Below are 123,472 nucleotides of genomic sequence, written 5' to 3' on the forward strand. Positions count from 1 at the left end.
ATTTCTATGATATCATTGCTTACATCAGGCAGGAAAGACCCAAAAACCAATTTTTGAATGGACAAGGCAAATTCGTATACACTTTCCCTCTTTCCTTGCATTTTTTTCCAGCCTAGGAGCTATACGCAGACCTTATCATATCTGCCAAACAAAATTGGTCAATCAGCGATTGCTTGATTACGTGGAAATTTGTCTTGTCTACTTCTTTTATTTTTTCAAAATCGTCTACAGCAGAACCTCTCAAATAGGAAGAAACCATATTGCCAAATTTTTCTGCATCCCATTCATTGGCTCTCTCTATACTCTCAAACGATCCCAACCAATAAACTACTTCATCATTGGAATACCCATAACATTTGTTCGGCTTCACCAAAAGGAATTGCTTCCAAATGAAGAATCAAATTGTTGCGATGTGGCGATGTGCTGGGGCCAGGTAATGCGTTTTCCTCAGTTGCTGTCCTTGTTAATCTAATCCTTGGTAGTTCATGCAAGGCAAAGGCTAGGTACCTTATTCACTTGGTCCCTATTTAATCGAATACCCCAGACGACTGTCACCAATTGTGAAAGGCAGTCAGGCTTGAGCAGTATAGAAAACTACATGTTTCACCTCTTTTTACTACAACAGTTTCATTAAATCAACAATAAACATTACTCAAGTGAGACATGGAACACAAGTTAAAATTCTAATTACAAACTACTGTTTAATTAAAAAGCCTTAGGAAACACGTGAAGACCTTGACCTATAATATTTTACAAAACAGGAAAAGTCACTAACTAAGCTAACTAACTTAGAAAAGTCACTAACATGATATAAGCTTTAGCGACGATACAAGAGAAGAAAAACATTGACGTAAAGGCATGAAGGTTTTCCTTGTTGTCAGACAAGAAAGTCTGACAAACCTGTTTTGCTCTGAGTTTATTAAACCAATTTGTTTCCCTGGAATGAAACAGCAAAGTACAAGATTTATATGCTGCTAAAAGTTGATGGAAGATCGCAAACAACTTTTTCTCTATACCTTGCTTAAACTGCTTCAAGAAGAAAACCATTCATACTGCAAGTTGTATAAAATATTGCTTTATATACACTACTTGCCAAAAATAACAGGCCACCCTGTAGTTTGGAAGATATTTGCCTATTAGTATACCTAGGTAAATCAAAATCAGTGTAAATTTTTATGTACATAGAGATGTGTGGTTGTAACGGAATATATTCAATGCAACTTTATAAAGATACTAACATATTTAACCAAAAATAAATTTTCAGTAGCTGCTAGAGCCTCCTTCTGTTAAATGAGTGCCAAAATATGTCTGTTCATTCTATTGAAAGGATTGGTAACATAGTCCATGGGAATTCTGTATCATTCCAAATTCACATTTTTTAACAATTCATCTTCATTTCTAAATAAACCATCTTGAGCTTTATGCCAATAAAGTCCTGAACATGCTCACTTGAGTTCATATCCATTGCGGGCCATGACAGTATTGCGAGCCATGGCAATAATGGTCTCTTCCCATCCATCCATTCCTTACCAGTATTTGCTGTGTGACATGATGCCTTATCCTGTTGAAAACAGAATCATCATCTCTAAAATGATGTTTTATTAATGGCAGAGCACGGAATTGTAAAATTTTAATGTAATGAGCTGCATTAATTGTATCCTCAATTTTGTGTAGACGGCCAACATCCTTACTTGTAAACCAGCCCCAACCCATTATCTGGTAACCTCTATGTTTTACAATTTCACTTAAGCACCATAGAAAATACTCCTTTCCTCTACTTGTTCTTACATATACTGTTCTGTCACTATTCACAGGGCCGTCGCTAATCACTTTCACTTAGGGGGGGTGCCAGTCACAAATTTGCCGACAAAATAGGGCATGGCCTAAGGTATTTCAATTTGGGGGTGTGGTATTTTGACGCAATTGATTTTGTTTAGCAAAGAGTATGTTCCGTTAGTCAATCATCGCTTCAATTTTCGAGCAACTGTGGGTACTTAGTTTGCATGAGTGGATCTTACTAGAAGGACCGCCAAGAGGTTTAGAAGGCCTTGAAAGAAACCTGACGAGGCCTCTGCGATCAGAACGAGCAGAAATTTTTTGCGACCATGCCCTTTATATTGTCTTAAAATGCATTTCAGAGTATTTCTTGCAGTCATTTCTTGCAATCGTTTGAACTTTAAACTATTTTTAGGCATACCTACAATGCCTGCCAAAAGTCCTTGGAACACCCTGAGATTTCTGTGAATTCGCGTGTTCCTTTCTATTTCCATGTCAACAAGGAGGGTGTTGCCCCCCTTCCCCCGCATACAATGTTGATTCGCTAGCTGAAAACCATAGCTATGTAAAAATGTATCACTTGTACATGTAGGATTATTCATATTTCCGTGGCACAACATTGTACAAGGGGGGAGGGGATGTTGCAGCTCGTGCACAACGTAAATTGTAGCAAGTGTTCCAAGACTTTTGGCAGGCATTGTACGTTTCATTGATTTCATTCTTAAAATGGAGTTCATTACTACTTGAGGCCCCCTCGACCTCAAAGCACTGAGGCACTTTGCCCCCTTCCTCCCCTCTGCAGCCCTGCTTACAGTGGCTTCCAGTACCTCCAGGATCAACTTTAAGAGTTTTTCAATAAACTTTGTCCCCATACGGTAGAAATAGAGATAGAGGTAGAATATTAGCAGTCAAAGACCCCAATAATTAATAAACCTTAAAACGGTTCTTCCACGAACACGAGGCTACTTGTTTGGTTAGTTTCTAAAGTGTTTTTTTTATAGGTACTATAGGAGGAAGGTACTATAGATAAGGCATTATATGCTGTGCAATTACTATCAGAGAACGTGTTGAGAGTTCTTGAATAAAGTGGTCAAGAAATGGTATAGACAGATGAATTTTAAAATATGAGACTGTATCTGCTGGATCATTACTTCTGTAGATTCCCCTGTTACAAAATCTTGGAGAATGAACAGCTGCACCTACAGAATCTGCAATTTCAACTGTATCTTTGAACCAGCCATCATGGTATAAATCGATATTATTTCTTGCAGTTTGCAATGAAGATTTGATTGTAGATATTTCTTGCAACCCCTTTATGATATCAATGTGCTGTCCCTGTAATTGTACAGTAGCAGACCTAGCATAACCAAGAACCATCCTAACAACCACTAAGGTAATGATAAAATCAAAGTTTGTGAGGAAGGGAGAAAAAGAATAGGCATCAGCTTCCAACAACATTGTCACGAATTGTGAAGAAAGCTTATTGCTTTATACATAACCATAAACCTCTCTAAACCATATATGCGAAGAATCCTTCTAGTTCTACATACATCTGAAAAATGTGTCTACTTACAACCAGAATTAAATTTTTGCACCATTGTTTAAAAAAGTTTCTGTGGTTTTAGAGATTTATTAAAAAAACAAATTCTGGTCACCTTTGTCATCACATTGCGAACACTCTGAACCTGACAAGAAGAGGCAACACATTAGTTAAGTCAGTGGGAAGAGCAATGTTTGTACAAGGCTAAAAGGATTCAGGTCAAGATTCTAGAAAACTTTCCAACCATATTTCCAGCTCCACCATAACACTGACCTCTACAGTTCTTTACATAGAGTTACAATTCATTTGTAATGAGATCAATAATTTTATCCTTTAGTGCATTGCCAGTAAGCTCTATGTCACAGTGGATGAATTTCAGGAATCTCTGCATTATTTCACCAAACTTGTCAACATATCTAAGGATAACTGGCATTTTTCCTTGTTTGAGCAATCTCTTAATTCAGCAGCAAGAATAGAGAAAAATTTTGCTTCCTTTATCTCATTGATGATTCGCTCATTAATTATGTCTCCGCGACAATAGATGATTTCAGTTTGAATTGTCTTGGACCTGCAGGTTGCATTCCTGGGTGCTTTTTTGAAATGCTCTTTTAATACCTTATCCCTTTTTTGTTACTGTTTGGTTTAGAACTTGGTTTTGTAATTGATTTATAGATGTAATTTCATTTTCCACCACAGAGACAAATGTTTGCATTGTTTTCAGTGCATTTTTGTGAATGTCTGATTTGCATTGGTAATCATTGAACCTTCTAACAGCAGCTGACCAATCAGTAAGAGAGCTTTTCATGAGTCTATCCAAATTAGTGGAATTTAACCCAATGCGCCTACCAAACAAGACAGAAGGAACACAGAAAGCAACATCCAAAACACCAGAATAAACACATAATGTTTTAGCAAAAATATTTGTTTATTTTAAGTTGATTATTTCAAACACATGTATAGGGGGAGGGGCAATCTGTTGAAATGGCCATCAAAAGGCTGTAATTGTCAAAGATATGAAGACCAACTTTAATGAACATATTTTGCTTAGGCAAAATTCATCAAAAAAAGTGAATATTGTTTGTGATTATCTATGCAAAACAAAATATCTTCCTACAGTCATTTGAACCAATAGAAGCATTTGAAGCAAAGTCTTCTTACACAATACCCAAATGGAGCAGATTTTAGCACCATTGATACAAAGCGAATGACCTAAGTTAAAAGTGGAGACCTCCAAGCATTTCTGGTTTACAATTGCTATGAACAAACTATGATATAAAGTGGCTTTTGCAGAGGAAAAACTTTAGAAAGTCTCCTTCAATGAACTGTAAATAGTATATAAATATAGTGAATAAAAGTATATAATCCTAATCCATCTGGTGTAGCTCCTAGATCTCACTGCTTAAAAAAACCCCACTTTTTCAAAACAAGGGAATCATGTTTTTTTGACTGCAGCTTTATCAATTCTTGCAAAGCAGCTTCCTCATTGTCAATTCCCCATCTTGTTGCAGCAGTTGAAAACTTTATCATCTGAGGGTAACAAATTGCCTTAATTAAGCTGACAGATGATTTGTCACAAGGTGTTGATACACCAGCTTTGATCTTTGATGCTGTAATCCTGCCAGCCTGAAGGAAAACCAAGCTTTGGAAGCTGTCTGACCCCTTGTCTCTTTTTCCACTGCCTTTACTTGATCTTCTGTAACTGTGTGATTTCATAAGCTTCAAGTTTACACCTCTGTAATAGATCTTCAAACAAAAATGTTTCAGCATTGGGATCATAAAGGTCAGTAAGAAGAGATGGAAATTGCCTTTTAACTGTTCCAGTAGTATATCCATCAGCAAAGAGTGGATGAACAGATAAAAATGCAGGCTTTGCTTTGGAAATTTCTTCCAGAAACTTTGAAAAAATTCCATCACTTGCTTTATAAGTAACGTTCAACTGTCTTCTTGGTGCTTGATCTGGACCAGATGGTTCATTGCAATTTTCAATCTCTCTTTCAAGTTTTTTTTCAAGCTGTTTGCAGATGTGAAAGTGATTTTTTTGATAGGGCATACTCAATTTGAGACTTAGCTTGAGATAACTTTCAGTAAGCAGCTACTCCTGTCACGGTTTGCTTTTCTTGATGCGAGCAGCAGCTTCCAAATGAAACATTGTAGAGGCAACGTGAGAACATGTTTCTCCAAGCTCAGGCATACATGGGCTTGCATTGAGTAGCATGGGTTTGGCCAAGGACGAGGTAGTTCACCATATCGATGTACGTAAGGGGAGGAAAGCTGGCAGGCTCGCTCTTCCATGAGGAAGCGGGTATCAAATAAGGATCTTGCCCTCCAATAACTGCTGGTTCTACAGCATAACGTTTTTTAGCTTCTTGGCTCAAGGTTTCGACATATTTTGCCATCTCTGCGTAAAATTCCTCACGTTTTGATGTTATATTTGTTGGTCACTTGATTCTTGATTGTTGTGACTACCAGTTGTTGCGGAGGTCTACCAACATGGCGGCCTTAACGACCGCAATGCATTGTTGTCCAAATCGCAAAAAGGTCTATAAAAGCTGAAATAATCCGAAAAAATTCAACAAAGCAATTTCTGATTACAGCTTACAAAAAACCCTTAGGACATAATAGGCCACGCATTCCTTTACCCCAAATCTCAGCTCAGGCCTCCTTTAAGAACAAGGTATGCCTTACGTCAAATTTGTGTATTATTGAGGTGGGAAGTTCATTACGAAGAGAGGTACGTCATGTTTTTTATTTATTGAAACCAACTTAACTTTTCTAAATAAACACAGCGGTATATATAAGCGGTATATACAGTGGGAACAAAACCATGTGAACAAAGGCTTAGATGTTACCACTATAATTGAGTGGCTAATAAGTGACTAAGTTTTTGATCACATGAAGATGTTATCTGTAAACTTCCCGCCAAGCAGTTTCCTGTTTGTGCTTTAGAGTCGATGTGCGCAATCTGTGAAGACTACAATCTTTGTCTTTCAAAGACAAAAATCTACTGTATGTGGATTTCTCAAAGACAAAAATCTTTGTTCTTTCAAAGATAAAAGTCTGCCTTGTGCACTGGGCTTTACATCTTTGGCCAGCAGAAAGGGAAGTTCATTTTGAGATCTGGAAATAAAAAAAGCTCACTGTATGTGGTCTGTTTTTGGCTTCATCTAGCCAAAGTTTAAGGGATGGTGAGTTTCTTGCAATTATCTGGTTTAAGTTTCCATTTCCATCTTTTCTGAACCTGGACCTCTGAAAAATGTCAACTGCTTCACGATTTATTTGACTCTCTGCCTTATTTACATTTGTCAAACAAGCAATCAATGTGCAATGCTTTACTTTGAAAGCTGAAATAACTGGCTAACTTTCCTGTGTTTTTCTTACCACTACTTTTCTTCTTATGCCATGTTCTCATTCCTCCCTATTTTCAGGCTTCATCCGCCTTTTGATGACCGTCTGTTATACAAAATAGAAAACTGTCGCCATAAGCTGATGCAATAGCCCTACTGCTGCTTTTGAGTGAACTCAGCGTGATATTCCTAAAATCTTAGGTTAAACTTTTTCTATCTTTCGGGGGGGGGGGGGGCTAGGCCCATTCTATCCAATTTTCCACAAGACCAAATTTATGTAATAAGTGTTGAAATCTCGGCTCTTTGCTTAATTTTACGAATGTATTGTAGATTATACAAATCCCTTTTCAGTTATCTTAATGAACCTTATGGTCCTAAAAAATCGGTAAAAGAATGGTCAAACAAATGGCTAGTGCATTTTTGGCACAGGTGGTCTCCAGTTGGCTATTTTGTAGATAAGGGCCTCAACACGCCTAGCTCGTTCTTCCTTGTCATTTGCTTCAGCAGTGTTGCAGCTGTAGGCTTCCAGATTACCAGGAACATTGTGGTCCTGAGCACCGTTTCACTCTCTGCAACAGAATGGTTTTTGCAAGTGAAACATGTGCTGAGTGCAGGCAGAAGGCATTGCAGGTGAAAGGAGTGGCCACTGCTAAATACGCCCCAGGTGGGTATACTTTCTGGCAGTCTTCTATATCGCATTTTCTATTCAAGATAAAAAACATTCATAGAAAATTTGTTAGGTTTTGTAGTTTTTGTTGTAAAACTAAATGTGCATTTTTCTAATTATAATCCAGATACGACTCCAGGGGGCAACAGCTTCTGGCGGAAGAACTCCTCGAAAGAGGGATGGTGTCTCTTGAAAAACACTGTAGAGGTGGTTCTGGGGACTCATCTCTTTTATTAGCCTCTTAGTTTTATCTATGACCATGACAACAAACCAAAACTCAAATTTTGGGATAGTTGGAGGGGCATGATAGCCAACATTCTGATAGAAGATGGTACCTGATAATGATACCTGCAATATATATCATATATACCAATCTAATATTTCAACAAATTCAGATTCTTAAACTAAAGAGAATGTAGCCCCATACCGATTTGGATATGGAGCATTTGTCTCACACATGTAGCCAGTAGGAAGCAACTCATCACCTACAACTTTCTGCCTAAATAAGTTTGGTAGCCTCCATTTTGTTTCGTTTGTTTTTCTTTCTTCTGTTGTTTTGGTAACCTTCCTTGCTCGCCCCATGCTAGAGCTCTATGTGGCAACCTTTTCTGTGAGAAATGATGCTGTCTTAACCTTTAAGTTATCAATGCTTTCGGCTATATGTAGGTCTCCTTGGTGGCACAAATGATGAGTGAACATTTTCAACAGGCTATTCGTCAAAAGCTAGAAGAGAGGAAAAATTGGAATGATTGGATGGCCAACTAATTTCCAGTACTCAATGCTGGAAAGAGCTATCAAAGGAGCCTTGTCATAATGCCTTCTCCATAACTCAAAAAAACCCAGCAGCGAAATAAAGTTTGATAGGAATCATAGGAGTGTCATAGGAATGTAAGTGTCAAGGAGATTGAGTAATGTAAGATATTCAATATCTTTACAATTTGGAAAAGCAGCAATGATCTCATCCCTAACCAATGCCCAACCACCATATAGCACTTCCAACAATAATGAAATTATGTATGGTTTAGGCCTCTTACATAATGGATTTTTAGTGCCGAACAAGAATGAGTACAGCTCAGCAAAGAAAGCATAAAATTTTACGAAAACAAATTCTCTTGAATTTAATGAAATATGTAATGGGCCTATGAAAGGAACATTAATGCTACATTGATGAGATAATGTATCATCTTTGTTATATACAACTTGACGAACAAAGAACTGAGCAGGCCAATCAGCAACAAGAGGAACAACATATCTTTGAAAATATGATGACAAACCGTTTTCAAGCAGTATGAACAAAGCAGTAGGAAAATTGTCATAAGATTTCAGTGCCATCTCTATTGAGTCAACTAGCTTGCAGTTATCCATAGTTCTTAGCTGTTTCATTCTTTGATAGTAATGGATAAACAACCTATTTCTCTCTGATTCAGGGTCAAAAACTCTGCTTTCATCTAGTCTAGCATTACACCAACTTAGCTCTTTGATAAAAAAACAGTGTTGTTGCCAAGAAGTACTCAAGACGAGATAATCAACATCTGTGGCAAGTTATGATTTCTGAGCTTCGGTCAGAGATTCATGAAGCTAGGTTCTTTTCGGTTCTTGCTGATGAGGCAGCAGATATTAGTAATATTGAACAGATGCCCCTGGTAATCCGGTTTGTTGACAATTTGGCAAAAATACACAAAGAGTTTATGGGCTTTATTCACTGCTCTGAAGGCGTGAAAGGCAAAGATATAGCCAATACATTCCTTCGGGCTGTTGAAGGTATTGGTTTAGACATGAACCTTTGTCGTGGCCAGGGGTATGACGGTGCTGGCAACATGGCAGGCAAATGCTCTGGAGCTGCTGCTAGGATATGCCAGTCATATCCTTAGGCTCCTTACACTCATTGTGGATCATATGTGCTAAATCTTTGTGTAGCCTCTGCTTGTCAAATTCAGGTTGTCAGAAACATTATGGGGCATGTGTGTGTTGTCACAGAATTTTCAATTCAAGCACTACATGATTTGACATCTTGCAGAAAGTCATCGGAGAGGTGCTTCCTGCTTCGCGTCACAGCCACCTCAAAGATGTTGGCCGGATAAAGTGGGTTGAGAGAATTGATGGGCTAGATGTATTGTGGAGCACTATGATGCCGTTGTAAGATCTCTCAAAACTATCATGCTAACTTTAGACCAATCGTGGAATTCTGATTCTGTCTGTGACGAAAGTGGCTTGTTCTATGGAACAACATTTATCTAGATTGGTATGAAGAGGCAGCATCTATTGCTGAATGAAACTTCATTTTTCCTGCGATGCCTCGAACTGTTCTAACGCAAGTTAACTGCTCTAATGCTCCTTCTGAATCAGTCTCTCAGTATTATAAACGAATTTTCGCAATCCCTTTTTTGGATCACCTGTCAGGCCAAATGCAAGCTCATTTCTCTGATAGAAACATGTAGGTTTTAGACAGATTTAACAGTACGCCGAATATGATTGCAGCTTCTCCTGAGTAGCAAAAAAGATTTTCTCGATCTTTATATCAGTGGTTCCCCTGAGCCAAGATATATCACGACTTAACTGATGATGTGGAAAGACCATTGGCAATCCTCAAGAAACATCCCATCAACATTATCTGCACTTCTTCCGAAAATTGACAAATTAACATTCCCAAATATATATGCTTGTTTCTAGATCCTAGCGACATTGCCAGTAACAACATGCACTTGCAAGAAGACTATTTCTGTTCTTCCCAGGCTAAAGACAAACCTTTGAAACACCATGTTGCAACAAAGATTAAAATGGGCTCAAGTCAGCTGAGTCAAGGTCAATACTGATGAGATAATTGATTGTTTTGCAAGAAGGAATCCTAGACAGATGAAGCTGATCGACATATTAAACACAGATCCTGACTGTGAATAATTACCAGCAAAGTGCATACTGTAAGCTACTGGCTCCCACCTATCTAAGGCTGTTTCTGCTTTCAACATCATTTGTTGTTTACTATACTTTGTCTTTAACTCATATAACTGGTCTACATTAGTTTTTAGTTCGATTTTTATGCTTTAGGGGCATTCAAAATCTGAATTGTTGCTGACCAGCCAAATATTCCTCGTTGTTTTTCATTGAACTATAATGACTTTGATTCATTGTGGTCGCCTTCATTTGTTGCCCATTATTCCCTGTTTAAGATACCCTGGATTTGACCCATCAAAGTGGTCTGCATTTGTTGCTCAAATAAACGTTGTTTAAGATACCGTGAATTTGACCCATCAAAGTGGTCCTCGTTTGTTGCTCATTAAACATTTAGGTTTTCTTTGTTTCGGAAATCCTGAGTTTGACCCGTCAAAGTTGTATGCCATTGTTGATCATTAAATCGTTAATAATTAGATAAAGATATTTTGTGTTTGATAAATAGGTTTTTATGATATCAAAATGTAAATATATTTCTATGTAGTTTTCTTGGTAGTTATTGAGACTTCAACTAATCGAGTAAAATTCTTTAAGTAAGGCCATAGGGCGTTACATGGCAACTGAATAGGGCGTTAACTGGCAACTGAATGGGGCGTAGCATCTTGCCTCAACTGCAAAAAACTTAAGCACCCCTCAAAATTTAAGCTGGATCCGCCCCTGGTATCTGCCTCAGGATTCGCAGGAGCTTCTGAGAGTTCAGGTTTTTCCTCAGTTTCAACACGAATCAAAGCTCTTCCTGGCTTTTTCCTGGCAGCTTCATATCCAAGATGTAAAGTTGGAATTGGGTTTGCAAGAGTTGGGCAGCCATCCACAACAAGAGTTGGGCAGCCATCCACAACAAGAGTTGGGCAGCCATCCACAACAAGAGTTGGGCAGCCATCCACAACAAGAGTTGGGCAGCCATCCACAACAAGAGTTGGGCAGCCATCCACAACAAGAGTTGGGCAGCCATCCACAACAAGAGTTGGGCAGCCATCCACAACAAGAGTTGGGCAGCCATCCACAACAAGAAATGGGCAGCCATCCACAACAAGAGTTGGGCAGCCATCCACAACAAGAGTTGGGCAGCCATCCACAACAAGAGTTGGGCAGCCATCCACAACAAGAGTTAGGCAGCCATCCACAACAAGAGTTGGGCAGCCATCCACAACAAGGGTTGGGCAGCCATCCATGTTGAAAACAGACCATGTCACTTTGGCCAGGAGTCCAAGGCTTGTTTTTGCTTGTCACCCTGTTCATCTTTCTAATCCACTCCTGCCTAATTAGGGTATTCATCTTCTCACTTGGAAATTCCTCGATTTCAGCCTGTAGTTGCTGTTTTGAAGCCAACCACAGCGCAATTTCCATTAACCGTTTTGTGACCTGCGGTGGCCTAAACTTCTTTCAATTCTGTGAATTATCAGAGTTTTGTACTCAAAATAGTTTTCAAAAAAACTCTTTCAAAGCTAGCAAATCACAAACCAGCAAGTAAGAGCAAATTACAAATGAAAACAGCGGTTCAAAAATGAAGAAAAATCCTTCGAAGATCAATTACAGCACACTCTTTTAATTGGTATTCGCATACGAAGCCAAAAATCTTTCACCCCAAAACTTGGTTGCTGTCCATCGAAGTGGTGCCTCAGTCGACTTCAAAGATGCATTCTGTGGTTGCCTGTCCATAGAGACTACCAAAATTACTTTAAATTTTTCTGGCAATGTACATTTTACGAGTTTTAAGGCATGCCCAATGGCTATGGTCCAGCCATGCGAATTTTCACTAAAGTTTCAAAACCCTCTTTTGCTTGGCTTAGATCCAAAGGCCACATTGCCAATTGTCTATGTTGATGACACATGGCAACACTCAACAAGAATTTTTGGATAATCTAAAAGCAACAGTTCCATTACTAAGTAATTTGGAGTTTACAATTCATGTCGAGAAGTCCCAGCTGTTACCAGTTCAAGAGTTAGAATTTCTTGGGTTTCTCTTTAATTCTAAAAATATTACTATTAAGTTCACTGATTATAAAGTACATAGTATCCGCAAACAAATTCCAGATTCTTGATCATGAAAAAGCCTACTATAAAAGATCTTGCCTCGGTCATTGGTACTATTATATCCTCTTTTCCAGCCATCCCATATGGCAAACTGCACTATCGCAATTCTGAAAAATGTAAAATTGAGGCTCTCAAAATTTATAAAGGTGATTTCATGGCACCCATTATCATCAGCCTATCCATTATTCTTGAGCTGCAATGGTGGCTTGACAACATTGCCAATACGTCTAACCATCTACACTTGCCGGATGTTGACATTTTCATACACACTGATGCCAATAGCATAAGCGTCAAATCTTGATTGGCTAGGAAAGGAATCACCGCCACGGGAATCGTCTTCGAACTGAACCAATAAGGTTGCGAGAAAGTCTTCGAGAAGCATGTTTTTTGGCCTCATGAACCCCCTCCCTTTAAAAAGAATCTGATCACACATACAGTGGGGGAATGGGATAAAACTTGGCTATTTTAATCCAATGACCCGGACGCACATTTCCAGAAAGAGCAAACGCGCGATCTTGTAAATTTTGATAAATATCTAACAAAATAATATGGTTACTTGAATAATCTAAATACCTACATGACAACATAGTATCAACTTAAACCCCGAACATTTCTTTTCACGCTTCTTAAAATGTTCTCTGCACAAAATGTTTCGCTAATGTTGATATGGCCTATTAGTATCGCCAATAGGAATCCGTTCAAATATAAGATCCATAGGGTGGTAAACTTCAATAGCATTTCAAATTAATTAGAAAATTAAAACATGGTACTTACAAAGCTGTTGGTTTGGCAACCATAATCTTAGGTGATACAAAATTCATATAACTGTTTCGCAACATAACATCCACAAACATGGAAACTTCGTAAAACTCACGTGACATTTACGATGGTATAGTGCGAATCGGAAAAACAGTTTTGGCGCGAAATGTGGATCGAATCCAGTAAATCCCAAACGGGGGGATCAAGAAGGAATAAATAGTACATCTGGTAAAACAAAATATCTATTGTCAATTAAACAATATGTCTATTGTCTAAAAATGTAAGATTTTATAACAAAAATCGAATTCCTGACAACGGGGTGTGTTACCCCCGCTGCCCATACACAGGTTGTAGGTGGAGAAAAAATAATCGAAACACTCGTTTTCGCTTGTTACGAAATTGATAATTTTCAGAAATGGGAAGAAAATATAATACGCAATGTGCCAATTCTAAACATGACGAATGGAGAAGTAATTCGTATGTTTTTCTTAATTTAAAGTTCATAGTTGGCCAGAAAAGTGTTTTTTATACTGCGTTTGAACAAAAAAGCAGGAAACTCAGGGACAAGTTTTGTACCGACTGCCTGATAAAGTGCTGGAACAAACGGACATATACATCCAAACTACCAACTAACTTTGAAGCTTTACACTCTTATAGAAAGGTAAGGACACAATAATTATTATAATAAGAGGGGTGTGTCCTCAAAGGAGGCCTTTAAACACAGATATTTCAATTATGCTTGATTAATTGTCTCTACATTTTCATAACAAATGCCTTACTAAGATTGCATTCATTTAAAAGTTTGAACAAAAGTTTTTAGCATTGAAGGGAAGGGGTATTTTGTTACATAGCATTTTAAAATGAGGGGCACTTCCTAGCACTAATACAGTATTTACATGAAAAAACTGTTAAACTTGTTTAAACAAAATCTTGTCAAGTTTCAAAATTTAGGTAAGGGAAATAATGGAGTGGTTTTGCCCCCCTAAATCTGACATACCGTAAATCTGAACATTTAATTAATTATTACCAAAAGTATGAGTTTCAATAAAACATCAAAGGCAACCTTAGATAGCAAAAATTAACAAATTGAGGGGGGCAAATTCTAGGATTAACAGTAGCAGTAGGGGCTTATTAGAGGATTTATGGTAATTCAGACACATGAAGCAGCAATAACGCAAATGCTAATTTCATTTCATTATGAAATAATTGTAGTTCCACTAAGGTCTTCAAAACATCTACTTTTTGTATGTCATCTTGATATTTTCGTGTGTCTCTTCTTCAGATAAAACTATCTTTTAACAACTTAATTTCAGTTGAAGGAAAGCATTGTAGACTATGAATCAAGCCAATCATCTCAAGCTAGCAATTTTGGCTCGCAAGAATTTTCTGTGGATGTTCTCCATGAGGAACCTCAATCTGCAGATGAGATTCAACAGCCATTGTTTGAGGAAGCAACCATCAATGGTAAAACATTTTGCTTAGTTCCAAAAGAAATGATAAAGTATATACCAACAGAAGGTGTTCATGTTGAAGTCCTTGATGGCATAGGTGCTGTGGAGGAATCAAATGAATTTGTTTATATCCCCACTAGCATTCTTCCCAAGCTGGAAAAGGTCATAACAAGCAGGGTTGACTTGCAACTGGAGGTTAAACTTCTCCGTGAGCAGCTGTGGTTCAGCTATGGAAGTAGCGAAACCATTCCTCCATTTGAGCCAGAAAAGATCCAGGAGGTTTGCAGGACTGCAGGTGCAACAAAGCTGTTTCATGCCATCACAACAGCAATGTCATAGGAACACCAGACGCCTTTCAAGAAAGAGCAAAATGAAAAGAAAGCTGTGGCCATAATATACATGTTGGTGTATGGACAATCCCAAAAAGCCAATTGGTTCCAGAAAATTTTTGCCCAAAATATGACAGGAAAGGGAATCAGTGAATCTGGGCTTGCAATCTTAAATCAAACTGGCATATCTGTTTCCAAATCGACCCAAAGAAGGGACTTGATTAGAACAGCAGATTCCCACGAGTCAACTGTCATTAAATTCATTGATGAAGCCATCGAAAAGAAATGTCTCCTGACACTGATGATAGATGATTACACCAATGTGCATACCATTCGTCCACCAAAAGACCAGGTATAACTCATCTTTAAAAAGTAATTCAAGATGACTTGAGTTGATTAAACTTTGTGTATTAGACATATGTTTATACACTTGACTTGCAGAATCTAAGTTTTATTGCAAAAAATTGCTTTTCTCCCTAACATCTGCATAAGAATATATTTGCATTGTGCAATTGTTATTAGCTTGTAAAATTATGATAGGTTTAATTTTTGGTTTTATTTCAGGTAACTTCAACAGCAACAAAAATGGCAACCATACTTCTAAAAAAGTTTCCATCAATACCTGCTATTTCTTCTACTGATGCCAGCTTCTTCAATCAAGATGGGATAAGCATTGAAATCCTGGAAAATCATTTGAAAGAAAATTTACCAAACTTGCTTTCTTCTTTTGCAACCATCATGCCATACTGGGTCAAATCTTCATTTTTCAACCCTGAGATTGAAAGAAGCCGCTTAGAAATCCATGATTACCAACAGGATCAAACCAGCACAAAATCTCTGCGAAAGATGGAAAATTGCAAACTTGTAGATGAGGTTGAGCAAAAATTGAGACGTTTTGACGACTTTCTCAAAACTTTTGCTCATGCCTTGAAACTTGGTCTTCAAAAATATCTTCAGTACTTTCTTTGCCCCCAGCCTGGGGACTGGCCTGCTCAATTCTATATGAGACAGGTTCAGTATAACATTCCTGAAAACTTTCCATCTTGCTTGAAAAACATTATACCAATGATTGGTCCTCTGCATATTCAGCTGAATGCGAGAGAATGTGTTTGCCTTCTAAACATTGACTTCTTTAAAATGTTCTATTCCTTTATCTTTGGGGATAAAAAGCAACTTGCAAACAAGCCAAAACCATGGAGAATTTCTTTGCTGTTAGAGATACTTTATAGTGGGTGGACACTCATCAGAGAACAAGTAATTGTCATTTTCTCCAATTGCAAAAGCATAGAGTTCTTAACTCTCTTGAACATCTTAGACAATTACCTTCCACTTGTACTGTCTATCTACTCAGTCATCTTTAAAACTGGAAGAACCTCTGAGTACCTGGATGCAGTGTTGAGGTGTTGGTTAATGTTCTTTTGCTACAAAAGACATCATTATAACAAAGCTCCTTTGGTCTGGCTAAGTAATATTCTGTTTTGGAAGGCTAACAATCATCCACTTTTTCAAGCTCTTTTAAGCAGCCTCAATGCTTTTGATGAATACCCAGTGGAGAACTTCCACTCTCTCTTAAGATCACAAACAGTGCATTCTAATGATGCTGAACTGATCTCAAGAAAGGCCAAAGGAGTTGACAGCAACAAGACAACATCAGCTAAATTTTCATCAGCATTTGCGAGGCCAAAAAAATTCAACTTCAGCAGTTCAAAACTCAAACAGCTAAAATCAAGGCATCCAAATTTATTTTCAACATTTTAAAAAGTATAAAGGAACAGCCAAATGCAGCATCCCAAGTCAATCGCCCAGCAAATCGGCAAAAAGGCATGACATATTGGAAACTGCCTCATATATATGGAAAAACCATTGTTTCATTGAAAGTGCTACCAGTAGGATTTCAGTTTGCAGGGAAGGAACCAAATCCTTTAAGGTTTGTAGCACCGAGAGCTGGGCAAACTGCCAAATAGATAAAAACACTTTAGCAAAAAATTTTTAAAAATTGTTTTTAGTGCATATATAAAATATAAGTACTTTGCTTAGTATACAACTGTTTACAAGTATACAATATCCAAAATCATATACCCTTGGATTTGTTTCAATTCCTTGTCCTATTCACCTAGCCAATTTCAAGTTTAGAAATAAACTCTTTACTGATTATTTAAAATGAGCTGGTGTCAAAATCAATTTTTTTTAGTATTGTCAAGTTAAAAATCTATAGCTACTTATCGAATAACAACTAAATGCAAAGTAAAATATGTTTTGAACCGAACACAAATTATTGCTAGGTCTCATTGTCTCATAATAATTGCCTTCAAAATTACAATAAAATGATATGCTCCACTTATACGAAATTTTTATAAAATGTCTGGAACTTAAACGAAATTTTCGTTGTAGCAAATGCGACTTAGCCGACTGTACACACCAAGAGACAGGATCTGGCATCATATTGTTCCAGACATGTGGGCACTCCTTCCACACTGAATGCTTGTCCGGTGAAGAGAAACGGGCATGTACAGTTTGCAGTGAGGAGATTCTCAAGGCCATGAAGACCCTAGCCTCAACAGCGAAGGAATCTATCTTCAATCCAGACATCAAAGAAACTCCAACGTCGAATGCGCACGAAGATGATGACATTACCAATGATGAAATTGTGGAAGAAGACAACCTGGACGCTGCAGAATCGTGCCTACAAATTCAACAAGAAATTTGTAGCTGGGGCCTTATAAATGGTCCTATTTGAATTATTAAAAACTCGAAAATCGATTTTACTAAAGACAGAAAAGTGGCCTAGGCCTCTAAACTATGCTATAAATTATTGATACAGTAAACTCCATTTAAATTTCGACCAAAACATGTGAAAATTGTAATCAAAGCCCCGTGGGTATTAACATTCTGCTTCATCCAGCTACAACCCCCCATGCAACATTTTGTGTTTCTATGACTAGAGTTTACAGTATCGATGCACGTGAAAATACCTGTTGCCAATCCATCACAGATTCAAAACTCTTTGCAATAGTTTTCCCGTCAAAATACAGCTCCCTGTAGAATAAACTCAGCAAAACACGTCTGTCAAATCCCAGAATTCAACCATGATAACACGGAAAAGGCCGATGGCGCAAGATTTGACAATTCCCTCCATAACTTTCGCAAAACTTGAGATCGCGCGTTTGCTCTTTCTGGAAATGTGCGTCGGGGTCATTGGATTAAAATAGCCAAGTTTTATCCCATTCCCCCACTGTATGTGTGATCAGATTCTTTTTAAAGGGAGGGGGTTCATGAGGCCAAAAAACGTGCTTTTTGAAGACTTTCTCGCAACCTTATTGGTTCAGTTCGAAGACGATTCCTTTCCTAGTGATTCCTTTCCTAGCCAATCAAGATTTGACGCTTATGCTGATGCCAATGAAAGTGGATGAGGAGCTACTGATGGCATCAACCCCATTGGAGGTCCATAGCTGGCCTCAGAAATTCAACATATTAATTGCCTTGGACTTCAAGCAGCCTAATATGCTATTAAATCATATTGCAGAAGCAATAAATTTAAACATATTAGGATCATGTCTGACAATCAGACAACTGTGGCATACAAAAAATCTAGACATTTTCATGATAATACTGAATGGCAGCTCTTACCTATGCATTTCAATACTATTATACGCTCACTGAAGTTTATGCCTACAGTTGACTTATTTCCTTCCAGAGTGAACCATCAGTTAAATAAATATCAAGCAGTGAGGGCAAGCATATCCAAGGTTTCCTTTTATCTTTCCTTTCCTTCGCATCTTTTTGGTACTTATCATATTTGCTTTTCCACTTACAGCTGTGATGAGAAAAAGAAGAAACTGCTGCCCAGCCCGATTGCTATCAAGCTTATAAATTTAGCTACTGCCTTGATTTTTGACACATTTGCTGCAAAGAGATGGCGTGGATGTAAAACGGCTGCATGTGACATCATTTCACATGCTTGGTCAGAAAAGCGCTTGTCGAGTTCACTTAGCATTGTATCTAAAAATGGAAAGTAGAGCTGTCATCTGAAGCATTCCAAATCTGATTCACGATCTGGTCGATTGCATGGGACACTTGATGTTTCAAGAATTTTTTGCCGATCTGTGACACGAGCTGGGAGTGTACGCCCATGTTTCGATTGCAAAGCTGCTGATTTCGGATTGGTGAAGCATGTATCCAGAATTTGACCGCCACACTTTTCAGCAAAAGAAGTCGCTTCGGTGAGGAAGTTTTCAAACTCCTTGTCAGAATGAAATGATTCCATCATAGCTCTCAGATCTCGAATGGCAGCCACTCTAGAAGCGAGATCCATATCTTTGTTTTGGGGATACTTTGAAGCATAATGACTCAACGAAAAGCATTTCTTGAGTATGCAAATATATAAATCGAAATTGCCTAAGACGAACCAGCAAACCAGTTGCTACATTAGTGTGGTGGTCGGGAAGCTCCTTGAACATTGACAACAGGACAGGGTACACATTCAAAACAACCTCTAAGTGGTCTGAGCGAGCAGACCACCTTGTATCAGGGAAGGAATGCAAAGCGATCTTTCCAGAAGTGATTCCTTTTGCCTTCAAGTGTTTTCGTAGACTTTGTGTCTTTTAGGTGACCCTTCCATGAAGTTATATATGTCTCCAATGGTTTCAATGATTGCTTTGATTGTTTGTACGTCTTTTATGCTATGCTCAAGAACAAGATTAAGTCTGTAGGCAAAACAATGAAAATATATTGAAAATTCGGCACCAGCTTTTGTCAAGTGCTGCTGCACACCTTCGTTCTTGCCAGACATATCTGCAGCACCATCAAAGCCTTTTCCAATTAGATTTTTCAGCGGAAGCTTGAGGTCATCCAATGTCTCAATTATAACTTCAGCAAAAGATTTCCCTTTCAGGCTGCACACCTGCACAAGCCTGATACACCGTTCAATTATTTTAAAATCTGTCACATACTGAAGTATAATTGACATGAAGGATTTTTGTGAGAAGTTACTTCGTCACACTCAATAGAAATGTGGTTGGCTACACATACTTCGTTCCAGATAATCTCAGTGATTAGGTTACTGAGAATACTGATCATCTCATTCTGGCTCATGTGGGAGAAATTTGTAACGTTCTGAGGATGAGTATCCATCCATTTCCTCAGGGGTGCATGGTACTTTGAGACAAACTCGTGTTCTTTCAAAAAATTCCCTTTATTCTTGGAATCTGTTGATTCGTCATGGCCACGAAAAGCGGTGTTCTGTTTGGCCAAATGTCGAACAATATCGAAGATTGTCGCAACGATATGTTGATTCTCGATCCTTTCTTCCTCCTTTCTAGCCCTCATTTTATGGGCAGCGTCATTAAGCTGGACGTCTATAGGATTAGCTGACGTGAAATTGTGTCTATGCTTTACAGAGAGCATATGCATCTTTGAATTCGCATGTTTCGCTAGTTTCCCCTTCTCTCCTGCAGCATTTTTCCAATTACCAAATCCAGATTTTGTGAAGGCATCATCTGAGCTCCCAGCATCATCAGTGCTCTTGCTGCGATTTTTAGAATGAAATGGAAAAACATTCATCAATTCAGGAAACAACAGCTCAAAAACCTGTTCTAGAAAAACAAAGAAATGAGTGACTAAAGAAGGGCAACATGATTGAAATAATTTCTCTTACCAAGCATCTGCAAACGAAGCAAAACGCAGCGTCTTGTGAGATAGAATATTCAAGCCAATTGAATTCTTCATACCACTTTCTTTGAAACTTAAACTTTCTCCCTGCTTGTTCTGTCTGTGGAAAATAAAATAAAGGTCTTATTGGACCAGTTTTAATGACAAAGGCTCTGTTCGCTTCATTCACGATTTCACAAGATGAATCTCTTCCATAAAACATTGGAAACTCGAAGATTTTAGGACTCTTTGCTCGGCTAGTTGTTGGTCATTTGATGGCAAACTAGCGGGAGTTGTCGTATGAGCGGACACAAAACGTCATGAATCATAGAGCGTTACATTACAGGATAGACAGGATGTAATAAAGCAAACCAACACTTTTCAAAAAATTCCATTAGAATACCAGCCAGTATTACTTCTAGACATTTGTGATTAAGATCCATTATAAATTATGGCAGAAGCATCTGTTTGTCTTTCAAAGGAATCAGCAATCAGCAATTCAGTTACAAAACCGAAGATCTATCAACATATCATTCTGTTTCAGTATGAGGGCATTCAACAAAAGATAGCCTAAAAGAAATATTGGTGCTTTGACAATTTTTTCATGAAGTAATCTTCCATAGCCTAAAGTGGCAGTTTCTAAAGCATAAAGTTTCGGGGAAAATGAAATTACTTGATGTTAGATGATGTCAGACACAGATACAGACTCAATATCATTTGTTATCTTAAAATTTTTTTGCATCAACTGAAGTCTGATGAAGGAATTCCATTGCGACACCATCACTAGAGTCGATTCTCACTGGATGCCCCAGGAACCAAAAGTATGTTGGGTACCAGAAAACAGCATATCAATTTTCTATATTGGGTTCAATCAATTTAGGAAATGATATGTCTCCACCTTCATCACTTTCTCGTATTTTCTCAATCTGGCACTGGCAGATGATTCTGTGCTATAAGCTTTTGTAACAAGCTACATTTCTTTAGTATACTTTATATCCCCTCTTTTTATTCTCAGCACTAAATACATCTTTGAGGTGAAAAGACTCTTCCTTTGCATAAATAGCTGCGCTAGATATGAAGATCTGCTGTAGAATGAGCCTCATCTTGTGCAAAGCTTAAGTAATTTTCAACAAAGTCCATTTGCAAGACTGCAATCTTGATATCGTTGTTTGAGGCAAGCTCCTTGTCACACTGGTAGCTATTACCCTACCAATCATCCCTAGTTTGGCAATCATTCCGGGAGAGGGTAACACATACCTTGCATATAAGTCACTATCTGGATGATGCAGAAAAATTTTTGAATAACGTGGAATTCAAGCAACATGGCTATTAATTGCAAGTATCATATTCTCATGGTTAATGCAGGTGCAGACATTTGAAGGGGCTTGTGAAGGGGTGGTCGCTGTCCTGCGTATTTACTCAATCCTAATTTAACCTAAGGGTTTTCTTCCTTGAATATTCCATATCCTTCTTTGATGCTCATATACATGTGTCTTTCATGCATTTTTATCTTCCCATCTTCAAATTTAACTGTCTTTCTTGGTGACGTCCTGCTGATGTCTTCACGGACATAAAAGTTCTTTATCGATGAAATTTTATCTGACTTCAGGATAACAGACGTTTATTGATAGATATTGCTCTACTGGATCCTTTAATACATTTGCCAGCCTTCTGATCGCTAAAACTCTTTTGCTTGGGCAATTTTAACAATTGTGAAGCAATTTTAACAACATTCACCGCTTTACTAAGTGAGCTAATGCGTCTGTAACTCCCTGGCTCCTTTGATTGGTTGGAGTCAACCTTACTGAAATTTTGTGGGACTGTTTTCTTAGTGTCTTTTTTACTTTTTTTCATAAAGTAGCACTTTCCTCTTGGCAAGACCTTCAGCCTCAATCTTTCTTATCTCTTAAGCTCTGTATTTACGACTGTATGCAGCATTTTTTTCCTTATCTCTTTTTGTTTTCTGCCTTTCAGCAGCACTTAATCGTTTTTTTGTTTCTTTGTTAACAGGAGCCATTTGCATCAAAATGTAGGTTGAACACAAACCAAAACCTTTCAAAAGAAGATCTCTCTCGAGCCTGTAAGATAACCAAACCTACCAATTATGCTAGATTTGGTTTCTTCCCTGTTTCCATGTTTACCAACATGGTAAGAGATTTACAGCCTCATTTTTATGAGAAGCTAGTATTCTTACACATCATTTAGTATTCTTTATGTCTATAACTTATATCTGGTAGCCAAATAAAGAAATTAATTCCTTGACATTCTCTACCTAAATCCAACCCATTAGTCCAATGTTACCGATGTATTGTGACTGGCGTGACAAAACTTGAGGATTATTTCTTTGTAAAAAATTACTAGGCTGATCAATTTCAGTCTCTAGGAAAGCATGGACTTTTATTTGAAAGCCAAACTATGCTGAAACAAGAATTAAAAGGTGACAAATGAGAGTACTTTTATTCTGAAGTGTGACTCACATGACCATTCAGAGAGGGTCTTTTCAGTGTGGCATTACGTAATTATTCATCACTTAAAAAACTTGTTTGACTGCCTAGATATCCCTCATATAAAAAGAATGAACAAACATGAAAATAACAACAAAATCTCATTTATTTAAATAAAGAGAGCTTTTTCCTAAAAAATGGTGCAAGTGTCTGTTGATGACCTTTAGCAAAAGTAAGGTCAGGTATAGCCATAGCCACGCCCATTACCAGCAATGTTGGGAAATAAAATCATAAATATGCTCAAGCAAGGTATTTCACCACTCAAAAAGCAACTTTTCACATTCAAATTCCAAAACATTTTTTCATCAAGATGTGTCTTTTCTTTGGAATGGCTGTTCTTGCTCAGTACTGCCACCTTTTGCCAATTCTTTCATAAGATATGGTAGGAGAAAGTAGGCAGGGTCTCCAGGCAAACATATAGAAACAGGCGCTTTGACATCAACTAAAACTTTGGGACAGCTTGGAGTTGATCAATCTTTAAGCATTTCATTCATCATTTGCATTACATTTACAAAAGAAAATTATTTGGTAAATTACTTGATAATAACTTAATTTCAACACTATTTGAAGGATACTAATTAATGATCAATGTTGTATTTTTATTTATTTTGATCGATGTTGCGTTTTTGAAACTGACATATATCTACCTTTGTGGATTTCTCTCAGAGCAACTCAGATTATCAGATGATCGAAAAAATATGCTTTCCATTAAAACACAATTAAGCTGCTCCATTGTTGTGTATATTTCGATACAGAGAACTCTTAAATGAGAAACATCCATGTAATTTTTTGTGATTTGTTTAGTAACTCTTCATATGGAGAATGATGTCACTTTGTTCTTGTTATTCAAACTTCGACTTGGTGATACAAGATTGCTCCTCAAACCTGCTTGAAAGAGGATAGCCTCTAGTGTCTAACTGTGGGTAGGGGTGGTATGGAGCAGTTGCTGCCGTTAAAACAGTATCAGTAACAGGCAAGGAAGGATCAGGAAATGATGAACAAAAGAATCACGGCAAAATTACTTGAGATAGCTTGCAAAAATTTCCGTTTGACAGCTCGGTTTATCTCCTCAACTTTGGCACCTCATCTTTGCTTCTGAATGTGAGGTTCAAATGTGCCTCTCAATCAGCCGGAGAATTGAAAACAGTGCTAACTTGCTGTTTCAGTACGGAATATTTTTCTGTAGCACCCTTTTCTTCCTCAAATTGATTTAATGATGCGATCAGCTGGCAAATCGGCCATTTTCTGCTTGGTGGTGATGCCTCTAAGTCCTTTGCAAGTAACACAGTTTCTGATAAGCGATGATACAAGTCCTTTGCTTCCTATGATCCAGAAGCCAGCACTTCGAATGGCACCTTCTGTTAACCTTCGTCCTTGATGTTTTGTCTCTTCATGATACCAGTGTGCCTCCAGGTCTGTGATGTGGCAATTTTGTGGTAGGACGGTTGGATGTCTTTGATTCTAGGGCACTTCTTGCTGCTCACATCGGCCACCGACACGTATCAGACCATCTTGTCCTATGAATGTAGCAAGGCTTTGAATGGCATTGCCTTTTCCAATGTGCTGGCTGTTTTGCAAGCATTTTATTTCTTGTGAGTAGCTTTCCCTTTGAACAGTTGCAAAGATTACATGTGATGCTGATTGGAGAGTTCCTTTATCTGGTTGTAAGCTGAACTGTTTCCAGCCTACTTCGTCCCCATTCTGGAATCCTCTAGCAACTTGAATCAAACTGGGGATTGATCTTCTCCAATTTGAGAACTTCTTGAATCTATGACTGCCAAGGCCATGTGGTTGCAATGTCATCTTGAAAGCAGAAGGTTCTGGTCCCACTTCAAAATCCGCAGCTGGCTCTACCAGGTTAAAGGGCCCTAGTCAACCAGTATGCATTGCATGTTGTAATAAACGCAAAACAACCCGTTGAAACAAATAGCACGACTTGGATCAGACTTTTTCTTCGCATCAAATTTTGTCTAGGAGAAATAGACGAGAAAGAATGAATGTGTCAGGAGAAGATAAATCAGTTTTTGATGAACAACTTCAGGTAATTCAATTTTGATGTTTTTATCATGACAATAATAGAAACGCTACTAAAATTCCAATGGCGGCTTAAATTTTTTTGTACACGCATGGCGGCCTAAAATTTTTGAACGCTCTATGACTATTCTCTTTATACTAAATTTCAGTGAGAAACTTGCATCTGCAGCACAGCATGTTACAAAAAAGTTGAAAGAAGACCGGTTGCCAATAAAGATATGGAAGATAAATGCTGCGATCGGTGTCTTTGTGGGAAGAAGAAACCAGGTGTAATAACTGGATGGTGCAAGAATGGAAAGGTTTGCGATCAAACGAATTATTTACTGATTTCCTACAATTTACCACAGAAAGGCAATATTCTGTTATTCAGGCTAGTATTCTGGTTATAGACCTCAAAATAAGTGCCAGAGCTAGGCAGCCTGCGTAAGTGTAACAGTGGTCACTTTGAGTAGTCAACGAATTGAGAGTGAAGACAAAAAGCGAGCAACTCCTGTTGAGGTTAATCACTGACTGAATTACTAAGCAATAGGCTAAGTGTTATATACAAACGAAAGCGAGGTTAGCATGATAATTATGTATGTTAATTAATGGCATATGATCCTACTACAGTCCATCGGTTCTACGTAAAAAAGGAAAAGAAGTGGAAGGGATTTTTTTTTTGCACCACAAGTCCGATATTGAGTTCCTTCAAAATATGCTGTAAGAGCTTGAATGGTTGAAGTTTCGTAGTGGCAACATTTGGCAGTAAAGTTCATGTTCCGATCATGAAATTGGATTTCAGATGCTGCAGGGGAAATTTCGCCGGCAGTTTTGGTGAGATGATTTTTACCAAAGATTATCTGTTCTTGTAACTGCGGGATAACAAGCATTTGAAATCGATAGACTTTTGCGTTGGGAAACTTCAAAGGAACCGTTATTGTGCCACATGGGCGTAGATGCGAACCATCAGGCGAAAGGATAGCGTGATGTGAAGAATCGAGAGGTTCATTGGATTGGTTATTGCCAGCGGATGTCATTATCTCTTTGGCGAATTCCAATGAAACTGAAGAAGCAGGAAAGCATGTTGCTACGGGCATTGTGATGTTGCGATCAGCACAAACAACAGGAAGGGCCAATATGCTTCTTTCCTCCTGAACAATGGAGTTGTTTGGCGTTGTGGAAGAGGGCGTTGATGAGTCACGAGTGCCGGAGGATGGCAAAGGCTGAGGCAACTTGTTCCTTGGGTGGTGTTCATGAGTTTTGGAAATGATGAGTGATTGAAAATGATTGAAATCGCGGCAAATATCAACTGGGCAGTTCTTCGTAAGGAGCTTCAGGCAATGTTGCTTGAAATGCCCTTTTCCTTTACAATATGTGCAATCGAACATTGTAGCGTATTCGGCAAAATCGTCGAAAACAAGAAATAGAGCGACGGTTGACCAGAAATCTTTTGAGGGTCCTCCACCAGTGGTAACAGGGGTTAGACTTTCTCCAAAACCCTTGTCACTTCGAGTAGTCAACGAATTGAGAGTGAAGACAAAAAGCGAGCGACTCGTGTTGAGGTTAATCACTGACTGAATTACTAAACAATAGGCTAAGTGTTATATACAAACGAAAGCGAGGTTAGCATAATAATTATGTATGTTAATTAATGGCATATGATCCTACTACATAAGTCGGGGGGAGGGGTCTTCAAAGTTTACTTCTTGTGTACTTCAAAGTGTACACCTTTAGTCGGTAACCAATTAAAAAAGAAGCTCTTGCAGTATGGGGGCTTCATCTCTGTCAGGGAACTTGAAAAAAATTTGAGGTACATGTGCCTTGTGCACTAATTTCATTGTGATTTTAATATGTGGCAATTTTTCTCTAGCCAAAATCAGCTGGTCAGGAAAATCAAGACCTTATAGCTACAAATGCACAGCATATGGCAGATGGTGCAGAGAGAATGGAGGCTGAAATAAATCATGCCAGACAAAGAATAGAGGTAATTTTAGCACTCAAATATAAATATACTCTGTGTTACTGAGGATTTGATACCAATAATTGAGTAAACACTTTTCAACAAATAAAGATATAATAAAACTTTCTTATCATCTTCTTTAGGATATAATACAAGACCTCTCACATGATGTCCTCAAACAGCTTTTTGTGGAATTTGCAGCAGTTGGTACAGGGAGCGAGGAGTATGTCAGGGATTTGATATTTTCAATTTCTAATCCTGGAGTGGCCATAGAAAGACCAAACTCTCAGCCTTGGTGTAAGTGTGGTGTATGTTTTTCAATGCCTGACCCTGAGGAAAACAAGTGCTGTGGAAGGGTCATATGTGTAACCTCATACCAACTTTTCAACAAGATTTGCATTGACAGGGATGTTTTAAAGTTGCAGATTATGGCAAACACCGTGCAGAACCCATGGTGTTTACCATGAATGCATATCGAAAAGCAGGTTATCAACAATTTACCTTGTGGAAATATGGTAAATTTGGAACTGGAAACAGGAGAATTTTACCATCATGTGTGGTTAACATGATAAGAAAAGCATACCCCTCCCAAGATGATGTATATATGGGGTTCAGACATTCATGAGAACTCTAAATAATTTCATTGTGAGGCAAGACAGGTATTAATATGCTAATGTTAATTTATGTTAATGCTAACTATACTTAGTAAACAAAATGTTTACAAGCACATAAAGAGGTTAATTGAACTTTATATATATAATAGGGAATATAAAAAAGCAAAAATTGTGTTAAACACTTCCCTTTTTGTGTCATCACCATTATAATCTTTTTTAAATTTGTTTATTGCAAATGTGAAGGAAAAAATTGGTCAAGGTAAATTCTTGCATGACAATTGCAATTGTCATTGTAGATCATCAGCTTCTTTGGTTAGAATTCCACAGGGGATTAAATATACCTCCAACGTGTACAACTTTTTCAGAACTGAAGCAATCCTATTGATGCAGAAATTCTAACCTTTTTGTCGGAACTTTTCCATTGCTTTCGGGCATTTTTCTTCTTACCATAATTGCGTAGTGATTAGTTGCTTTTCCTGCGGTTCACTTAGATTGATCGCATGGTGAACTCGTTAGGATCGCGGTAGAACCTTTAACATTGCTTATTTACTCTAAAACTTGGCTACAGATACATGTTTAGGTAAATTTAGTTATAAGCGTTCAGCGTGTTATAGGCATGCAGCGTTATTTCTACATAAAAATTGCTGTTAATTAGCTTTAGTTGACGTAAAAATGCACATGTTATTCTTGCTTCTTATTGGTAGTTAAAATTGGAGAATTTTTGTGGCGTTAATCAGAACCAGGGACTGTATATTTAAAAGAGAGCGCGTTAATTGTGAATTTAGATGCATCGTAAGATGTAAACACGATGGTTGATACCAATGAACAAGGTAGCAGAGCAAATTTGTCTTGCTATTCTCCAGCATTCATCTTAAGATACTTCTAAAAATCTTTAGAATTAGCAACTGGGGAGTTTATAGTCCCAAAAACTGGTCCACCGAGCGAAGATTGGAAGTAAACAGATGCGATGGGTGAACTGCCGAAGTTGAAGAGAATCCGAGGAGGCCACAGAAGTTTTTCGTCAAGGCTGATAGCAAGAGTTGAAGACAGCAAAGACGATGTGAAGAGCTTGAGGCAACTGGAAATTCAACTGAAAGAACAACTAGAGACCCTGAAACCACTCGACGAGAAGATACTCAATTTGATGGTCAGCGAGGCTAGAGATGACGACGAAACCAATGAGGAGCTAACTAGAGAAATAGAGGAATGCGGTAGCTTCAAAGAAAAGGTAAATTTGGCAATTATTAACATCAAGGACTATTTAAAACCTTTTTATGAAGAGTCAACTCCAAATTTAAGAAGAAGCGATTCTCAAATTTCTATAGACAGTTTAAATTCAAGTAGCTCATCGTCATTCCGGAAAGTAAGAGCCAAACTGCCAAAACTAGAGCTAAAAAAGTTTTCAGGAAGGCCACAAGACTGGCAGGAATTTTGGGATGGGTTTGTCAGTGCTGTACATGGAAATGAAGAACTTTCCGTAGTCGATAAATTTGCCTATTTAAGGTATTATCTTGAAGATTCGGCTAAAAAAGTCATTTCCGGATTCGAGCTAACAGAAAAACATTACCAAGCTGCATTAGATTTATTGAAGCAACGATTCGCAAAACCTTCGTTAATTAAAAAGGCGCATATCAAGGATCTTATTAATGCTCCAGTAGTATTTAACGAAAGGAATGTTCCTAGGATGCGTGAATTATACGATACAATTGAAACGCACTTCAGAGGTTTAGAAGCGCTCGGTGTAGATCAAGATAGTTATGCGACCATAATTGTACCTACACTAATGGAAAAAATACCCGAGCCCGTTAGATTAAACATGATAAGAGGGACAAAAAATTTCGAAGAATGGGACATTGAGACAATGCTCGCATCTTTTCGCCACGAGTTGAATGTTAGGGAACAAAACTTTTCCGTGCTCTCAGAAAAGCCGGTAACGAAACGAGACGATGGATTCAAACCGAGGCAACCGACCAAAACATCAGCAAGTGCACTCTTGTCGGGTAACGAAGGCGATAAAAATTGGAAGAAGGCTTGCGCATACTGCTTCGAAGACCACGAAGAATTGGATTGCAGCAAAGTGCAAGACATCGAAGAACGTAAACAAATTATTTTGCGTAGCGGTAGATGTTTTTGTTGTTTAAAAAAAGGTCATCGTGCTTCTAAATGCAGAGTTAAGGTTGTTTGCAAATTTTGTAAATTTAAACATCATTCGTCTATTTGCACTCGTAATAACAATTCTGTGTTGGACAAGACTTCTCCTAAGCCCAGCGCACCACCCAATTTAATAAGCACCACATCCTGTGTAGAGAAGGTTGACAGCGGGGGGAGAGCGGCATTGCAGACAGCCCAGGCTATTGTTGTAGGTAAACCACAAGTGAGGGCAAGAGTTTTGTTTGATACAGGTTCTCACAAGACTTTTGTTACTCGGGGGTTAGTAGATCACTTAGCTCTAAAGCCCATTAGAAGGGAACCCCTTGGGATTAAGACCTTTGGTTCCAACAATGTGGATGAAGGCATGAGAGAGATTGTGGAGATAAAGTTACTGCCAGTGAGAGGAGAGGGATCTGCAGTTAAATTAAATGCCTTTGTTGTTGATCATATCTCTGAAATCTCAAATGTTCACCCTGAAATTGTCAAACATGAATACGCTCATCTTGCAAATGTTTGGTTTTCAGATGTAGCTTGTTTTCAGGATTCATTAGAAGTAGACATTTTGATTGGAATAGATTTTTTTCACGAATTTCAAGAGGACAAGGTAATTCGAGGGGAGCCAGGACAACCAGTGGCAGTAAAAACAAAACTTGGTTGGGTTCTTTCTGGACCATTAGATGGTAAGAACTTGATTTATACTGACAATGTGAATACAAACTTGATTGTTGATTCCTCGTGTCACCTAGCAAGTCAGACAAATGTGCAAATGGATCATGAAATTCAAAAATTATGGGACTTGGAGACTTTAGGCATTAAGAATACTGATGAAGTTTATGATAACCTTCTTGACAACGTTGCATTCACAGGTGAAAGGTATTCAGTGAAGTTGCCTTGGAAGATGGGGCACAAACCTCTTCCATCTAATTTTGCACTTAGTCTTTCCAGGTTAAAAGGCCAATTAAAGAAGTTAAGGAAAGAGCCAAAAGTCCTTGAATCTTATGACCAAATTATCAAGGAGCAGTTAGACCAGCACATAATTGACAAGGTGACAGAGCTAGAAGTGCCTGAGAAACAACATATCTTACCTCATCATGCAGTGATTCGAAGTGAAGCCGAAACCACAAAGGTAAGAATTGTTTTTGATGCTTCTTCGAAGGAACACAAGAGCTATGCATCATTGAATGATTGTCTTCATGTAGGCCCGCCACTAACTCCATTGCTCTTTGATATTTTATTGAGATTTCGTGAATTTAAGGTTGCTATGGTTGCGGACATTGAGAAAGCCTTTCTAAATGTTGAAATAGACACCTCAGATAGAGATGTACTCAGATTTCTTTGGGTAAAGGATGTAAATGACCCTAATTCACCTATCGAAGTATATCGATTTAACAGAGTTGTTTTTGGAGTTAATTCATCACCGTTTTTGTTGAATGCTGTCCTCAGATATCACTTGTCTAACTATCAAGAGGTGGACCCAGAGTTCTCATCAAAACTTTCTAAGAGCTTCTTTGTAGATGACCTAGTATGTGGAGCAAAAAATTTGACAGATGCTAAGGAACTGTTTATTAAGTCAAAGCAGAGAATGAGAGAGGGAGGTTTTAACCTCAGAAAATGGAAATCAAGCAATATAGAGCTACAGAAGGAGTTCCAGTTAGAAAGACAGGCAAATAGTGAGAGTGAAGAAACTTATGCTAAGGAAACATTGGGTGTAGCAACACAAGAAGGTAAACTAAGGTTTTAGGTGTAGCATGGGACATAATATCTGATAAGTTTGAGTTTGACCTAAAGAATTTTGGAAACTTAGAAAGTAAGGTCACAATTACAAAGCGAGTGATGTTGAGTAGTCTTGCTAAGCTTTTTGATCCACTAGGATTTTTAAGCCCATTGACAGTCAATGCAAAGATTCTTTTTCAGGAATTGTGTTTGCAAAAATTAGACTGGGATGATGAAATACCAGATGAGCAAAGGAAGAAATGGGAAAGCTTAGTCAATGATTTTCATTCTGTAGGCATAATTTCCTTGCCACGATGCCTTTATGACAACACTAAGGACAATGTTAGAAATTGCACTCTACATGGATTTGCTGATGCCAGCAAAAAGGCTTATTGTGCAATGGTGTATCTTGTATACGAGACTGATCAAGGCATTTTTTCTAATCTCGTCTGTGCGAAAACTCGTGTTGCACCACTTAAGGAATTGAGTATCCCTAGGCTTGAATTAATGTCGGCTAAGATTTTAGCTACATTAATGAATGTTGTTGACACAGCTTTGAGTTCGCAGGTAGAAGTCAAGGAACGTTTTTGCTGGTTAGACAGCAAAACAGCACTGTTTTGGATCAATAATGCTGGTCATTGGAAACAGTTTGTCCAGCACCGTGTTGAAGAGATCCTCAAACTTTCCAGCAAAGAAAAATGGGGCCATTGTGTAGGAATCTGCAACCCAGCAGACATTGGCTCAAGGGGAGCGCTACCAAGTACACTTAAGGATAATAGACTTTGGTGGAATGGACCTCATTGGCTTTTGCTTGACAGAAAATACTGGCCCTCAGAAACGTTGTTAGAAAGCAGTGAAGAAGTTGCAGCTGAGAGAAAAAAATCAGCAGCAGTTACAACAGTGGTACAAGAAACTCCACAAGGTATGTCTCAACTTATCAAGATTGATAAATTCAGTTCATTAGATCATTTGCTGAGAGTTACATCGTGGGTCTTACGGTTTATCTCAAATTTGAAGGCAAAAGGGGAAAGAAGACCAATTAACACTAATGAACTAGATGCTTCAGAAATTTTATCTGCAGAAGCCTATTGGATTGTTGATGCTCAAGAAGTATTGCAAAGGGATTCAAAGTATAAACAGCTTGCTATAAATTTAGGCATCTTTAAGGAAGGTAAATTGTTAAGATGCAAGGGAAGGTTAGGAAACTCTGACATAGATTTTGAAGGCAAATTCCCCATAATTTTGCCAAGCCATCATAGATTAACAGAGTTAATTGTTCATGCTTGTCACAAAAGAGTCCATCATGATGGTTTGAAAGCTACTCTTGTTGAACTTAGGGCACGATTTTGGGTGCCAACGGGTAGGCAATATGTTAAGACATTGATTAACAGTTGTGTTAAGTGTAAGCAGGTCCAAGGAAAACCTTATTCGTCTGCACAAGCTGGAGATCTGCCACCTTTTAGGGTACAAGAGACCAAACCCTTTTCTAATGTGGGTATTGACTTTGCAGGTCCGTTGTATTATAAGTCGAAATCAAATGAAATGCAGAAATGTTATATTGTGCTTTATGTTTGCTGTACTACCAGAGCTTTACATCTAGATCTTGTAACTGATCTTACGGGTTCTGCCTTTATTCTTAGTTTAAGAAGATTTGCAGCGCTGAAGGGCACTCCAGATATAATAAATACGGACAATGCGCAAACGTTCAAATTTACTCATAAGTTTTTAGATAAACTTACACGTGACCATTCAGTGTTACCATATTTGCAAGCAAAAAGGATTGTATGGAAGTTCAATTTGGAACGCTCACCCTGGTGGGGGGGGGTCATTTTGAAAGAATGGTAGGTACGGTAAAGAGGTGTTTGAAAAAAGTGTTAGGAAATGCTAGAATGACATTTGATGAACTTTCTACTGTGCTTGTTGAGATACAATCTACTTTAAACAACAGGCCATTGACATATTTATATGATGAACTCGGTTATCAACCTTTGACACCATCTCATTTAATTTATGGTAGGAGACTTCCTCAGATATCTGAAGGAATTGCTTGTGACTCTGATAATCTTGATGAAGATACCACATCTCATACCAAACGATTCTTGTATTTGCTTAAGAAACTAAACCACTTTTGGTCCCGATGGAGAACCGAGTATCTTGTAGATTTGCGAGAAGTGCATAAGAAGAATGGATTCAAGGAATCAAATGCTGCAGTCGGGGACATGGTACTAGTGAAGGAAGATAACGTGAAAAGAGGCCAATGGAAGATGGGCGTGATCGTTCAGTTAATCAAGGGAAAGGATGGAATAGTAAGAGGCGCAAAGGTTTGTGTAAACGGAAGAGGTAAGCCAGAATTTTTAAATAGACCTCTACAGAAATTATTTCCATTTGAAGTACAAAGCAGATTGGCGAGGAAAAACATTATAGACGAGGAAAGTGGAAATGGGAAGGAGCATGAGAATAAAGCGGATGATCCAACCCCAGTAATCCCTGCTACTAGACCCAAGCGCGCCGCAGCAAAAGACTCGCAATGGAAAACTCGTCTTATTCTTGACTCTACATGAGTCAACGAGGGGAGTGTGTCGGAACTTTTCCATTGCTTTCGGGCATTTTTCTTCTTACCATAATTGCGTAGTGATTAGTTGCTTTTCCTGCGGTTCACTTAGATTGATCGCATGGTGAACTCGTTAGGATCGCGGTAGAACCTTTAACATTGCTTATTTACTCTAAAACTTGGCTACAGATACATGTTTAGGTAAATTTAGTTATAAGCGTTCAGCGTGTTATAGGCATGCAGCGTTATTTCTACATAAAAATTGCTGTTAATTAGCTTTAGTTGACGTAAAAATGCACATGTTATTCTTGCTTCTTATTGGTAGTTAAAATTGGAGAATTTTTGTGGCGTTAATCAGAACCAGGGACTGTATATTTAAAAGAGAGCGCGTTAATTGTGAATTTAGATGCATCGTAAGATGTAAACACGATGGTTGATACCAATGAACAAGGTAGCAGAGCAAATTTGTCTTGCTATTCTCCAGCATTCATCTTAAGATACTTCTAAAAATCTTTAGAATTAGCAACTGGGGAGTTTATAGTCCCAAAACTTTTATCTTAAATACAATGCATCCTTTGCCTTGATAAAGCATAATATTTCAGTGGACCTTTTTTTAATAACAATACAAATTACTGTCACAAAAATACCTGCCCAAAAATAAAATAAAATGTTAATATTTGAAACATAGAAAGAATAGAAGATTTGTTTTAAAAATTTGCTATTTGTACTCTATGAAGAGGTCAACCTTTATTTTTGTAAGTTGGTATGTATTGCATCAAGTGTTGATTTTTGAAAGAATGTTACGGTACATGCAATTTCATCAATTTAAATCTGTTTTAATCTCGAAACTCTATCTTGAATTAAAAGTTCTAATGGAGGTGGTTGAACATTCGGATCAAAAATTAGTGCGATGCGTTTTGGATCATCTTGCCTAATGGTATTTCTTTGTAGAACTGTTGCTGTCCTTTCCTTTCTGGCTTTCAGTACACGTGAAAGCAAGCATGTCATGTATTCATACTGCTTTGCAGTCTTGACTGGTTCTGCATGGTATGTTTTGGTCCTTCTATTGTACTTTTTCTTGAAAAGTTTCTTACCTGCCCTTGATACGGCTAGTGGTCTGAACAAATGAAGGTTGTGATCCATGGCCGCTAGAGCAATCCTTGCAATAAAATAAATATACTCGAAGGCAACTCTTTTAGGGGCATACTTTTTGAGCATGCTGTTACAGTTTTCTACATTGCCTGTGTGTCTGAATCTGCAATAAAATTCAAGGTTGGCGAGGAATTTTTTGTCAAAACAACTGACCTAAGTGCTTCAGCTGCTTTTGATTCTTTGCACAGAAAGGATTTTGGCTCTTTTTCTATTAGAGGCCCTTTAGAGGTTCTTTTTCTATTAAGGATTTTGTTCTCCTTCGTCTATTGCATGCACTCGGAAGATAGCCATGTGTGTTCTCCACAGACAAGATGCACTGTGCCAAACCAGCAGTCTTTAAGTTTCTTTAACGTCGCCATTTGCTACTTGACGTGAGTACCAAAAATGATTAACAATGCTTGGTATTTATTCTTTCAATCCTTCACAGTCTTTTCCCTTTGAAGCTTTGTGCAGCTGTTTGGATAAACTTTTAGCCTTATGCCAGACATCAAGGCTATGCATAAGTGCCTTGAGTTCTGGATGTTTTCCTACAAAAATTTATTTAACACTTTTTTGAAATATTGAACAGGTAAACATTGAATGGATAGAGCTAATAATACAAATATTTGCACTTCAATTATGTATCTATCTATCTATTTATCTATCTATCTACCTATCTATCTTTTCATGTATCTATCTATCTGTTTGCAAAAGCTATCAGTGCATAGAATTGTTTTTCCCAATTATGAGCAGGCAGAGTGGCAGAGGGGTTTATTAATTCTTAAGTTGGTAAATCTGTATGCAACCTATACCAACCCAGGACAAAAGACTTTCATGGGATACTGCTCAAAAACTATTCAATAATAGAATGCAACCTCTAAACTTGTCATTTATTTTTTAACCTTATATTTGGACATTACCTCCCAAATGTGATATTACCTTTCAAATCTGATAAACGCTTTATAATAGAGCTTGATGCATCAGTCACAACTTCGGACAAACTGAATGTTTTCATTAGTCTTTCTAGTAGTCTCGTCAACCCTTCACGTTCCATATTCGGAGAGTGACCACCAGTCTTTCTTCTATCCAAAACTTCTAGATCGATAATGATTCCAGTCAACTGTTCCATCAAAACATACACACAGTACCGGGCACTGAAACCTGGTGAATCATTCCTGCCATCACCAATTGGACACAAATCTTTGTACAGTGTCAAAATACTGGAAGTATTTTGCTTTAACTCAGTCCAGGCATCTAAGATGGTAGGTATGATAAAAAACCTTTGATTTCTGGTGAATGTGCTTTGGCTGGGAATCTTAAGTTTTAGAAACTTAGATAGCAATGCAACTTTTCCATAATGATTTCCTGACATCACAACACAGGCAATTAACAAAATGTCATTTGTAAATACAGGTGAAGGACTTGCTACATTTACTTCCTCTAAGGAACGCCACAGCCCTTTGTGCTTTTTGACACATTCCCTTCTCAAACTGATCCCTTTATTACTTTGTCAAAATTTACATGTTCTTGGCATATTTGGCCATTTGCAAAGGCAAAATTACACATGTTGCATTTCAGTTCAATCAACTTTTCAACAGTAACTATAATTCTGTCCCGGTTCACAATATCAGATACAACCATATCTTCTTTAAACATTGCTTGCAGCATTGACTCAAGTTTGCTGTTTATTTCTTTCACATTGCTATTAAAAGGTGCAAAAATAGTGTTGTCCATATTAAAAGTTGTGCAAAGTTCCATTTCCTGTTCTTCTAAAAAGGTCCTATTTAAATCTCTCTCTTTATCATGAATTTCATCAATTTGGTTCCCGGGATTTTCAAGAAATTCATCATCAGACCAAAACTCAAGGTCACTATCAGAAGTTAACAAAGAACTTGAATCGTCTGGATATGAGCTTGATTCATCTGAGGAAGTGCTTTGACTGTCTGAATCATTTGAGGAGTTGTCAGACAAATGATCAGATGGTTTAGTTTGTGAGCGAACCATGAAAACGAGGCTACGATATTGATAGGTGTGGCAAATTGGAACTTATTATTATTATCTAAACGCTAGCGCACAGACGTATCTACACACTATTGAAAACATTCATTCGAAAAAACTCTTGCAAAACGTCGTTGTATTGACATTCTCACGAAGATTAAATCTTATTCGAATCATTCTTGCTGTACTGTTTTTCTGATGATTTTATGGTTTTCTAAAGACAACCAGGTGATTTCTTTCCATATTTCTCTCGTTCGTCAAACTATCAAACTATTTATCTTACATTTATTCTGAATATATACAGTCCTCTAGAACTTAACTCTTGCGAACCACTCTGTGGTACCTTTTACCCTACAGCGTTTACGCTCGTTATGTTTATGTTTACGGTTGAATCTGATTCTAAGTGGGGTTTCTTAAATAGTTTGCCTAAAAAATTAATGAATTAAAACTAAAGATAAATAATAACTTAACAACGAAACCTTTCTTTCAGGAAAAAATTGAGGTATTGAAAAAACCTTTGGAAAAAATCATAGCTCGACTTTTAGATTACTGGTACACAGCAATGTGAAAGTGAATCTAAGCATAAAAAGAACTGGTACAAGCCCTTGAAAAAAAATTCAAGAGCAATTCTCATGATAATTTGTTTCCAGAAGAAGGAAAGGGGAATATGAAGCCACCCTCAAGCGAATAACAGATAATTGAATGCACACCTTTTTTTGCCCCTACTTTGCATGGTTATTTTCAGAGGTACTTTCAAGAATAAAATTCTCATATTTGGCAGAAAGACTTGAAATGTTTGTTAACACAGTTAAAATATCTTTTTTTAACACAGTTAAATAATTTTCACTTAAAAAGTATCCATAGAATAGTATCAAAATTTACCTGTGTGAGGATAAAGGATCCCTTCTAATGAATTAAAACTTTCATTCATTTTACTCATTCTAGTAGCATGAAAACTCTCAGCAAGAGTGCTACCAAGAATAGATTTAGAAGATTCTTCTTCCTCGTTTGAATGAGTAAATTGTTTTGTGTCTGATCCAAAATCACCTTCAGTTGTTTGTTCAGAAGTCATGGTTACTGGAAACTCCAATGTCCGAGCACGCTTTGGAAATCTTGGTGTAGATTCAGCAACAGGTACTGCAATAATGAGATCAATGTTCCAACACAATATTTCACCAGGCATTCATTATGTGATCATTCTCCAGGCAAACATGTCATAATATTAAATGAAATATCCATTATTGATCAAGCTAAGAGAATTAAATAGAAATCGCAATGAAACTTTTTTTGCTTAATAATAAAGTACTTTCTTTGTTCTTAGCAAAATTATGCTATCTATTTTGCTAGGTATCTTATTTATTTCACATGGACTACAGTTTTGTGCTTCTGAAAGCAAGAAAAGATATAGTATTAATACCATTTACACAGTATAAGTAATTCATAGTATAAAAAATTCCAGTATACACAGTATAAATAATTCCACTTACAATTCTTCAATCCTGTCGAACAAGCACTTGGTGATTTGAAGAGACTTATACTGGTAGGTGCCTCAACAGTTTCTTCTTCTTGTAAAGTTGAATTGTTGATATAAACATCAACATTAAATTTAGCTGTATGAGATTTAATTATAATAGACTATAAATTAATTTAAAGTTTGAGAACGAAGGAAATAAAAAAAATTATAAATTTACCTTGAATCTACATTGCATTGGTTGGAATGTGATAATTCCTTCGTGTAGCAGATCAATATGTCCAGGAGAACTTTTTATCGTTTCGGCTGTTTGTCGATGGAGTAGATGATTAGCGGCTAAGTTTAAAAGATATAGCCCAAACTCATTGTGCAAAAGAAGTTTTTCATTCGTGCTTGCTTCTTTTCTCAAACCATTCCATCTCAACAGTGTTGTCTCATTGATGTTTATCATCGTTCTGCATTCAAGCTTCTTTGGGCCTCCCATTTTGAGTTAAGTCTAAACTTAAATTAGATTTAGAACGTGAACTACAAAATTTGTTCTCTATCAACCATACGCCATTTTTTATGCATGGCATAAACTCTGGATCACAGGGAAACAAGGCCACAAAAAGAGCGCAAGGCATCAGAGTTGACCAGGACCTTGATTGACTACTTCTTTGCCGCTTTCTGGATTGTGCTTAAGGAAAGCTGTTCCCTCGAACCAGTTGCTGGTTTTGAGATTTGAAGCTGAAGACGGTCTCTGAGCAAAATCGGCAGGATTGTCAGCAGTGTGTACATAATGCCATTGGATGGGGCTGGTTGACTGCCTGATCCTGTTTAATCTAATAGTTACATATGTCTAAAAGCGTCACAAAGTATTGTTGATATATCCATAGACAACTTTGCTGTCTGTGTAGAACATTGTTTCTTGAAGCGGGATGTCAATTTCCTTGTGGATTGTCTCCGCCAATTCTACAGCCAGAACTGCAGCACAAAGTCTAGGAATGGTGTGGGCTGGTTTTGGGGCGACTCTCGACTTGGCCATAACAAAGCCTGTCTTGCACACAGTGCCATAAAAAACTCTCAGATAGCGAACAGCACCAATTTGCTACAGTAGATCCATCACGAAAAATAGCCATCTCCATCCTAGTAGCGGTTTCCAGCAACGAGTCAGTATAACATCTGGGAAGCATTAAGTTGTTCGGGGCTTCAATTGATGATACCCATGCATTCCATTTCACCTTCTTTTCGTCTTCAATTGGATCGTCTCATCCCACTGTTCCTGTGGTCAGTTCTCTAACAAGCAATCTGCCTTCTAGAGTGACTGGTGCCACAAAGTCAAACGGATCATATATGCTGTTGACAATGGAGAGCAAACCTCTCTTTCTAAACTGTTTCTCCTTTGAAGGAACTTTAACAAGGAACGTGTTGTCTTTTAGGTCCGAAACAATCCCAAGACTTCTTTGAAAAGGTGGCTCGTCTTTGGAGAGGTCAATATCCTTCAGATCTTCTGCTATGTCTTCTGTGTTTGAATGCAGCCACGACCTTCTGAGAGTTCAATGCTACTTTGTGCAGATTGATACTGCTTTCCGGCAACATGGACTTGCTTCTTTTCAGAAGATCAATGTCTTCTTCTGGAGTAGCAGTGCCAATGAGTCTGTCGACATAGAAGTTCATTTTCATAAAGTTTGCAGCATCTTCGCCATATTGAGCTGCCCCTTCCTCTGCTGCCTTGGCCAGAAGGCCAATGGCCACGGATGGTGAGGGTTTGTTGCCAATGACATGGACATTTATTCGGTAGTCTATAGGCTCTTTTGACAAATCGTTACCTTCAAACCAAATGAATCTCAAGTAGTCATGGTGTTCTTCTCTGACGTAGAAGTAGTAGAACATCTGCTAAATGTCAGCCATCACTGCTACTGGCTCTTTACTGAACCGTAAAAGGACTGCAAGTAGCGTATTGTTCAGGTCTGGTCCAGCTAAGAGGGCATCGTTCAAAGACACGGCATGGAACTTGTCGCTTGAGTCATAGACAATTCTGATCTTGTTCGGCTTCATTGGATAAAAGACCTCAAAAAATGGAAGGTAGAATACTTCTTGACCATCCTTTAGGGGTGGAGCAGGTTCAGCGTGGCCACTGGCAAACATGTTCTGCATAAAGGCTTGATACTGCTCTGCTAATTTGGGTTTTGACTGCACCCTGCGTGTAACGTTTCGGAACCTCTTCATTGCAACTGATCAATTGTTCCATAATGGATTTATTTCAGGCTTTAAAGGGAGCGGCATCTCCCAGTTGCCAGCAGTATTTTTATTTGCTTCTGTAGTAAGAATTCTCATGAATTGCAGGACTTAAATGGAGTTTGCTGGGACGTTGTCTGCACTAGAGGTAGCAAATATGTCTTCAGATACTGTGACATGACTTTGACACCAATCAGCATTGCTGGCTGCTGCAGCATGTAAGCAGCTTTCTATGATGTTGACCCACCCAAGATCAAGACGTCGTGCGAATGGTGCATTTTTTGGTCCATCAATTATGCTCCCAGACTTTGTGTCCTTGGAGAACGTCCCTCTCAATGCGTAGTGCGATAGGTACATCAGGCTCAACTGGCTCCATCTTCTCGGTTATGCTGCTTAGGTGTGGGTAGGCCTGCACTTCGTCTGGGACTGGAATTTCTGGATAGTTATCCAGAATGTTGCTGCACTCTCTTACATACGAGGGCCATTCAAAAAGTTTCCAGATATAAGAAATCTGTTATAAAGAAATGTACGTTTCTGCTAAAAATGAAATCATGTAAATAACGTATTTTGGAAGTTATGTTTACATAGCTTGAAAAACATGAACACAGCTGAATTTTAAATGTGAATAGCTCGATGTAATCACTATTCAGTCATGGAGCTCCAACGCACTCAATGGCGGGCTATGATTTTTTATGACTTTAAAAGTGGATTAAATCAAAGGCAAAGCCTTGAACGACTTCAGGCTGCCTTTGGAAATGAAGCACCTTCAAGGACAACTGTTTACGACTGGTTTGCGGAATTTCGAAGGGGCAGGAACTCTTTGGAAGATGACCCCCACTCTGGGCGTCCAACAACAGCAACAACAGAAACCAAAGTGGCTGCCGTACGAAGAATGATAGAGGAAGATTCAAGAGTAACGGTCCTACAAATTGCTGAAAGTGTTGGAATATCATCGGGAAGTCCCTACATGATGTTCTTGGACTCAGCAACATCCTACATTATGTTCTTGGACTCAGTAAAGTTTCTGCAAGATGGGTGCCACACATGCTGACAGATGAGCAAAAATGCAAGAGGGTGCAATGGTGCCGCAAAATGATCGAAAGATTTGACAGAGGGAGGTCAAACGCTGTTTGGGAGATCGTCAGTGGGGATGAAACTTGGATTTACAGTTTTGACCCAGAAACAAAACAGCAGTCTCAGCAATGGACCCCAGTTGGACAAAAGCCCCCGCAGAAATTTGCCCGTTGCCGCACCGTCGCCAAACAGATGATTGCAGTTTTTGTCTCTCGTGTGGGCCATGTGGCAACCATTCCACTTGTAACGCAGCGAACAGTTACTGCTGCCTGGTAGGTGCGAGACTGCCTTCCTTGTGTTCTTGCTGCAGTTGCTGAAAGGCGCCCAAGAACTCGACACCGTGGGATGCTGCTGCATCATGACAACGCTGCAGCGCACAGAGCAAACGCTACACAGGAATTCCTGCAAATGGAGAAAGTACAACAGCTAGATCATCCACCTTACAGTCCAGACCTGGCTCCCTGTGACTTCTTTGTGTTCCCTCTTATCAAGTCGAAGCTCCGTGGGGTGAGGTTTGACACCCCTGATCTTGCAGTAGAGGCAATTTTGGAGCACATCCAGGCTATACCACAAACAGAGTGGGCTAACATGTTCCACAAATGGTTCCAGCGCATGAAAAAGTGCATAGATAATGCTGGAGAGTACTTTGAAAAAATGTAGATAAAACTGTTTAGTTAGTATTGCCGCGTATTAGTATAACCGGAAACTTTTTGAATGCCCCTCGTATCGCAGCTTGATAACAACTTTGTCATCGTAGGACTTGGCCCTGAGAGACATTGTGCTTCTTCCTTTTATGAATTTTTCTCCCGCACATGTTTTCATCCTGTACCCTGGTGCATCTCCCAAAACAGCCAGCTTATCAAACAGTACTGGCTTGGCCAGGTTCGAGTTACTCTGGTCATCAATGATGGTGTAAACCATACTGGATTTTCCATTGCTGTCCTTCAGTACTTCAACTTTGCATATCTTTGAGCATGATCTGCCTCCTGGTATATTTTTGCACACAGATGTACAGGCGTTGCTGACTGCGGTTGCTGCTGGTGGCTCTTGATGTTGTGCTTCTGATGTTGTGTGGTCATGTCCTCCCCACCGTCTTCTTGCCGAGAAGCGGGACTTCGAGTAAAGCCAATTTGCATGGCGGATATATGCCTCTCAATGCTGCATATCAAGCATTGTATGGGTTCTTTACAGTCTCTGGCCTGATGAGTCATGGACAAGCAGCACTTGCAGCAAATCTTGTTCTTCATGAGGATATGTTTCCCTTCATTGATTGGTTTCTTTTGAAACACTCTACAGTCTCGAAGAGCATGGCTGGCATTGTGGATGATGCATGTCTTTGCTGGATCAGTCTCCAACGGCAGTCCTGAGCTAGGAACAGTTGTAGTCTTGCTTGTACTGGCCACGGTGTTGTAGAATGGTTTTGAGGATGTCAGCTTCTCTACGTTTGTGGTTGATATAATGAAACTGACATTGTTTCTTCCATGCCAATGAAGTTGACAAAGACTTTAAAAGGCGGGAACACAGCATAAATTTTCCCTTATATATGACGATCCTACTTTCATCTATCTTCCTTGCAAGGGGTAAGGTAGCTTTTCTACTATCTTACAATGGCATTTCGGTGAATCAAGAACGGCTACTCCTTTGTACACGCCGTTGTCATTTGCAGTTCAGACTTCTAGCAGTAGCTATGACAATTGCTGCAACTTCTCACGGTCTTTGGTGTTGAATTTTGGAAATGTTTCCAATCTCGTCAGCAAATTATCTTCTATCACCTTGGCACTCCCATATCTCTTCTCTAAGGTTGCCCATACAATTTGCAGGCCAACCTATGGCTTTTCGATATTGATTGCCTGCAGCGGCACTATTGTTCTGGAGGACTTCTCCCCTAGCAATTTCATCACAAGGTTCAGCTCTTGTGCTGCTGTGAGTTCAAGGTCTTCACAGTTGCTGATTTGAAGGATGCAATCCTTGCTCTATAATTTGCTGGGTTATCATCAAATTTGAGGAGGGCAGTTGAGATCAGCGCCCTTTTCATGAGGTGTTTTGTCAGAGTTGAGAAGGCGTCAGGCTGTTTCTGCTCAAATTTGTTGGGAACTTCAACGGTTGCTGGCAAAGGCTGTCATCGTGTGGTACTTGGTACATGCATGCTGAGTGTCGGGTTGAAACCAGAGTGCTGTGTCAGACCTGCAGGTGCTGGCAGAGATGTCTGGGGACGGAAAACCTGCTGAATTGATGGCTGATGCTGCGAAGAATGTTGCCTTGGAGTAGGCTTTGCCTTCATTACGGGCTGCTGAGTAAACCTTGTTGTTGTAGAGCATGGTGGTCTTGCTCGATTCAGTGTTATTGTGTCAGGCTGCTCTTCATCAACTGCAAATTGCTTCATTTGAGCATGGATTCTTACGAAGTCCTCTGTTCTTTGAATAGAATCAATTGGCACTGTATCTGGTTGAAGTTCGTTTTCACCTTCCAGATCTGCAGTTACGTTTGCCATTTTCTCGGCAGTAGCCATTGCTGCTTCTTGCTCTGCTTGAAGTACTGCCATATCTGTCATAAGTGTGCTTTCCGTGTGTTTTTGTTGACAATTAATCTTGCAGTTCGCTCGAGAAAGCATTTTTTTCTGTCACGCCCTCAAAGGTAGTCATTACTCTTTTGGCGATCGATAACCACAGTAAGTACTATAGACTGAGTGTCCAACTTGACTCATATGCCTTACTGAATAAATACGGTAACTAAAACGAGAATACATACTTCTTAGGATATAAGTTTGGTATACAAAACGATACAGCGACAAAGGATAATGCTAACCCTCATTCGTATAGTTCGATATATGTCCAATAGTTTAAAATAATTCATTAATTACTTACAAAATCCGTGCATCCAATAGCTTCAATTGTCCGAAAACAAAACGAAGTATTTTCTGCATCCTTTCAGATGAATGGGTGATGTGGCATGTGACTCAGACACTCACCATCTGGCTTCTGCTGTACAGGCTCGACAATTCCATCTGCAATCTGCGTCTTTACAATTTCGTCATACTTCTCAAGAATGTCTGGCATTCGTTTGAGCTTCTGATGCTGATTTCACAGTTTTGTTTCACAGAGCTGCCTGTTTTCTGGCAGAAAGTAATTCCCTTTCTTCCAAGGCAGTCTTACTGTGTGTCTTCCTTCTTCATTCTGGCTGATGTTGTTGGCAACTTTTTCATAGATGTTTTTGCTCCCGTCTTCAACCCCCAGAACATGAAGTTCCCATAACTGCTTGCGCTCTTTTTCAATGGATCCTGGATTCTGAATGACTATGTGCCTGATATAGATTATTTTCTGCATAAGATTCAAAATTCGGGCAAGGTGACTAGAAACGCCCACCTAGCTAGCAGAATAGAATACCTGAAAGGGTCGATACTTTCCAAAGATTCAAATAGATTCCAATATAATCATTAATCGTAAGAGGACTGTATAAAGATATAGAAAAGGACAGATCAACCAGTTACACTAAGGCCTAGGTTAAACGTCGCTCTTCTCATGTGCCGAACCCAAACCAGGTACAGTCAACTCTCGCCTTACGGACACCCCGATATAACGGACACCCCCCTATTACGGACACAAAAAAATCCCCGACTGAAATACAAAGAAATGACTGAACGTAATTCTCGCTATAACGGACTCTCGCTATTACAGAAATGCGGACACTACGTGTGGTCCCATTTGAACATTTAAAATATTCAACTCTCGATAGAACGGACACATGCTGAATATAACTGTCAGATTAAGTGTTAATTAAGAATATTGTTAATTAGGTGTCGATCTTAAGCATCCATTGTACAATCTATTTCCGCGGAATTTTAGCTTTCCCATAAAATTTAAACATAACTGGAATCTCCAGTCCCAATCCAGCCTCTCTGTTTACTCGCTTGCCACAAATAACTGCAACCCCACTGTTGTTTTCTCGTTTCAAAAAAGAAGAAACAATTTGAGATAATTCAAAGTGGATGTGCCCAAGAATTCGCCCATTTTCTTCAATAATTGCCACAGCATTTCTGTCTCTACCATTTTCTGGTTCTCGTTGAAGTACTAATGGTTCTTTAGGAATAAGAAAATTAGCCGAGAAATACATGTGTGGAAAGACGCAAATAAGTAACATCATAAAAAGCAAGGTATCAGTAAGAGAACAATATGAAAAAGGACTTCCTCAAGGAAAGAAACGAAACTGTACTTCTCAGTTTTCAGATTTAAACGATGCTGTCTGGGAATGGTATAAAAACAAGAATGATCAACTAATTCTAGTTGATGGTCCAATGATCCAGGAATTTGCATCTCAAGTTGCCGAAAAGCTAGGTTACATTGATTTCAAAGCCTCGAGTGGTTGATTGACAAGATTCAAAGAACGACACAATCTTTCACAACACAAAGTTTGCGGAGAATCTGCTGATGTTGCAGTGGATACAATGAAGTCTTGGAAAGAGCTGGTTGCCATCCGTATGATTTGAAGGGACGCTACTCGAACGTCAAGCTCGTGTTTTTTCCTGTAAATTGCACATCTGAGTTGCAACCTCTTGATCTCGGCATTATTCAAAACTTCAAAGTTCATTATAGAAAGCTTTTGCTACGCTTCATCATCGCAATGGCCTCAAGTGAAAGGAACGTCTCAGAGATCAGCAAATCACTCAACGTATTACAGGCAATGAATTGGATGGGGGAAGCATGGCATAATGTTAAAGTGACAACCAGTAAGTGTTTCAATTCTGGGGGAATTTCCAGCAATACACTGATAGAAGACGAGGAGGCAGATCCCTTCAGTGACCTTGATGACATCGATGAAGATCCCGAAAATCTAATTAAAGAAGTTTCACCCGAAACCACCATCACTCCATATACATACCTGCTATCAGATACCGAGCTGCCTATATGCTACTGCATGGTTAATGAAAAGGAACTGCTAGATTCTTTAATGATAAATGGGCAAGTGGAAGTGGTTATATCAGATGATAATGATGATGATGATGATGACGATGATAATGATGATAATGATATACATGAAGTCACTCCGACCACCAGCTTGAAGAGCTATCACGATGTTGCAAGGTCGGTGAGAGACATAGAAGTTTTTCTCATCCAGCGTGGTCTTGCGACGATAGCAAGTGAATTCGCATGCCTCAGTAGTAAAGTTGCAGCACATGCACTGAAAAAGCAATCACACCAGACGACACTTGAAGAGTACTTTTTACAACAATAAAACTACAAACTACAAAATGATACAAAATTTATAAACTCCAGCACTACAAATCTCTGTTAACAAAATTACACGATTGCTATTGATTAAAAAATTATTGATTAAATAATTTTTCAACCAATAAACTAGTGATTTTTTTCTCATCCCGCTATTATGGACTCTCGTTATTGTGGACGCAACATTTTGGTCCTGATGGTGTCCGTAATAACGAGAGTCGACTGTAGATGCAACTGTACATAAGGGGCTTGATAGCAAAAATGTATGTCTTGCCAAACCTGTACTGTATATTCCAAACTTTTATAAATTTTGTTGAAACTTTATTATGAAATAGAATCACTAAAGGCTTTGAAGTATTTCTAATTATGTTATTCTTGTTAATGTTCAGAAATGATCATTATTTGTATATGTCTAATGATTTACTATGTTAACTTTAAAATTGATAATAGGAAGAAAAGTTGTCCATAAGTTGTTGACCCTGAATGTTAGCATAGTTAGCTTGCTGTGGTGGGTTTTGTGTCTTGATCGAAAGTTGGACAAGTTTCAGTTCGTGCTGTCTGGTTTTCTCTGCTTCTTCTCTAGCAAAGGCCAAAAAATCACTCATTGGATCTTTTTCAACAAGTTCATTCATCATTTCCATCAGATCATGTAATTGGCCTTCCTTTCTTGTTTTTCTTTTTTTGACTGGCACCGGCACAAATAACTCTTGTGAGTCTGATGATGTAGCTGGTGATGCACCAGAAGGTATAGGTGATTGCTCATCAGATTGAGCAATGGCAGGGGGTTCCATTGCTTGATTCTCTTGTCTTTACTAAAGCAAACAATTGGTTGAACCAAGTGCCATACCCATGATCATTCTGGAAGCGTTTAATTCCACTTCCAGTCTTTATCAACGAGGCTGCCTTTTTGCATTCAGCCACAGACTTCTTGAATTTTGTCCTTAGTTGTATAGCTGTGTAAGGGCATTCTTCATTTAGTATCGATGAACGGCTTTTTAACTCTGTTAGGGCTTTTTGGTATATTTCCCCATTCTTTTGATTTCTTGTGTTTGTAAAAATGAGTTTTTTCTTAAAGTAATCATCATTTGCAATAATGTCTATCAGATCATTCAACAGACTTTCTTGCCATTGTGCCTTTCTACCTGGCTTCTTCTTCTCTTTGCTTTTCTTGCCTTTGAAGATATTAAGCATTGCATCTGTTGTGTGTAGTTGCGCTGCGATGCTGCTGATTTAACAAGAAAAGAACTGCGGCATCGTGTGTTGAATTACAAAAGGACTTGTCACCTTATTGTTGAATTATCGTCAATGAACCTTTAGAATACTTTGTTTCATGTTTCTAAGGTGTTTTAGAACGTTGTTTGTTTTGCCTTAATGTTATTCAGTTTTTAAAAAGTTGGATGTGAATATCATTAAATTGAGTTCACTGCTTTCCGATGTTTTTTTACTGTGATCTCGACTTGAACGCAAACGGATCACTGGAGTATTTAGAAAATTCCTCAAAGATACAACAGGAGTTAATTGGCGCAGTCGACAGGATGCTATCATCATTTTACAAACAACTCACCTAAGAAAATCAACAGGTCGTATTCCACTTTTTTTTATACAGCTTCAATAATCCGGTAAGCACGGTATTAGATTTTACGTTCACGTTCGATTTTAAGCTAAGCTATTATCAACATGTCTGAAACTGCAAAATTAATCGAATTAATGCAATTGCAAATTGCAAATCAGCAAAAACAAATGGAAGCTCAAGCGGCAGCTCATCAAGAACAAATGAAGGCTCTTCTCCATACAATGTCTTTTTCAGAATCAGAAACTGCACGTTTTACTTCTACATTACCTTCAGTACCTGTTTTCGAACCATTTGATTCTACAAGTGAATTGTGGCCAGACTACTACGATAGATTTTTGACATTTTTTGGTGCACATAATGTTGATGACGATAGAAAGGCTCAAATTTTCCTAATTAATCAATCTAAGGATGTTTACCGGTTACTGGGAAATTTGGCAAAACAGCAGAATTCACCCAAGCAAATTAATGATCTTAGCATGGATGAAATTGTAAATTTCATGAAGACGCAATATGACCCCAAACGATTTGTTGTACATGAACGCTTCAAGTTTTGGAGTGATATGCGCAGAAAGCCAGGTGAAACGCTACAGGAGCTTGTGGCACGTATTCGCCAAGATGCTACTACCTGTGGTTTTGCATCCATCAAGGATCCTCAGGATGAAGCACTCAGATCTCGTTTTATTTGTTCTGTAAACAATGAGGCAGTGCTAAAAGCCCTCTTTAAGGTCAAGGACGACGAACTGGATTTTGCTAGGGCTATTGAAATTGCCACAGAAACAGAGGATGCAGCTAAAGTGGCTAAAGACACGGTTTATGGGGCTAGGCCAAAATCTGTACACAAGGTCGCTCTACGGCCCTCTAACAAAGCAATGGAAACCAAGTCCAAGACAAGCAAATCAGCTTGTTACCGCTGTGAATGAAAGATCCTTGCCAAAGCTGGAAGTACCTATCAAGATCCAAGGGCAAACATGCACAATGGAACTGGATACTGCAACGAATGGGAACTTCATTTCAAAGCAGACATGGAAGGATTTGGGAAGTCCAAATCTTCAGAAGCCTGATTTACACTATGAATCAGCTCGAACTGCTACTAAGGAGCTGGGCATTTCTGTAGACCAAGCACTCAACGATGTCGAATCATGCCATGCAGTCTTTAGCAATCTAAAGGCCGACATCAAACTACAGGAGAAATGCAAGAAATTGTGCAATGAATTTAAAGATTTATGGAAACCGGAATTAGGATGCCTCAAGGACTATGAACTCGAAGTAAAGTTTAAGCCCAATGTCCAGTCTATCTTCAGGAAAGCACGGCCAGTTCCATTTGCCATGGAAGCTGATTTAGAAGAAGAATACCAGAAGGGTATAACAAAAGGAGTATGGGAAGCCTCACAATTTTGTCAATTTGGGACTCCAGTGGTTCCTATCAAGAAGGCTGTGCTCCCAGGACAAAAGAAACCCAAGATCAGAGTCTGTGGGGATTATTCTGTCACAGTCAACCATCAACTGGAGGATCATCGTCATCCGCTTCCTCTCCCCGAGGATCTTATGAGAAGATTAGGAGGAGGATATGGATTCACCAAAATTGACTTGGCAGATGCATATAACCAAATCAAGCTTGCACCGGAAAGTCAGCGAAGACTAGCACTTAGCACTCATAAGGGAGTGCTTTTGCAGAAAAGACTTCCATTTGGTATCAAATCTGCCCCCGGATACTTTCAACAAATCATGGATCAGCTCACCGTAGACTTTCCTGGTGTGGCTACCTATCTGGATGACATCCTTGTAAGCGGGATTGATGCTGAGAACCACCTGAGCAATCTTCGGCGTTTGCTCCAAAGACTGCAAGACAAAGGTCTCCGTTGTCGACAGGAAAAATGTCACTTTGCCCAGCCATATGTTGAGTATTTGGGACATCTACTGTCACAACAAGGAATCGCAAAAGGTCCTAAGGTAGATGCTGTTCTTAAAATGACAGCTCCTACAAACGTATCAAGTCTTAAAGCTTTCTTAGGATCTGCCTAGTTCTATGCCAAATTCCTACCATCAGAACTGGCTACAATAGCAGAGCCTTTGTACAAGCTGACAAAGAAGACGGTCAAGTGGAAATGGCAACAAGAACACCAAAAGTCTTTCCAACGTCTGAAAGACTTGCTTTCTTCAAAGAATGTCCTGGTTCATTTTGAAGAGAAGCACACCCTAGGTCTGGCATGCGATGCTTCAAACAGTGGAATTGGAGCCGTATTATTTCATCGTTTTCCAGATGGAAGCGAGCGCCCAATTGCCAACGTCTTCAAAACTCTCACAGAAAGTCAAAGGAACTATAGCCAAATCCAAAAAGAAGCACTGGCAATTGTGTTTGGATTGAAGAAGTTCTACCAGTACCTATTTGGACGGAAGTTTGTACTGGTCACAGATCATCGACCACTGTTAGCCTTATTTGGGCCAGGAAAAGATGGTCCTCTAATGGCTGCTAACCGACTGGCTCGTTGGGCTCTAATGTTAAGCCAATTCAACAACAAGATTGAATTCAGGAAGACTAAGGATCACGCTAATGCTGACGCTCTCAGTCGTCTATCTCTGCAGGAAGATTCACAATTTGATGAGGAGGAAAGTGTAGATGACACATTAATGGTCTGCCAGATACAGACAATCGACGAGAAAGTCACTCCAGCAGAACAAGGTTCTCTTGCAAGAGAGTCAGCAAAGGATCCAAGAATCTCAATGGTAATGAGATTCATTCGAGAAGGCTGGCAACCAAAGAAGAACAATGAAGGAACGGAAATGCACAGATTCCGACAGGTTGCTACTTTACTGTCCATATGTAATGGTTGTTTAGTCCATGGGTCGAGAGTGGTGATTCCAGCAAGCATGAGAAGAAACGTTCTGGGACTTCTTCACCTAGGACACTTTGGAATGCAGCGAATGAAGCAACTGGCTCGCACGGCTGTCTATTGGCCAAACATCGATGAGGATATTGAGGCCACATGCAGACACTGCATACCTTGCGGTCAGCATCAGAACAGACCAGCCAAACCTGCAATTCACCCATGGATGCTTCCAGAGAAACCCTGGAGCAGATTACACCTTGACCATGCGATCAACTTCATGGGTACAAACTGGTTGCTGCTTACAGATGCATATTCTAAGTACCCATGCATCCATCCAACACAGTCCGTTTCAGCCAAAGCTACGGTTGACCTATTGGAGCAGGACTTTGCGCATTTCGGTTTCCCACACACCTTAGTAACAGATAACGCTTCTGCATTCATGTCAGTCGAATTCCAGACTTGGTGTAAAGAGCGAGGCATTGTCCATCTCACCGGAGCTCCATACCATCCTGCCACTAATGGAGCAGCTGAACGACTGGTGCAAACTTTCAAGCAGGCACTCAAGAAGTCAAGTCTTCCTCCCAGAAAAGCCCGGCAAGAATTCCTCATGCAGCTTCGCAGAACTCCCAACTCCAGTGGGTATTCTCTGAGTGAACTGCTGAATTCACGTCAAATTAGAACCAAGATTGATACTCTATTACCATCTCCAGCGCATACAGCCCAGGGAAAACAAGCGAGAGAGGCTACCAAATCCCAGCAGAAAGAGATTATCTCTAAAGTAGTAACATCTTATAAAGTCGAAGATCCTGTCTACGCCCTCTACTTTGGTCCTAGAAGAGACAAAGAAGGTCGATGGGTGCCAGCTGTAATCATCAAGCGCAAAGGCTCTCGATCTTTCAATGTTCGAGTACAGCCAAAAGGCCCTACTTGGAGACGACACCTTGAGAAGTTGCAGCCGCGTTATGCTTCAGTAGAAGATGATGATCCCGGAGTTCCTCCTTCGCCGTCTACAGAGAGAGCAACTCCACCTCTGACTAGCGCTGCTACTTCCGTTGAACTGCCAGGATCTGCCACCGAAAGAAGGCCAGCTACACCAGAGTAGGGTCCTCACAACCCACGAAGATCAAAACAGGGCCCCTAAGCCTAAGAAGATGTTCTTGCCTTCGCCTTGAACTTCAAGGCTAGATGGGGAGGTGTTGTGTGTAGTTGCGCTGCGATGCTGCTGATTTAACAAGAAAAGAACTGCGGCATCGTGTGTTGAATTACAAAAGGACTTGTCACCTTATTGTTGAATTATCGTCAATGAACCTTTAGAATACTTTGTTTCATGTTTCTAAGGTGTTTTAGAACGTTGTTTGTTCTGCCTTGATGTTATTCAGTTTTTAAAAAGTTGGATGTGAATATCATTAAATTGAGTTCACTGCTTTCCGATGTTTTTTTACTGTGATCTCGACTTGAACGCAAACGGATCACTGGAGTATTTAGAAAATTCCTCAAAGATACAACAGGAGTTAATTGGCGCAGTCGACAGGATGCTATCATCATTTTACGAATAACTCACCTAAGAAAATCAACAGGTCGTATTCCACTTTTTTTTATACAGCTTCAATAATCCGGTAAGCACGGTATTAGATTTTACGTTCACGTTCGATTTTAAGCTAAGCTATTATCAACATGTCTGAAACTGCAAAATTAATCGAATTAATGCAATTGCAAATTGCAAATCAGCAAAAACATATGGAAGCTCAAGCGGCAGCTCATCAAGAACAAATGAAGGCTCTTCTCCATACAATGTTTTTTTTAGAATCAGGAACTGCACGTTTTACTTCTACATTACCTTCAGTACCTGTTTTCGAACCATTTGATTCTACAAGTGAATTGTGGCCAGACTACTACGATAGATTTTTGACATTTTTTGGTGCACATAATGTTGATGACGATAGAAAGGCTCAAATTTTCCTAATTAATCAATCTAAGGATGTTTACCGGTTACTGGGAAATTTGGCAAAACAGCAGAATCCACCCAAGCAAATTAATGATCTTAGCATGGATGAAATTGTAAATTTCATGAAGACGCAATATGACCCCAAACGATTTGTTGTACACGAACCCTTCAAGTTTTGGAGTGATATGCACAGAAAGCCAGGTGAAACGCTACAGGAGCTTGTGGCACGTATTCGCCAAGATGCTGCTACCTGTGGTTTTGCATCCATCAAGGATCCTCAGGATGAAGCACTCAGATCTCGTTTTATTTGTTCTGTAAACAATGAGGCAGTGCTAAAAGCCCTCTTTAAGGTCAAGGACGACGAACTGGATTTTGCTAGGGCTATTGAAATTGCCACAGAAACAGGATGCAGCTAAAATGGCTAAAGAAACGGTTTATGGGGCTAGGCCAAAATCTGTACACAAGGTCGCTCTACGGCCCTCTAACAAAGCAATGGAAACCAAGTCCAAGACAGGCAAATCAGCTTGTTACCGCTGTGAATGAAAGATCCTTGCCAAAGCTGGAAGTACCTATCAAGATCCAAGGGCAAACATGCACAATGGAACTGGATACTGCAACGAATGGGAACTTCATTTCAAAGCAGACATGGTAGGATTTGGGAAGTCCAAATCTTCAGAAGCCTGATTTACACTATGAATCAGCAAGTAAACATAGTTTACCAATCATTGGTACGTTCGTCGCCAAAACGTCAACACAGGTGGCTGAGGAGACACGTGATATCAAGTATACAGTGTCAGAAATCCCAGAACTTAACCTATTGGGACGAACTGCTACTAAGGAGCTGGGCATTTCTGTAGACCAAGCACTCAACGATGTCGAATCATGCCATGCAGTCTTTAGCAATCTAAAGGCCGACATCAAACTACAGGAGAAATGCAAGAAATTGTGCAATGAATTTAAAGATTTATGGAAACCGGAATTAGGATGCCTCAAGGACTATGAACTCGAAGTAAAGTTTAAGCCCAATGTCCAGCCTATCTTCAGGAAAGCACGGCCAGTTCCATTTGCCATGGAAGCTGATTTGGAAGAAGAATATCAGAAGGGTATAACAAAAGGAGTATGGGAAGCCACACAATTTTGTCAATTTGGGACTCCAGTGGTTCCTATCAAGAAGGCTGTGCTCCCAGGACAAAAGAAACCCAAGATCAGAGTCTGTGGGGATTATTCTGTCACAGTCAACCATCAACTGGAGGATCATCGTCATCCGCTTCCTCTCCCCGAGGATCTTATGAGAAGATTAGGAGGAGGATATGGATTCACCAAAATTGACTTGGCAGATGCATATAACCAAATCAAGCTTGCGCCGGAAAGTCAGCGAAGACTAGCACTTAGCACTTTAAGGGAGTGCTTTTGCAGAAAAGACTTCCATTTGGTATCAAATCTGCCCCCCGATACTTTCAACAGATCATGGATCAGCTCACCGTAGACCTTCCTGGTGTGGCTACCTATCTGGATGACATCCTTGTAAGCGGGATTGATGCTGAGGACCACCTGAGCAATCTTCGGCGTTTGCTCCAAAGACTGCAAGACAAAGGTCTCCGTTGTCAACAGGAAAAATATCACTTTGCCCAGCCATATGTTGAGTATTTGGGACATCTACTGTCACAACAAGGAATCGCAAAAGGTCCTAAGGTAGATGCTGTTCTTAAAATGACAGCTCCTACAAACGTATCAAGTCTTAAAGCTTTCTTAGGATCTGTCTAGTTCTATGCCAAATTCCTACCATCAGAACTGGCTACAATAGCAGAGCCTTTGTACAAGCTGACAAAGAAGACGGTCAAGTGGAAATGGCAACAAGAACACCAAAAGTCTTTCCAACGTCTGAAAGACTTGCTTTCTTCAAAGAATGTCCTGGTTCATTTTGAAGAGAAGCACACCCTAGGTCTGGCATGCGATGCTTCAAACAGTGGAATTGGAGCCGTATTATTTCATCGTTTTCCAGATGGAAGCGAGCGCCCAATTGCCAACGTCTTCAAAACTCTCACAGAAAGTCAAAGGAACTATAGCCAAATCCAAAAAGAAGCACTGGCAATTGTGTTTGGATTGAAGAAGTTCTACCAGTACCTATTTGGACGGAAGTTTGTACTGGTCACAGATCATCGACCACTGTTAGCCTTATTTGGGCCAGGAAAAGATGGTCCTCTAATGGCTGCTAACCGACTGGCTCGTTGGGCTCTAATGTTAAGCCAATTCAACAACAAGATTGAATTCAGGAAGACTAAGGATCACGCTAATGCTGACGCTCTCAGTCGTCTATCTCTGCAGGAAGATTCACAATTTGATGAGGAGGAAAGTGTAGATGACACATTAATGGTCTGCCAGATACAGACAATCGACGAGAAAGTCACTCCAGCAGAACAAGGTTCTCTTGCAAGAGAGTCAGCAAAGGATCCAATAATCTCAATGGTAATGAGATTCATTCGAGAAGGCTGGCAACCAAAGAAGAACGATGAAGGAACGGAAATGCACAGATTCCGACAGGTTGCTACTTTACTGTCCATATGTAATGGTTGTTTAGTCCATGGGTGGAGAGTGGTGATTCCAGCAAGCATGAGAAGAAACGTTCTAGGACTTCTTCACCTAGGACACTTTGGAATGCAGCGAATGAAGCAACTGGCTCGCACGGCTGTCTATTGGCCAAACATCGATGAGGATATTGAGGCCATATGCAGACACTGCATACCTTGCGGTCAGCATCAGAACAGACCAGCCAAACCTGCAATTCACCCATGGATGCTTCCAGAGAAACCCTGGAGCAGATTACACCTTGACCATGCGATCAACTTCATGGGTACAAACTGGTTGCTGCTTACAGATGCATATTCTAAATACCCATGCATCCATCCAACACAGTCTGTTTCAGCCAAAGCTACGGTTGACCTATTGGAGCAGGACTTTGCGCATTTCGGTTACCCACACACCTTAGTAACAGATAACGCTTCTGCATTCATGTCAGTCGAATTCCAGACTTGGTGTAAAGAGCGACTGAACTTGGAGCAGCTGAACGACTTGTGCAAACTTTCAAGCAGGCACTCAAGAAGTCAAGTCTTCCTCCCAGAAAAGCCCGGCAAGAATTCCTCATGCAGTTTCGCAGAACTCCCAACTCCAGTGGGTATTCTCCGAGTGAACTGCTGAATTCACGTCAAATTAGAACCAAGATTGATACTCTATTACCGTCTCCAGCGCATACAGCCCAGGGAAAACAAGCGAGAGAGGCTACCAAATCCCAGCAGAAAGAGATTATCTCTAAAGTAGTAACATCTTATAAAGTCGAAGATCCTGTCTACGCCCTCTACTTTGGTCCTAGAAGAGACAAAGAAGGTCGTTGGGTGCCAGCTGTAATCATCAAGCGCAAAGGCTCTCGATCTTTCAATGTTCGAGTACAGCCAAAAGGCCCTACTTGGAGACGACACCTTGAGAAGTTGCAGCCGCGTTATGCTTCAGTAGAAGATGATGATCCCGGAGTTCCTCCTTCGCCGTCTACAGAGAGAGCAACTCCACCTCTGATTAGCGCTGCTACTTCCGTGGAACTGCCAGGATCTGCCACCGAAAGAAGGCCAGCTACACCAGAGTACGGTCCTCACAACCCACGAAGATCAAAACTTGCCCCTAAGCCTAAGAAGATTTTCTCGCCTTCGCCTTGAACTTCAAGGCTAGGTGGGGAGGTGTTGTGTGTAGTTGCGCTGCGATGCTGCTGATTTAACAAGAAAAGAACTGCGGCATCGTGTGTTGAATTACAAAAGGACTTGTCACCTTATTGTTGAATTATCGTCAATGAACCTTTAGAATACTTTGTTTCATGTTTCTAAGGTGTTTTAGAACGTCGTTTGTTTTGCCTTGATGTTATTCAGTTTCTAAAAGTTGGATGTGAAAATTATTAAATTGAGTTCACTGCTTTCCGATGTTTTTTTACTGTGATCTCGACTTGAACGCAAACGGATCACTGGAGTATTTAGAAAATTCCTTAAAGATACAACAGCATCTTCATCTCCACTTGCCAGACTCTCATCATGACTTTCATATTGAAGGGTTGTGGTATTTATCCTGAAGTGAAAGAAGATAAATTATCATTAAAAAATTCTTGATGCCAGTATATACTGTTAGTCTAATTTTATTATTGGTGGCACTGATATAAACTCATTTATTGGTATAGGAATACCTTCAATTACGTCCAGGCTTGATATTCTTAAGAAATATCCTTGTTAGGCCTTATTATATTCTTAAATTATTGCTTGTTATTTCAAATCTGGTATGGTTTCAGATAGAAATGACACTCTTAAATGGATTTGTCAGCTAAAACCAAGCAATATCCTTACGATTTTCTCAAAAATTGGATGACCCTGAGCTTGAATATTCTTATTACTCCAAAACCCGAAGCCACGTTTCCTTTAAAATAATTTTATTGGACATATTATTCTTGGATACATCTCTGGCTTTCTCCAAAATGTTTTTTTTAACACTGCTTTATTCAAAATTGTCAGCAAGTGTGTATTATTTACACATAAACCACAAACCTGGATGATATTTTCGTGGTCCTTTTGTCCGGTATTTCATTTGCCGCAATATCCACTGTCACGCTTTTCTTGGACGACCATCCTGGCTTGTCGTCATTCTCTTCTGCATAACTGCACACGTTACAAATAGGAATTCTGCAATTCATGCAAACATATTTGGTCTCTTTTGTACACTTGGAACAGAAGTCGGTTTTGGGAATACAAGATGCCATTTTATTCCTGCCTTGTAATTGGCGCCAAGTGACGAAAAATCATTCCTGCCTTGTAATTGGCGCCAAGTGACGAAAAATCATTCCTGCGCATGCCCTGCCTCATTTAAGCGGAAAACAAATTACTTTACAGTATTTTTAATTAATACATTGGGTTCGGCGCATGAAAAGAGCAACATTAAATTTGAAGTTGCTCCAGAGCCGTTTTCATGTGCCTTATTCAAGTAATAGGTTCGGCGCATGAGAAGAGCGACGTTTAACCTTGGCCTAATACTACATCAAAAATATCAATTAAGATCTTCTATCCGTTCAAGAGTTCTTCAAATTGAATGTTCTTTAGATATATGAATGGTTACTTGTCACCTGAGTTCTTCTCTTCTTGTACGATCTTTTTTATTTCACTTCTAGGTTCGTTCGTTCATCTGGATTCCCGGTAGATCTGCTCATCTGTTCTTTTTTCACAGAGTGATCCGTACATCTGAACTGTAACTCTGACTCACCAAAGGTCATAACAACACAATAAAGCACCCCAGACAAAAAAAAAATAAATCAACACCTCAATAGGCAACCCTCTAAATAGAAAATAAAGCAAATAAGAAGCAAGATGGAAGGTCATCTCTAAAACTGAGGTCAGCGGCCACTTTTCCCTACACATGATGTTTGTTTTGTCTGTTTGCTGCTCACCAAGAGTTCCCATGAGTGTCCACCCTAATGTAGTCTCGCCTGCTATCAGCTCCCCAGGTTTTCCACGTATTATCTTCCCTGTTCTTATTCTCGCGAAATCTTTCACTCCCATGATAGCATGTATAAGGCAAATTCTCCTACTTGCTGACATCAGACAACCATAAATTTCTCAAGTAAGTGTAGTGGTGCTTCTGTAAAGGCTGGTTTTCATATGTCGTATTTCATCGCATTTCGTCGGAATTTAAGGTCTACGATCAATAAGGATCATTTTCGATTTATGAAAACCAGCCAAAATGTATGAAAACAGCGTGTCCTAATTGATCGCAATTCATCCTAATTCGTCGCAATTCATCCCAAGGAATCAAAAAAATTTGTTTCTTCTGATGAAATGGGATGAATTCCGACAAATTACGATCAGTGAAATATATGAAAACCAGAATTCCGTGAAATACGATAAAAAACTGACTGATAGTCTCGTATTGATGAAGGAGTTCGAATTCTGTGCTTCGAGTCACGTTTTAGTTTGGCTTTTCATTCAAGATGGCGCAAGAAAACCAGGAGAACGATTTTGAACTGATGGGTATAATCCAGGAATACCCGACCATTTACAATCGTTCATCCCGAGACTTCAAAGATAAAACAAAGAAGCAAAATTGCTGGAAAGCTGTAGTCAAAGGCATGAATGAGCCCGTTGATGTTGTGAAGAAAAGATACGAATCCATCAGAACGCAGTTCAGCAAGTATTTGATAAAAGGAAGGGGGCATCTGGAGCTGGTGCAGCTGATGTATCTAAAGATCCCAAGTTTGAGCACTTAATATGGCTTCATTCACTAGATTCAGCATGAACCTCTGTCCTCCAGTCACCTGCAACAATGTTTCCTGATGCAACTCCAGTGTCTGTAAATCCGGATGGTAGATACTGTGGATTGTTAGTAAGCCTTAAATAATTATGTAAGCATGCACATGCAGTTATTTGATCGACTACTTCTGGCGATGCTCTAATTGGTCTCCGGAAAATATGCCATCTTGCAGCAAGTATTCCAAAGTAGTTCTCTATGGTTCTGCGTGCTCTGCTCAGCCTGTAGTTAAAAACAGCTTGGGAGTTGGTAAGACCCTTACCAAGAAGAGGCTTCAGCAGCCATGGCTTAAGTGCAAGAATTTCATCTGACAATATCACATACTGAAGTTCATGTCCATCCACAATTGTTGGACTTGGGATATTCATTTCATTAGCATTAAATGCCTTGCCAATATCAGAATTATTGAAAATTTGAGCATCATTTTCCTTCCCATAGTTTCCAACATTAACAAAGGTGAAACAGTTTTTAGCATCACTCATTGCCATCAAAACAATGCTGAAAAACCCTTTATAGTTATAATATTCAGAGCCACTGTAGCCAGGACATTCTATGGCAATATGCTTGCCATCCAAAGCCCCTAAACAATTTGTGAAGTTCCATTTATTGAAAAACCCATCTGCAATTCTTTCCCAATCTTGTTGTGAGGTTGGTGGTTTTAGATATGGACCACTAACAGCATCCCAAATGCTCTGACAAGTTTCTCTTATAATACTGCATACACTTGATCTGCTCACCCGGAAATTAAATGATACTGATTGTTGAGAATCTCCACTTGCAAGATATCTTATTGTTAGAGCAAGTCTTTCGGCATTGGATATTGGTTCTCTGCTCCTGCACTGCTTGATTTGCATGTAGGGTCCAACAAGTTGTAACAAATGCTCAAATCGTTCAGGACTCATCCTCAAGAATCTTAATGTTTGATGAAAAAAATATGAATCATTTTTAAATAAAACAAATGTGAAAAACGATATTTAAGACTATATTGTTTCAAATATTACAAAGATAACCACAAGGCAAAAGCTTGTTGGTGAATTTGATTGCATTGATTTACCTGAAGAAGTACTCCCTGTCATGAATCCTCAGCTCTTAAATGAGTGCATGAAAGTGCCCAAACGTTTTACGCTGCTGGAAAATATTTCTCACCCAGAATCTCTTCTTTTTATTTGTTTTCCGTTGATTGAGCAGTTTTATCTTCTTCCTTAAGAGAGCTATGAACACTAGCAGGTTCCTTTGCAATAATAATCTATGATTCAACGCACCTACCATTTTGTTTGATTCTGCTTGAATCTTACCGGCAAAAAATAATTTCACATGCGCGGCGCCATAAATGTTCAGCACGTGTCCTAATTCCGATGAATTGCGATTTGTGAGAACCGGGATGGTTTGGTAATAGACCTCTTTCCTGTTGTTGCCGCCATCTTTTTTCGCAATGCAATCTGGGATGTCTAGGGGGCAAACAAACCTTAGTTTTTTTACTACTACGAAAATAGCGTGTTTACTGCCGTCCTGTGACCGGTTTCTTCGATTATACCTCTCTAAAAATGGTTTTTACTGAAGAAGAATTGCGAGTTTGGAAGGTAGAAGATCTTAAGAAGTATCTGTCAGACAGAGGTGTGCCCTTGAATACTAAGAACTGCAGAAAACCACAGCTTATTGAAAAAGTTATTTTTGCTGAAAAGCTCGAACTTCCAACATTGCCTTCTCAAGCTGTTCGAGAATCTGAAATTGACCTCAACCGGAGCAAAATTTTATTCGTTGATGGCGTGCAGTTACCCTTTCCTGAGACAATTGGCTCCCACTGGCTCGAAGGAAGTGAATACTATCCTGACCTTACATTTGATGTTATCAAAAAATATGCAGAAGCAATGGAATCCTTGAAAGCCTCCAAGGAAGGACAGAACCTTCAGACATCTGGACATGTAAAGTCAGTGTTTTTTAATAGAATTACAGATTGTATTAAATATTGCTTTATAAAAGCGTTGGTTGTGCCTCAGACACGTATATCTGATGCTCCTTATACTGTTTGGGTTAGTCTACAGACAGATGCCTCTTCCATTTTGGCTAGTGAATGTGGATGCGTGGCTGGTTACAGTAACTCATGCAAGCATGTGTTTGCTTTGCTATATTACATCCTTGCAGAAGTTAGACTTGGCAACAACAGGTCTTGTACTGGCAAGAAACAGCAATGGAGTGTAAGAACATACAAGAAGAATGAGAAAATCCACGAGCCTAGTCAAATGCCTTCTGTTAAAATTTTGCATCATCATCCAGAAAATGATGACTGCATTCAAACCCCATCAAGAAGTGAATATGAGCCCCGTTCCATCCAAGATTTAAATGTTGCCTTTACCAAAGCTGACTGGGAAGCTGTTGCAGAGGCTACTGATGGAAAAGCAAGTGTTCTCCAATTTGTTAAAACAACAATGAAGAGTTCCTCAACAACCTCTTCCCAAACTGTTCTGCCCCCTTCTACATTGCCTGAGATTGCTTCTAAGTGTCAAGCTGATAGTTTTCATGCAGCATTGAAATTACACCGGTCTGCTGCTGAATTGAAAAGAATAAATGCAATCACTGCTGATCAAGCATCCTCAGAAAAATGGTTCCAGTATCGTCATGGTGTAATAACAGCATCTTCTGCACATGAAGTTTTGGTAAAAGTTGATGACAACCATCAAATTTTAAATTTATCATCATCCCAAAATCTATGTGCAAAAATTTGCATGTATAATCCTTCTGTTCATAGTGCATCATTAAACTGGGGGAAGAATAATGAAAAGTTTGCCTTCAAAAGGTACACCAGAAAGAACAGAACAAAGCACAAACACTTTTCAAGTAAAACTACTGGTTTGTTCATTTCTGAACAGTTGCCTTTTCTGGGAGCCAGCCCTGATGGAGTTATAAGCTGCAAATGCTGTGGATTCGGTGTTTTAGAAATAAAATGCCCATGGAAGAGCCGTGATTTAAATATTGCAGACTATCTCATGCAGCCAGAGTCATGCTTGTCAAAGAATGCTGATGAAATATTTTTGAAGCCTGCACATAAATACTACACACAAGTTCAACATCAGATGTTTGTCACTGGCGCAGAATATTGTGATTTTGAAGTTTTTTTGCCCAAAGAGTCATTGACTGTAAGAATTCCAAGAAATCCACAGTATGAAATAAAACAGGTTCCAAAACTTGTCCATTTTTTTAAAAGCATTGTGCTACCTGAGCTATTTTCAGGGACAATAGAAAATGTTGTTGCATGCAGAAATGTAATGAAAGGACTTTTGCGAAAGGTTGAAGATAGACTGGATAGTGAAGAAGCACAAAAGGAACTTCAAAAGTTAGACTCAAGATTATTACTAATATAACTAAACATATGCTTTAAGTTGTAGTTCTTTTCAGTTTTATTGGAGATAGGAGACTCGTTACTATTAGAATATATGATTATTATTATCTTATGCTTGCTGTAGTCACGTGTTACGTTATGTTGAAGCTTATTGGACAATGGACTCTTAGATAACTCGCTTACCACGCTGTTTTACTCTCGAATATGTTAGCCGTTGTATTAGGCCTGATTTTGTTCTATTAACGTTATATATTCATGTTTGTTCATATTCATGCCTGGTCACAGCTTCGGATAAATTTAACAGTTACAGTAAAACCCTGCATAGAAATAACTTCAAAACAAGCAATTAAGAACTACTTTAAACTTGAGGCTAGTCACGAGGCTGTCCTTTTACAAGTGGTGGCTGCAAATTGGTAATAGCAGCTGCAATTAACCAGACCTCATCAATTATATCTAACAAGGTTAGAGGTAAAGTATGATCCAGTAGTCTAAATTCCTTCAGTCTTCCCATAACACGCTCAATGTGAATTCTTGCTCTTGCAATTCGTTTACATTCAGATATTTCTGAGGGTGTAAACTGTCTTTTGCTTCGAACGAAGGGTGGCACTTTAACTTGCCTGGGAAGAAATATATCCTGAACTGTGAAACCCTTGTCAAACATAGCAATAAACCCAGGATGAAATTTCTGCACAACATTGGAGTCTTCTGTGATAAAACGATCTGAAGCAGAGCCAGAATAGGACCTTGACACAAAACTAATTGATCCTCCTTTTGTACAGAATATTAATTTCTTTTGGGTATTTCTGCTCTTATATGTGCTGTATGTTTGGTACTGAGCCTTGGAATTTGCAGGCTTTTGAATAACTTGTTCAGTGCAATCACCAATGCCTTCAACCTTGTTAAAGTCCCCAGAAAAGTGGGGGTGCTTGAATGCTAGAGTTTCTTCTGGTGTTGGCCAATAAATGAGTAGCTCCAGCTCTCGTGCCAACAACACAAAAAAGGTTGTACATATTTTTGATGCATGGCTAGCAGAAATTTTAAATCGAAAAGCAAGGTCTTCAATTGGAGGGTCCAGACGAATGCGCATCAGGGTTAAAAGAATTTCATCTTCCAGTTTGAGTTGGCGGGATGGTCCAGTCTTTTTTCTTGACAAAGGCTTTGATGGGCTGTGCTGGTAGTTCTTAACCTGGAATGAATTCTTGCCTTTAAAATAAGAGATCTTGCCATGCTTTGATCTGACACGATCCACAATGAACAAAAAAACTTTGGCAGTGGGGCAACCTGTATATAATTTTATGATGGGGTTGTTACCAGAAATAGAATCCCAAGACAATCGATGTGCACGACGTTCTTTGGAAGTGTCCAAGCCACTTTGAGGGATATCAACAGATTCATGAACAGGATGGTTATCAGCATTTTCTTCAGCAATGACTTCTGACACGTGAAAATTATCAATTTCTACAGTTTCACTGATGTTAACAGGTGTTGCTTCACTGTGTGTCGGCTTGAAAAGATCTGAACGATCCAGTCGCCTTCTTTTTGGTTGACTAGGCCCATCATACCCCTTTAAAAATAATGTAGGGTGCGGACAGGAATCTGTTGGCTTTCCGTATTGAAAGTGGTTGGAACATACCTTTGTTGATTTCCCAACTTTAAAAAGAGTTTTTTTGCCAGATGTTTTGTCGATAACCTCCCTGTTGACGAGCTTTGACCACGTACGGAAGAATTTCTCTTTGCATGACCAAAAACGAATGTGCTTGCATCCATCAAATGCTGAAATGTGTTCTTTAATTACATACTTGTCAGGATATCTGCGATCGTTATCACAGCCCCAAACAGCACAATGATCAGATTTACCCATAACGTCGAAGTAAAATAAGGAAAGCGAGCAAAATTTGAGTAAACTTTAACAAGTCTTGAAGCGAAGCACTTATTTACCTGCGGAGCAAGAAAACTGCAGTGCAGATTATTTGCCCCCTGGCAATCCCACAATGCATTGCGCGGAAAGATGATGGCCGCAACAGGAAAAAGGTCTATTCCGATCTAATTCCGACAAATGCGATTGGCGGTTTTCATACTTTTCAATGATCGCAATAATCAAATCCGAAGATATACGACAAAATACAGCAAAATACGATTTATGAAAACGAGCCTTAATTCTGGGTGACTATTTGGAATTGCACTCAGCATGATCATATCCAGTTGAGCAAACTCAGTGACAAAGGTTTCTTTGGACTGAGAGAGTGCCTGCACCACCAGCTGATATATATGGCATGTCACTTCCATATTTCCGTTCACAGTTCCAATTTTTCTGCGTTCTTTTCAAATTTCTCACTCCTTTTGCATGGTTCGATTGCTTCGCAGGTTTTGAGAAAATTTCATAACTTTTCCAAAAAATCCTTAAACCCCCATCTCGCCCAGCAACGGTCATCTTTCATTATTTCGTATTTGATAGTTCTGGGAAACTTCAACACAGTTTTTTCCACTAAATAAGCCGTAATCAAAATATTGGAGAAATCAAAAGTCTTTAGCTTGTTGGCATTAAAAGGTCATAAAAACACTGTCCTTGTTAACACTGCCTGCCATGTCTACCTTACGCTTCTGGCCAATCCCAGTGCTACAAACAAGAAAGAAATTGATATTTACTTATCAACATCATTTGGAGTCCATTTTGATTCAGGCATATAAAATTCATTAGTTGGTTTTCAGCAGCGCAAACAGGTTTGTTGTATGTTCTTCAGTTGCATGGTTTCTTTTTTTGCAATCTCTTTTACTAGTACCAGATAAGGCATTTGAAACTTTTCAGGCAACATGAGTGTATTTCAGTTTAAAGAAAAAAGGCTTTCAGCCATTCAAAAACAACATTCAAACTGAACAATATTCGTTTTTTGTACATTTCGCAGAATCTTCAAACATGCACAATCACAGTAATAGAAGCTCTGACGCATTCAATCAAACCTCGCATATGAACATGTAAAAATATACCATTGAATCCAGACTTTTTTAATATAGAGTTTATTGTTTCTACACCAGCGAGCGAGGTTTACTGATTCTTCTGCACCAGCGAGGTTTAACTGTTGAATCAATTCAACATCTGTAACATCTGGGCGTTGTAGGTGTGGTCTCATCCTCGTTCTGAGAGTGTTGCTAAGAAGTCCAGTCTCGATTGCATGCAGAAACCTGGACTGACACTGACTTGTATCATATTGTAATTTGCTCCCCTCCTGCTTTGATGCAAAAATTATCTTTTCCCGCAAATTTAGGGCACGTAGTAGAAAATTTCGAGGATCTTCTGTTGGTGACTGGGCCAAATTTGCGAGGCTAGCGTATAGCTCACTAGCATTTTTCTCTTGATAGTGGGCGCGAATAATTTTCATCAGAGTTTCCAACCCCATTTCTCGCATCACCTCTAAATAATCTTTAAGGGGTATTTCCAGCATTATGCATTTTATGAGCCCGTCAACCAATCCTTTTCGGAATAACCGCGCTCTTTGCCACTTTCCCCTTGTCTACTGAGGCTCAAATGGAAAAACTGTTCTTTTTGCCCCTGGGCCCCCACTGTCCCGAAAATTCTGAATTCCCTTTTTAGAATTGCTTGCAAGCCCCTGTATTTGTTTCAGATGTCGCCTGTCTATTCAATTCATTATCTATGTGAACGTCTCCCCCTGTCCTTATTTTGACAGCACTCAATTTATCAGTCAACGCTTCCATCTCTTTTTGTTGTTTTTCCTTTAACAGTGTTACTTCCTTCTCTAAATCCTGTCTAACGGAAGCCAATGTCTGTTGCTCATCTCCCCCGCTCGCAATTGCGCTCTTTACCTCAGTAATTTGTTTCAGAATATCCTTGAGAATTGCTGCCTTTTCTGTTTCTTTGCATTTCTCCGTTAGTTTTTCAATTTCCTCGAAAATCAATTTTACGGTTTCGAAACGGCTTTTGTCCAAAAAGGTCGACTCTGAGATTGTCCCCAATTTATCGCAAATTTCATGAAGTGTCTCCTTGCGCATCCCTGTCAGTAGACCATGACATTCCAATAATAAATCATCGTCCGATCAGTTAGTGCCATTTTGATACTACCAAAATACACGAAAACAGTCTCGACTATCCGTAATGGCACAACTTTAACGGGCCTAACGTAAACAAACGCAACTGAGAGATCGAGAAAGACACAAGAAAATCAGACTCAAGCCTCGTCAACAAAGCACAATAATCATCACAAAAGAAAAACAACAAATCTTGATACGATATTGCCAAATAATTGCATCATTTCAATTTCTGTTTTCTTCTGGGTGGCTTCTTCTTGAGAACATCAATTTTGTAAGAAAAAGTTGAAAAGATTTGCACTTACAGTTACTTGTCACGTCGTTGTCACCAGAAATGTGGCCCGGTTCGAGTGCAAATCAATTAGCTTCAAGTAATAAACACACAAAACACGAAATAGTTTTCCAACGCAAACCTTTATAAAAACCAAATACTCTTTACAACTACTCAACGTGATTCGAACAGTCCCTCTCTCTAACTAACTAAAAAGTCCTCTTGCCGGGGGTAAGTCAGTTCTTGTAATAATGGTTAAAAGGGGGGTCTTCGGAGAGGTCCTCACACTTCACATGCATGTTTGAAGCTTTCTACCTCACTTGAAGATTTTTGCAGAAACATTTATGCCCATTTTTCAAGATCCTCTCTGACACAAAAAGAACTTAAGCAATTTCAAGAGTTTGTTGAAGCCGAACCCCACATAATCCTGAGCTGTGGTCAAACCAGATAGCTGTCCCTGGAAAGTTGCATTTCAAGAATATTGGAGCAATGGGCTGCTTTACAGCTCTACTTTACAGATTTTATTGTAAATGGGAAAGATCCATCCTACACAACTGAGTCAATACTAACTGCATTACGTAACCCGTTTGTTGAAGCGCAGCTAGAATTTATGCAATACCAACTACACCGGCTCAACAACTTTAACACAATGTTTCAATCAACAGAATCAATGCTGCATCATCTTCGAGCAGAAGTTGTCAAACTGTTGAGAAGCATCATGCAAGATTTTTTGAAGTTAGAAGTCATAAGAGCAGGCGACCCTTTAACGATAGAGTTTGAAGACAAGTCAAAGCATGTTCCGCTGAAAGATGTCTATATCGGCATAAACGCTACCAGCACATTATCTTCATGCAGTGACATTCAGGGGCGAAACTTCACTATTTTCATTAGGGGGGTATGAAGCTTAGTTGCCCGACGAAAGGGCGTGGCATGCTTGATGAAAGGGCGTGTCCTACATGAACTTCATTTTTAGAGCACATCGCCTCAAGGGCTGAAATCATCGGGAAGCCCGAAAGAGGGTCTTTAGACTTAGGCTGTTTGTTTTAAGTCAAAAAATATGCCTCTAGTTTTTCTGGTGTTGGCTATAAACATTTGTTTCCGAAAAGCAAGCATTTGTAAGGCCTGTCTTTTCTATAAAAAAAAAGTCTTCTTCACTTTCTAAATCACCTAGCTATTAAGAGAGCAATTGAAAAAAGAGATTGAAGTAGGGTCTCAATTTTATCAAAGTGGAACACCAAAACACAGCTTGGGAATTTCGGAATTTAGAAACAGCTACGCAGATTACAATGTTTTAACAAAAAAGAGCTTCAGTTGCATTCTCTGAGTTTCATTTTCAATTTTCGGTTGCTCCGGATGCAATTTCAATATTTTTAGACACCCAAGCACAAAGTACGTATATCTAAATTCACCATAACAAAATCCCTCAAGCAAAGAAAAGTTTTTTATTGGAGGTATTTTACAGGTATACCTATCATCAAAGCTCAGTTTTCATGTTTTCGTAATCATGGATATTGTTCAGAAATAGAATAAACTCGAAAGATTTTTGCATTTCATATCTTAACTACAATTTCTTGATAAATTTTATATTATTTCCCGCTTGAACTGATTAAAACTTCCTGTTACTTGTTATGGGTTATTCAAATTTTTTAGTTAAAAAACTTTGGCGTCTGTATGACCATTTTCTAGCGAAGGGTGCAATACTTTCGACCCGTAAGTGTAAAACCTTCAAAGAATTTTGAGGCATAACTCCTTATGGATATGTATTGTTGTGAAGGAGCAGCACGTGGTTAATCCTTCACTCTTTCCTAGACCTCGAAGTTGCATTAGTCAGTTGTTCACGCCACGTTGTAATGAAAAGGTGTTCACGTTGGATCTTGTTTATTGTAAATAGTTTTATTATGTTCCTGTTGATGTTATGAAATGTTTAAAACCCAAATGATTTCTTCTTCAAATGTCCTGACCTAAATCTCTAAAACATGTATGATTTCATGAATGAAAGTTTCATACATTTGGAAAAGAAAATATTGATTGATTTTCTCAATAACTTATTCCGAGATGGTATATCCTCCATGCTTTGATTCATGATGCTTCTAAAACTGTCAGTGTTCTATGGGCTCCGAGGCAGGATGGAACGTTAGGGGGGGGGGGGGCTTTTCAAGGGAAAATTTAGAAATCACAACAAAAGATTTTGAAAAAAGCTCACTTGTTTTGCAAAAAGTAGGGGGGAGGGGTATGCACAGTATTCATTTCCTTCTCGCATCAAACACACTTTACTTTCCGTCTATACTTTTGCTGTCGATCAATACTTCAGACTTCATCTCGAGGCGAAGATAAACATGTGCGCGTTGAGCTCCAGACGAAAGCGCTGATCGGTGGACGGACGAAAGACAGAAATGTATATATGTTGCTGTTCCTTGCCTCGTTTCTGTTTTGTTTTCCCAACTGGGAGGAGATCGAAAAAAAGATGGGGGAAAAGACCATGAATTAAAAAACCAACCTAGGGCAAAAAGTAGCAATAAAAGTGCGACCTAAAGAAAATTTCCAGATTTGCCCGACAGATACGCCGGCAGCCATAAATTTGCCCGACAAAATCTGCTTTTTTGAAGATTGGGGGGTGCAGCACCCCCCATACCCCCCCAGTAGTTTCGCCCCTGGTGACATTGAGAATGCTTTGAAAGTGAGAAGTTCATGCCTTGCCTTCCTGATTGAGTTAGTCAAGCGAATCAGAAAGCGCTTTCAAGTCAACCAGCCAGTTTTCAGATTTGTAGAATTTTTACTGCCATCAAATGCTGTCCAATGCAAGCCTCCATTGCTTCAAGATGCATTCACCCTGATGCCGTTTTTAAGAACTGTAGCAGATAGTAGCTGTGCAGACTTGGAATGGAGGCAGCAAGCTTTGGAAGAGGGCGCCGATATTCTACCAAATCAAACCTCAACAGCTTTGTGGAAAAACCGACTTGAAGCTAAGATGCTTAATTGCGGTTACAAGTATCCAAACTAGAGAAAAGTGGTAGCAAGGCATTTTCATTACCTTTTTCAAATGCATCTGTTGAGCGTTTGTTCAGTTCTTTGAAGCTGGTAAAGACATCTTCAAGAAGCAGTTTGAAGCCCGAGACATTAGTTGGTTTAATGCACACCAATCAAAGCATGAAGGTAATGGTAATTCATACACACCAAATCAAGCTGGATGGTATGCTATTAGAACTGGTGCAGAAACTAAAAAGCAATGCGACAGCTAGTCAAGCGCATGAAATTGTTAGAAATTTTCTAAAATTGCCAAAAATTGACACTTTTACAGCAGTGCCAGCACTTGCATAGTAGATTTGTGTAGTTTTGTTATGTTTAATATCTTGTTATTTATTGTTTTGTTTTTATTTCTTAATTTGGAAAATTCCTTAAAAAATCCTCAAAAACATATATTCCTTAAAAATCTCCTTAAAAATATCCAAAATTCCTTAGTCTAAGGATAAATCCTTGAAAGCGAGTGCCCAGAAAAAGTGGACGTTTTACTCTGACTGGTGTTTCCCTGTGTACTGCCTACAAAGAAGTTAAAGATGGCGGACAAGAGGGGTGACCGCGGTTCGAAAAAGGAACAACCGCCACCGCCTCCAAAGTACGATCCACCGACATGGTAAGTGGTTTTGCTTCCTTTAAATGTTGCGAATGTCTTTAGAATCGAAATTTTATGCTCCACTTTATTTTTTAGCTACATATGAAGACTTGAGAACCCTTAGGCCCATCTACTGTTATTGGCATGTGCTTACCCACCGCCGAAAGCGTTTGCCTCCTTCACGGAAAGTTTCTCCATACGGGGTACACTTACGCGAAGCAAATGAAACTAAGCTTCACTCATAGAGACCGTAAGCTCTTTGTGTTGTGTCAAGCTGACAGTTATGGATAACCTCACGATATCCTTCAAAAACTGATGATGTTTTGACAAACCTCTTGTTTGCACGTGCAATAGGCTTTGGAAAAGGTGTTCATAATTTCAGCCAGATTTATTCATAAGTAGAAACTTTACTCAAACAGAGAGTTTATCATAATACATTCGTGAGTTTTAGATTTTTACCTCTCACACTTTGTCAAAGCAATCAGATCAGAGTGACCTGTTTTGTTTGTATAAAGACACCCAACTAGATACCATACAGGTATAATATGATTTATATTGCGTCCCTTAAATGCTATAATAGCATCTTAAACTGAATCATTTCCTGCAGCTTTTGCTTCAAGGTTTAAGCAAATTTTTGCCAATGGACAAGTAACAATCAGTGACTGTTTTCAAAACTAAACTTTAATCTGAAAGGATGATATGCATTATTCAAGGATTTCAAGAATACAACTCTTTGGAAAATGGGTTTTTTAATTTTTCAGTTTTTGCACTCCTAATTCTGACCTTTCATTTTTCCATTAACCGAAAGAAGATAAGTTACTAAAGAGTACCACAAGAAAACTTTGCACCAACTTCAACCTCTTACATTTGTTCAAGACATTTTATTCCATCAGATTTTACAGTCCCAAACACTGACACACCAATGGCTTTCAGGAGAAAACACCTCTCCAAAACTGCATTTCCTAATGTGGATATCAGAGGAAAGGGAGAATAAGTTAAAGGTTGTATTTCGAAAGGAAAAATTATGCATGGTGTATTCTAGCAAACAGAGTCAATCTTGGAAGCCTTTCTGCCTGGAAATGCAGACCAAGAGGTTTCTGGTGACTTAGTATGCCAGCAGCCACAATAAGCACATCTGAAATGCCTCAAATAAACAAGATTTTAGGACAAATAGATAAGATGGAGAAAAGCTGTTTTAGATTTAAAAATCTTGCAGCCATCAAAGTCAAGCAGTACACAGGGCTAGAGAAGCAAATCTTTGAGGCGGTGGTAGGAATGGTACAAAGATTCTCACCATTGAACTACTGGTCAGGAAAGCCGGTGACCTCAACCTGCATAGATGACCAACTCTTGATATTATTAATGGGACTGAAATTTGACTTGCCTTATTTTGATCTAGCAAGAAGGTACACAGTCAGTCAGAACACAATTCAAAATATTGTGATGACCTTTTTGCATGCTCTACATGAAATATTTTTTGAGGCGATGATGGGCTCTTTACAATCTCAACAAAAAATAGGTGCAGCTAACCAGAAACATTGGGAGATTTAGCAAACTTCAGAGTCATACTTGACTGTACATAGCTCAAAATAGAGGCACCAAGAGAAGACTCAACAGCTTGCAATGCAATACTTGACAGCAAAGCATCTTATTGGTGTTTCTCCAAATTGTGCCATAACATTCATTAGCAAAGGTTTCCTAGTAGCACAAGTGATAAAATTGTAACTCAACAATCAAACATCATATCACACATAAATGATGGTGATTTGATTTTTGCAGGCAAGGGCTTTTTGATTCATGACTTGCTGCAAAAAAACATTTTTCTTAAGCTGCCTGCATTCCTTTGTGGTAAAACGCAATTCAAAAAAGAAGAAACTGTCTTTTCTAGAAAAAATTGCAGGGTTTAGAATTTATGTGCAAGGTGCTTTTCAAAGACTTAGGAGCTACAAAATATTAGATCATATCAACACACAATTAGGACCTTTTATTGATAGAGTTACTCAAGTTTGTGCTGTTCTTGTAGATTTCAAGTCACCAATTATAGCAAAGGTTTTTGAAATTTTTACTAAATCAGTTTTATCTAAGACAGAAGAACATAAATAAAAGGCATAATAACTAAGCAACTTTGCAAAACAAATCATGTCCATATCTAGCATTTTTTATCTCAACCTTATTCCCTGACTTGATCATTCTACCATTCTTGATAAGTAAGAAGTAGATATACAATTGCATATTGGTGAAAACATTTTAGAAGCAACATTCTGGAAATTTTGTTTTTGAACAATGCTAAATTTGTCATATAAATCAGTATTTGTATCATTATAAGATTGATATTTAGAACACATGTGAAAGGGAAAGAATAAATATCTTTCTTCAATATGTGTTTTACAATGGTAACCAAAACAGAGTAAACATATTTCATGCAAGTAAGAAATTTAGATTTTGAGGGCCCAGGGGTTAGATCAGACTTCAGGTAAATTTAACAAAGCATAGTTTTGGGCATGTTTTAAATTTGATCTGCTATTTTCTGAACAAATAAGAAGGTAACATAAGTTTTTAAAGAAATTTCAAGGCCAAAAGGTTTAAACAAATATTGTCATTGTTCCTTTCTCTTTATTATTATTTATTTGTGACCTCAATGGAAAGTAAGACATTTAGGTAATCCAAAAAGTTCTAAATTCTCTAAAGTTTATAGTTGAAAAGTATAAGAATTCATCATTACTGCCTCCGAACTTCAAAAACCAGATATTGTCAAAACTAAAGGATAAGATGAAAGAATTAATCTAATTTAAAGAATAAACATTGGATAGAAAAACACAAGTCTGCTTAAAATACTTATCAGGCATACTATAAATTTGAGCACAATGCACAAAAAAATAATGTCTTTTTCCTCTTTGTTATCAATTCAATCTGAAGAATTTCTTCAATTGTATTATTTCTGAATTTCAAATGGGTATTTATTTCTAAAACCCCCCTGCTCATTCTGATCAGCAGCAAATTCAATAATTCCATCAGAGCTGCTACCAAGAAATCCACATGGAAAATATAAAGACCTGCAGGTTTTACCTTGTTGCCTGTCTTTTGGATATACTCTTTTATTGCCTGTGCCTCATGCATTTGCCCCCGCATAATTGCATCCTTTGTTCCCAGTGAATACTCTCCTTTAAGTTTTTTACATAAAGAAGGAGGGTATGAAGCATCGTATGTATCATATCTTTGACTTGTCTTTAACACCTCTCCAAAGTTTCTAGTCTGCAAAACTGACCCCAAAAAGTTTTGTTGCTTTGCTGTTTTACTTGCAAGCCAGGAAATCTGTTCTTTGGACACCTTGCAATTTTCAATAAACACAGCTTTATCTAAAAAGAACATATTCAAAATTCAAATATCATAAATTAGGCAAAGTGCATCTGGGTCATTCATTTTCAAATCACGTTATGGTCCTGACATCCACTGTAACAGACAATATCTCTCTCTCTCTCTCTCTCTCTCTCTATCTCTCTCTCTCTCTCTCTCTCTCTCTCTCTCTCTCTCTCTCTCTCTCTCTCTCTCTCTCTCTCTCTCTCTCTCTCTCTCTCTCTCTCTCTCTCGCTCTCTATGCAGTTAAATGGTAGTTTAACTTTGCAGTTAAAAATGGTAGCCATGAATCTTATACTAAATGCCAAAATTATCTTGTCTATACCAATGGCTTGTGTAAACACATTTTATTTATTGTATTAAGCTATCTTAGATTAACAGCTTTTGATGGTTAAAGCATATTTTAAATACATTGTTGTTTTTTCAGCTACTAAACTAAGCATCGTCATCTACATTTCATTTTTCACATAATAATTTCTCTTTAACATAAAAGCTAGTTTTTGAAAAAAAGTGAGAGAAAATCGTTTTATTTCATATCTGAACCACAAATTTATTGATGAACTAACCGGAATGCAGAATGCATATTCCTGCTCTCTGCAAGGTATATTCTGGCAATATGAAAATGAAGAATCCATATCTTTCTATACTTGTGAATCTTCTAATTTTTGTACCAGCAAAATAAAAAACTGTTTGAGGTGCTTATTTTTATGCGGGCAACTGATCTTTATCAGTTACATTGCAGGGTAGGCAAGCCTCCTGCAGGTATGCATCTGGATGTTTCAAAAAATGACAAACTTGTCGAGGTGGGTAAATTTAAATGTCCCTTTTCACTATAGATTAAAATAATTGAGTCATGGCAAAAGGACATCCACTGCAGTTGGTTCTTGGCCTTTTGGTAAGGCCCATGAAGTTTATATGATTTAGTGGCCATTGTTTGAAACATTTATGGCACCTGTTTTCAAAATCAGTACAAGGCAACTTTTTGATCAGTCTCAAGTCTGCAAATGGCAATGCAATACGAATTATTTAACTTTTTTATGTTGTGCCCACTTCTTTTACCTTGAGTCAGTGCTTTTAAATAACATTGAAAAGTAAAAAACCAGTTAAGAAGTAATGAAAGTGCTTTGTTTTTAATTAAGGCAGACAGAAACTGTCCTTTTTTGTTTTGAAAATCTCTTGTACTGTAAGTGTCCTCCCTTTTTATCAACGAATACTTCAGTATATATCAAAAACCTCCCCAGTTTCACACAAACTTTTGCATTTCATAGGTACTAAAAATTACCTTTGCTCTGAAATCAATATTAATATTATGCAGGAGGACACTTGTGGTGCCTTGAATTGTTACAATAAATTCTAGTTTATTGTTGATATCACATGCATTTTTCAAATACTTAATCAATAAGTGATGGCTTTAAAGTGTACTTTAATCCTTTCCACTGCTCAACTCTAATCCTTTCAACTGTTTCTTCTTTCTAGAAATTAATTATCGATGGCAAAGATTACTTCTTGTTTGGCCGACTGAGGGATCATGTTGATTTCCCGCTAGACCACGCATCCTGTTCTCGTGTACACGCCGCACTTGTGTTCCATCGCCATCTCAAGCGAATGTTTATAATTGATCTTGGAAGCAGTAAGTTATTCAGATTACCTTGAGCTACCGCTTTCATGACACATCAAGACTATCACAGATTCAATAAAGCTATACATTACTTTTACAGCCAATACATTTTGCAAAACAGGAATAAAAAGAAGTCTCCTAGGGTGTCGGATTGATTTGCTTTGCAGTTTAAATTTGACAAACATAAAGTCATGTCCTTTTCACACGTGAAAGAACCTTATAAAGTTGACCTAGAAAGTGGAAAGGAGCATTTTATTATATTTCTGTTTTTTTCTGTTTGGGGATCATTGGCTGATAATAACATAACCAAAGCGGTAATTTGAATATGGCGCAGAGAATTGATATCAGACCCCTTGTTTATGTTGGACAGTAGCCCACCATAACGTGTGCTATTTTTATATGCAACGTTTTGTGCGGGAGCCCGCCTTGTTCACTCTATATCATATCACCTTGATTCAGTGAGTCTAAAAGAGCACATGTCAGCTAAAGAGTAAATCTTTCTCATTTTTCTTTTCTATTAAAGTGGGTGCGACTTTCTCAGTGGCTTCAAAGCTATTACGATTTTCACACCATAAGGTTTTTTGGCTATTTTAGAAAACTCACAGTCAGGACTGTTTTCCGTTTGTATTGTGAATTTCAAACCTATCATTCCTCTAAGTCCCCCTTTAATGTTGAAGGATTCCTTGACTAACGATCAGCCTTTGAGAATCGTTTAGTTCTTTATATTCTTTATATTCATAAAAGTGCTGGTTGCTAACCTCTCTAGTATCATCCCAAAGAAAATGATTTTTGGACGATTGAAATATTCAGTGTTTTGGTCTGGCCCCCTGTGGATTCCCCTGTCAGTTTACGAGTTCTCTTTGATTTCCTTTTAGCACATGGCACCTTCGTTGGGTCAATACGTGTTGACCCTCATAAACCAGTGCAGGTTCTTGTTGATTCTACTTTAGCTTTCGGTGCTTCTACGCGAAGGTTTACTTTGCGAGAAAGGCCTAATGCCCAGGTAGCAGGATTAGATTCGCTTAAAGACAAAGATGATAAAGACAAGACAGTTCATTCTTTGCTAGGATTGCCAGAAGAAGATACTGCACTCGATGTAAGTAGGCCATTTTATCGTGCATCATTTTCTTGTCTTTCCCATCTATTTCTCTTGTCCTCGGCGTTGTTGCTTGTGTCTGCACTTTCCTCCTCTCTTCTTCCATTCAACACCCTCCCTAACCTCTCTTCTCCTTCATTGCACTATATCTCTCTTTTTTCCCTTTTCTACCCAAAAAATCCTTCCTGCCTTTTTCTTCTTTTCCCTTTCCCTTTCTCTGTCATTTGCTTTCTTTTTTCTTTTCTTACCCTAGTGCTCTTCTTTATTTTCACTTATCTCTTTTCTCACTTAATTCCTACCCGATTGCCTTTCTTTTCTTTCATTTCTTATTCCATTATTATCTTTCTCTGTTTCTCCAATTCTTTTCTTCCCTTTTTGTACTACCTTTTGTTATCGATTCCTATCTCTTGCTGTCCTCTGCTTTTTATTCCTTTCCTTGTAATACTTTTTCCCTTTACCTTCCCCTTTTCCATACTTTTCTGTGTGTCTTTTTTTTCTCCTACTTAGTCTTTTTATCTCCTGTGTTATCTAACTCATTGTTATGTAGTGTCATCAAACCTCAGATTTCTTTCCAAGGAAAGTTTTATAGTATAAGTCAAATCGCAGCTTCTTCGTACGATTTCAGGACCTCACGGAATATAACACAGCGCAGAACAGGCGACACGCAGTTGTTAATGACGACGTTTCAAACATAGTAACTCCAAAAAAGCGTCGAAGATCATCTACCATCCATGTTATCTTTAAAGACGGAGAAGAAATTATCAACCCAGGTAAGTTGACTTTTTTTGTAAAATGTGATCTACTTGACATTCTCTCCAGGCACCAATTCAATCTTTCAGTTTCTCAAAATATTTGAGCTGATCTTACTGTATTTTGCCTTTTCCTCATGCAAGACTTTGTAAATAGTAAAATGATTGTTTTTGCAGAGGACATCGATCCAACTGTTGGTCGATTCCGCAACCTTGTACAGACTGAAATGGTAGTACCAACAAAAGTAAGTAATGTTTTATGGTACAGTTCTTGTTTATATTCTATTTTACTCGTTTCTGTAAGATATCTGTAGAATTAAGATGAGTGCGGACATTAATGTTATCTCTATGCGGACATTTTAGAAATGAAACTGAAACTGAAAAACTGAAAATGAGTGTGAAAGCTGGAATGTTTTTTTTGTAAGGTTCATTAGGATTGCTGTCATCTTAGATTTTTCTGATTAAGAAAATTAGTATCAAAAATCTGGATTTTTCCCAAAAATTTAGGCTTGAATGAAGATTTCAAGGAGATCGTGTTTGTTCCTCATATTTTTGTCCACTTACTACATTTTTAATTGCGACTCCACTACCATAAAAGTCGGTTTTTTATCATAATTGACGTCACATGCGAACTCTCATTATCTGCCCTTATGAGAAATGACAAATCTTTCTTTCCCTTCCGTAGAAAATCAAATTCAGCCCTGCCCAGTCCATGACCGAGTCAATTACAAAACGAATGCAAAGTTTCTCGTACGCTCCAGACCTCTACGCGGATATCCCCTCAAGCCACGAGGAGAACCACGCGGCTGGCGCAATGGCGGGAAAAATTTCGATCACGTCAGCGCCAGACGTTGTGTCTCCGAAAGAAAAGGTGAACCCTATTGGACCAGTAGTTGTAGATACAACCATAGTGCCACAAGCACCAGAGGACACGCGCCAAGACATTTCTGAACCTAGAAAAAAGAAATACGCCAAAGAGGCTTGGCCTGGAAAACGACCTGGACCAAATCTTCTCAGCGTTTAGTAGATATTTGTTATAGTATTTTGTAGGTTGGTACATGAGATATGTTACATATTTTAACAGCAGTTTCGTTCATTTGGAATTGGGATGAACTATTGCCTCTCCTTAGTACATTTTGTTTTCTTTAGTATCATATTTGTTTTCAGTTCTATCCCATTCTGGTTTATCCTATTAAAATGATGGAGGGCCGTTTTAAAATTAGCTGAACATTCAAATTCTACAAAGTTCACTTTTTTGTTCCTACCTTAAAGCATTGAAATAATGAAAACTTAGAGTTAAACCTTCAAATGGAACTGTTTATGGCCAATATAGTTAGAAGAGAAGATTTCTCCTTTTAACATTTGCCATGCTCTTTCGCACAAATAAGTCTTTATACTCCAGCTATTTGGTTAGAGGTTAGAGGTGTAGCAAGCTGCCAAATGCTTTTTTACTCAATTGCAACAACTAATTCCCGACATGTGAATGGCAATGTTAGGCTTTCAGTACAGTCGTTTGCATAGTCGGTCATTCGTCGAAAGGATAATATCTTTTTAAACCTAGAGTGTAACACAAACTGCCAGCTGTTGTATACTCTGAAGTAATTTTAAAGTCTTTGTGACGAGGCCTGTCCGTAATAGCCAGTGGTGTAGATTCTGCCGAATAGCCTAAAAGGCAACAAATAGGGAAGAACATCCTCCTTGGCTAGGCTATTTAAATATGCCATCGTTGTAATTTATGACCCGGTTCCTTTTCGTACCGTTACCTATGGCTCAAAAAGTATGGAGTTTTGTAGAAGAAGAAGAAACCATTCAAAAAGCCAGGACATAAACTTGTTAAGTTTCTTCGTTATGCGGAGGTTAAAATATTTTTAACTTTAAAGATGAAGTTGATCTTTTACTCGGTTACAGTTCACGTTTCCCTAAACAACACTGAATATACAGAAGTTATTGTCTTAGAAGTTAATTATTTCCTTCCTCTGAGAAAGCATCATGATTTAATTTTTGCGATGTAGAAAGTCGTGCATGAGCAAGCTTGAGACATTGTTTATTCCCAAGGTGAGAAAATTCAAGCATCAAAGGTAAGCAATGCATTGTATTTCATGCCATATTTGGTCATTTATGACAAATCTTTCGCGTGTTTGATCCTCAAGCCGATTGTTTTCCAATACTCCATTTTCTGATAGAGAGAATCATCTTCTTCGACACTGGAAAGTATTAAGAAAGTTTTAAACATTGAAGTGAATAACGAAGTTTCAATTAATACTTTGCTATTTCAAGATAACAGAAAATGCAAACATAACGTAATATTCCAAAGTTTTATCCAAGATTGCTCGAGGTATAATGTGTAGGAAACATAGCATTAGATATCTGGCATTAATATCAACACAAATTGGATTATCCGATAGGCCCTTCTTTCTGACGAATTTGTGGCAGATAACCTCTCTGGATTGATCAAACGAAAACAAACTGGTTTCAAGACCAAATATTTTTAACCCTCTCTTTAGAAATGGAAAATTGTTGAAGCAAAGCAAAGCGCGTTTGCCACTTAGCTGCACAGTTTCTTGATATTATTTAGTTACAAGATGTTCCTGTGTCGATTGAAACTAACTGGCAAGTACAACTCCTTGAAAAAATTTTGTTAACAATGCCAGCAGAAATTTGTGGATGACCTATTTTTATGAACATATTTCAAACATAAATGAATCCCACGTGCCTTGCCATGATTGTTTTTTCTTGTCACCTCAAATGTATCATGAGATACTTGGATCGCTGTGGATCGTTAACGATCGCTGGTGTGTTTCCATTAATTTCGTTTACGATCTTCATGGATTGTTCACGATCGCTGGTGTGTTTCTATTAATTTTTCAAGATCATTCACGATCTTTATGGATCGTTCACGATCGCTGAGGATCGCTGGGCATTTGAACCGCTGTTTCCATATGATCGTTACAAAACTTCAGCGATCCTCAGCGATCCTCAGCGATCCTTAGCGATCCTCAGCGATCCTCAGCGATCATATGGAAACCAGGCTTTGTACTTTTTTATTTGAAGAATGTGTCTGTTCAAATAGCATGCTTTGAGGGATTTGTACCTTTGTCTAGACCATTCAACACACAGGTAGGTTGGTTTTATCCAATCAAATCATAGAAATGCTCATGTCAGGATTTCACCCGTATTCTTTACGACATTGCCTGCAACTTGAATATATATATAGCCGCTGCCTTAAATCATATCAGCATCCCTATCTAACATTTTAACACACGATAACTGCAGGACAACGCTTTCCTTTGCTTCAGGCCTTGTTAATATTTAGTTGCTCTTGTGCTGTACTTACGATCTTTTGATGCTGTTTGATTCACTGCTTTTGCCACCATCGCCTGATCCCTATGAAGGACACAAATATTACAGATCCAACGTGTTTGTATAACTTCTGGGTATACATAGGCAAAGTCTACCTCATACAACGCAGGTTCGAACACACGTAGACACTTTGTTTATACTAAACATAACACTCATGACCATGACCAGCATGAGTCGTGAACTAACTAACTAACTAAGATCAACTATCGCAATACATAAAGCACGTTAACAGCAAACGATTATAGAGCCTTTAATGATATAAAATATTGAGTTGCATTACAGTTGTCAATCTTGAAAATGGCCAGACTAGATATAGTGACACGACATTTTCTTGTTTGTTCTCTTATCGTTTATTAAAAGAGGCTCAGCAACCAAACCCTACACTTGCTACAACTTCATTCCTCCAATTTATCATTTACTTTTTATCTTGCCCCATGTGTTTACCGAACTCCTGGCTGCCGGTAACTGCTTCGTATCATTGCTATTTTTCTATAGTGTCATAAAACTATTGCATTTCCAATTAAGCTCTGCTGAAAAAAATTCATTTTGAGTTTACTGCAAACGGATTCATTCATCGACCATACAAGATTGTAGGCTTATCTTTTTAAGCGATAGATTCACAAATAAAAACATATCATATTTATTCTTATAATTTGTATGCTTTCAAATAAGTATTTCGGTACCTCATTTCCAGATTTATCTCCCTTTCCTCCGGACCCTTTACTGCTTTTTCCTGAAAAAAAGCATTTTTCTAAAATTAAAGATGCTTGACAAAAATTCTCAGCGGTCTTTTGTACTGAAATATGAAATGTAACAAACTGCAATTGCTAATTCATTGAAACTTGTTGCCTAACCAAAGTCAGTTTCACTGATATTTTCAAATGCTTTACGCAACGAGTGTTGAGCCTAACCAGGTTTCTCCATATCGAACCAATTTCTATTTTTTTATGTGCCATTTTTACCCATCCCTTATTACTTTTTTCAAGTGAATCAACATCACCGTCAATAAAACGGCCAATACTAAGAAACTCTTTCACCACACACCTCCGTCTCCTCCCTTTTGGCTTCCTTCCTTCTTGGATCCTTCTTGTTTCCCTCCAGTTGATTTATTCTCTTTCTCGGTAGGTTTTTCACTTCCGCTATTTTTATTTCCTGTGTTTTTGTTTCCATCTTCTTTCTTTGTGTCGCCTTTCTTTTCCAAGTTGTCAATATTTCCTTTCAACAAAAATGGGTCACAAATTAAGGAGAGAATCCGAATATGATCAAATAGGTAAAAATTATGATTACCGTAGAATGTCCACACAGCAGTTTTCAACTTTAACTTGATGTTTCTATTCGGTTGGCGCTACATTGCTGGAATTTCCAGATTGCCTCCACTTCAACAGTTATCAATTGAATGCATTTTTGATTAATAAAAATGAGACTGTTTACATTCTACCAATATTAGTCATCTTATCGGTCCTAGTTTTTCCAGTGTTTGCTGGCCCACACCATACAAGGCAGTTCATAAATTTTATTATAATGTACCTGCGCCTCCGCCGCCACCACCTCCTCCTCCTCCACCGCCACCTGCTCCGCCTCCACCACCACCTCCGAATCCGGCTCCTCCTCCAACACCACCTCCGCCACCTCCTCCTCCGCCACTGTCAGGCGCCGCCGGCAAACTACCACCGGTCATTCCAGCCCCTCCTTCACTGGCATATCTTTCCAGTGCTGTTATACGTGCTACAAGTGGCATGATGTTGAGAAAATCGCACTGCAAATGAAAGAAAATATCCGTAGGCAATATTGGGATAAACCCCTGCAAATTTGACAGCTAAATGTCGGGGATATCATTCAACAGGCAGTTGATGCGACGTTTGAGTATCTAGGCATTTGCATACAGGACATTGCAACGCGAACATCAGCCATATATTGATAGTTATAAAGTTGCTTATAGCAAAATTATCACTGCTGTTTTGCATTGTATATTTTATGTGTTGTTTACCTCGCTAGCAGGACATGGCCCAGGATCGCCGGCTGGTCCCTAGAAAAGAATGTAATGCAAGAATTAAAAACGGACCCCTTTAGTCTTTTTATATTATGGTTAAAATGGTAAGTACTGGTGTCCAAAAGAATATTAAGATGTTGAAAGGCCTTGGAACAGTATCGCCAATAATTTCTTGATCGACATCAAGAGCTTCCCATTCAAATTGTAACTTAAGACTGGACGCTGAGACAAAATCATTCTCTGAAACAAATGTTTAGATTCTTCTTCTTAGGAAATTTTACGATTAATTCTTTTTGGGTAAATTTATCGAAGATATCCTCTCTGTATTTCACACAAACAAATTTTGATGACGGTTGATGAAGAAATTTGAACAAAATGAAAGGCAAAATGAAAATGAATGAAAAAGATACCGCTACTCCGGGTGCTCCTGGTGGCCCAGCTGGACCTGGAGGTCCCTGTTAAGAGAAAGCATTTTTGTAAGTTTCTAACATTGCAGAAGCATTCAAATTTTTATTTCAGAATCCTTCAGACTAAGATTGAAGATTAGCAATCTACCAAACTTGCCAAAGCATAAGCTGCAGTAGCATTAAGCTAAGGTCTGTTTCAGCTGGCATCTTTATTTGTTGAATGTAGTTGGTGTTTCTAAAGAGACTATAGGCAATCAAACACGCGATATATTTTACACAATTAAATACTCTGTGCATGCTGTACCAGATCTTTAAGACAACTGTTTCTCTAAGAAGACCACTTACACATGGTCCATCTTTGCCATCAACTCCATCTCTTCCTTTCATCTTTATTTGCATTGCGTCACCAAGCTGAAAAATGTCAAATAAAACCAGTTAACGCAATTTGCTTGACATCTTACCAGACATTCGGAGTTCATCTCTGATGAACAGCTTATCAATACAACGAAGTGTCCTCTGATTTTCTTGTTAAAAACGTGAGGAAATAAGATATTCCTCCGATTCAGTAATTTGGTCGTCACTCCGATGTCTGAAACATTCCTGCGATCATTCAATGAACATTGACACTTTTAGTGTAAAAGCTAATTTCATTAACAAACAGAACTTCAAAGATCGTTTTTCTCAACACTTGTTATAGCTTGAATAAACGAAGAGAGTAGAGACCTATAAAATAATCACCCACGTATAACTACATAAACAACAAACCACAATACCTGCATGAATAAAAATCTGCGAAAAATTCTATGCAATAAGATTCTTCTCTTCATTGTCGTTAATCATTGTCAAGCTCATTCAGAGCCCATTTGATTCAATTTTTGCTGGTTAATGATTAGGCTAGCAGAAGAAACTTACTATACTTTGTGGTGCTGCTTCAATATTGAATTTCTTTATCTTCTCCATACCCTGAAAATGTAACAAGATGTGTAGTTTGAAATTTCTACACCAAGTTTCAATAATATAACAATACTTGCCTCCAAAGACCGAGATACAATACTTGCCTCCAAAGCCCTGATAAATCAGTGTAACAACAGCCATATTTTATAAAATGAGATTATTTTACTTATGCAACTTAAGCCAAGCCCCTCCCCAGCCCCCCGGTATCTCAGTCCTTGCTTGCCTCAGTGAAAAAGCGATATGGTACCCAGTTAGTGAGCTGGATGAAAATCTCCCTTTGTAGATATGGCTGCCATGCAATTTAGGTTCTCCCAATAACTTTGCTTCAAGCTTTTACTACGCACTCCCCCCCCCTCCCCCTCCCTTGCTATCAAATTAAGAAATTAGAAATCATAAAATTTGGTACATAGGGGTTTCTGTAAATTTGGTATATTATCAGCTACAACTTCCATACCTACTGTAGTGTTGTATAGGGTTTTATGATACACCAGTTATGTCTTCATGCTGTTCTTGGGAGTTGAATTGTAAGTAAAAAGGAGATTCTCAAGATTGATGCCTGTAATTTGCTCTTCCAAGCAAAGAGCTGACCCTTATGACGTCGTCAATAATGCAATTATGTTTGACAAACCTTGCGATGGCTCTTCTTATGCCATTTGGTTGCTCCGTCATCGGCATGTGCCCGGTGCTTCTTCGTGTTGTGATGTCTAGCCATGGCTAGACCGAGCAACAAACTCAGTATTATAAATACGAACCTCATTTTATCACGCTTTCTTCCTAAGGATTAAGAAATAATACTGAGACACCCTTTGTACAAATAGGACAGCGGAGCATGACTTCAAGAAGAAAATTATCTAGTTTCCTTTTTACAAGTACCCTGTGGTGGAGAAAAGGTTGAAGGTGCAATTGTCTTTAATAGTACGCATTAAATTACCAAGCAGCTTCACCTTCCATATCTCTTTGCATGGTGGAAGATTTATACCCATAAAATATGATTTATCCTAACTTATTTGAAAACCTTTTTTGGTCGTGTTTGTAAAAGAATTTGCCCGACAAAAAATTTCAATAAGACCTTTCCTAGCTGCTTTGGGTTGGTTGATTCCAACTTTCCTTTACACATCTTCAGACATTAATTGTTAAACGTTAGAATGAAATTCCTCCAAATTATCAAAAAAGATTGTTACGTCGACATCATTTCGACAGTTGCTACCAAGGATAGTTTCTAAGAAAAAGATGCAAGAAAACAGAGTATCTAGAAAGTTATCGCAAGCATTTTCTATCAATACCCACATTGCAAATAATCTCGCTATATAGAAGAGTACATTCTCTCCCTTTTCCTTGTTGACGTGCCCGCGGAAATGATTCAAAGTTAAAATTGATTATGGTAACAAAATTGTCATCCTTTTTGTAATTTGACTTGTTTAGTCATGCAATGACAAGAACTTTTCTCTAGAACACTCCTAAAAACAGAGCTCTTCTGAGGCAGACAAACAGCTCGGCCTAATTGAAAAGACTGGAAAGTGATTTTAGTCTCAACAGAAACGTTTCTGTTTTCTTGGACTTTTATACTTCTGTATAATATCACTTAAATGTTCAGGAAAATGAAGTTAAGAATTTATTTGCTTGTTTTGCTTCTTTTGACAACGAAATATCAACATAACCCTACTTGTTACTGTCTACTTAGATTTCCATGTGGAGCGCTCATGAGCCGCACGCTTTAAATCTGTCAGTATCTGTTTCTTTCAATGACGTCACACAATACATTAATTTTGACACTAACCAAGCTTGGTAGAAGAATATTAACAGCTAACGATATGGTTTATGAAAACTATACGAGAATGCGCATTTAACATTTGTTTACACTTTTGTTGAAAATGAACTAGGCTCTACATTTTTCAAGATATTCCAACCAACACCATTAAGACGTCCCTTGTATCGGATTTTGCGAAGTTACTCACCCCTTTCTATTGCTGTGCTTTTGAGATTCAAACTTCCATGGTAAAATGTATTGCAACTTTAATTTTTGCAAAATATTTAACCAATTATCAACTTTAATAGTATTTTTTCAGTAATTCGATGTTTTGCCGAGATTTTAACCACCCGTTGATCTTTGCTCATGCGTAGAACGTAAGACATGCTTGACCGGTCCCGTTGCCTAGAGACAATCTCTTGCTACTCCTTACCTGGACTTTATCGTTATTGCTACGGTCCTATTTTCCAAAACAATGCACAAAAATCACTTGTCTTATCATCGCTTTCGGAAATGCAGTTTTGGAAGATGTTGTCACATATGTGGGTTCGCGAGAGAAGAAACCTCATCACTTCTGTGTACGGCTCTTTCCTTAACTATATCTATAACTTGGTGATAAACGAAGTGAACCCAATTGTAAACTGATAGGCAAAAAAACACAACACCATATTTCATTTAATTAGTATATCTACCTATATTTTTGTAATTTTGTCAAATAAGCATTTACAAATGATACTTCTAGTGTTGACTTTAGTTAAGCCGTAGCTACTAGAAACAGCAATTCGTCAAAGGACCCGTTCACACTACTCCGTTTTCAAATGAAAACGGAGTCAAACTAATCCGTTTTTGCCTTGCGTTCACACTGCTCTGCTATGAAAACATAGTCGTTTGAAAACGCTAATGAAAACGGATTCTTTTGAATACGGCGCATATTGAATACGCTCCGTTTACAGTGTAAACACCAAAAACGGAGAAATTTGAAAACGCTAACAACAGCAACAAAATACGTGCTTTCTAGCACACCAAATCTCACAAATTTCGAAATTGAGAATTCACAATGGACTGGTAGCTGTTACAACAACGTTTTCACGATTTGCTTTTATTTGATTTTATTCAAAATGACACCAATTTGATGAGGATTCGTGAACGCCTCTTTTCAAAAATGAGGCCACCAACAGCATTTTTATTGGATAACTGTGAACGGGCAGCATTTTCTTCAACGAAAACGGAACGAAACGAATACGGAGCAGTGTTAATGTAGCCTAAGTACAATTCATGTAATCCATCTGGGTGCGTGTTGCCCCATGAACTATACAGAATTGCTCGTTAAAATGTTATGTGGAAATAGCGGCAAAGTTTTTCTCAGATGTATAGCAACGAGTGCCCGTCCGGGGCTGCCATTTGAAAATATCTAGCAGTGCTGTTTAATTGTCATTTCTTATGATTTTTACGACTATTTCTAAAACCACATTTCCTTCATAGTAAGTTTTAGTGTTGACAACTTTATCATTGTCTTACATTTCTAACTTTCTGCTGTTATCGATATTTTTCTTTTCTCTCATTATATAATTTTTACAATAGATTCAAAATTATTTACAGTATTCACGTAAAATTCTGTTGAACCTTCTAGCCAGATTTAAAGTTCTCACTGGCTGGCATAACCTAGAGCAATTTTGCTCAAATACTCCATTTGACTACTGAACTGGCCAAATTTGATAACCTATACAATTAAATTATACTATAATCTATGTATTCAAATAAATACTAACAATTTACAGAAAATTGAGCCCATATAAAAGTCCTTTGACAGTATTTTCCAGGACTGATGAATGGTCAAACCCATTATCTTTCAGTATCGTAAGGGAATCCTTATACTTGCTCCACTGCTTCTTCTTCTTGTGTTTTCCACTTAGGAAGTGCTGCCAGTACTAAAGAAGAATTTACAAGGTTTTAGCAATAGAAAGCGATTAAAATCTTGTAAACAAGTTATTAGTTCTGAACCAGCTGTTTAGATTAGGATACTAGGTTATTTATTAAAATTGCCTTCCACACTCGATAAATTCAAAGTTGCAAAGACAAGCGAAGCAGAAGAAAGTATCTTCTAGTTACTTTAAAACTCGACTGAAACACAACTCAAGTTGTCTCTTTCAAACTCTTCCATGTGGTTTAAAAACAAGATTACAGAAAAATGATGCCCTTAAAAGGCACGAAGCACTAACTTACATCGTTTTTGGGATTCCTTTTCTAAACTCTTTTGCCTCAGGTAACCATGGTAACCGCTATCCTGGCTCATTGTCTCTGTCTCTAAAGAGGAAACCTTCAAATTTTGCACAGTCATTCGCAAGTCTCGTCTGAGTTTCAATGCCTCGCTATGACTCTTTAATGTTAGCTGTGTGTCTGTTGACGATGAACTATCTTGTTTACAAACCTCCTCTTTATTAGAACTTGAGACAGCCTCTGAGCACTCACGTGACCAAAGTTTGCCATGCCGAGACTCTGCAACAAAGTAGAATTTCTTTCATTCCCTATTGCAGATACAGCAGAAAGTTCTATCATTGTCCTATGTCATAAAGATTTTTCATCATAATGTCTTCCTTTGATTTTATTTCTTACGTAGTTGGAAGTCAAAACAATTTATTGTAGATGAAATTTATTCTGATGGTATAAATTTGCTCGTTATAGTACCAACATTTCTTGCAATTTTCAGTCTTCTAGTAGCCATAAATAGAGTTCTTTTATAAGTGTCACATGGAAGAGATGGATATTAATTTTAATTAATTATTTTGACCATAGTATCAACAACAAAATTACTTGCACTAGGTGTTGATCGAAAACAAAAGAAACGGTTTATCGCGCATAAAAAAATTAATCGAACTTCTCATGCGCCGAAGTGAATGAACTTATCAAGTATATGAAAGCGCAACGTTTGTATCAATTAAGCACGGCAGATTTTATCAATTAAGTACGGCAAGAGCAGTTTGACACGGCAAGCCTTGCCGAATTCGACGATTGGAGTTCGACTTCGTTTTAAACGTCGAGCCTGTCATGTGTAGCCCGTGCCCCAGACCACAAATGCTGCCATATTTATTGAATGCGCAATATTAATGAATGTCCTGTCCGCAGTTTCCACCTGAATCTGGTGGTAATGTATGCAACCCTCCAAAATTATGCAATTAGCTGAGATTGTCAACGGTTCTGACCTTGCAAGATGTTACACTCGTCATGCACACCATTTTATTTATGCATATTCGTCCTGTTTTGTTTCAGTACAAATTTCTTCAAGGATTCATATTCAAGATTTCAATGGTTTCATTGCATAAATTAATTTCATAAACTAGACCCAGCCCTCTGCTTGGCTGCATATTTGTCAACATTGCACAGTCTATGAATGTAGCAGCATTTGTGGACTGGAGCGCAGGCTAATCGTGTGCCGAGCTAAATGCATAATTTATTTCTCTTCCTAAAACGCCACGGTACAATTATTTTTAGGAAAACGCGCGAAAGAAGAGGGCAAAACAAACACCGCGTCAAATACGGTACAAAAGCAAATGGACTCAGCTGTAGCGAAATTTTCAATGTTTGTTGTTTGTTAGCCATTCTAAATATGTATTTGACGACTCAATGTCTTTCTAGACTTTCCGCAAACATACATTTAATCAACAAGAATTTCGAGTTGTACGCAGCCATCTTAGAAAATTAACCCGTTAAAAATTAAATTAAGATTAAAAACAACGGAATTAAAACACAAATAAAATTAAAAATTTAGGAAATGTGTATGGTTTGCACTGCGCTTTGAAGTTACTTCATGTAAACGACTCGAAGTTTTTAAGCTCGACACATTTGGTTCAACGTCTGAAATAAAAGTCGCTTCAAGGTCGTTCCTGATTCCTACGCAATTGAATTGGCACATGAATTCGTCGTTTCAACAGGGCCTTAATTTGCTGAAATCAAACAGAAAACTGATAGACAAAAGCACTTCTTTTTTATGCAAACAGCTCGAGCTCCCTACCTGAAAATTGTTGTCGTTTGATTGAAGATAATAGGCGATCCTCTGCTTTTTCGGCACCTTCAATGCTTGAATCGTCCGAGTTTTGTTTTGTGGCGTGTTTGTGAGATGATTCAGAGCAGGAATGTTCTGAAATCGAAAAGTTGTTGTAACCAATTGTTCTAAAAATAATTTTACTTCATCGAGTATCCAAGGTATCGTAGAACACAGTCTACGACCTCTTAGGTCCTCTTTTTGATAATATTTAAACAATTTACATACACTTAACGGGCTGCATTATATATTGTTCAACGTTTCAACATCATCAAGACAATATTTCTATACCAGAGATGGTAGCGTTGCAACCATCCTGGTATGAGGTAATTTCTTGATGCTTAAATGAGGTAATTTTTCGGTACTGTTACAATATAAAATATTCCTTTCCTTATAAAATATAGTTACAATATGAACTTGACTTGCTTTTCACAATAACTGAGTACAGCTACCTTTACATTTAGAAATTTCTCGTATTTCTAGATCCGTAATTTCTTAATCTAATATTATGTTTGAAGGATTGTCCACATAAATTTACCTTGAAAAAGATGATCCCTAACCAGCCTAATTTGGTAAGACCGGCAGCGACCCTTGTCACCATCGTCGAATTGCACCTCGTATTCATTCGATCTTATCCCAGTGATAATCCCGGGATAAAGAGACTCTCTATCGTACCATTGTGAGATTACTCGTGCGCCGACTGAAAGTTCGCTCGCTTGCGGCACCACGTCTGGAATTAGACACCCTTGCGATTCCCGCTCATACTTCATCACCTTGCCTTCGTCAACTAGCACTTCGATTACGTCAGTGACAGCGATTACTTTGCCAAGGCAGTATCCTCCAGCTGGCATTTTTGCCCATCCTTTCACGCCAACTTGCAAACATGCTGAAAAAGTATAACTGGATATTAACAATTCATATCCACTGAGATAAAAAAACAGACGTAAGCACGTTAGAAAGTTATAAAAAAGTACACTTGGGACTTTGCTGAATCCTCAGAGGCATACAAATGATTGACAGGATACATTATTAAGATTCAATCATGATTTCGCCAAGCATCTGACGTGCAAGTATCACAATTCCATCAAACTTTAAATCTAGTGGTTGATTCTGCCAACCAAGGTAGCTGAAGTTATTTTTAATATAACCTTTTCAAGGTCTTTGCTCAGGGATAGAAATACTTTAAAATCAGCTCTCCAGCTATCAAATTTAACGATACATCCATTCTTCTAGCTTCAGGTCATTTATATACGTACAAAGTCTATTTTTTAAGCATAGACTTTATAAATTTAATTTTGGCATATCAGCGCATCCAACATTTGATGTTAGCAAATCGTTACTTAAGCAAACATTGTAACTGATACTTCAAAACATTTCTACATTTAATTGTCAAATTCTATATTGCGCGATAAATCAAAAGTCATTCAATCCTCTATTTACATTACACTGCCAAATGCAAAACAACCCACTTGCACATGGTCTTTTCTTTAACATGAAACTAGCATCTTCTTTGAAAGTCGTTGTTCCATCGTAGCGGTCCAGGATCAACTCTTCCGTCTGATTCAAGCGAACGAAATAAGATGGCTTTCCAACTGATTCAAATGCAAAGAACCCAGGGAACCACATGTCAGGCAAAGGAACGAATGTGCTATCTTTATCTAAGATTAAAGTAAAGAATTGAAAGGATTCTGTCTGGTTGATGAAATTCTTTAATTATCTGTTCATAATTTTTGAAACTGACAAAGCGCAATCACCTTGCAATGAATATAATTTTTTCGTCAGATTTCGCCTAGACAGAGCGGCGATTGGCGAATTTTCATTTAATTACAAATTACAATTTACCTTTTTAAATTTCCGATACCAAGTTCCTATGCAAGCTTCTCAAATAATACGCTTTAAAATATTTAAGATTCAAAAAGATGTTCGGTTCACCAGAGATATTATCAATAAGTCTTCCACCACTCGCGAAACCGTTCTGACAGCTGTTTCTTGCAGCTTGTGCGAGCACTGTTTGTTAGGACGAGACAAAGGTGTTCCAATATTTCATTTGTTGCGTCTCAAATATACTGCATCGTTTATTTATCATTCAAAATCCTCCTAAAAATTACAATAATAAACCCATGTGATGTCCATTCATCTTTTCGCTGCAATATTGACGAAGCAATTCATGAAATATGATGTTCGATGATTTCTGTACCACTATGAGAAGTTGAATCTTTATCGTGCTAATTAGAGATAAAGCAAGAATTTCAACAGGGTTTTCTTCGCTCCTTTTCTGATTCTCAATTATGTTAAAACTTAATCTATGAAGTCTTCATGACAGTTTTTATAATCAGGATCATTGTGTGGATAATTTCCGTTCATGATATTGATATAAGCTTAGAAAAGGACCACTGTTTGTTAAGAGTGTAGATTTACGAATTCATATTTACAAATATTTGATGTCATTGATTGAAATTATCACTTTTTCCAAAAGTCTTCCATCTTTTCAACGAAAGCAGAAATTAATGGCAAATTTTGTTTCCCGCATCAACTCTAAAACCATAATTTATTCTCTCAAACATATTGCTCAAAACGCGATTGAGAAATTAAGAAAAATAAATATAAACCAAGTAACGAAAAACGAGGCCAACTCACTGAAGTACGAGTCAGATCCATCTCTTTCAGGTGCTAGCGACTTTCCTTTGGCCCTTAAAAAGAACCCAGATTTATCGATGCACTCGAATGAAATCCCATCGGGTTGGCCTGTCTTGGCAGCAACAATTCTGAACCGCTGTTTCGTTTTCGATCGTTTGCTTTTTGGAAACGTTATTGTTCCATCCGTTGACTGGTCCTTGCTGCTTTGACCGGAGGACCAGTTTGTCATCGATCTTCTTAGCCGCCGACTCAACAGACTTTTCTCACTCATACTGCTCTAAAATAAAAAGGGCAATCGATTGTTTACATATTGTCCAGTTTAATTATAAAGGATACACAGAGTTGCTTAGGCACGTTAAACCTGAAATGCCTCTCTCAAAACAGGTATGTTCTGAAAGTGTTGCAGTTGAGCAGATGCTTTTCTGCCATGGAAAATTAGGCATATGCTGTTCTTGCTGTCAATATTCCTTGTGATTTTAAAAACATTCCCACAATTTAGTCACCATCAACATGGTTCGTTGTTGCAAATTTGAATAATACGAATTTTCACAGTTATTAAAACAAGGCCTGATACAATCACATGGTTTTTTAGGAATGTCAAATTGCATTGGATTTCTTACATTTTTGCAAAAACAATCAAATTTCGTTTCATTGTGCGATTATCGCGACAAGACGACCTACCCGAACATCGCGTTTGGAAATGAAAGATTGTTTTCTCTGCCTGAAGATAAGCTTTTTTATAACAACGAATAGAGTAACCAAGTGTGACGTCATCAAAAGCTTTTCTTAGAATATCTAAAATTTGGCCGCATAATCTGAAAGAATGGCATAAAATACCTCCCATTGTGCAAAAGTAGTTAGTTATGTTCCAAACTGGGCGAGATATGGCCAATGATAGATTTCAAGTTTGCTAACGGATCATTGTAATTCTGGCCTGGTTCATAAAGTTATGAACCAAGACCAAATTACAGAGGTTTGATGAGGCAAGAGCCTGTCCTTATGTGGCCATATCTAAGCCAATTCGTGATACCTTTAACCGATTCTGCATACTAAAAGGTATTTCATGATGCTCTCTTAGGTTCAGGGATCAAAATAAAAACATTTTAAGAAAAGAATTTTATGATGTCATCACTTCGGTAATCTATTGACTTGACCAAAGAAAGTAGTTGCTGCAGTTGCAACAAAAATCACCATGAAAGCAACAAGGACTGAGTGCAAGGGTAAAGCGTTAGGATTAGGCGTTAGGATTAAGCGTAAGGATCAAGTATAAGGATTAGGCGAAGGATTAAGCGTAAGAATTAAGCGGAAGGATTAAGCGTAAGGATCAGGCGTAAGGATTGAGCGTAAGGATTAGGTGTAATGATTAAGCGTAGGTAATAAGCGTAAGGATTAGGCATAACGATTAAGGGCCTGTTTACGTGAAGTGGGCTGGTCCACTGAAGTGGGATAGTTTCCGCAGGTGAAATCGTATTCGCAAGTTTACATGGCGCGATTTATCCCACTAGGTGGGATGGCCACTAATTTGAAAATTGTAAATGAGGTTTTTTTTGCCCCACGGTATTGAATATCAATTTTTCTTAACAATGGCGAATAACAATTGGATTCTTTTCTGACCGTTAAATTATACGTTATGCTCGGATTCTACCCTGGGTACCAGACTCACTATATATGAAATAAAATAGAGAGTCTGGTCTAGTGCGCCCCATTCTCGTTCTGGTGTGCTTATATTAACCAATCAGGAGCGAGTGTACAGATTTCTGTACGTTCAAAGGTCACAGCGAAACAATAAACTTAGCTCTGGTGTAAAACATTGAACAGAACACAACATAAATAAATGCTAGCGACTGTAACGATTTAGTTTGAAGATGCTGTTAAAACTGTACTCAAAGAATATTTTCCGCATGTTGTGGAACTTAACACAGAACAACATTGAAAGCCTTGTTTGTAGAGAGAAGAGACACCTTCGCCATGTTGCCAACTGACTTTGGAAAGTCTCTGATATTTCAGGCAGTGCCTCTCATTGCAAAGAAATTAGGCCTTGTAGTGAAATGCAGTAAATAAGAAACACCGCAAGGCGCCGAGAACAAACAACAACAAACACAAGTAAATCAGTTATGGCTAATATTTTCCCCGGCATACGGGGCTTCGCTTGTCATATTGGCCATATTTGCTGTGGCGAACTTCCAACGTGATGATTCTAACCGCCGCGGTGTCCAAGCGCGCTGCCTTCACAGTGAGGAAGTAGACTGAAAGTACACTTAATTTATGTGGAAAATTACAAAAGTCTTATTTTAAGTTGTATGCGAAATTTAACAATGATTAACATTTAGTAACTGCATTGTGCTAACTTTAATTTCATGCTTCGCATATGCTTTTTGCTGCCAAGGCGTTTTACACCTGATTTGATTGGAATCTTGAGGCAGAAAAGTCTGTTATCACTGTATTAATAATGTCAACTTTACAGAACTATATAAAATACATTGGCTTTAAGATTTCCCGAAACTCCTCCGACTACTGAGTATCTTTGTTATTTATCCGACAGTCTTGTTTCACAGGCCTAGTCTGTTAAATAGACTTCAGTTCTTTCAAGTAAGTTCACCCGAACGAGAATAGGGCGCACTAGACCAGACTCTCTATTATTTTATATAGTGAGTCTGGTACCCAGGGTAGCTCGGATTCGTACTTCAGTTATACGGAATTCTTATTTTGTGTTCGATCTATCAAAAGTATGCGATCGACATGTTAGGATCATTTCAATTGCGGAAACGTTTGAATTCTTTAGGTTTATGTACGCTTTTACTACGGTTTTAGCAGAAGAGCCCAAACTGTTGCTTCCGATTCATACGACGGAATGATTTGGTTTAGTTTGGCGCGAACTTCCTCTACGCAGGCGCATTTGCTTTCAGTGAGTGGGCTAGCCCACCTTATTGCGTTTACATGGATAATTTTTTCCCACCTGACGCGGGTCCCACCTGTCTTTCTCGCAGATCTCATCTAAGCGGGCTGGCCCACTCTGGCAAATACAGAGAACAAAGGAATTTATAGAAAGCACGGACCCCATTCGAGGAAACCAGCCCATTTAAGTGGGCTAGCCCACCTCATGTGAACAGGCCCTAAGCATAAGAATTAAAGGGGCCGTGTCACAAGGGACATCCCGCGTGGCAACACGCCGGTTTGCGAAAGTTGTTTTGTTGAAACAACCTGCGTTCAATAGGAATACCACTATGAAATAAAACAGTTTTTTTGTATCTTTGCTCATTGTGCGAACCTTTTGCATTTTTGGATGTTTTATGAAAGGAAGCGAATAATAAAGGCTCTTTCTTCAATCTTATCACCATATTTCTGTAGATAAAGGATGGCGATACAAAAAACAAAGGCCACTTTTACGGCTAGGATACCGCAACTCGCAGGGAGTTGTTTATAAAAATTGGCCGAAATGACACTAAAAAACCTACCATCCTGATGTAAATTATGAGCGAAAAAGCATTATTAAAGTTTGCAGGACAAATTTGGAGTAATCATTTTGTTTGTAAAGTGTATAATTCCATTTAAATTCCCCAAAAGAGAAACGGAATATCTTCGCCATGATTGAATGAAGCTTCATTTCCTTAGCCTAAAACAAATTAGCATACACTTTTCGTTTCGATAGTCGGTACATATGCTGAAATATAGCAATTTTCCATTCCATGTTCGGTTAATGCGTTCAGAATATACAATTTATCGAGCTTGTCGATGCACCGGAGCACCATCCGCAATTATCCCGGCTAAAAACGCACAATGTCCCGTGTATTTGGTTGTTTTCAAAACCGTGACACAGCCTCTTTAAGCGTAAGGATTAAGCGTGAGCATTAAGAGTAAGGATTAAGAGTAAGGATTTAAAGCTAGAAATATTATTATTGTAATTTTATTTAGATATAAAAAGTAGATACGTGAATTATAGAAAGTTAAAGGCTAGAAGTATATTAAGTTTAGAATGATAAAATTTCTAATGAATGATTATAAAGTCGGCATAAGATGCAAAGGCAGTCAATGACATTCGAAGTCTCTCAGAGAAGCAATGATTGTTGCTCAAAGAACCTTAAGTGTTTAATTGCTTTTTATTTCGGAGGTAGAAATAAGGGTTAGGAATTTAGTCTCTTTTAGTGAAATCTTGCTGTCAATATAACCTTCACGTTTTTCACATATATAGCCAGAGACCGCGCACCAGTCTAAAAAGTTGTTCAGGCCACGCCCTTCTCAGCCTCTCTCCCCCCCTACTTTTAGACTGGTGCGCGGTACCTGGCTATATAACTATATTTTCATTCAACAAAGGCTCATATAGTTTAGATAAGAATTATCAGTGCCTGGACAGCCAATGAACAACAACACCACACAAACTACACTACTACAACACATCTACATCTAACTCTATAAAACATTTTAACGAAAATATTAAACAAGCAATAAATCCTCGATACATTGATAGAATTTTAATCGCTTGCTTAACACTCCTAACTTCTTCGTTTTTTCTAAATATATTAAATCCACCATTTTAGATAAGTGTCGTTGTCAAACTTTCAAAATTTCGATTTGATTCAAACGGATTATACAACAGGGCCAGATCTTGATATGGGTCTAATAAAAAACAATTTAGCATTCAGCTAAGCCAAGTTAAAGATTGAAATCGCAACTAAATCTCAAGGTGATGAACATTTGGGAACTTCCTATCTTCATTCAAAATTGATGATCATGACCAAAACAAGAAGAGCCGCAGCTGTGACAAAATTGTGCAGGCTTTTCCGAGGAATAGATTGATCGTAATCTTGTTTTTATCATAAAAAATTTAAAATTTCAGCTTGACGTTTCAGTGGTCTTCTTGCCATTTTCAAAAACATAAGTTTATATTTCTGCATGAGTGGCCATCTGAAATCCTTTCTAAGATGTTTGGAATGCGCTTACAAAATCTTAAACATGTACACAAAGTTCCTTATTTTTCCCGTTCGATATCTTATAGGCATTGTTTTGTACATACAAGAGAAGGAGCCCCCGTCATAGAGTCAAAGAGCGTGCGCATGGAGCTTGATCATCTTTACGTGGCTCCTTGACTCTGACGGGGGGCTGCCTTACACATTAGAAGAACTTCGCTCGTTTCTTCCTAACATGTTTTAAATGAGAATCCGAAGACGCAACAATGATAACGCTGAAGCAACCGACACCGGAGAAGGGGCAAAATTAATAGCCTATCCAATCCCTAGAGCTGTCAGGTTTTTGAACATAACAGCGATCAAAATATTCTTTGCAGGAAGTGCAGCAAATTTGCAATATGTAAAAGGCAATTATTTTCAAAACTTTTAAATTTGCTAAGAACCTTGTAATGTTGTATCCGAAATGTTGATATGCAGGTTATCTTTTAAAGGTACAACACCAGTCATAACACGGCGCAATATTGCAGGCGAAGGCAAATTTACCAACAAAGGATCACATTTGAGACAAGTAATAAATATGAACTATAAAGTGAATAACGCAGGTGTTAATTACAAAATCTAGGACGTAATTCGGCGTAGGGAGTAAGATAATGTGTTTATACTAGGTAACAAATTATATCTTATGTAAGAAAGCAAAATATCAAGTGACACAACGCTGTAGACAATGCAGGTTGAAAATTGAGAAAAAACTCAAATACTACATGATAGTACGTAGCACGAAATTGCAGATTACAATATTTCTTAAGAATGACTGCACCCCGTTTAATGATAACTGCAAACAGCAGTAGTACCTTACACAACGCTGACAGTAAGGCACGCTAGCAAGTAATACAGTGCAGTGAGTAGTTCCTTACACAACGCTGACAGCAAGGCACGCTAGCAAGTGATACAGTGCAGTGAGTAGTTCATTATACAACGCTGACAGTAAGGCACGCTAGCAAGTGATACAGTGCAGTGAGTAGTTCATTACACAACGCTGACAGTAAGGCACCCTAGCATGTAATACAGTGCAGTGAGTAGTTCCTTACACAACGCTGACAGTAAGGCACCCTAGCATGTAATACAGTGCAGTGAGTAGTTCCTTACAGAACGCTGAATGTAAGACACCTTATTAAGTAACACAGTGCAGTGAGTAGTTCTTTACACAACGCTGACAGTAAGGCACCCTAGTAAGTGCAGCGTTGTTAGTTTCAGATGCTGCAGAGATATTTTCGAATATATAGAAAGGTTGAGCTAAATTAACAACTGCATCATGCTGATATTGGGATACCTCTTTACAAAAAGATTCACAAAACTTTCTGTTTACAAAAAAAATCAGGAATCCAACTCGCCTATGAATTAAGATGGTTTGCAAAACAACTCTTGCAAACGAAGTGCTATCCTTAGTAGCCATCGTCAATAGCAGAATACCAAGTTTTATTTATCTCGTGTTTGCTTAACTTAACATTTTTAATTCGGTTTCACAGAATTTTGCCAACTATAGGATCTGGAAAAGTCTATGGTCTGATCTCCTCCTAGCAGGGAAGCTTTGAGTACGATAATTTACAAGAAATAGTAACATATTTCCCTGACATTAAAAGATGCCTGATATTTTGGTAGATCGTAAAATGGATTATTGCTTGTTTACGATTCTTTGTTTCTCGCCTTTTGCTTTTTACTAAAAATGAGCAAAACTGTGCAAAAAAGTCATTTCAGCAAAGAAGTTGAATGATCTTTTTTGAAATTGCTTCAATTTCCGCTTTCATCAGTATTTAACTCTCAATCAACTTATCGTGCGATCTCGCAATAGGTGCTGCTAGTGTAAAATATCGTTCCGACTCAAGCCTATGTTACAAAGTAGTCTTGATATCTTAGAAGAGTGATGAAATTTTATCTATTCTTGCGCAAATCTCAACTCCTTTTCTGCTGCATCAGAAACTTATCCGCAAGCTTGTACTGCTCTAAGGCAATGAGACTGTATAACAGACGGGCAAACAGTAATCCTTATAAACATACAAATATTGTCTTGATGTCAGAAAAAGGATAAGTGCGAAAGCATCGCTAGAGGCACGAGATGTTTGCACTTTACGATCGACAAAATCCTAAATACTGACTTTATTGAAAGAATCATTTTATCAAGTTTGTCGACAGGAGGGAATCACGATATCTGTCTAGATCAAGAAGCTGTTTCGAAGAGCAGTTTTTTCAAAGTATTTCCGACATCAGCTATTTATCAATTTTAAAAAAGACGAAATTACTTTACCTCTACGGAATCCGAAGGCCAGCTGAACTCCTTCATCATTCTCAGCTTTATAGAGGCAAACATTTTGAAAAATGGAAATCGTTCTTATGCTCCTTTGCGGAAGATTATCAGGCTGACTAGGCGATCAAAGTGAAAGTGTTATCTTAAAAGTCGTTGGCAGGTCGCTATGGGATGGACTCACACTGGTTTTCCAATTAAAGATGAAAAGAGGAGATTAGAAAAGAGGCTGAAAACAATAAGAGACAGAATTAAAAGTATAAGAATATTGCTGTTTACTTAAAAAACGAGATCTCCTTTGCAAAGTAGATAATGCTAGAGTGTAATAGATTTAGCATTTTGGCAATTACAGTTTTTTATGTAAAAAGACGAAAGACTTCTTCCATGCTGATAATTGAAAAGATGAAATCCCTTAAAAATGAAGTCGGGTCGATTTCATTATTTACACGCAGGTTAATTGATCTTATCAGCGCTAAAAAATGGTTCAAATCTGACTTGAGCAGCGTTGGGTCACCAGAGGTCATCCCGTATCTCATCTCGTATCTTGAGATCCCGTACAATGCATATTTTCTGCTGAAATAGCAAGAAACGAACGGATTTGTAAAGCAAAAATGCAGTTGAAAAGAAAACATATGCTTGGACTTAGCTACATTGGGAACTTTCAAAAACCATAAAAGTTTGTTTAGTTTTTATCAGTGTTATAAACGAAGTGTTATATTTCCTTCTTCAGAGGACATCTCGTTTTTAAGTGTTATCAACGATGTGCAACATTTCAGATTTTGTTGCCAGTTTTGTTGAATTTTAGCCATTCAAACTGTGTTGCATTAATCTTTGATGTATACTTCATGGGGCTATGTCATTTGGTAAAACAAGTTTGGCTGCATGGATTCAAAAAGGCTAAGATCATAGCTCGTTTTCTTCTTCCCAAAGTACAGCTAATTGAGATTACCCTGAAGTTTTATTTTTGAAAGCAGTCATTGTATTTTTATTGTTCATTCCAACAAAAATTTGCGAAGATTAGTTTAGTCTGATTTCTCGGTATAACCAATTAGCTGCAAAATATTACAGTTTTCTTGTCTTATTGACGAATAAGGATTCGAATTAAATTTTTGTAAGTTTTGATTCTGACGGTTAATCAGTATTTAGGTTAATCAGCTCTGTTTTTAGCGAATTCCCTCTCTCAACGAAAATCTAAACTTTTTTCTTAATAGTCTCTATGTAGAAGATGGCATGAAGCAAAAGGAACAAACTCACGATTTTTTGCTAAGATTTTTGAATTTATAGTGATCAAGTGGGAATGATGATCAGCAAAACAACCAAACAGCACATTAAATTAAAAATTGATTTTCTCGGGGCTACAGCTGACGATATTGAAAAAGAAATTTCATTGTTCTTGATGAGAACAAGAGCAGATTTAGAGATTATCGACATTCTATGATCGTCTTTGCCTATTCCGGTCACATTATTTCCACCAGCCATTAAAAATTGCATAGGTCGCACGATCCTGGGCTTCAAAAAGCTTAAGATATCTATTTCAAAGAACACCAACCATGTTTTCGGCGAAATAAGATTTTTAAGCAACAACAACAAAGACATGCCGAACTTCGAAGCAGAGTCCGACCAACATAAAATGGATGTCCTTGTTGCAGGCATTGGTTATAGGTTAGGTGAAAGGGTGCCACACTGTTCAATAACTTTGAGTTTGTCACCTCCTGCAAGAACCGTCTAGATTCCAACTTTACTTTATATTTCCCTAAAGCTTTAAACTTCAAAGATATGTTTACATCAATAATCAAATTCATTGCTATGGTGCACTCCATTCCTGCCTATTAAAATGCTTGTGTATTCTCAAATTTTTCAAAGCCATTTGGCCACGTTGCATTACCGCGTATCTCAGGAACGCCTTTTCTTGTCAAATCTGGGGATCTGCACCAAAAACCCTACTAAACTTCACCCTCCCCTCAACAAACTTCATTAGCTTCTTTCTTTGCTTTCTAAAAACTTTGATAGCAAAGCAAATTTCACTGAATAACAAAATCATAAGTGCTAATATATCAACTCAAAATGACAAGAGTCTCAACGATACATGACATCTGTCAATTTGATACTTAGGCACGCTGATAGACATTGATACAATCTGAAATAATGTGAATTACTGTGACCGTGATTAGGCTTCTATCATTCCTGTGTGGCAGTTTATCGAGTTGGCAAATGCTAATGCGAAAGCATTTATCAGCTTGAAATATCTAATAAAAACCGATATCAAAGTTACAAAAGTTTTGCCAATATTGAAGTTATTTTCTATCAATTGCTTCAAGTTACTGTTTATTCATTTCAAGTTGGCAATATGAAAACATATCCATTAATATTCTAACTCGCGTAATCGACTGACTTCGATATTTTGAGACCCTTGTTGTTTATATCTATGAAGAGAAAGACACTTTGTTTTATGAAATCTGGACCAATACTGTTTACTACACTGACAAGTCTTAGGTGTTTAAGTGCTACAAAACTCACTTACCCATTGAGAATGTTTTTAATAATCGAAATTATGGTTTTTCGCAAAAGCTCTTCAAAATGAAAAAATCAAGTAGTTTACTGTAGCGTCGAATATCATTCTGAGGCTTGTTATTTTAAAATCATCAAATACACACTATTCAATTTCAAAGATAACAAAGTTGAACCTGCCAAAACAAATTGATATAGAGATCTGATAACGGGGGTTTCGACATCACAGTATAAACCCATACAGTTGATCCTAACAGTACGTAAGCCTTAGTAGATTGTTCTATAATTGCGCTTAATGACATTTAGAAACACCAATCTAGAGCCTGTTACATCCGTGAAAGAAAAGTGTATGAAGAACATTGACTCAAGAATGAACATAGACTAAGTAGATTCTGGCATGATGCATAAAATGCGATCTGCCGAACTGTAACTTCACTAATTCATTCACATTACGCAAATTCACTAAGGATCAACCTATTGTAAAATTTTCTCCTTTTCTATCTATCGTAGTTTGGAATGAGCGCACGCAAAAATTTGCCTTAATTTAGCGCAGTTTTTATTTTGCGTATAAACAATTACTTTCTAGAAACGATTTTTATATTTTTAGTCTATTTATTTAACTTTTGATTGTCAAAGACCTTATAGGGGTAATTAATATATTCCCACTTACTTCGCAAAATGACACTAGATATGCAATTTAGCTACTTTGAGCCTACTTTTAATAGATATTTAAATAATTGGTGCCCTGCCAATTTGTCCATTGATTTCAAGCCTGTGTTAGATTTGATTTCTCTATCTTTCTTAGCAAACCCCCTATGGCATAGACCGCTTAATCCAAAAAGCAAGAAGATGATATTTGCATTCTGTATTTGACAACCTGTTACAGGTACTTTTTTCTCTCAATTTCTCCTTATCCGATATCAACCCATTAATAAATGATTTTCACTGGAAATGAACAGAATCCCCTTTGTTGTAGGATGTCCACTCAATGCTTGGTTTTATCTCTTTCTTAACATTCTGTTTATTTTATTGTTGGTCATAGCGTAACCCTTCCTTTCAGGGTCTCGCCTCGACCATGAATGAGACCAAGAGAGCTAGCCCTATCCGTTGCTAAACAAAGCCATGTTCATATTTACAGCTTGCAAACGTTTATTCTAATCACCACGGCTTGAGGTATAACGATGCAACAATTCATTCTAAGTCTTACTTCCAATGTAATCCACCAAATACGTTTCAATTTAAGAGGCGCTGAGCCTTTCATTCAAACTCGGTTTTCGCTAGTTCTCTGGAGATCACATCAGGCCCGAAAAGCGAAGTTAGTACTTAATTTACAACTTAGAGCCATCATGTTCTGTATATAAAAAGCGTGCACAGCTCTTTCTGTACGGCATTGAAAACATTATGACAGACAGGTAAAACAGGAAACTTCATCAAGATTAGGTTTGTATGCTAGAGAAAGCATTTTGACACACTCCACATTTTAACAGCACTTTTTGGAGACTGTGCCGAAGATTCAAATTTGGGAGCTAAAATAGTACATTTTCAAAGCAGCAAGGTTTTAAGAAATGGCATTACTTTAATACAATCTAGAAAATGCTTTGCAATGTGGTAGATACGTTAACACCAATTGTAATGCCATTGTTTTCGAGGAGCTTATTGCTGCAACGATCGTAACTATGTCTTAGCAAAAAATTGTGCTCTAATAAAGAGAACATTCAGTTTGAATGGTAGTGAAAAGTTGGCAATGACTAGCTAAGCATTGGACCTTTGGTATATTTGTCAACCCTACTCAGGTCTTGCTATTTGCAGCTTCACTCATTCATTCCACTTTCTAATCCGTCAGTTACTGTAAATTCTATATTAATTCTTACATAATAATCGTCAGTATGTAGGTTTTGCATTTTAATTACAACTGAACAAGCTTGCAAAACGTTGCATGTTGAATCTAATAATTGCTAAGAATTATCAAAATAAAGAAGCATTGTCTAAGAATATAGATCGTGGCGTTGATGTAGATGAATTTTCAGGAAAATGGTTTGCAGATTGTCTTTTTCCGGAAAATCAAATACCGGTCGGGAACTTTTTAAAAAGAATGTGCTTGTTGCGGTTCTTTTTGGCAACCCTTTTAAAAAAAATTCAAAATCAGCAATGTTGGATATTTTCTGACAAACCGCCAATACACTTCTCTACTCCATTGCAAAAATATCTATCGCTAATTTTTTGCAGACGGAATGTTTATTAACTTATGCTGCAATTAAAGGTATAAAAACGCTTACCCCAAGTCGTTCTAATAGCGACTTCTTCCGTTTGCAGCTCTCCCCTTTCTTCGGCGACCTTTGATGTCGTTCTGGCCATTGCAAAGACAACCTTGAGCCGTCTTTTTCGTCCCTAACGGCCAGTATGTCCGCTGACTGGCTCATGTTGTGTAAATTGCTAAGTGCGTATGAATGAATGCCATCTCCAGGCTGTGGAAATGTGAACTTGCGCTTGCCGTCCTTGGCGAGTACGCCATATGGGCTGCTTGGGCTCTGAAAGCGATATTTACATAAAGATTTTATTCAAAGCATGTGAATCTCTTCTTGTTTTAAACATCAAATCTTGGCTTAATTTGCTTTGACTTGGGCCTAAATGAATTGGCACCAAAAAGCATAAACAAACATCAATCTTAAGATTTTGGGTTCTCAACCAATTGAGTGACTACAGCGAAGAACTGTCGCTCAGTTTTAAACATTACGCTCAAAAGACTTTTCATTTGTTTTTAAGAACTAATTAAATAAAGCCATTGGGCAAAAAACCGCTAGAATGTTTTTGCTTTTTAATGCCGCAATTTCTTTATCTGACAATATCTTCAGTTTTGACGAGAAAGTTGGCTTTCATTGCATCAATTTCACAGCAGTAATTTCAAAAAGCCTTTTTTGCCATCAGAGCTACTCAATTTTCACCATTTCTGTTAATCTCGAAAATCCTGTTTGCCAAAATAGCGATTATTCATAAAAGAAAAACTCACAAAAAGTAACTTTGAAAATACCTTCAAGGTAATGTCGAACTACAATATTACAAACTAGCCATGGCAATTTCGAAGCAAAATTTTATTTACAGAATTTGAATCTCTTTTTTGTTTTAAACATCAAATTTTGGTTTTATTTGCTTTGACGATTATAGTACATTGGAAGATTAACAGAAGACTTTGAAGCAAAAATATGCAGTAGGTATTCAGGTAGAGCTAAAGCGTGTGTTTTTTCACAATAAATATTTTTTATCAAGCAGCAGCAATCATGTCCGTATTTTTGCTTATTTGTAGCTCTAAATTGCATTAAAGAAGCAAGCTTTTACAGCATGCTTAAAGCTTTTTCGTCTGACACTTTTCAGAGTGTAAAACGTCAGAATAAGGGTCCGAGAGCACAAAATGAAAACATATACCCAGTTGTGGGTCGGAATGGGCAATTTAGAAAAACGCAAGCACATGACCGGTATAGTTGTCCATATTTATGATTCTATTTACCCCAATTATTTCAGAACTTCCAATACATCCGCTTTTCAAAATTACCTTCCGGTCTTCTAGCTGTCAATCAGAATTTGGAGGGTAAATATTACTAAAATTTAATTGCCTACGTTTCCTTACGGCATTGAAATTTAGAATTTCCCTTACAGATTTTGAGCATTTTCTCAAAACTGTGAATTTTTTCTTAAAAAATTTCTACGGAAAGGGGGTGGGTTTGAGTCTTTTGCCATTTAGTGGTGTGTCAAAGGCAAGTAAATGAATAAAGGATGTCTGTCGGCAAATAAAGGATGCATCACCCAGTATGTCGACAATTTGGACCTGAAAATTTCCCTTGTGCCCAATAGCTAGCAACGGCCCTGTCTGCTGTATGTGTAGGAAAATAGTTTTGCTATTTACCCTGTGTTCGGGTTTTCACGTAATTTTTCATTGCGTAGTCGATTAAGGTTTTGGTTTAGTGTAATTAAGCCTTAAAATGTATCTTGTGACTTGGTGACGCAGCTTTTCTGTTTACCATATTTTCTAATTGCTTCGATTATAATAATTACACTTTCGTTTGAGCCAACTGACGTAAATTGAATAGAGCATCGTCATTGGTAGTTTATTTTGGATTAATTAGTTTACAGTATATATATAGAACATTGAGATTTTGTTATTGCGTGCGTGCAACTGGGGGTGGTTGTGCGAACCCAGCTGTGATTTGCTGAATGATATGAAATGTGAAAAGCTCAAATGACTTTTTCTTCAGTGTTTTCTCTGGAATACAAAGTTTAAAAAGAATCAGCAAGATAGATCCTGAGAGGTCTAAAAATCTGGTCCACCGAACCTAGATGTATTTGTGTTTCAGTGAATGAACTATGGATGAACTGAAGAAGAAGAGAAACATCAGAGGAGGACATAGAGCTTTTGCAACGCAGTTGATCAGACAGATTGAAGATAGTCTGGAAGATCAATTGAAGTTGAAGCAGCTTGAAATACAGCTAGATGAGAAACTTGAAGTCTTAGGAAAATTGGATGACGAAATTTTGGATCTTGTAAGCGAAATTGATGAAGATGGTTTGGGATGCTTACAAGAAATTTCTGAGGCTGGAGAGATGAAGGAAAAAATAAATCTAGCGCTGCTCAAGTTGAAGAGTTTAGTGAAGAATGAGAAGCAGTTGGAATCGCGGAAGCCTAATTTAACAAGACATGGCTCAGAAGAATCAGTTTATTCTGTAGAAAGTTCAGCGTCGTCAGCAACTCGTAAAGTTCGTGCGAAGCTACCGAAGTTGGAACTGAAAAAATTTAGTGGCCGCCCCCAAGATTGGCAGGAGTTCTGGGATAGTTATAAAAGTGCGGTTTACGAAAACGAAGAGATTTCAAAGATTGACAAGTTTTCGTATTTGAAGCACTATTTGGAAGAACCTGCCAAAAAAGTAATTGCTGGACTTGCTTTGACTGAAAACAATTATGTTATAGCTGTCGATTTGCTTGAACAGAGATTCGCGCGACCAACGACGATAAAAAGGGCACATATCAACGAGCTTCTGAATTTAGATGCGGTTTTTAATGAAAAGCATGTTAAGAAGATGCGAGAACTTTATGATACTATTGAGACACACCATCGTGGATTGAAAGCCCTAGGGGTCGACGAAACATCATACTCGAACATAGTTGTACCTGTTTTAATGGACAAGGTTCCAGAGGCTGTTCGCCTGAACATGATTCGAGGAAGTAAGAATCACCAAGAATGGGATATGGAAGAAATGCTTGTGGCTTTTCGAGAAGAATTGGAGATTCGTGAACAGCATGTTTCGATTTCAATGGCTTTGGGAAATGGAACCGTTTCTGGTAGGACGTCACCAGAACGGCGAAGTGAGATGAAACCGAGGTTTCCTGGTCGAACAACAACAATGAGTGCGTTGTTTACGAAACAAGATGGTGGATTTGCGAGAAGAAAGTTCTGTGTATTTTGTAAAGAAGATCACGAAGAAGCCGATTGTCACAACGTCAGGAACAAGGAAGAAAGGAAGGATCTTGTTTTTAAATATGGACGTTGTCTTTTGTGTTTAAAAAAGGGACACAGAGCTTACCAGTGTCATTCGAAGGAAAAATGTAAGTTGTGTAACAAACGACACCATGTTGCAATTTGTAATGTTGTTGGTAGTCAGCCTAGTGCTAACCAAGCTCGTGTCAAGACTGCTGATACTACTGTTACCACTTCTTGTGTAAGTAATATAGATTCTGGGGGGAGAGCAGTCTTGCAAACCGCCAAGGCCATAGTTACAGGTAACCTAAGGGATGTTAAGGCACGTGTTCTTTTTGACTCAGGTAGTCAGAGGAGTTTTGTAACACGAAGTATGGTAGAAAAACTTGGTTTGAACCCCATTAAGCAAGTGCGCTTAGGTATAAAGACATTCGGATCTCAAAATATGGACGAGAAGATAAGAGATGTGGTCGAGTTAGAGTTGAAAGGAGTTGAAAGTGGAGGGAAAGTGAAAATACAGGCCTTTGTTGTTAATGAAGTTTCAGAAATACGCAATGAACATGTTGAAATATTGAAGTATGATTATAAGCATCTTACTAACTTGTGGTTTTCAGATGTTTGTAGGCACGAAGATTCCCTTATTATAGACATTTTAGTTGGAAGCGATTGGCTTTGGACGCTTCAAGATGGTCGTATAATACGAGGGGAGCCAGGAGAGCCTGTTGCCATTCATACTAAGATTGGATGGGTTATGTCAGGGCCAATAAAGGGTAAGTTAACCGATTTGGCAGAATCTTGTTCTTCAAATTTGGTTGTAAATGGTAATGGTATAACAGTTAATTTGATGCACCAGAATAAGGAACAGGAATTAGAACAAGACATTAAAAAACTGTGGGATCTTGAGACTTTAGGAATTAAAAGGCAAGATAAGGTGCATGAAGAATTTTTGGATAATATAGAGTTTAAAGGAGATAGATACTCAGTTTGTTTGCCTTGGAAAATGGGGCACAAGCCCCTTTCTACTAATTATACTCTTAGTCTCAACAGATTGAAGGGGCAGTTGAAAAAGCTCAAGGAGAAGCCTGCAATAATGGAAACCTATGATGGGATTATAAAGCAACAAGAAAGGGATAGAATCATTGAAGAGGTTACAAGTCTTGAGCCAAGTGAGAAGCTTAGTTATCTGCCACACCATGCCGTTGTACGAAATGATGCAGAAACAACAAAGGTAAGAATAGTATATGATGCCTCTGCAAAAGATAGGAAGTCAGGTACCTCTCTAAATGAGTGTTTACATGTTGGACCACCATTAAATCCACTTTTGTTTGATATCATGATAAGATTCAGAGAAAATAAGATTGCAATAACATCTGATATCGAAAAGGCATTTTTGAATATTGAAGTGGATGAAAAGGATAGAGATTGCTTGAGGTTCTTATGGGTTGATAGTTCTTGTGATAGTGAACCAAACATTAAAGTTTACCGCTTTAATCGTGTTGTTTTTGGAGTAAATAGTTCTCCTTTTTTGTTGAATGCTGTTGTAAGACATCATTTAAGTACTTATGAAACAGCTGATCCAGAGTTCTCAGCAAAATTGTCTAGAAGTTTCTATGTAGATGACCTAGTGTTAGGATGTTATGATGTAGAAAGTGGTAAAGAACTCTATAATAAGGCAAAGAAAAGAATGTTAGAGGCAGGATTTAACTTAAGGAAATGGAAGAGTAATGATCCACAACTTGCTCAATATTTTAAGGTTATGGAAGAAACTGGGAAACATCCTGCAGATGGAGGGGGTGAATGTAGCTATGTAAAGGAAATGCTAGGGAAAGAAATTTCAGACACTAAGAGTAAAGTTTTGGGAATAACATGGGATATGTTGAAGGATAATTTGGAATTTGAGTTGACAAAAATAGAGAGCAGTGTTCCAAATTCACCTGTTACTAAGAGAACCATATTAAGCATGATTTCCAAACTTTTTGACCCTTTAGGACTTGTGAGTCCAATTATTGTAAGTGCAAAGGTTTTGTTTCAGGAATTATGCACCTTGAAGTTAGGATGGGATGATGAAGTACCAGTAGAAATGCTCAATAAATGGAATAAATTTGTATGTGATTTAAGTTCAGTGGGTGTTATTTCCTTACCAAGATGTTTATATGAAAAAAGTACAGATAAGGTAAATAAGTGTTATTTACATGGGTTTGCAGATGCCAGTAAGAAGGCTTACTGTGCAATGGTTTATTTAGTATACGAGACTGATACTGGAATGCATTCAAGATTGATTTGTGCTAAGACAAGGGTTGCTCCGCTTAAGGAATTAAGCATTCCAAGGTTAGAACTTATGTCAGGTCGTATTTTATCTACACTTGTGGAGACTGTGTATAATGCGTTAAGCCCACAAATTAGAATAGACGGTTGTAGGTACTGGTTAGACAGTAAAACAGCATTATACTGGATAAATAATCAAGGTGAATGGAGGCAATTTGTACAACATAGGGTCAATGAGATTCTGAAAATTTCTAAAAAGGAAGACTGGGGACATTGTATTGGAGTTTGTAATCCAGCAGATTTGGGTTCTAGGGGAGTCTCTGCAACAATTTTAAGAGATAGCAGACTTTGGTGGGAAGGTCCTCATTGGTTGTCCATGTGGAAGGAATATTGGCCTAAAAGTTTCACTTTTGAGGATTCACCAGAGATTATGGAGGAAAAAAGGAAAACTGTAAATGTTACAGCAGTAATAGAACAAAACAGACTAAGTGTGACTGAAATAATAGAGGTGGATAAATTTAGCTCTTTGAAGAAATTATTGAGGGTTACAGCAAGAGTGATCCGTTTCGTCACTAACTTAAGGTCTGCAAGGGAAGGTAAGATATTGAAATTAGGGGAATTAGACTCAGAGGAAGTTTCAAGGGCAGAAAGGATTTGGATTAAGGGCTCACAAATTGACCTTAAGAAACAACCAGGGTATAATGAGATTGCATTGAAATTGGGACTTTTCGAAGAAGATGGCATTTTAAAGTGCAAGGGTCGCTTGGAAAACTCAGATTTAGCACTAGAAACTAAGTTTCCGATTATTCTACCGAATAATAATTGGTTTACGCGTTTGGTTATTGAGGATTGCAATGAAAGGGTAATGCATGAAGGTCTGAAAGCAACGCTCACGGAATATAGCTCTAGATTTTGGACAACAAAAGGAAGGCAGTATGTAAAAAAGATATTGAGGGATTGCAGAAAGTGCAAAAAGGTACAAGGTAAATCGTACGGTGTACCATCAGTCGCACCTTTACCTGAATTTCGTGTCAAGGAAGTACCACCATTTACCTACATAGGTATAGATTTTGCTGGACCATTGTTTTATAAAAGCAAAATAGGTAAGATGGAAAAATGCTATATTGCACTTTACACCTGTGCTACATCAAGGGCAATACATCTTGACCTCGTTGAAGATATGTCAGGACTGACCTTTATAAGGAGTCTTAGGCGTTTTACATCTCGTCGTGGTACGCCTTCGTTGATTAATTCAGACAACGCTAAAACTTTCAAGTTCACCAATAAGTTTCTAGATAAGCTGGGAAATAGTCGTGAAGTTTCATCATATTTAGTTGAAAAGAAAATAACATGGCGTTTCAACTTGGAAAGAAGTCCCTGGTGGGGAGGTTATTTTGAGAAATTGGTCGGAAGTGTTAAGAGGTGTTTAAGAAAGGTGCTTGGAAATGCCAAGCTAACATTTGATGAGTTGTATACCGTGTTGTTAGAAGTTGAGGCGACACTTAATTCGCGCCCCTTAACGTATATTTATGATGAAGTTGAAGTTTACCCACTTACTCCGTTTCATCTTATGTACGGTCATAGATTGTCGCAATTAGCTGATGATTTAGATATCAACGATTTAGAACTAGAGGAGAGTTCATCAGCATACTCTAAGCGATTTTGCTATTTAATCAAAAAATTAAGTCACTTTGCAGGACGCTGGAGAAGGGAATATTTAACAGAACTCAGGGAATTTCATAGAAATAACAGAAATGGAGAAATAATTGTGTCCGTCGGGGATATAGTATTGGTGCAAGAGGAACACGTCAAAAGAAATTCATGGAAAATGGGAAAAATCGTGGAACTTGTGCAAGGGAAAGACGGTGTTGTTCGGGGTGCAAAGGTAAAAGTATGTGGTAGTGGTAAGTCAGAAATTTTATCTCGACCTTTGCAAAAACTTTTTCCTTTTGAACTTGCAAGAATGAATGAAATCGCAGGAAAAAGTACGGACATCGAGAGGAAAGAGAACGAAGTACGGGAACAGAATGCTTGTGAATTTTCACCTATTCCAATTTGTCCTAATCGCGTCGTAGAACCCCAGCGTAGGAAATCTAAACGCGCAGCAGGTCAGGATTCGCAGTGAAAAACCCGTTTGATGCTTGACTCTTAACGAGTCAAGGAGGGGAGTGTGTTCGGGTTTTCACGTAATTTTTCATTGCGTAGTCGATTAAGGTTTTGGTTTAGTGTAATTAAGCCTTAAAATGTATCTTGTGACTTGGTGACGCAGCTTTTCTGTTTACCATATTTTCTAATTGCTTCGATTATAATAATTACACTTTCGTTTGAGCCAACTGACGTAAATTGAATAGAGCATCGTCATTGGTAGTTTATTTTGGATTAATTAGTTTACAGTATATATATAGAACATTGAGATTTTGTTATTGCGTGCGTGCAACTGGGGGTGGTTGTGCGAACCCAGCTGTGATTTGCTGAATGATATGAAATGTGAAAAGCTCAAATGACTTTTTCTTCAGTGTTTTCTCTGGAATACAAAGTTTAAAAAGAATCAGCAAGATAGATCCTGAGAGGTCTAAAAACCCTGACTGAAAAACGGAAACAAATTTAATGGTCAATTGTTCAATTCTTAAGCCTCTACAAGCAAAATTATTGATACAATAAGTTTTGATAGCCGCATGTATGCAACACATTGGTAGTGATGAAGATATAAGTTACTTATGAAGTCATCAACATAGAACATACTATTGGCGTGTCGGGTGCTGAGTAAATTCCAAAGCTTGATATAGACGACTTCGAGCCAAGTGACCCAGTCGAAGCTTGTCTGATTATTTGGCTATGATCCGGTGATGCTGCTGCAAGCACCTTGTCTGGGACTTGGAGATAATCCATCACGTGATTTGGCTTTCCGTTTCCCTCGGGTTTGGCTAGGTTGGCTGGTAGAGATCTGTTCCTTGACCGTGTTAGCTTTCGATGCTCCTGCACAGTAGCTGCCAATGCTGCTGGCTAAAAAAATTTATATCGTCTTCAAACAACTTTACCAGTGTAGAGCTGTCCTATAATATCAACCCTCCGTATCAACAATGATTCTCAATCAGTTAATTTAGACAAACGCTGTCTGACACAAATTCGAGATAGATTGCGTTCCAACCTCAGGGTAGCTGATAGCAATTTACCATTAAGTAACAGCATTAAATTTAAAACGAATGATATTAATTTCAAACTAACTACAACGCCATCATTCTTCAATAAATACCTATTTTGCAAGAAAAACTTTTATGTAGATGATTAGTTTGTTATGATAAAAAGCGTTTAAGAATGATCTAGGTAGATGAGATAAATAATAGCCTTATACAATTTTCTCATCAAGTGCTACCTTACATCTATATATGCAAAATTTTACGACTCGAGCAACTAAAAGTTTATCTATAAGCCTGCAGTTTAAATTCGAATAAACTACATTGTGGTTTTTTCAACTCCTTATGAATAAGAGGGTTTAGAATCATCAAAATAATGCACGCGTTTCTTAATACTTGATTAGCATTTTCCTTACGATTCACCTTTATCAATTTTGATCCGGTTTTGCACCACCTTAAGAATCTTAATCTCTTTTATTCATTTTCTGCAATTTTGATATCAAAAAGGTTTCCTGGCAATTTCAACATGTCACCAGACCTACTTCGAGCTATATATCTTTATACGTTAGTCAAATCTCGAAAATGATATTAATGACAATTAATTACGAATACTTAATAACACTTAATAACACAGCACATAGCACTATCTTTACTTACAATATTAGCAGTGAAAACTTGCTACTAGCATGCTAGATGAAGTGGTCCTTGACATATACACATCTCTGCTGTCTTACGCCAAGAGATACCGTCATATCATTTGAGTGCCTAAGATCTCTGCTTGAAAATAGTTCAATGTAATTTCCACAGACGCAATTTCACAACCGCGAATTAATAAGAAACCACCATTAATTAGCCGACAGGAGACAGGGCCCGTCGTTCGATAATCATTATTACGTCAGCATTTCAAATGAAGGTTCACTAGAACGAGGTTGTACGAATAATTGTGTATCGCGGTTAGAAGAAGAGCATTGCAATGTTGGAAGAACAAATTTTCAGAAGATCATCACTTTTAATTTTGCGCAACATAAAAATCCTTAAAATATGTTGAAATATGATAAATAAAATGGGTCTTGTTATGTTAGAATTTTTTGATTTATCATTAATCCCCGAAACAGGCAGGTTGCTATTTATAAATGTCCCATTTTTCCACCATTTTGTTTCCAACGTTACGCCATATTCTTATCAATTATAGTTACGTATTCGGTTGATTTTATATTCAATGAAATACATTACTATACCCACACTTGAAACCATCGAATTCGAGTAGCGATTATGATAAGGTCATATTTATTCAGTTCGCTGGACAAAGCTGCAAAAAAACTGCCTATGCAACTCAGGACTCAGAAATTTAAAATATTTTGGCTAAAATGCATTACAGTTTAGTTTTCAGGATTGGGAATATTTTAATAACAATGCGTTTGTCAGAAAAGTATCCCCTAGACATACTCTCCTTTTTGTGTTTATTCATTGAGATCTTGCGGAATTTACGATGTTTTAACCTCTCGTTGTGTCCTAATTTGAAGAAGTTCAAGAGCCTGCACTCAGAGGATTTGCACAAATGATGAATTGATGCTTTGATGACCTTGAGCTATTTAAATATTAATCGTGTACTTAAGGCGAATAAGCAAAAATCACTTAAAATTAATTGTGGGATGGGTGAGGTTGATGAGAAAATGATAAATTATGAATCTTCCAACCTTCACTGACAGAAGTAGAATCAAATCAGTACACAATTGCGTCAGTACACCATTTCTATATAATACTATTCTTGTTTAATTTTATTATTTCCTTTATCATTGTCTTTATTTTGTCTAGCTCCAAAGACCCACAAAGCAATTTTAGCTTGATAACTGCAGCTTTTTACAGACAAACCCTTTTCGTAATATATTGAATTTTCCCGTCAAATAATTTTCCCTTCAAATTTTTGTTAACTTTGTTTTTTTCAAATAATTGCACTTTAAATCTTAAATTCAAAAATAACTGCTTGTTATCAAACAATAGATAAATAGCATTTTGAACTGCCGTGGTCTTAAAGTTATTGGCGCTTTACCGAACAGCCTGAAATGTGATATCGGCTTTTTTCAAAATATTTGATTCAAAGGAATTTTATATTTGATAGAGACAGCGGAAAGGCATTTAAAAGAAATCAAAAATAGCCCTTTCTCGCAGCAACGTGCAAGGCTACCGATAAATATCTGTATGCTTTTGAGTCTAGAAAATATCCAATACTTTTAAAACTGCAAGCTTTGGAATTGAAAAAGCATTGGGTTTCACTTTGTAACTTACAGCGTACGGTCCATAAAACGGAGACTAGTTGAGAGCGAGGCTAGATATTTCATTCTCTATTTACCTTCAGTGTCTTCCTTGCCCCCTCATTCTTATCTCCGACTGCAAAGAAAGGAATTTCTTCCACTCCATTATCCGTTAGCACGATGAGGACTTGAGTGGCCTCGATTGCATTCAACGCAACGGGTTTCTTGACGTCATTCTCTGTCGATCCTACTTCTTCCATAGTTGATTTTAATGAAGAACTTCCGTTTCGCTACATTTGATTGGTGCTGTAACTCCTTGAGGAAATATTGATATAAGATGTCAACATAATATCAAAGAATTAAGAAGGCTGAGAAAAATTTGATCTTTAGAAAATATTTTTATTATTTCTTAAAAAAAAACTTTTGAATAAAATTGATTCTTCGCAATATCTTACAAGAACATCAGGATAGTTGCTTTCTTTTAAAAAGTCCAATGTATTCTAAATCTGCATTCCAAAGAAAATATCAAATATCAATCATATACACATTCTAATTTTTTTATTTCAACTCTTCATTTATTAGATTGCAGAGAAAAAAGTTTTATATATTCTTCCTTCAGAGATTTGATCCTCTATATAAACTCAATCCAAAAATCCTGCAGTATAACTCAATCCAAAACTCAATCCGAAAGTCCTGATTGAAGAAACCTGAGCAACAATAGTATGAAAATCTAAATAATATGTTTCTAAAAATATATTATTCTATTATCAATCTAAAAATATATAAAAAGTCTCGAATGTTCATCAATAGAATCAAATGCAAATGAAACTGAATTCAAAATGGTAAGTGCAATGTAGAGCAAGCTTTATCTTCATAATACACCAGTCTTGTGTTTCACCTTAAAAAGTACAAACTGAGCACGCTATGGTGCAAAGTAGAATGTGTAAAAAGATGAGCTACAAGCTGAAAACTAGTTCTCTCTGTAAAAGAGAGAATGCAGAAAATCATATCTTGCGATGTGTATGAATAGGGAGGTTACATGTCAATCTTACCCAATTTGGATATATTGAAATTAGACAAAATTTCCCAATGGACTATTTATAAAAAATGATGAAATACTTCAAAAACGTTTGTTTTAGTCCTCTATAAGACATAGAGGATATTAAACTACTCGAATTCTCAACGATATTCTTTAAAAAGTTGGCTGTCTTATTCAGCGTATAAACAGATACGTGTCTTACTATAATACAGACCCTTTTCAAAGTAGCTCAAATATGTCATGACGTCATTCTTGATATGACTAATATCTTTGCTTTTGTTTAGATCAATCATTAAAAGCAACAGTTCACATACAAGAAAACAGTATTTCGCAGAGAATAACTGACTTATTGCTCACTTAACACAAAGAATTGCAATATAACCCAATTTTCTGTACATTTGTGTTTCTATATAAAAAACGTTAGGGTCAACACAATTTATTGCGTTGGTTTGGTATTAAACATTAAAGCATTTTCATTCAATAAAAGTCATATGTAATCCTCCTTTTATAATTTTTGCAAATGATTTCTCTGTCTGTTTGCTCTTCTCGTGTTATTCTACGTATATGCTGGCAAATGCTATAGACTCTTTTTAAATCTTCACATTCAAATCGCATAAATTTGAAGAAATGAGCTGTTTAGTTTGCAAATATGATTTTTTATTCAACCTTTGGAATTCATTTCATTTTTGTTAAAATGTTTTTATTGATTTGTGTAAGCAATAAAGGCGTATTTCACAGTAAGCCATTCAATGCAAGTGTTTTTGTAGCTCTCTGTTTCAGCCTGTTTTCGTGAACTATTCGCATAATTTCATCAAACCTCGATACAGGTTTGGCTCAAATACCCCCGAACTCTTCCAAACATATAAATTTTAACGATGGTTATCGAAAAATTCAGGGTGCGGGATACTACAGTGATTGTTGCCCCAGAGTATGACTTTGCCATGATTTCGTCTCAGAACAAGCCGGTCGAAGCATGCTTCAGTTACGCAATAAGTGGTCATGAAAATACTGTCTTGTGGAAGCCTTCGCTTATTCAATAGATTCAGAGTATCTTCCCGTCCCCATACTGAAAAAAACGCTTTTTCCTAGCAATATGTCCCACATATAATCACAATTTGCGCTATGAGGCTAATTAATACCACAGTACAGCAGTTTATCAATGTTTTAAACAACCCATATCATTTATTAACATGGTGTACTTTTTTCGATGAATTAAGTAAATCCATTTTGGAAAATCTCGTTACTTTAACAACATGAGCAAATAGCCAGAAAAGCTGCTTTTGTCAAAGGGATAAGTTTCATGAAAGCATATTTCCTTAACACGGCATAGCTTTATTTGACTTTGTTAAACGGTGGTTAAAGCATTAAGGAATTTCGCTTTTCTTTACCATGCTTCTCGTTCTTGCTGTATAATTGCAAACAGACAACCAAAGCGTTGAATAGAGTAATTTTGAAGTGCAGTTTTACTGCATTTAGGTTAACCAAAGCTTTAAATTACAGCCTGGCTTCTTATGCTAATTTTCTTCTGGCTTTATTGCCTGAAGAACGGCATTTTTGCCTTTCGCAATATTGCAACTTGATGGGAGTAGCCTGTTCGTGTTTAAAAGTTGGCAAGAATTCGCACAAAATTAAACGTGGCTTTTGCTCTCTTCAGAAGCAGTGGAATAATCCTGGCTGAAAATACAAGACAATGTTATGGAATATAAGCAAAAAATTTATCAAACTTACCGATGAAGCATTAAGTTAGGACTGGTTATGAAGATATTGATGGACTTGCTGCAAGCAGGTGTGAAGAGGAGACTAGGCCCGTTGCAGACGTACGTGAATGATAATGGAAGATAATAGAAAATCCACCTGCTGGAAGAATCACTTGTTGTCCTGTTGCCTTTTCAATTAATCAATTCAAACACCTTGAAAATATGAGTGTTGTGTACTCACAATAATTGAAGGAACAAAAAGAGATGACACATTCGAGTAGCTTCGTCTCTGTCAAATAGTGTTAGAACATGACATCCATCTCCTTTCATTTCATGTAATTGAAAACAGAAAGAAGCTTGTTTGACATCGGCATCAAGCAAACTAAACCGATTTTTATGTTATTTCTTTCGACTGCGAGGTATTTTAAAGTCAGAATGAACTGCTTTTGTAAAATAGCAAGAAATCTTTAATAGTCGTCAGCATATGATAATAGCTTTTTAAAAATTTTGGATTAAAAAATAATCAATTTTAAATAATTAAAAAAATAATTTTAATGGAATGCAGTATTTCCTAAAATCTTTATCCTTAAATGATATTTTATTTTATTATCTTCTAAAGGATACGGCCTCATCTTTTATTGACAATCTTTTTTGTTGTTGACATTGTGTTTAGTGTCTTCTGCGACTCATATAATGTATTTATCAATTGAATGGCAATTACTGTTTACCAGTCAATTATAAAGTCAATTTATAAAAGTTATAAATTGATCGTATAAGCAGAGATGTATATGCTATTTGGGGGTATAAAACAGGACAGTTCTAAGTTGCTAGTCTGAGTTTCACCCCCACTACATCCGAGTTTAACCCTTTGGCGGCCAAGGGGTTTTCTAAAGTTCCTACGGATGATCGCAATGAGCGTGAGACTTGGGGTAGCAACTTAGAATTATCTTGTTCTATACATAAAATGCGTAATGCGTAATGCGTAAATGCGTAATGCATAATGCATAATGCATAATGCATAATGCATAATGCATAATGCATAATGCGTAATGCGTAATGCGTAATGCGTAAAATCTATAAATTCATTCAACTAGTTGCTATTTATATATAAATATACATATTTCGTTACATGTTAAAATATATATTTCAATTAAACTTGCTCATTCTATCTCAAGCAGGGGCGAAACTGCTGGGGGGTATAGGAGGGTTCTGCACCCCCCTCCCCAAATCTTCAAAAAAGCAGATTTGGTCGAGCAAATTTATGGCTGCCAGTTTATCGGTCGGGCAAATCTGGAAATTTTGTTTAGGTCGCACATTTGGCCGTTCTGTTAACTAAATTTAAAGAAAATTTAAATAGCTGTTAAAAGTTTTAGGCTGAAAGTTTTAGCGGTAAATAATAGAACATTTATCAGGGAATTGTAGTTAAAGGACAAGTGACACGCTTTTGGCGCCAAATTTTTTTTTTCTTTTAACTTAACGTAAAATGCTGTATGAGAGTGTTGTTAAAATATTTTTCCTTTCTGATTTCATTTTCCCACTTAAAAACCCATTTGAAATTATGGCGGGAAATGAATCACGTGACACCGTGACGTAGATTGTGATAATTTGTTATTGTTGCTACTGGTATAGAGTGCAATATAAACGTTTACAACACGCTTGTAAACGAATACAGTTCGTCTGGACCTGTCGCGTCGTGTTTCGTAAACTCTCTATCAATTACAGGAAAATTCTGAGTTATCACAATGTACGTCATAGGGTCACGTGATAAAAAGCAAAATCGCGCCCTCTGCGCCGCCTGATTAGAATTTTTTGTTTCAAACCAGGAAAAACTTACTTCTAAAAGATAATCTATAAGTTAATGAAAAAAAAAGATAGGGTGAAAAGTGTGTCACTTGTCCTTTAAGATAAGTATTGCAAAAAAAATTGAAGTTTCTTCTATTTCTAAACAATATACATACTTACAAAAGAAATATTTCCAATAAAAAAGATTTTCTTCGCATAAGCTCGAAGGATTTTGTTATGATGAATTCAGAGATACTTATTTTGTGCTTGGGTGTCTAATAATGTTTAATTTCCTTACGGAGCAACCGAAAGTTGAAAATCAAGCTCAGAAAATTAAACTGGTGCTCTTTTATGGGATTACTATTCTTTTTGAAACATTGTAGTCTGTTTCTAAATTCCAAAATTTCCAAGCTGTGTTTTGTTGTTCCATTGTGATCAAATTAAGATTCTCCATCAATCTCTTTTTTAAATTGCTCTCGTTATAGCTAAGAGATTTAGAAAGTGAAGACTAATTTTCTTTTAAAGAAAAAACAGGCCTTACAAATGCTTGCTTTTCGGAAACAAATGTTTATAGCCAACACCAGAAAAACTAGAGGCATATTTTGTTGTCTTTGAAAAACAGCCTGAGTCTGAAGGCCAAACATACTCAGTGCCCCCCTCTCGGGGTCCCCGGTGATTTCAGCCCTTGAGGCGATGTGCTCTAGAAATGATGTTCAGGCATGACACGCCCTTCCATCAAGCATGACACGCCCTTTCGTCGGGCATCGAAGCTTCGTACCCCCTAATGAAAATAGTGAAGTTTCGCCCCTGATCTCAAGGTCATTAAATCAATGATACTACTGCCGTAATCGGAAGAAAATGAATTTTATTAACTTGTTAAAGGTGAGTTTTATTGCTTATTTGGTAGTTGTATGCAAGAAAGGAGTATCTTAGTTTTAAATTCTAGGTAGAGAATGGAAAAGAAATGCTTACTTTTTCTCCAATTTAGGCCAATGCACTTGTCATATCTCCGGAACTCTGTTTGATATTTCGCCTCTGGTAGGAATGGAAGTAGAAGTACCCTTTCCTATCTTTCAGCCAAACGTTCATCCACTTCTCCGCTCTTCGCTTCAATTTCCACGGTCGAATATATGCAGCTCTCTGATACCCAGGGCAAAATGATAGTAATATGCATAAACTGACATAAAAAGAACCTATGAAAAAATAATACCGGGATTTTACCGGGATGATGGAGATGAAACCGGGAGGAGATTGATTGATATTTTCTTTGCTTCATGAACAATTTGAACAGGGTTCTTTTGAAGATTTTGCGTTGATGAGAGACCAATGATACGTGAATATCGCATTCACAAACTTCCAGGGACGCCGGAATGAGAAAGGGGCAAGAGGGGGCAAGCTTGATTAAAAGGGCATTTGAAAAAAGTTTCCAGCTACTAACAATTCTTTCATAACTGTCTCTTTGTTTTGTTCTTCTGAAGTATCATGGAAATCAGTTAACTTTTGACATAAGATATTTCAAGATCTATCAAAAGGCAACAAGGGTGGTAAAGCCCCCGCGCATTCCATTTCCAGCGTCCCTGCGAACTTCTACAGCCCAATAATATTCTAAGCAATCAACACAGGAGCATAAGTGACGGTGTCTTTCTCATTTCTCCATGCAGACACCGGGTTGGTTTCAAACGATTTAACCATGCCTAACTGTTGCAAATCAAAACCAATCGTCCACCGCCTCAAAAAGCTGATTGGAAAATTCTCGAATTTGGGAACAAACGCTTTTAGGATATCCCAAGTAAGTTTTGTAGAAGAAGTTTGATATACTTTTGGGGAAGTTCTTACTGACTTTGCACAAATAATTGATAATTCAAATAGTCTTTTGTCTTGTTCTGTCTGTAAGCCTCAATGTCTGTGAAAGATTTATATAGATTTATTTTTTCATTAAAAAGACTGGCTTTTTGTCCACAGGGTATTACAGAATATACTAACGTTTGTTTTTGCTTTCAAAGGATTATAAAGGTTCAGAAATTTTGATTAAAACCAAAAAAAAATCTTTATACTCTTAGCTACAATGCACAGAAACAGTAGTTAATTATAAGTATCATTTTGCAAACTTTACAATACAAGGTTGATTTATTCATCGATATCTGGTAGTTGCTTGGTCAATATTGCTGATTTGTTTTTATATCAAAGATTCTATCATTGATTTGGTCGTACTGAAAATTAATCTAATGAGTGTAGATTAAATTTTGAAAAAAATTGATTGGTGTGGGGAGAAACGATGGTTGAGCCAGATCTAATAAAGAAAATAGCTACCTGTTAACATTTTGCATCGGCTATTTTAGGAATCAAGGAGGGACCAAACTGCTTCTTTGAAGTTAATGGGGCAAGAAGAGATAGCCACATGGCTAATTACATGTAGTGTCAAGAAATTTGCTTTGTAATCTTTCAAAAATGAAAATGTTTTACTATTTCTATGCGCCTGAAGATAATTTTTTAAGATTGTTCAGGCTTTCGACTCTTGTTTTGTATAGATTTTATAAAATAGTCTTTAGATGCATTCTCGTTGGAAAAAATCTTTCAGCGAACCTCTTTATCAATGAAAAGGCAATTACTCCTGGGAAAGAACACCACTTTTCAGACCAAGGGACAGGGCTGACAAAAGACAGCTCGGGCCCAGGGGTGGTTCAAAAACTGAACCCCCTTAAGAAAAATTCCTGTGTCCACGCCTTTCAGTCTCCCGGAGAACAAGGGAAACGCACATTTTAGGTACAATTGTTGAAAAGGATTTTTACAAGAATGTGCAAAAACATTTTAACACGAATCAAGAACATGTGGACATTTCTCTGCGATAAACTCATAGGCGTTGATCCCGTATAAGTATCTGAAATATTACGGGCCCCATCGGAGCACGGGCCCCGGACCTTTTGCCCCTCCCAAACACCCCTCTCGACGAGAAATTTTTACAAAATGGATTACTTTTCTTAGAAAAAGGGGTACTTTTTCTTAAAAGTAAAGGGGCCAGAGTCCTAATCTTTTCCGCATCATCATTACATCATCTTAATACATCATTACTCAGCAAATTTGTTTTTAGCACTTAAATGTGTATAGAAGTAAGTATATTATTAATTTGTAAGAA

General features: G+C 37.9%; 12 protein-coding genes and 1 pseudogene across 16 annotated transcripts; 7 read left to right on the forward strand and 6 right to left on the reverse strand.

Annotated features, from left to right (window-relative positions):
* Nucleotides 1–16,656: 16,656 nt before the first annotated feature.
* On the forward strand, nt 16,657–17,586 carry LOC135693074 (uncharacterized). The gene is made up of 2 exons (XM_089110051.1): nt 16,657–16,776; nt 17,241–17,586. The coding sequence occupies exons 1-2, from the start codon at nt 16,673–16,675 to the stop codon at nt 17,584–17,586; spliced, it is 450 nt and encodes a 149-aa protein (XP_088966177.1). The 5' UTR covers nt 16,657–16,672.
* A 2,204-nt stretch (nt 17,587–19,790) lies between these two features.
* Nucleotides 19,791–20,626, reverse strand: LOC135689271 (uncharacterized). Its single transcript, XM_089110047.1, has 2 exons — nt 20,503–20,626; nt 19,791–20,373 (listed from the first exon to the last, which is right to left on the reverse strand). Exons 1-2 carry the CDS (start codon nt 20,571–20,573, stop codon nt 19,791–19,793), a joined length of 654 nt encoding a protein of 217 aa, XP_088966173.1. The 5' UTR covers nt 20,574–20,626.
* On the reverse strand, nt 20,596–41,479 carry LOC135692227 (uncharacterized). Its single transcript, XM_089110052.1, has 3 exons — nt 38,822–41,479; nt 38,013–38,267; nt 20,596–20,616 (listed from the first exon to the last, which is right to left on the reverse strand). The coding sequence occupies exon 1, from the start codon at nt 40,471–40,473 to the stop codon at nt 40,072–40,074; it is 402 nt and encodes a 133-aa protein (XP_088966178.1). The 5' UTR covers nt 40,474–41,479; the 3' UTR covers nt 20,596–20,616; nt 38,013–38,267; nt 38,822–40,071.
* On the forward strand, nt 25,231–27,439 carry LOC135692231 (uncharacterized). Its single transcript, XM_089110050.1, has 3 exons — nt 25,231–25,332; nt 26,883–26,996; nt 27,116–27,439. The coding sequence occupies exons 1-3, from the start codon at nt 25,252–25,254 to the stop codon at nt 27,437–27,439; spliced, it is 519 nt and encodes a 172-aa protein (XP_088966176.1). The 5' UTR covers nt 25,231–25,251.
* On the forward strand, nt 28,554–34,011 carry LOC135695676 (uncharacterized). The gene is made up of 3 exons (XM_089110120.1): nt 28,554–31,461; nt 31,608–33,264; nt 33,468–34,011. The coding sequence occupies exons 1-3, from the start codon at nt 28,554–28,556 to the stop codon at nt 34,009–34,011; spliced, it is 5,109 nt and encodes a 1,702-aa protein (XP_088966246.1).
* LOC148959518 (uncharacterized) lies at nt 35,395–37,132 on the reverse strand. The gene is made up of 2 exons (XM_089110049.1): nt 36,072–37,132; nt 35,395–35,680 (listed from the first exon to the last, which is right to left on the reverse strand). The coding sequence occupies exons 1-2, from the start codon at nt 36,502–36,504 to the stop codon at nt 35,559–35,561; spliced, it is 555 nt and encodes a 184-aa protein (XP_088966175.1). The 5' UTR covers nt 36,505–37,132; the 3' UTR covers nt 35,395–35,558.
* LOC148959519 (uncharacterized) lies at nt 40,477–40,809 on the reverse strand. Its single transcript, XM_089110121.1, has one exon. It carries the CDS (start codon nt 40,807–40,809, stop codon nt 40,477–40,479), a length of 333 nt encoding a protein of 110 aa, XP_088966247.1.
* On the forward strand, nt 41,471–42,552 carry LOC148959520 (histone-lysine N-methyltransferase SETMAR-like). The gene is made up of 2 exons (XM_089110122.1): nt 41,471–41,833; nt 42,169–42,552. The coding sequence occupies exons 1-2, from the start codon at nt 41,471–41,473 to the stop codon at nt 42,550–42,552; spliced, it is 747 nt and encodes a 248-aa protein (XP_088966248.1).
* An 18,776-nt stretch (nt 42,553–61,328) lies between these two features.
* On the forward strand, nt 61,329–63,143 carry LOC135689228 (uncharacterized). Its single transcript, XM_065206377.2, has one exon. It carries the CDS (start codon nt 61,329–61,331, stop codon nt 63,141–63,143), a length of 1,815 nt encoding a protein of 604 aa, XP_065062449.2.
* Nucleotides 63,144–63,491: 348 nt separating this feature from the next.
* Nucleotides 63,492–64,982, reverse strand: LOC135689268 (uncharacterized). The gene has a single exon (XM_065206435.2). It carries the CDS (start codon nt 64,980–64,982, stop codon nt 63,492–63,494), a length of 1,491 nt encoding a protein of 496 aa, XP_065062507.1.
* Nucleotides 64,983–67,496: 2,514 nt separating this feature from the next.
* LOC148959521 (uncharacterized) lies at nt 67,497–70,770 on the forward strand (annotated as a pseudogene).
* Nucleotides 70,771–70,907: 137 nt separating this feature from the next.
* LOC135689269 (nuclear inhibitor of protein phosphatase 1) lies at nt 70,908–78,973 on the forward strand. Of its 2 annotated transcripts, none has more exons than XM_065206436.2 (7): nt 70,908–71,064; nt 75,140–75,200; nt 75,874–76,027; nt 76,891–77,111; nt 77,737–77,881; nt 78,038–78,105; nt 78,546–78,973. In XM_065206436.2, exons 1-7 carry the CDS (start codon nt 70,988–70,990, stop codon nt 78,882–78,884), a joined length of 1,065 nt encoding a protein of 354 aa, XP_065062508.1. In that variant the 5' UTR covers nt 70,908–70,987; the 3' UTR covers nt 78,885–78,973. The 2 variants fall into 2 exon arrangements, with proteins under 2 accessions (XP_065062508.1, XP_065062509.1); XM_065206437.2 differs by having other exon boundaries at nt 70,999–71,064; nt 75,129–75,200.
* A 681-nt stretch (nt 78,974–79,654) lies between these two features.
* Nucleotides 79,655–118,982, reverse strand: LOC135689267 (uncharacterized). 4 transcript variants are annotated; one of them, XR_010516486.2, is made up of 12 exons: nt 118,589–118,982; nt 115,920–116,133; nt 113,178–113,438; nt 104,982–105,233; nt 92,995–93,271; nt 91,827–92,015; nt 90,896–91,243; nt 90,328–90,453; nt 88,542–88,814; nt 86,527–88,246; nt 85,200–85,345; nt 84,530–84,580 (listed from the first exon to the last, which is right to left on the reverse strand). XR_010516486.2 is itself a non-coding variant. In XM_065206434.2 (11 exons), exons 2-11 carry the CDS (start codon nt 85,326–85,328, stop codon nt 79,977–79,979), a joined length of 918 nt encoding a protein of 305 aa, XP_065062506.1. In that variant the 5' UTR covers nt 85,329–85,345; nt 86,527–88,189; the 3' UTR covers nt 79,655–79,976. The 4 variants fall into 4 exon arrangements, 1 of the variants encoding a protein (XP_065062506.1); XR_010516485.2 differs by having other exon boundaries at nt 115,920–116,136; nt 118,589–118,981; XM_065206434.2 differs by lacking the exons at nt 88,542–88,814; nt 90,328–90,453; nt 90,896–91,243; ... (4 more) ...; nt 115,920–116,133; nt 118,589–118,982 and adding exons at nt 79,655–80,064; nt 81,195–81,244; nt 81,904–81,953; ... (3 more) ...; nt 83,621–83,665; nt 83,963–84,028 and having other exon boundaries at nt 86,527–88,189.
* Between the last annotated feature and the right edge of the window lie 4,490 nt (nt 118,983–123,472).

Source organism: Rhopilema esculentum, chromosome 9 (genome assembly GCF_057945365.1).
Source record: "Rhopilema esculentum isolate cy_ngs chromosome 9, ASM5794536v1, whole genome shotgun sequence".
Lineage (NCBI taxonomy): Eukaryota > Metazoa > Cnidaria > Scyphozoa > Rhizostomeae > Rhizostomatidae > Rhopilema > Rhopilema esculentum.

Bases quoted from the DNA above. Each gene is read 5' to 3' on its own strand.
- LOC135693074 (XM_089110051.1), top strand. From the start codon at position 16,673: ATGACATATTGGAAACTGCCTCATATATATGGAAAAACCATTGTTTCA. The intron at 16,777-17,240 runs GTTTGTAGCACC...TTTTCGTTGTAG, and splicing joins AAGGAACCAAATCCTTTAAG to CAAATGCGACTTAGCCGACT.
- LOC135689271 (XM_089110047.1), bottom strand. From the start codon at position 20,573: ATGAAGAATTCAATTGGCTTGAATATTCTATCTCACAAGACGCTGCGT. The intron at 20,374-20,502 runs GTAAGAGAAATT...TAAAAATCGCAG, and splicing joins GCTTCGTTTGCAGATGCTTG to CAAGAGCACTGATGATGCTG.
- LOC135692231 (XM_089110050.1), top strand. From the start codon at position 25,252: ATGGAAGATAAATGCTGCGATCGGTGTCTTTGTGGGAAGAAGAAACCA. The intron at 25,333-26,882 runs GTTTGCGATCAA...ATTTTTCTCTAG, and splicing joins GATGGTGCAAGAATGGAAAG to CCAAAATCAGCTGGTCAGGA. The intron at 26,997-27,115 runs GTAATTTTAGCA...CATCTTCTTTAG, and splicing joins ATGCCAGACAAAGAATAGAG to GATATAATACAAGACCTCTC.
- LOC135695676 (XM_089110120.1), top strand. From the start codon at position 28,554: ATGGGTGAACTGCCGAAGTTGAAGAGAATCCGAGGAGGCCACAGAAGT. The intron at 31,462-31,607 runs GTAAACTAAGGT...TTGATCCACTAG, and splicing joins GGGTGTAGCAACACAAGAAG to GATTTTTAAGCCCATTGACA. The intron at 33,265-33,467 runs GTGGGGGGGGGT...AATTTATGGTAG, and splicing joins AATTTGGAACGCTCACCCTG to GAGACTTCCTCAGATATCTG.
- LOC148959518 (XM_089110049.1), bottom strand. From the start codon at position 36,504: ATGTCAGGAAATCATTATGGAAAAGTTGCATTGCTATCTAAGTTTCTA. The intron at 35,681-36,071 runs GTAATATCACAT...AAATTTTTGTAG, and splicing joins GCGTTTATCAGATTTGAAAG to GAAAACATCCAGAACTCAAG.
- LOC135692227 (XM_089110052.1), bottom strand. From the start codon at position 40,473: ATGTTCTACTACTTCTACGTCAGAGAAGAACACCATGACTACTTGAGA.
- LOC148959519 (XM_089110121.1), bottom strand. From the start codon at position 40,809: ATGAAGAGGTTCCGAAACGTTACACGCAGGGTGCAGTCAAAACCCAAA.
- LOC148959520 (XM_089110122.1), top strand. From the start codon at position 41,471: ATGGAGCTCCAACGCACTCAATGGCGGGCTATGATTTTTTATGACTTT. The intron at 41,834-42,168 runs GTAAAGTTTCTG...GCTGCCTGGTAG, and splicing joins ACATTATGTTCTTGGACTCA to GTGCGAGACTGCCTTCCTTG.
- LOC135689228 (XM_065206377.2), top strand. From the start codon at position 61,329: ATGGTTTTTACTGAAGAAGAATTGCGAGTTTGGAAGGTAGAAGATCTT.
- LOC135689268 (XM_065206435.2), bottom strand. From the start codon at position 64,982: ATGGGTAAATCTGATCATTGTGCTGTTTGGGGCTGTGATAACGATCGC.
- LOC135689269 (XM_065206436.2), top strand. From the start codon at position 70,988: ATGGCGGACAAGAGGGGTGACCGCGGTTCGAAAAAGGAACAACCGCCA. The intron at 71,065-75,139 runs GTAAGTGGTTTT...GTTACATTGCAG, and splicing joins AAGTACGATCCACCGACATG to GGTAGGCAAGCCTCCTGCAG. The intron at 75,201-75,873 runs GTGGGTAAATTT...TCTTCTTTCTAG, and splicing joins AAAATGACAAACTTGTCGAG to AAATTAATTATCGATGGCAA.
- LOC135689267 (XM_065206434.2), bottom strand. From the start codon at position 85,328: ATGAGGTTCGTATTTATAATACTGAGTTTGTTGCTCGGTCTAGCCATG. The intron at 84,029-84,529 runs GTAAGTTTCTTC...GACATTTTTCAG, and splicing joins AAGCAGCACCACAAAGTATA to CTTGGTGACGCAATGCAAAT. The intron at 83,666-83,962 runs GTAAGTGGTCTT...TTCTCTTAACAG, and splicing joins ATGGCAAAGATGGACCATGT to GGACCTCCAGGTCCAGCTGG.